We start from the raw sequence: 144,179 nt of genomic DNA, 5'->3' as shown, positions 1-144,179 counted from the left end.
GTAAATTAAGTGTGATGATCCGATGAACGTGGAGAATGCAGATTGCAGAATATTACTCAAAATTGACTGATCCTAGTTCTCCGAAAAATATGTCTCAGTGACATTGGGTTTATAACATAATCACAACTCAGTTGATTGATCAATTGAAGGGCTGCTTTCAGTATCAATGTTACTTATAAATCATTTAGATCATGAAATATAAGCCTAAAGCAAATGAGATGAAACATTTAAAAATGAAAGAGTTATGTTTACCAGAAAGCTAGCAATAGATCCTAAAGCAATTGTCCGATATCGCCCCAAATAAGAATCTGATAAGAAGGCTCCAACAATTGGAAGGAAATTCGTCGCAGCCGTCCATAAAGATAAGACACTTGTTCCGGTAGCAATATCCATATGATATCCTCTCATCAAGTATAGAATCATATTAGGCATCAGCCCATAGCTTGCAACCTTCTCAAATGCCTCATTTGCTAGTCAGAAAACAGGAGACACCACGCAATTAGAACAAACATTGACAATAATATAACAGGTATTTTACTCGGATAAAAGGAAAGTATGCTCACCTATGATAAATGGCATGGTTTTAAGACCACCCTTTGGCTTTGAAGTTTGTTGTGTCATCTTGTTTGGATCCAAAGAAGCCTCCATACACTCTCCTCTGCCTCAAACTATGAGAGAGTAGAAGAAGGAGATGATAGGTTAGTTTGTTCTAAATTAACAAAAACTATAGGCAGCAGTGCAGTTCATACTCCATACTGCACATTTTATAACAGTTGTTTAGACTCACATGGGGTTTTATAGGAAATTGTGAGTTATCTGTACTTCTGTATACTCTTTTGTCTTCAATTTTATTACACGACTATTGGTCATTAATTCCTTTAGATTAAACCATAAGATTTGCTATTTCAGTTAGGGTCCTTTCAGTTACGCACTGAAGACAAATTAGACAATGCCACAAAATTTGCGTGTTCGTTTCCTTCGGCGAGTCCCTGAAGGGCCTACATTCGCATTCTTTTGCTCCTCAATTATTGTGGGTTGTGGCACCCTCATTTTGCCGGAGGGAACAGATGTTGCTGACAAGTTTTCTTAAAGCCTCTTAAACTCAATTCCTCAAAATGGATAGAAAGCAATTTTAAACAGTCTTATAACAAATATGAAAACGCAAGGGATAAGATGTTAGGATACCAATTAAGGCTTTTAAGAGCGTATTAGGAATATTCTTTTAAGTTATTTCTAGGTGATGGTAACATACTTAATGGTGTTTGTTTTTTTGCTTGCTACTTTTAAATGTTAAGTTTGTGTAAGTTTTCTTTCTTATACTTTTGGCACTTAACAAAATATACAAAATAAAGAATCAACCAAGTATCTGAAAAACAAACACCTAAAAAAAAGTGGTCCACCATTAACTTTTGGAATAAGTGGAAGTGCATTTGTAAGTTTAAGAAGTAAGAACAAACACCTCCTCAGTCTTACGCGCACTGATTTTGAAAGGATTTGATGAAATTTCGACAAGCCATAGCAATTATGAATTATGAGGTTGTTTTGGTTTTTTAAAACTGAAATTTGTGACAAAATTCCATGATTTCGAATGAAATCAGTGAATCACGAACTGTGGTTTAAATCTGAAGATTCAGTTTCAATTCAAAACAACTCTAGAGGACAGGGTTTTCTGATAATCACTCTCAAAACCATTTACATTGTCGAAACAACTTATGAACCCAATTTTTCTATTTTAATAATCTTCAAGGACAAAATAACTTGGCCCGTATTTTTTTTAAAATACCACTTTTACCCTTCCATTTGTTTTATAAGTAATCCTTCATCTTCTTTTCTTCAGAGTGAGTGAGAGAGAAAGAACCGGCGAGCATCCCAATGAATGAGTAGTGCTTGTGCTGATTGATGGCTTGGGCGATGTGTCATGGCCGAGATTTGGGCATCGTACTCCTCTGCAAGTTGTTTAGGAAGTGCTATTAGAATTCTTTGGTAGAGTTTGGGGGTTTCAGGGTCGGTTCACTTTTAGTAGAGTTTAGATTCATGGGCTAGAGTGGAAGGGTGATTGTATTAGTACTCTTCAGGGCTATTTAGACAGGTGTGACGTCTGGAAGAGTTTTCTTAAGGCTCAGATATGTGCAAAGGGCATATCTTCTATGAGGTTCGGGGGGATGACAAAGTTGCTTCTTGGGAATGTGACGAGTGGGGTATACTTTCCTTTACACTATTTTACCATCCGTTTCTTGGAGATCTTGCGTGATTTGAATTTATTTTTCAGTCTGTGAGTTTTGTCCTGAGGCCGACTGAGATGTCATGGGATTTTACTTTTTCAAGGAACTCTTTGGTTGGTAAATCACTCCGCAGCTCTTATCTATTTGAACTTGGTTCTTCATAATCCTTTAGTAGAATAGAGACAAGCTGGTTACGCATTTTCAGGAAAATGCATAATTTAAACTGAACTAGTATCTTGTGCATTTTTCGTTCCCCCTAATCAGCTACTCCAAATTCTAGTGGATTTTAGTTGGTTTCAACTGCGTTCAGGTGTGTGCTTAGTGCTGAATATAATCCTGATTTTTCATCATCTTGAAAACATCAACAACATTACTACGAGTTTCATCCTTTCGTGTACCAGTCCCCATTCACCTGAAAGTTCGGCTGTGGAAAGGGTGGTAAGGGCTTTCTCTAAGTTCTTTACATGCTTATTTCTCCTATTTGTGCTCCTCTTGAGTCTCTCTGTGGGATATAAAGCTTTGGAGCATCATAGCCTTCATGGTATCTGTTATGCTTGGGATCTATTTAATACTTGGACATTCCAATTTTCTCGAGCTCAAATTCCGATTTCGACGTTCCTCAAAATTCCTATTTTTCTAACCGGCATTTTGCACTCCACACTCATATGAACACTCTTTGTTCATATTACAATTGGACTATGAACATTGATTGTTCATTGTTCATAGCTATATATGAACAATGAGTGTTTATAATCCATACTGTACTATGAACAATCAATGTTCATAGTTATTGTTCATAATTGGGGGTATGAACATTGATTGTTCATAGTTCGGTAGCTATGAACACTCATTGTTCATAGCTATGAGCTATATATGAACAATGAGTGTTCATTGTCCATGCTGTACTATGAACAATCAATGTTTATAGTTATGAGCTATGAATATTCTTTGTTCATACCACATTGTACTATGAACAGTGATTGTTCATAGTCATGAGCTATGAACATTCTTTGTTCATATCACAATTAAACTATGAATATTGAGAAGTTGTAAGACGATGTTTCGATGGTAGCCTGTTTGAGTATTATGCCAAGGTACGACGTGAACATTTCTAGTAAGTGGTGCTAAGGCTACTAGCCACTGCTAAGTGGAGGCTCCAAGAACGAACGTAGAATCTCTAATATCATATACTCCTATCAATGTAGTTTGATAAACCCAAGTACATGTATTGATTATTTGTATGAACTTGTGTAGACAACCTGCTTAAATCTTATATGCCTAGCTAAGAAAGTTTCTTCTACATACATATTGTGGGTTTTGTTGTTAATGTAAACTCAGCTCATATCACTGAGACCTATTTGGTAAAAACTAAAAACACCACCAAATGCGTTTCTTACTTTCCTCGCAAATAACCCATTTTTCTGGATTTTGAAAATAAGTCAACCTTTTTGGAGAGCAAAATCATATCAAACGTTTCGGCACCAAATTAAGGTGTTTCAGAATTTTGGGTTGTGCGCTCGCTTTTTTGGCCATTTTTTTTTTTATAATCTTTACATTTCTTTTTTTAAGATTTGGGGTTTTGAGTTGTGCAGTCCGTTTTTTTGGAAGTCTGTGTTTTGAAGAACTGAAGTGATGGTGGGCTGTATTTTTTGCTTGAAAGGGTATACTTGAACTTTCCACATCCCTGTCCTTATGGTTGATTATAAAAAGAACTTAGGGTGTGTTTGTTAACTGGCAAATGGGGGTGGCTAATTGTATTTTCCCACTAGAAGTATCATTTGCCAGTGTTTGGGTGTATTTAAGGGCCCTGGCAAACACTATTTGGAAGTAGCCGGCAAATCAAATTATCCTACTAGAAGTGGGAAAATAGAAAACACATCTGCCCAAAGTTGAATTAGTCACCCGGTATTTTCCCACTATGGTAGGAAAATAAAAACAACTCTCCCTCTCGATCTCTCTTCTCTCTTTCTCACTGCCGCCTCTCATCAACTCGCTCTCTTTTCAGGTATTCTCTCTCGCTCTCATCTCTCATCTCTTATCTCTTTTTCTCAATCTCTCTTTCTCTCTCAAACTCTCGGTCTCTCTTTCTTTCAATCTCTCTGTCTCACATTTTTTCACTGTTTCTTTTTTGTTTCTATCTTTCTCATATTTAATATTCGTTCTCCAGCTCCAGCTCTCGTCGGCGCCATCAAGTAAGTTTTGGTTTTAATTTCGTTTTTTGGGTTTTAATTTAGTTTGTTTTCATTTTGGTTTTGATTTTAAAGCCCCACTAATGTTTGAGAGATTGAGAATAAGTCGACCTCAATTCCTTTTAATTTTACGGTGGAGAAAAAAGAAAAAGGAAATAAATTGTCATTTTGAAGGGAATCATATAATATATCCCATCCCAAGAATAATGAACTAGTCATGGGCTCATGGCACCAATATCAACAATAAAGAAGTTTACATGGCATTTTTGCTATGTCCAGTGTCCACTGCTTTCATCACACTGTCCTTAATCCAAAAAGCATATAGCAACCCTGACAGTCTGACACCATTTAAGTGCAAAGGTTGTGAAGAATGTGTTCAGATAGATAACATTATTCTCATGTTGAGGCCCAAAAGAGCATCTCCCATCTTCTTAATCAGTAACTACTAAGTACCATCCATTGACATTTAATTTGGCATTTCATCACTTCTATTTATTTGCATTAGCAGACACCAAAATAAAGAAGACCAAAATACTCACGTTTCATGTACATGTACGTATATACTAGTCAAAACTCAAAACTTTACTACTAAGAAAGTTTTAAAAAAACAAGTTTATGGTTCTGGAAAGCTAGAATATTTATATGCTTTCATTGTTGTTTCCTATTGCTATTAATTAGAATCTCATTGTGCAATTAATTAATCTTGGTTTAATTTTGATTTATGGGTTGTAATTATTTTTAGAATGGTTTATTGTTATTGCTTTGTTGGTTGAATACATTAGATGTATGGATTGTTGTTCATGCATGTATGTTTGTATCAATTTGTTTGTTTCGTTAATTGAGTACATGAATTTGTATACTTCATTATTTTTTTTTCTTTTTGATATATTGTAGAATGATTACCGAACGTCAGCGTAGGTTAGTGGAATTTCTACTTATAGTTATAAGTGCATATATGATGATGACATGGTAGTATAGGAGAATGTATATGGGGAGGTATATGCCTAGTCGTAGGGCTCCCCCCGCTCTTATTAGAGGTCCTCGTAGGAATTGGGATCAAGTGCGGAGAACTATATTGGGTAGGATGTATACAAGCACTGACAGATTCTGCCACGAGTAATTAAGGATGAGACGACCAATGTTTCATCGTTTGTGCACTCATTTGCATGGTCATGTCTATGTGAAAGCAGACATGTTACAATGGAAGAGCAAGTTGCCTTATTTCTCAACACTGTTGGGCATGACATGCGTAATCGGAATGAAACATTTCAATTCTTCCGTTCAGGAGAAACAGTTCACCGTTATTTCCATCTTGTGTTGGATGCAATCCTTTGTTTATTCAGAGAGTTAGTAACAAATGCTACCGTTGATAACTCTCCTCGCGAGTGTACCAACACACATCATTGGCATTGTTATTTCAAGGTCAGTTAACTTTTTAGAAAATGGATAAGATCATTCTGATTTCAATGTTTAATAGTTCAATAAATATTTATGAAGTTTTTTGTGTTAGGATGTTGTGGGTGCGGTTGATGGTACACACTTTCCAATCAATTTACCACTAGCGCAACAGGCTAGGTATCGTAACAGGAAAGGTGTCGTGACCCAAAATGTGTTAGTAGCTTGCACATTTGACATGAGGTTCACATACGTGCTAGTAAGGTGGGAGGGATCGACACACGATGGACGATTGTTGAGGAGTGATGTGGCTCGTCCAGGGAATAAACTTACTGTTCCAAATGGCAAGTACTATCTTGTGGATGCTGGATTTGCTTTAGTGCCAGGGTTCCTCACGCCTTACCGTGGTGTACGGTACCATCTTAGAGAGATAGGTGAAGTTCAACCTCAAAATCATAAAGAACAATATAACTTTCGCCATTCATCTTTGCGTACTGTTGTTGAAAGGACAATCGGTCTCTTGAAGAAGCGATTTGCCTATCTAAGGCATGCAGTTTTCCACGATGTCAAAACACACATAAAGGTTATCCTTGCATGTTGTGCATTGCACAACTTCTTGGGAGAAAAAGATCCTGATAATACATTGAGTGACGAGGAGCTCACTGATGATGAGGAAGAGGCTGACAACTCTCTGAATGCTCCAAATATGAATATTGATATGCAACCAAGTATTGGGTGGACTAATTTTAGGGATGAGTTGTCAATTGCAATGTGGGAAGATAACGAGTGATGTAATAGATATTATGATTATATGAATGATGTTTTTGTAGTAGACTTATGATTTTATTAGAGTATTTTTGTAATAGACACTATTATGTTTCAACTACTTATAATGTTTTATTTATATGCAATCTTTCTTATTTGTTACCTTGATATGTTACTATGCTATGTTCTTTGTTGGTCATTGCTTCAAACTAGGTATGGTTGGAAAACTGAAAGAAGTTGTGAAAACAAGATCACCCCAAATTAGATGGTATCCCAACATGGAAGCTATCTTGGTAGAGGTGTTGTTAGAGGAGTTAGCTACTATTTAAAGCAATGTGTAGTGGCTGGTCATATTAAAGGAGTTCTTTCTAAGGAATGTTCTAGTGATATTAGGGCGACTGCTTTTGAACATTGACAAGTGCCCAAGTGGGATTGATAACATAGAGAAATTCGATATATTGTCATGGAAAATGTGGATATGCTGGCACAATATTGACAATGTAGATCTTGTTGCTGGTGCAGCTTATCCGAAATATGTTCTGAAGGTTCTAAATTGGTTTCAGGAACAATTCAGTAGATATTATCATGGTTTTTGGTGATCTATAAGGTTTATAATAGAATTTACGACCTTGTTGTTCTTAATTTGACATAAAAAGAAGGCAAAGCATAGAAAACAATTTTTTTGAGAGTGATTTCTTTTTTCATCTAAGACTCTAACTATCGAAGCCTTTATGTCCTTATATTTGTATATATAATCAAGCTTAAAACATACTGGTTAATTACAAGGGATATATTTGTTGTGCCCCAAAAACTATGAAGCACACCAATCCAATGCAACGGAAGCAAATAACTAATATCAAATGTGGTAAGAGCAACAACCCACAACTATGGTGTATGAAATAAGCTAAATAACTCATAAAGAAGCAGTAAACAATGTAAATTACTCACCAATTCAAACAAACAACCAAAAGAAGAGAGACAAAAATTTACGTGGTTTAGCTTGCGATTAATCCACAACCAAATAGAGAAATTTCCAATAGAGAGAATATTCAAAAGAGTACAATAAGCTCTTACTTTGATTCCAAAAAATCCCCAGAGTTTCTCAAGAATAAACTCACAAATCTCTTTTTTTCTCTCCTCACAACAATATTCTCTCAACTCTACAACTTTCAATGGTATAGAAAGCTACTAAAGAGTAACCAATTTTTTCTCACTTCATTTATAAACCCTAACTTTTGTTTTTATAGTGTAGCTGAAATTTAGATAGAAGACAAAATTTCAATCCATTTCGGCATATCCAACCATAATATTAGTATCTGTATACTACATCTATGATTCAAACCTAACTATTTCTTCATCCGTCACAAGCTTGTAATCATTCAAAATCGTCAACCAAGGTCCAAAGACATAAAAAAAGAAATAGTTAAGCTGGATTCATCATTTTCAATTCTGGATACTTTGAAAAAATATAAAACACGACCTTTATGTAATCCACAACAAGCAAGTGTGAATATGTTAAACTAAAATTTGACTAGTGTAGTAGAAAAATCAATCTTTGCTAGGAAAAAAAACAAAAAAACACGACCATTATGTACCTAGAGCGTAGCAGCCAAAAGTGGGAGAAAACGAGTTGCGAAAGGGTTATGCATCAAGGGAAGGGGTGGAAGCCTAACTTGAGCATCTCTTCTTCGGCATTCAGTGAGGAATTGGAGGAGGAATGCTGAAACAATTTTTGTAGCTTTGAGGTTTTGAAGGCCCGAGACCCATAATAAAACAAACAACTTACCTTGAGTCTTGAGAATGCTTAAAAATAAAAAACACAAACAACCACTTAATTAACATATGTAGATCCGAAGACATTTGGAATCCACGTTCATTTTGAAAGGACTTTTGTGTTTAAACCGATCGTGAGTGATTCCGAAATCGTTGGAATTCCGACAAAACCAAAATTCGAAATTCTGGAGATTTCCGACCCAACTCTGAGTCAGATGGAATTCTGACAAGCCATAGAAATTCCAATGTCGTTTCGCTTTCTTAGAAGAAAACCGAAATTTCTGACAAAATTATGTGACTGGGTTTAATTAAGTTTTAACCTGATTATCGGAAAAAAAATGTTTTAAACTTTTCAAAATCCATAGTTTGCTTCTCTTGTGGATTCCTATTGAAGCAATGTGGTTAGCCATATCAGACGAATTCTTTACAATCATCAAAAGAAAAAAAAAAACAAAAGAATCAAAGGACCATATTACACATTTTCTGATGAAATTAGGGAGGCTGTTTTTGAACAATAATAACAAGGAGAAATTTGAAATGTTATCACGAAAAAGGTGTGAATGAGTGCACTGACATAGTGGAAATCTGTACTGAATTGAAGATTCCAAATTGGTACAGTATGTTACAATGTTATGTTTCACTATCAAAAAACAAAACAATGTTATGTTTCAAGAATAAGTCAGTAGATAGTATAATGGTTTCTAGTGATGCATAGGGATTTCTAATAGAGTTTATGATTATTACCCAAACAAAAAAAAATTGAGTTTATTGTATGAAGCCAAAACATAGAAAAGTTGGAAAGTTGGAAGAAACATTCAAGAGTGATTTCATTCTAAGCAATATGTTTTTTGCTAGGTTTTTGTCATCTAAGCAACTTTCATCCTTTATGTCCTGCTTACATTTGTACAGAATCAAGCTAAAACAAATATGGTTAACAAGGGATATACTAGTATACTACATCGATCTACGATTCAACTATATATTTTTTTTCTCAGTAAGCAAAATTTTGTATTGATGAAAAGGGAAGGAAATGAGTACATTATATTAGGTACCAGAGTTACTTACAGTCTACTCAACATAGTAGCACTAAAAGAAATTAACAAAACCTATAATAAATATGCTCTGCAACCTTTCATTTGGTTATATCCATGGGGTTTCACGAGAAAAATAACTTGATCATTGTCTTAAATGTATTTTGCCAATTGGTCTGCTGTGAAATTTGCTTATCTCCAAACTGGAGTCAATTTGCAGTAGCCTAAGAGCATCTTTAGGAGAGCTACCAAAAAAATACCAAAATTTTGAACAAAAAAAACACCAAACCAAAAAAACACCAAGCAACTTTAGGAGCAACATCAAATTTTTGACATCAAACTACGCGGTTTTGGATAAACCGCGCCATATAGCCCACGCGGTTTTTCCAAAACCGCGCTATAGAAGCCCAACTGACAGGCCCAAGCCCATGAGGTTTTCAGAAAACATCACGGTGTTCAGAACACCGCGTGCTACTTCTATATAATCAGGACCAAAGTCGCGTGGTTCAATCATTGTCAACTCATCTCTCAATTATAAACCTACCTAAACTCTTGAAATTTGATATGGATCATTTTGAACCTTTCGACGGTGATGATTGGCAGTACACAGACGACATTGGCGATGAGGGAGAAGAACCCGAGGAAGTAGAATACGGTGGGGGAGAAGACAATGGGGGAGAAGAACCCGAGGATGTCGCACCGACTGATAGACATCCCTATGTACTGGAGTATCGGATGAACGACTTCGATTGGCAATTTGTACCCGGTGAAGCACTTGATATGGAAGTTGTTTCTTCTACACGTGATACCAAACACATGTCGAGTGCAGTGGCTAATACTCAGGTAATTAATTAGTTTTGATTAAATATTTTGAATATTAATTAGTTGAGTTGGACCAATTAATTATTTATCTTATACGCATTATGTGGTCATAGCTTAGTAGAAATATGGTGGAGTAGAACTCATACATTTCATTTCCCTTGTTCGGAGTTAGGGTTCACACCACTAGACTTCACTATGATTTCTGGGTTGAGTATAGTATAGGCCAACCGATACCTTTTCATACACATTATGAGAATATGGATAGTATGCTTATGAGTTTTTCTCGCTTGGATGCGGATGCTTATGATTCTTATGGTATTAAGCTATCTCATATTAAGATTGCATATATGGAACCTCTCTTAGATCCTGATACACGAGCGGAGTTAGCTTTGACTGTTCTACCTGGTAGTGAGGGTGTTGATGTATATGTTAGGGCTTTTTTTATGTTTTTTATTGGGCATGTTCTGTTTCCCAATGGTCATTCTACAGTACGACTGGGATATTATGCTTATGTATCTGATTTGTATGCTATGAGAGATTATGACCTGGGTAGCTCAGTATATGCCACATTAATAGCGGCGTTAGATAAAACTTCACAGACATTTGGAAGTAGAAATCCTCAGATTGTAGGATTCACAGGACTTTTAAAGATTTGGTTTTATGAGTACTTTCGAACTCTTTGTCTTAACATAGATATGATTGGTGATACTCGCCCTAGATTTGGTAGTTGGTCAGGGCCTCACTTGACTCGTAACAGGGGGTAGATTAGAAATAATGTCTGTATGGCTCGTGCTCAGATTGATATTAGATCATTGTCATCTATTGAGTGGAGACCTTGGTGTTTGACTACTTCCTTTGACGATCCAGTTGTGCAGCATGCTTGTGTGTTGTCACATCACAGAGTTGTGTTTGCCTCACGTGACTGTATGGTTTGGTACTGTGGCGATAGATGTTGGAGGCAGATGACTGGACGTTATGGAGTTCCATGTGCTCCCATGCTAGATGTTAGTGATGCAAAGTCGTGGGGTAGAATTCAAGTTCATGAAGTTCATGCTAGTGGTGGTCCTTGACCAGATGTGTCTTCTTTTGTTGTTGAGCAGACTGCTGATCAGTATTATTGATGGTGGAACCGTGTCTCCATGGGTCCGTTGTTGCCCCCTGTTGGTCGGGTTAGCAACTTCGAGTTTGTGGGCCTGGAAGGGATGAGACGTGAGCTATGTATTCCTCATCCGCCATAGCCTGTTTACAACCCACAACCTCTGAATGCATATTATCCAGCTCCTGTTTCTGCCAGTAATCTTCCGATGTTTGCCGTGTGTGGACCTGATGGGGAGGCTACTTACATTTCCATTCCTGAGGTGCCTCGTGCTTGTTGCCATGAGTTAGAGTCGCAGATTGATCAGTATACCACGGTGAGTTTAGTTATTTTATTTTTCTTATTCATTATGTGTGTGTGTATATATATATATATATATATATATACAATGTATTTTCTTGGATTTTCAGGCTGAGATTCGGGAAAGATATGAGAACCAGATTTGTATGTTTGATGGGATGAGGACTGCAGTGTATCATTATAGCCAAGAAAGGGAGGAGGCATATTCTCAGACATATCGGCAATCCCAGCGTGTGTATGACGAGACTCGAAAAGCGTATGAGGATATTCAGCAGGTGTACACGCAACAACATCAAGGATATGAGGAACTTCAGGCTGAAGTAGTTAACCTTTGTGCAGACAGAGAAGATCTTGATTCTCAGGTTAGGAACTTAGAGGAGCAGCTTAGGAATATCCAAATAGAGAGAGGAGAGGGATCGAGTGGTAAGAGGCGTAAGAAGAGAGCTAAATAAATTTGATGTAATATGATAGGTTTTGGATCATTTTGGATATTATATGATTATATCATAATCATAGATTTTGGACTGCATAATCATAATCATAATCATAATAATCATAGGTTTATAATTTCTTTAATTTTTTCGATTTTGAATTACAATTATTAATTTCTTCAATTGCACAATTATAAATTTCTCAATTTCTATGCACAATTCATAATTTTTAAAGTTCTAAGCACCACAGTTCTAATTTTCAAAAAAAACGCACGCGGTGTTGGCAAAACCGCGCCCATAGAAGCCCAAGCCCAAAGCGTTTTTCCATAACCGCGCCGTAGAAGCCCATTTAGCAGCCCAAGGCTACGCAGTGTTGGAAAAACCGCGCGGTATTTCCCAAAACCGCGTGAGTGATTTGATACAACATTAAACCTGGAACCAAATATTGGCCGATTTGGTGTTTGGTTTGGTGTTTTCATCAACATGTGACTCTTTTGAAGTTGAAAAAACACCAAATTGTTGGAAATTTGGTGTTTGATGCTAGGTTGATGTCACTCCTAAAGATGCTCTAAGTGTTCCATGCATCTATGCCATCGCTAGCTGCTTCATACACCAAGGTATGCTTGAAGTTCCAAAAGCATTAACCGCAGAATCTATGATTCAACCCTATTTCTACATCTGTTACAAACATTCAAAATCCTAGACCGAAGACAGAAAAAAGAAAGAGTTAAGCTGGATTCATCATTTTCAATTCTAGCTCTTCCTTTTTCATGCCTTCCCCATCATACTGAGCTCTTCCTCTTTCTCCCTCACATGGACCAGATGCCCAACAACACACAAGGAAATACAGAAAATTAACGGCACTCATGACAGTAAGAAGCCAATAGTAGTAGTCATAGTGACCCTTGTTAAGGTTACTTGAAACCCAACTCTCCTTCCCTCCTCTTTTTGTAATATTATCCACAATATTTACCATAACACCAACTATTAAGCTTCCAAAAGCCAACCCTAAGCCGAAAAGAGCTGTCGCAATGCTCGACATACTCTTTGGGAACTGAGAGTAATAGAACTCCGTTTGCCCTATTATATTGAAAGAATCAGCTAAGCCAGTGACACAATGCTGTGGTATCAACCACAATGCGGACATGTCCAATACGCCCAAAGGATTATCAGCAAAGCCTTGTTTTATTGCAGTTTTACGTCGAACGCTTTCCACTATTGCTGATAAGGCCATAGCCATACATGAAAGTACTAGTCCGATGCCCATACGCTGCTTCAGACCAAGTCCATACGGTTTTCCAGTGATCTTTGCTAGCTGAGGGATGATAAGACGGTCGTAAATTGCAACCCAGATTATTAGAGTGCCAATAGAGAACATGCCAAATGAGCCAGCCGGAATTTGGAAATGTGATGTCAGGTGTCTATCCATACTGTTAGCCTGAAGTATTTAAAATGATTGTTGGCTTATGGTTACTGAAAGCATGATTCCTGTGGACCACAAAGGGATCACTTTCAACAATGCTTTTAGCTCTTCAACTTGCTGAACTGTGCATAGACACCATGGACTTGACGCTGATCCATTCATCTTCAACTCTTTATCTTGATTAGCAATGATGCAAGCTTTATTTAAGAACCTAGCGATGAATGTGTTCAGTAAAAATGTAGAAAAAGGTCAACAACTTATCTACTCATTAATTTATCCTACTGTCTCATGATTTACCATTTTAGAGAATGAGCTCAGCATTAAACGATGAATGCCAATTTTCCCGACAAAAAAAATCAGTGTGATAATTGTAATAGTGACGACAATAATCACACCTCAACTTTTCGGTTGGCGCAACAATCCTGGAGCCATCTATGTGGTGATAACACCCGTCTTCACATTTGGATGGCAAAGCAATATGCTTGTTTTTTATGGAAGCAACAGTTACTTGAGCAAAACCCGTAAACAAGCTCTTGTTGGGCTTGGCCTTAATATATGTTGAAGACGCCAACATGAACAAAAAACCAGAGAAAAACATGATGATCGCAGGAACTCCAAAACCAACTTTCCATCCGAAATGATCTTGAATATAAACGATCACGGTCATTGCAATCAATACTGAAGTTGCCGCCAAGACGTAATACCAATTGAAAAAACTCTGCACGACCCTTTTGCTTTTAGGATTTTCTGTTTCAATTAATTGGGCAGCACCAAAGGCTAATGAACATGGCCTAATGCCACCAGCTCCAATGGACATGAGTACAAAAGAAGCAAATAGGAGAGTAAACTGGGCTGGAGTTGCCGATTTGCAGCTTTGAGATGGAATGGAATGTAGAGGTTTTGCTTGTGGAATCATGGCTGTCAGCCATAGTAAAACCATCTCCTGAAACAATAAAACATTAGCTGATTTAGTACAATGAACTTGGTTATGTCATTACAAGGGACCACTGTGAGTTTTGGGTGTTGATCCAAGCAGAGCTACATTATTCAGCTCAAACTTCAGTATCTCCGACCAAAGGATTAAGATATGAAAACTATATATCAACATCAAGTAAGGAAATTAATTTAGTTTTCTCTTACCAGAAAACTAGCAGTGGATCCTAAAGCAATAGTTCGATATGGTCCTAAGTAAGAATCTGATATAAATGCTCCAATGATTGGAAGGAAATTGGTTCCAGCTGACCATAAGGATAAAATGCTTGTTCCGGTAGCGATATCAATATGGTATCCTCTCATCAAGTATAAAATCATATTTGGCAACAGTCCATGGCTTGCAACCCTCTCAAATGCCTCATTTGCTAGAAGGAATAAACAAAAAAAAAAAACATTAAAAGAAAGAAAAAAGTGTGATCACATAATTGCTATAGAGTTTCGCAATGCAAGTAGACATGAATATGTTTTTTTACGATAAAGTAGACAAGAATATGTATTAGTAGCTAAATAATGGGAGGTAATGAAACCTATGATAAAAGGCATGGTTTTAAAACCACCCTTTTGCTTTGGAGCTTGCTGTGTCATCTTGCTCAAAGATTCTTCCATGCTTCACATGCAGTAACTGGCTTCAAACCGTCTCTAAATAGAAAGAATCAAATGGAGCCAGAGTTCTGTTCAAGCTAGTTAAAGATAAATGCATTATTGTGGCAGCGCACTTTTATAAGTTTAAAATTTTTGGACTCTCATGGCAATATGGAGATGGTGATGACTTTAATTGGCTTGTCTTTACACACTTTTAAATCCAAAGACATCCTTATCTTATTAGTAGTGCACTACAAATCGTCTCAGTTATAGTCTTATACCATTTTCTGGCTTTCAGCATATAAAACACCGCTTTAGTGCCCGACGCACTTCAGCATATTTTGATTGTGTGATTCATCTCAAACAACGTTGCTATATACCAAAGTTCAGTTTATTAACAAATTGAAGACGGCTAATATCACTCTTAAGATAACTGCGAAATTACAGTGTAAAAATAATTGAGTAATGCATCAGTTGATATTGGAAAGTTAATGATGGTATGCGCATATCCATTAGGTAGGTGCGCAAGGATATTAATTTTCGACCAGTGGCTATAAGCATTGGATATATGCGCGCCATGTGTTATGTCCCTCGATGAGGGGCTAAATGGATCGGAGATATGCACGCGCCATATGTTATGTTCCACAATCTGGAAATATTTTTTAAGTGATTGGAATCATCAAGATTAGAGATACAAAGAGCTGAAGCTAAGAAAGATACATTTAGAACAGAGGATCTTACTCTCTACTAATTCCATCTATACTGCCACTAGCCAACTCCACTGCATCCAACTTTTGAAGTTTCCATCTCCACCAGAGTAATTTTCAATGGCTTTGGATAGAAACATCTTAAAACCAATTTGATGCCACTGCACTTGTCAATACAATTAAGCTACAATTTCAAAGAATTTAACGCCATGTACGGTATTCAGTCCAACTAAACTGCAATTGCAGAGAATTAAGAATTTACGTTATATTTGCTTATATGAGCATAGATGATGAATCGTAATTTCCCCCTTAATGGAATTTCCATTAGGCCCAGGAAGTCCAGTCTAGGCGTTTAGTTGTAAGTCCCAAATACCAATGCAGATATTTTGGTAAAGAGGCGCTCTTTGGTGGTGTAGCGAAAAAGGGGCTGTTCGATTTTTGTAAGGCGACCCGTGCCCTAGTTGGCTTGGAGCACAGCGCGTGTGCACTCCCTTGGAGGATTTCTACTTAGCCAATTTTTTGGATCGAAGTTACTGGACTTTTGTGTACAAACTTTCGTAGGCGCGCGACTTGCGCTCCACCGCATTCTCAAACACATCCATCTTTTTCGGTCCAGTATAAAAACATATGTTTTTTTCTTATTAAAACTTAACCTAACCAATACTAGAAGAGAGACAGAGATTGTAAGAGTGAATTCTAAGTGAGTGTTTGAGTGTTCATTTTTTGTGAGTGAATTGAGAGCTCTTATAATCTGTTAATTTGTGCATCTAGTAAAGCTTGGAACTCGCCGGTGGTCGTAGGCACATTGCCGAACCACGTTATATCCATGTCTTGTAGTTTATTCTCTTTTACATTAGTCTCTTTACTTTATATATGTTTGTTAGTTGATACTGAGAAGTGTTGGGATAGTACTTGGAGGGTGTTGAAGTCTTGTCTTGAAATATATGTTTGTTAGTTGATACTGAGAAGTGTTAGGATAGTACTTGGAGGGTGTTGAAGTCTTGTCTTGAAAGAAGGATCAATCCTTGTGTAGGGTTGATCTATTTAGAGTGGATAACATTGTTTGAAGTAGAGAAATTTAATGGGAAGAATAACTTTGGGATTTGGCAATTCCAAGTAAAGGACATCCTTATCCAACAAGATTTGTACAAAGGCTTTAAGAGGATTAAATCAAAAGCGGCGAATATAAGTGATGATGATTGGGAAGAGTTAGATCTACAGGCTTGTTCATCAATCCGATTGTGTCTTGCTAATGAGGTAATGTATAATGTGATGGGAGAAAATACCGTTGCCGGTATTTGGCTCAAACTAGAATATATGTATATGACCAAGAGCATGACGAACAAGATGTACCTTAAGAAGCGTCTTTATCGGTACATGATGGTGGATGGTTCAACAATGCAAGAGCACGTTAGTGAGTTCCGTCAACGCCTCGCAGATTATTTGAATTTTGGCATGAAGATGGATGATGAGGATCAGGCGGCATGTTTAATATTCTCTTTGCCCAAGAGCTATGAGCATCTAATGACTACATTTATGAACATAGAAGATGTTGATCTTGACAAAGTTCAAAGTGTGCTTCTTTCTTATGAGTTGATGAAGAAGACACGAGTTGAGAATATCATTGATGCAGAACAAGGGCTAGTGGTAAGAGGAAGGTCGTATGAAAAGGCCTCTACAAGTAATGAGAGGTCTAGGTCCAAGTAAAAAAAGCCGCTGAAACATGTGCAGTGCTACAATTGTGATGAAAATGGACATTACCCAAGTAATTGTCCTTATCCGAAGAAAGATAATAAGAAAAATGCTAAAAAGAAAGGTAAAGCTAATGTTGAGGCAAGTTTTGCTTTAGGCTCTGAAGTGGAAGATGTAAGTCTTTGTGTGTCCACATCGCAAGACTATATGGCGGATCGGTGGATTCTTGATTCTGGGTGTTCCTACCATATGTGCTCAAATAGAAAGTAGTTTGCTTCTTATGAGAGCATCGACATCGGTTCCATTTTGATGGGTAATGACTATGTGTGCAAGATGGTTGGGATTGGAACTATACGGGTTAAGATGTATGATGGTGTTGTGAGGACCTTAAATGATGTAAGACATGTTCCTGAGCTAAAGAAAAATCTTATCTCTCTTGGTACCTTGGATTCCAAAGGCCACAAGTTTGTGGGGGAAGGTAAAGTCCTAAAGATTGTTATTGGCTCTTTAGTTGTTATGAAGGGTCAAAAACATGGAACCTTGTATACTTTGATGGGTAGTACGGTGATTGGCAATGTAGCAGTTGATACATGTAGTGATGATTCTGAGTGCACTAAAATGTGGCATATATGTTTAGGGCATATGAGTGAATATGGTTTGTCTGAGTTGTGCAAGTGAGGGTTCTTGAAGGACTTGAAAAAGCCAAGTATGGGGTTCTGTGAGTATTGTGTCTATAGGAAGCAGTGCAGAGTTAAGTTCAGTTTAAGCAAGCACACGATAACATGCATCCTTGATTATGTGCATACAATGTGTGGGGACTGTAACGCCCGTATTTAAAATACGTATTTTATTTATTAATTTATTAATTTAATTATTTATTTAAAAATCGGCTGGATTGGATTTGGGATATCGCGGGCCTGATTTTTGGGCCTGAGTCTGTGTTGGGCTTGGGTTTCAGACCCAAGTATATAAACACATTGTTCTAGAGAATAGGGTTTTGGAGAATAAAAATATATTAAAAATGGAGGCTCGAGCGTTGGAGCGCGACGACTCGGACTCGGAGAAATTCGTGGAGCTTGGGATTAAGGTGAGTAGCTATTTTGCTATATCACCGGATTTATAGTTTTCGAATATCGATGTAAACTGTTTAATGTTTCTTTTTTTATACTGCTCATTATATTATTTTTATTCGGCGTCCTAGTGTCGTGTTGTTAAAACTCGAACTCGAAAAGATTAGATATTGAACTGTCCGGGCTGTGGGACTCGGAAGTCATCAATGGCGTCCATGAGTCCAACAAAGACAAGGAATCGTCCGATTTTTCCATTTGAACCTTTATGTTTATGTTTACTGTGATACTGTGGGGGTAGTGAAGCTCGGAGAAGAAGCGTCAATGGCGGCGAGCCAAAACCAAACGGTTGGCCTGTGTACGGTTTGATACTATTAGTATACTATTTGAAACTGTTTGTGTATTTGTTGTATTGATTGGGGTTGGACGGTTGCGCTTATTGGGCTAATGAAGCTCAAGAGAGCGTCAATGGCGGCTCCTAAATGCGTATGTGTCACACCCGAATTCGGTTGCAATGGAAAAACATTATTTGTCCCGACTCTTGATCTCAGGGTGTGTGACGCTCTCCACTTCAAAACCCATAAACAGTTTTTAAAATATGCGGATAATTAAAACCAATAAAATTTTTAACTTAAACAAAGTCCTCTTCATTATAAAACAATTTACAAATGAAAATGCAAATAATATTATCTCAACTGAAAATCTATATCACCTCGAGGAAAACAAAACCTGACACGAGATGCAATGCTAATATGAACCCAAGCGTGAACCAATCTTCTTCATCACTAAACCTGTCAAAACTTATCAACTATGTTCATTGAATGAACACACCCGATAAACAAACATGCAAATCGGATTGACATTATAAAATCTTTGGTGTGAGTAGCCCTAAAATACAACATATAATTATACATATACATACACAATCCATATGGCGAGTTAGTTCCTCCATCGGCCTTTAACTTTCGGCGACTAATACAACATCCTTAAGTTTAATAACTAAGGCGGTAGTTCCTCATCGAAGCCTTAACTTCCCACTAACCACACAACAACCTATACTCATAATAAATAAGGCATGTAGTTCCTCCATGAGTTTAGGTAGGGTTAAACTAAACTATAACCCGATAAAACATATACAATCATCTATCTAAAGATACATCATTAACTAACATATTACCATAATTAGATTATTTGGGCTTTCTTTGTGTGTCCCTAAAATCACGTCGTATCTATGTCTTACCTAGTTTCCTGGCTACCACAATCGATGAACCCGCCCGAACATGTACATCCACATGCCTGCCTCCTTTACATAATGAGCCACTCCGTGCGTAACCACCCTGGCGGGATGCGCGCGACACCGGGTAAATCCTCACACGGAAGCCAAATCTATGTACCGCACTGCCTATTCGGCATAAAATATTAGCATCATCGTTCTATTTTGCGAGCGGAATAATCAAGCCACTATTAAATTTCGCCGGGAGGGCCGAAGGCCGGCCATTTAAGCGAAGCGCCCGGAAGAGGCGAAGGGCCATTCGGATTAAGCGAAGCGCCGGAAGGGCCAATCACATGAGTTGTGGTAGTCGGGGTTCTAGGATTTTCGTTATGTAATTTATTCGGGTGTCATACATTAATGACTCATAAACATTTCTACTATATCGCGTGCGGTCAATTACCTTATTGCACTAAGCCATAATATCTAGAAACATCTCAATTATATCTCATAGTCACTTTCGTTTTCACGTGCCAATATATTATTGCAACGCCACACTCAGGTGAAAAAATATTCACCGATCTTTATACTAGCATCTCACATATAAAATAATGGAGTGTATATACATTTCTCCAAGATATTGCATCAATATATTATAGCGTATTATATCATGTCATGTCACAATGCTTCCCGCGATCCATACATACATTATTTATTATAGCGTATTAGGAATATAATGTCTCCTAACATCTCAATATCGTCCACGTGTCAAAAAAACACAACATCAATGTCAAATCTTTCTTAGATAATGACTAACCAATTATCGCGGGGGTTCCGTACCATTTTATTTTATGGCTTGTCCATACAATATACAACATAAAGCGTAGCCTGATTAGGCGGTCAAAAAGTCTACAATCAAAGCCCAATATTTTATATACTTTACACACTACTCGCGTCAAATCTTAATTAGATAATGACCAACCAAGTTATACAATATCAACAATATTTTCTTACTATATATATCCATATGATCAAATATGTGAAAAGCTGGAAAAGTCATTCCGCGGTAAAGTCAAAGTCAACCGTCGATGGTCAACGGTCAACACGCGTCATGGTCAAAGGTCAAAGTCCACATGTCCTGGTCAAAGTCAAAGTCCACATGTCACGGTCAAAGTCAAAGTCAACCGGTCAAAGTCAAAGTCAAAGTCAAAGTCAAAGTCGGCGGTCGATGGTCAAAGTCAGTCAGGTCTGGTCAAAGTCAAAGTGTCGTTTTTAAGTGTTCGACAAGTCAAAGGGTCATAAGTCATGGTTCATGGCTAAGGTCGAAGTGCCTTCGGCTCGTGGGTGGGTTCGTGACCCGAGGTAATGGTTCGGACCAATGTGTATGCAAACTTAGACCATTTAAAAGTTTAAACATTGGAAAACCCAAACGGATCTATTTTAAGTCAATGGGTGGTTAAAACAATATTAAGCTGGCCCAAAATAGTTAAGTGATCGGGCCCCAAAGGAAACTAATCAAAGCGGGTCCAAACATTTTAAATGGTTGGGCCCATCAAAACAAAATAGAGGCGGTCCAAGCTTTAAATGAACCGGTCCTAAAACTTAATTAAAATTGGGGCCCAAACAAAATAGAAATGAAGCGCCCAATACTTTAGAACATATTCGGACTGACCAACCTCTAAAATAGAATCCGACCCAACCAATTAAACTAGCTAAGCCCAAGGCCCAAAGCCCCAAACCGAAACTATTCTTTGTTCATCTTCCCCGATTTTCTTCCACCATTTTCTTCAATCACCCCCACCCCAAATTCCAAATCGCCACCCAAAATGACCAACCGGTTTTACTCCCATAAAACCCCAACAACATTAATGAACACGAAATGCCCAAATCGTCAAGTCCCAACCTCACCAAAACTAGATCTAATAAAAATGGACCTCCATTAAAGCTTCCCCAAGCTTTAGCGCCCATCCATCAACCCTCCAAAATCAATACTCATAATCCCCACACCAACAACCCATTCAACTACAAAACCAAAACAAAACAGCCCCACCACCGAATCGGCCCACCGCCATTAGCGAAGCCTTGACGGCTCCCATTACAACCCACACACACACACTACAATCACTATGAACCCATCGATTTTTTTTTTGTATCTAGATGAAAGCACTATAGTTTAAATTAAACTAAAACAACCTAAGCGAGTTTTCCCACAACTCAAACTCAAAATGGACGCCTTCTTCCACTGCGAAGCAGACCTTTACACACCCCTTCAAAGATACCCAACACCCAATCGACCCAACCTTAACCCTTAATCAACTAACACAACAATATAAATAACAAACGCCGCCATTGCAGCTCTCTTGAGTTCAACGGTTTAATTCTAAAAACGAAATTTAACAAAGTGGAATAATACAAAAACACGAAGTCCAACACAACAATATAACGAGCGGTATTAATAGGCGAAACCTTAGTCGGTATACTCCGATACAGGGAAAACCATAAATCCGGTGAAATAGCTAAATAGCTACTCACCTGTCTGAACAGCTCCTACGAATCCCTCGTCGTCCGAACCGTCGCGCTCCACCCTCCAGAAATCCAGCTTTCATCTCTGCCTCCATTTTTAATATATTTTATTATTTTATGAACCCTATTTTCTAGAAAAAGTGTTTATATACTTGGGTCCGAAACCCAAGCCCAACACCGACTCGGGCCCAAAACCAGGCCCACGTATCCCGAGTCCGGTCCGATGAATTTTGGAAATAAATAAATAATTAATTAATTAATAAATAAAAAATCGTATTTAAAAATCACACGAGATTCTGACTATACACATCTCAAAAGAATCTCGTCAGAGATTGAAGTAAAAACTATCTGAACAAAAGCGTTGGTTATTAACTTAGAACCTATACAAGAATGCACGTTGATTAAACTTAAGCAAGATAACATTGGTATTAATTATTTTAAATAATTCCGAATATATATCCTCATGCCATTACAAAACCTATTCATGGTTTAAGCTGTCTATATTAAAACAAATTATTCTTGTCCTTAAGCGCCAAGATAAACATATCATTTCTCATTAGCATGCAGTTTCTCGACACGTAGCAAACTCTACGAAAAATTAATATTCTACTTAAACTAATAAATCATATGGGATAAGTTCATCCATGCATACAACATTATGGAGTCTTTTATTATCATGCATAAAAGAAAAATTAGTGTCCTGATACACTTAAAAATAAAAATCACCCATGTCATTGATACTATAATAAAACTTTATATTTACTTTAGTCATGCTATCCGAAATATTAAATTTAAAACAACCCTTGAATCCTAATTCATGCTTGCAACTGAATCAAATATAGCACGTATTCAAAAAAAAAAATTTCATGTTCCTCTATCAAAATCATATAGACTGAAACAAAACAATTAAGAGTAAATACTCGAATATGCCAAAATCATGTGAAACTAATTTAACGATATTAATCAATCATGTCATAATTTATAGGCACGACACACTTATAAGACAAAATAAAAATCCGTTTGTTGTGGAAATACGATCATCATTATATTAAGACATCCTCTACATAAATTAAAAATAACAATTATCACCATTATTTTAATTAATCATTAGTAGCGTGACCTTTAAGAAAACAACCTACACATGCATGTTTTCTTGGTACAACAATATTAATCATCACATCATACGGTAATAGTTTCATCTATATAAAATATATAAGCGTGTATATATCGGGTATACATATCTCAAAAAGAATACTGCGTGTATGCATAAAGTATACACACCTCAAAAGAATACACGCATTATATATCATTAAAGTATATACATCTCAAAAAGAATACGCATATATTTTATTATTATATTCAATCTATTTCTAACTAATCACCTCTAACAGATTAATCTCTTATACTTTAAAAATACTATCCATCCATTACAATATGCGAGTGGTGAGATAGTTCCTCCAACACCGAGGCAATTAGTTCCTTACTCAAGTCGTCATAAAAGTCATCACTTAATGCAACTCATTCAATATCTATTAAAATATCTTATAGTTTCTTGAATAATAACATAACACTCAAATACAAAGTTCCGCGACAAGGGTTGTCATACTTAATTCATACTCCCGTGAAAATGATCACCAACAACAAAATCACATTATAGCAACACACATCATTTTGATCAAATCCATTAATAATTAAGATATTACACATATAACCACTCCTCATATGATAAGGAAAAATAAAAGCATTTCATATGCACTCCACAAGAGTAACTAATATAAATATACACATTACACATACAATCAAATCAAGAAAAATATTGACTCTCTTTATTTTTATATCTCTTTCATTTTCTTTGTAAAAAATAAAAAAACAACTAGCGGAAATAGTTTTGAAAATAAAACTTCTTAAACACTACCCATAAACCACGATCCGAGAATCACTTAGACTCACTTTAAGCTTAAGCTAACCAAATGCTCGATACCAAACTGTCACACCCGAATTTCGGTGAGTCGGAAAAACGATATTGTCCCCGACTCTTCGATCTCAGGGTGTGGCGCTCTCCACTTCCAAAACCCATAAGCGGTTTTAAAATATGCGGATAATTAAAACCAATAAAATTTTTAACTTAAACAAAGTCCTCTTCATTATAAAACAATTTACAAATGAAAATGCAAATAATATTATCTCATTTGAAAATCTATATCACCTCGAGGAAAACAAAACAACACGAGATGCAATGCTAACGAAAAAACCACAAGAACCAATCTTCTTCATCACTAAACTGTCAAAACTTATCAACTATGTTCATTGAATGAACACGATAGATAAGCAAACATGCAAATCGGGTCAATTGACATTATAAAATCTTTGGTGTGAGTAATACTAAAATACAACATATAATTATACATATACATACACAATCCATATGGTTAGGTTAGTTCCTCCATTGAAGTTTTTAACTTTCAACGACTAATACAACATCCTTAAGTTTAATAACTAAAGGCGGTAGTTCCTCCGGTTTTAAGTTGCTTTAACATTCTTAACTTCCCACTAACCACACAACAACCTATACTCATAATAAATAAAGGCATGTAGTTCCTCCATCGAGGAATGCCTTAGGTTCTAACTAAACTATAACCCGCAAAAGACCATATACAATCATCTATCTAAAGATACATCATTAACTAACATATTACCATAATTAGATTATTTGGGGCTTTCTTTGTGTGTCCCTAAAATCACGTCGTATCTATGTCTTACCTAGTTTCCACGGCTACCACAAATCATGAACCCAACCGAACATGTACATCCACATGCCTCCCTTTACATAATGAGCCACTCCGATGCGTAACCACCTGGCGGGATGCGCGACAATGTAAATCCTCACACGGAAGCCAAATCTATGTAAGCACCGCCACTATTCGGCATAAAATATTAGCATCATCGTTCTATTTTGCGAGCGGAATAATCAAACCCACTATTTATTCGCCCGGGGGCCGCCCGAAGGCCATTCAAACTTAAAGCGAACGCCCGGAAGGGCGCCCGAGCGCCATCGGTGATTAAGCGCCCGGAAGGGCCAATCACATGAGTTGTGGTAGTCGGGGTTCTAGGATTTTCGTTATGTAATTTATTCGGTGTCATACATTAATGACTCATAAACATTTCTACTATATCGCGTGCGGGTCAATTACCTTATTGCACTAAGCCATAATATCTAGAAACATCTCAATTATATCTCATAGTCACTTTTCATTTTTCACGTGCCAATATATTATTGCACAACGCCACACTCAGGTGGGCAAATATTCACCGATCTATATTAGCATCTCACATATAAAATAATGGGTGTATATACATTTCTCCAAGATATTGCATCAATATATTATAGCGTATTATATCATGTCATGTCACAATGCTTCCACGTTATCGCATACATTATTTATTATAGCGTATTAGGAATATAATGTCTCCTAACATCTCAATATCGTCCACGTGTCAAAAAAATACACAACATCAATCGATGTCAAATCTTTCTTAGATAATGACTAACCAATTATCACGGGTTTCCGGTACCATTTTATTTTATGGCTTGTCCATACAATATACAACATAAAGCGTAGCACAAATTAGGCGGTCAAAAAAAGTCTACAATCAAAGCCCAATATTTATATACTTTACACACTACTTCGCGTCAAATCTTAATTAGATAATGACCAACCAAGTTATACAATATCAACAATATTTTATTACTATATATATCCATATGATCAAATATGTGAAAAGCTGGAAAAGTCAACGGTCAAAGTCAACCGTCAATGGTCGGTCGGCGGTCAATGGTCGTCATGGTCAATGGTCAAGGTCAAAGTCCACATGTCATGGTCAAAAAGTCAAAGTCCACATGTCTGGTCAAAGTCAAACTGGTCCATGGTCGTTGGTCAAAGTCAACCATCAAAGTCTGGTCAAAGTCAAAGTCTGAGTCCAAAGTCAAAGTCAAAGTCAAATGTCTCCGGTCAAAGTCAAAAATCGTTTTCGTGTTCGACAAGTCTAGGGTCATAGCCATGGTTCATGGCTAAAGGTCAAAGTGTCGTAACTCGTGGGCTCGTGACCAAGGTAATGGTTCGGACCAAAGGCGCCAAGCCCAAACCTTAGAACCAGAAAGTTTAAACATTGGAAAACCCAAACGGATCTATTTTAAGTCCGATGGGTGGTGGTAAACAATATTAGAAACGGGCCCAAAATAGTTAAGTGATGGGGCCCAAAGGAAACTAATCGAAAAAACCCGGTCCAACAACAAACAAATGGTTCGCCCATCAAAACAAAATAGAACTGGTCCAAGCTTTAAATGAACCGGTCCCAAAACTTAATTAAAATTGGGCCCAAACAAAAATAGAAATGAACTCGCCCAATACTTTAGAACATATTGGTGCCTGACCCCTCTAAAATAGAATCCGACCCAACCAATTAAACTAGCTAAGCCCAAGGCCCAAAGCCAAAGCCAAATTCGAAGCCGAATCGTTCATCTTCCCCGATTTTCTTCCACCACCGACCCAAATCGACCCCCACCAAATTCAAATCGCCACCCAAAATGACCAACCGGTTTTACTCCCCATAAAACCCCAACAACATTAATGAACACGAAATGCCCAAATCGTCAAGTCCCAACCTCACCAAAACTAGATCTAATAAAAAAATCGACCTCCATTAAAGCTTCCCCAAGCTTTAGCTTTACCATCAACCCTCCAAAATCAATACTCATAATCCCCACACCAACAACCCATTCAAAATCGACCAAAAACAGCCCCACCGAATCATCGATACCGCCATTAAGCGAAGCCGGCGGCTCCCATTACAACCCACACACACACACTACAATCACTATGAACCCATCATTTTTTTTGTATCTAGATGAAAGCACTATAGTTTAAATTAAACTAAAACAACCTAACCGAAGTTTTTCCCACAACTCAAACTCAAAATGGGCTTCTTCCTTGCGCAATAACCCTTTACACACCCCCTTTCAAAGACCCCAACACCCGATTTAACCTTAACCCTTTAATCAACTAACACAACAATATAAATAACAAGCGCCGCCATTTGCGCTCTCTTGAGTTCAACGGTTTAATTACGAGAAAGCGAAATTTAACAAAGTGGAATAATACAAAAAAACACGAAGTCCAACACAACAATATAATAAGCGGTATTAATAAGGCGAAACCTTAGTCGGTATACTCTCGATCTGAGGAAAACCATAAATCCGGTGAAATAGCTAAATAGCTACTCACACAATGCGAGCGACTCTGACGAATCTATTTAATCCTCGTCCGGAACCGTCCGCTCCACCCAAAGAAATCCGACTTTCATCTCTGCCTCCATTTTTAATATATTTTATTATTTTTATGAACCCTATTTTCTAGAAAAAGTGTTTATATACTTGGGTCGAAACCAAGCCCAACACCGACTTCGGCCCAAAACCGGGCCACGTATCCCGAGTCAATCCGGCGAATTTTGAAAATAAATAAATAATTAATTAATTAATAAATAGAAAAATCGTTATTTAAAAATACGGCGAAAATATACATCATCTCAAAAGAATCTCGTCCCGAGATTCGGAAGTAAAGCTATACGAACAAAAGCGTTGGTTATTAACTTAGAACCTATACAAGAATGCACGTTGATTAAACTTAAGCAAGATATTGGTATTAATTATTTTTAAATAATTCCGAATATATATCCTCATGCCATTACAAAACCTATTCGGTTTAGCATGTCTATATTAAAACAAATTATTACTGTCACTTAAACGCAAGATAAACATATCATTTCTCATTAGCATGCAGTTTCTCGACACGTAGCAAACTCTACGAAAAATTAATATTCTACTTAAACTAATAAATCATATGGGATAAGTTCATCCATGCATACAACATTATGGAGTCTTTTATTATCATGCATAAAAGAAAAATTAGTGTCCTGATACACTTAAAAATAAAAATCACCCATGTCATTGATACTATAATAAAACTTTATATTTACTTTAGTCATGCTATCCGAAATATTAAATTTAAAACAACCCTTGAATCCTAATTCATGCTTGCAACTGAATCAAATATAGCACGTATTCAAAAAAAATTTTTTTTTTCATGTTCCTCTATCAAAATCATATAGATTTGAAACAAAACAATTAAGAAGTAAATTTCGAATATGCCAAAATCATGTGAAACTAATTTAACGATATTAATCAATCATGTCATAATTTATAGGCCGCGACACACTTATAAGACAAAATAAAAATCCGTTTGTTGTGGAAATCGATCATCATTATATTAAGACATCCTCTACATAAATTAAAAAATAACAATTATCACCATTATTTTAATTAATCATTAGTAGTAGCGTGACCTTAAGAAAACAACCTACACATGCATGTTTTCTTGGTACAACAATATTAATCATCACATCATACGGTAATAGTTCATCTATATAAAATATATAAGCGTGTATGCAGCGAGGGTATACATATCTCAAAAGAATACGTGTATATGCAAGTATACACACCTCAAAAAGAATACTGATATATATCGCATGAAGTATATACATCTCAAAAAGAATACACGCATTATATTTTATTATTATATTCAATCTATTTCTAACTAATCACCTCTAACAGTTAATCTCTTATACTTTAAAAATACTATCCATCCATTACAATGTATGCGAGTGGTGAGATAGTTCCTCAACACCGGGGCAATTAGTTCCTTACTCGATGCGTCATAAAGTCATCACTTAATACAACTCATTCAATATCTATTAAAATATCTTATAGTTTCTTGAATAATAACATAACACTCAAATACAAAGTTCACAGACAGGTTGTCATACTTAATTCATACTCCACGTGAAAATGATCACCAACAACAAAATCACACTATAGCAACACACATCATTTTGATCAAATCCATTAATAATTAAGATATTACACATATAACCACTCCTCATATGATAAGGAAAAATAAAAGCATTTCATATGCACTCCACAAGAGTAACTAATATAAATATACACATTACACATACAATCAAATCAAGAAAAATATTGACTCTCTTTATTTTTATATCTCTTTCATTTTCTTTGTAAAACAAATAAAACAACTAGCGGAAATAGTTTTGAAAATAAAACTTCTTAAACACTACCCATAAACCACGATCCGAGAATCACTTAGACTCACCTAAGCCTAAGCTAACCAAATGCTCGATACCAAATGTCACACCACGAATTTCGTGATTCGGAAAAACATTATTTGTCCCGACTCTTGATCTCAGGGTGTGGCGACTCTCCACTTCAAAACCCATAAGCGGTTTTAAAATATGCGGATAATTAAAACCAATAAAATTTTTAACTTAAACAAAGTCCTCTTCATTATAAAACAATTTACAAATGAAAATGCAAATAATATTATCTCATTTGAAAATCTATATCACCTCGAGGAAAACAAAACAACTGACACGAGATCAATCTGCTTATGAACCCAAGCGTGAACCAATCTTCTTCATCACTAAACTGTCAAAACTTATCAACTATGTTCATTGAATGAACACACCTAGATAAACAAACATGCAAATCGGTTGACATTATAAAAATCTTTGGTGTGAGTAATACTAAAATACAACATATAATTATACATATACATACATAATCCATATGGCGGTTAGTTCCTCCATCGAAGCCTTAACTTTCGGCGACTAATACAACATCCTTAAGTTTAATAACTAAGGCGGGGTAGTTCCTCATTGAGGCGCCTTTAACTTTTCAGCTAACCACCACAACAACCTATACTCATAATAAATAAAGGCATGTAGTTCCTCCCGAAGCCTTAGGTTTAACTAAACTATAACCCATTAAGCATATACAATCATCTATCTAAAGATACATCATTAACTAACATATTACCATAATTAGATTATTTCGGGCTTTCTTTGTGTGTCCCTAAAATCCGTCGTATCTATGTCTTACCTAGTTTCCGGCTGGCTACCATCCTTAACCCAACGCCCGAACATGTACATCCACATGCCTCTTTACATAATGAGCCACTCGATGCGTAACCACCACTGGCGGGATGCGCGCACACGGGTAAATCCTCACACGGAAGCCAAATCTATGTAAGCAGCGCCACTATTCGGCATAAAATATTAGCGCATCATCGTTCTATTTTGCGAGCGGAATAATCAAGCCACTATTTATTTCGCCGGGAGGGAGGCCGAAGGCCATTCGGCTTTTAAGCTGAAGCGCCCGAAGCCCGAAGGCCATTCGGATTAAGCGAAGCGCCCGGAAGGGCCAATCCATGAGTTGTGGTAGTCGGGTTCTAGGATTTTCGTTATGTAATTTATTAGGGTGTCATACATTAATGACTCATAAACATTTCTACTATATCGCGTCGCGGTCGATTACCTTATTGCACTAAGCCATAATATCTAGAAACATCTCAATTATATCTCATAGTCACTTTCGTTTTTCGTGCCAATATATTATTTGCCAACGCCACACTCAGGGGCAAATATTCACCGATCTTTATACTAGCATCTCACATATAAAATAATGGAGTGTATATACATTTCTCAAGATATTGCATCAATATATTATAGCGTATTATATCATGTCATGTCACAATGCTTCCGTATCGCATACATTATTTATTATAGCGTATTAGGAATATAATGTCTCCTAACATCTCAATATCGTCGCGTGTCAAAAAATACACAACATCATTTGTCAAATCTTTTCTTAGGCGGTGACTAACCAATTATCGAGGGTTCCGTATACCATTTTATTTTATGGCTTGTCCATCAATATCTGACATAAAGCGTGAAGTACTGATTAGGCGGATCAAAAAGTCTACAATCAAAGCCCCAATATTTATATACTTTCACACTACTCACGTCAAATCTTAATTAGATAATGACCAACCAAGTTATCTGATATCAACAATATTTTCTTACTATATATATCCATATGATCAAATATGTGAAAAGCTGGAAAAGTCGGCGGTCAAAGTCAACCGTCAATGGTCGGTCGGTCAACACGTCATGGTCAAGGTCAAAGTCCACATGTCCGGTCAAAGTCAAAGTCCACATGTCACGGTCAAAGTCAAAGCGTCACGGTCAAAGTCAAAGCGGAGTCTGGTCAAAGTCAAAGTCAAACGGTCAAAGTCAAAGTCTGGTCAAAGTCAAAGTCGTTTTGTCGTTTTTAGGTGTTACAAGTTCATGGTCATAGCCATGGTTCATGGCTAAGGTCAAAGGTGCATGCGGCTCGTGGGCTCCGTGACCAAGGTAATGGTTCGGACCAATGGCCAAGCCCAAACCTTAGAACCGAAAGTTTAAACATTGGAAAACCCAAACAGATCTATTTTAAGTCGATGGGTGGTCCCAACAATATTAAACGGCCCAAAATAGTTAAGTGATCGGGCCCAAAGGAAACTAATCAAACCGGTCCAACACACAAATGGTTGACCCATCAAAACAAAATAGAAGCGGTCCAAGCTTTAAATGAACCGGTCCCAAAACTTAATTAAAATTGGGCCCAAACAAAATAGAAATGAAGCGCCCAATACTTTAGAACATATTCGCCCACTGACCTCTAAAAATAGAATCCGACCCAACCAATTAAACTAGCTAAGCCCAAGGCCCAAAGCCCAAACCGAAAGCTATTCTTGTTCATCTTCCCCGATTTTCTTCCACCACCAGCCCAAATCGACCCCCACCAAATTCCAAATCGCCACCCAAAAATGACCAACCGGTTTTACTCCCCATAAAAACCCCAACAACATTAATGAACACGAAATGCCCAAATCGTCAAGTCCCAACCTCACCAAAACTAGATCTAAAAAAAAAATCGACCTCCATTAAAGCTTCCCCAAGCTTTGCCATCAACCCTCCAAAATCAATACTCATAATCCCCACACCAACAACCCATTCAAAATCGACCAAAACAAAATACCAATTTCTAATCAACCCGCCATCCGCCATTAAAGCCTTCGGCGGCCCCATTTACAACCCACACACACACACACTACAATCACTATGAACCCATCGATTTTTTTTTGTATCTAGATGAAAGCACTATAGTTTAAATTAAACTAAAACAACCCTAACGAGTTTTCCCACAACTCAAACTCAAAAATGGGCCTTCTTCTTCCTGCAGCGAGCACCGCCTACACCCCCCTTCAAGATACCCAACACCCAATCGACCCAACCTTAACCCTTAATCAACTAACACAACAATATAAATAACAAAGCGCCCGCCATTGCGCTCTCTTGAGTTCAACGGTTTAATTACGTAAAAGCGAAATTTAACAAAGTGGAATAATACAAAAAACCACGAAGTCCAACACAACAATATAGCGAGCGAAGTATTAATAGGCGAAACCTTAGTCGGTATACTCGATCTGAGGGAAAACCATAAATCCGTGAAATAGCTAAATAGCTACTCAATGCGAGCGACGAATCTACGAATCCTCGTCGTCCGAGGCCGTGTGGCTCCACCCTCGGAAATCCGACTTTCATCTGCGCCTCCATTTTTAATATATTTTATTATTTTATGAACCCTATTTTCTAGAAAAAGTGTTTATATACTTGGGTCCGAAACCCAAGCCCAACACCGACTCGGGCCCAAAACCAGGCCCACGTATCCCGAGTCCGGTCCGACGAATTTTGGAAATAAATAAATAATTAATTAATTAATAAATAGAAAAATACGTATTTAAAAATACGGGCGTTACAGTATGCGTTACTGTTAAACTGTGATGGGGATGGGTTGTTTGATATCGGTGGTTAGAATGTCGGGATGGATATTGGGGGGTGGCGGTAAAGCTTGCACTGTCCATTAATGGCGGCTCGCCTAAACACTGCAATAATATAGTTTGAACTATGTTTGGTCGATTTTGGTGGTTGAACTCTTGTGCTATGACTTTGTATTGCTTGGTTTGATGTTGGGTTGAGTGGGGGCTTGGCAGTAGTGCTGTCGAAGCTTATGGAAGTCATTAATGGCGGCAGTAAAATCTTTTAGATCTAGTTTTGGGTGAGGGTTGGATTGTATGATTTGGGGTTTTTGTTTTAACTAATGTTGTTTGGTTTTGGATTTGGGTTAAAATCGGCTTGATGAAATGGGAGTGGGTGGCCGGCGCGTTTTGGTGGCTGGTGGAGGAAGAAGGTTGAAGAAGATGAACAGTAATCCGAATTGGGCCTTGGGCCTTAGCAAGTTTAATTTGGTTGGGTCAAAACTTTATTGTTAGCTGGGCCGAAATGTTTAAGTTCTTTGGGCCAATTTCTATTTCTTGTTGGGCCCGATTTTAAGTTATTTGTTTGGGCCATACCAATTTGGCTTAGTCTATGGGCCAGTTCATTTGTTGTTGGGCCCGATTCTATTTTAGTTTTGGTTGGGGCCTAGCTTGTTTAGTTGGTTGGGCGAAATCGATTTTTACGTTTTTGGGCGATATTAATCTTTTGAGTTGGGCGGTTCTATTTCTTGTTGGGGGCGGTTTTAATTGCTTTTCTTTGGACCGGTTCAAGTTAGTTTTGGGGCGGTCCATATAACTTAAAATAGATCTAATTGGGTCTTTAAATGTTTAGACTTTCGGGTTAAGGTTTGGGCTCGGCTAGTTGGGTTAGAACCATTTTAAGTAATCATGAGCCCATGTGAAGCATTGACATTGACCTTAGCCATGAACCATGGCTATGACTCTAAACCTGTCGAACATGGAGACGACAGTTTGACTTTGACCATGACGTGTAAACTTTGACTTTGACTTTGACCATGCCAGTTTGACTTTGACCATGAGGTGTCGACTTTGACTTTGACAGTTGACCTTTGACTTTGGAATGTTGACTTTTTCCCCTTTTTCACATATTTAAGAATATGGACAAATATAATAATAAAATATTATTGAACATCATATAACGTTATTTGTCATTATCGAATTAAGATTTGTCGTGAGTAGTGTGTAAAACATATATATATTGGGCTTTGATTGTGGACTGTGGATTGTTTAATTGTGCTACATTTTATGTTGTAAATTGTATGGACAAATCAAATGTTAAAATGCTGTGGAAGCTTGTATAAATTTGGTGGTCATTATCTAATTAAGATTTGACGTTGGTATTGTGGCATTATATAATATGTTGGGATATATATATTAAAAAGTGGTTATGAGATATAATTGAGATATTTCTACATATTGTGGCTTAGTGCAATAAGGTAATTGACCTGCACGTGATATAGTTGAATTACTATGAGTCATTAATGTATGACACCTGAATAAATTATGTAACGAAAATCCTAGAACCTAGCTACCACAACTCATGTGATTTGGCCCTTCTGGCGTTTCAGTGAATCTGAATGGCCTTCGGGCGTATGTGATATGATTGGCCCTTCCGGCGTTTGGTTAATCTGAATGGCCTTTGGCGTAAATAATGTGATTGGCCCTCTGGCGTTTGATAAAATTTGAATGGCCCTCTGGCGTAGCCGAATAGTGGCTTGATTATTCCGTTCGCAAAATAGAACGAGACACGCGATATTTTATGCCGAATAGTGGCATTACTTACATAATTAATGGCTTCCGTGTGAGGATTTACCTGGTGTGCGGCATCCCGCTCAGGATAGTTACGCACGGAGTGGTACATTATGTAAGGGGAGGAATGTGGATGTACATGTTCGGCGTTGGGTAGCGATTGTGGTAGCCAGGGAAACTAGGTAAGACATAGATACGACGTGATTTTAGGGACACACAAAGAAAGTCTAAACTAATATAATTATGGTAATATGGTGGTAAATGATATATCTCTAGATAGATGATTGTATATGTTTGGCTGGTTAGTAGTTTAGTTAGAACCTAAGGCGCCTCGTGGAGGAACTAAATGCCTTTTTATTATGCGTATGGTATGTTGTATTAGTTGTTGAAAGTTAAGGCGCCTCAGTGGAGGAACTACCTGCCTTAGTTATTGAATTTGAGGATGTTGTATTAGTCGTTGAAAGTTAAGACGCCTCGATGGAGGAACTAACTGCCGTATGGATTGTGTATATATATGTATAATTATATGTTCTATTTTAGAGCTACTCACACCAGCATTTTTATAATGCTGACCCGATTTGCATGTTTGCTTATCGGGTGTGTTCATTAAATGAACACAGTTGATAAGTCTTGACAGGTTTAGTGTTGAAGAAGATTGGTGGCTGCTTGTGGTTTGTGTTAGCGTTGCATTTCAAGATAGGTTTTGTTTTCCCTTAAAGTGATATAGATTTTCAGTTGAGGAAATATTATTTGTATTTTCATTTGTAATTTTAAATTAAAGAGTTATTGAAAAGAGATTTGTAACCTAATCTTATTTGATGAATTTTTGTAATGAAGAGGACATTTGTTTAATTGAAATTTTTATTGGTTTTTAATTATCCGCATATTTAGATTGTTTATGGGTTTTTGGGAGTTGAGAGTGCGTCACACCTCGAAGATCGAAGAGTCGGGAACAAATAATGTTTTTTCCGAATTCTGTCGAAATTCGGGGTGTGACAGGGACCCTCAAGAGTGGCTTCAAAAGGAGGTATCCGTTATTATGTCTCATTCATTGATGATCATACTCGCTATGTGTGGGTGTATATGATGAAAACGAAAGATGAAGTGTTTAATATATTTAAGAAATGGAAGGCAAGGGTTGAGAATCGCACAGATAGGAAGGTGAAGACTATAAGGTCTGAGAATGGTACTGAGCATACCTATGGGCTTTTCCATGAGTTTTGTGTGCAACAGGGTATTGCTAGACACTAGACAGTCAGGGGCATGCCTCAGCAGAATGGGATGGCAGAGAGGATTAATAGAACCTTACTTGAAAGAGCGAGATGTTTGTTTTCTAATGCTAGTCTAGGTAAAGAGTATTGGGCAGATGCAGTGTCCATGGCGTGTTACATGTATAATAAGTCACCAGTTCCAGATATATATTGCAAATCGCCTTATGAGGTGTGGTCAGGTACCCCAGATGATTATAGTATTTTGCAAGTGTTTGGATCGACTGCTTATTACCATGTGAAGGAAAGTAAGCTAGATCATAGAGCTAAGAAGGTAATATTCTTCGGCTTCGCAAATGGGGTAAAGGGATATAGATTGTGGTGTCTAGAAGACCACAAGTTCCTAGTCAGCAGAGATGTTACCTTTGATGAGACTTCCGTGTTATCTTTCAGTAAGCCGGAAAAAGCTGGGCAAAATGGTGAGTCTATAGAAGTTCAAGCTATTGAGCTTGAGTTATCTAATGCAGCAGATGACTAGTTGGTTCATGATGAGGTACCAGATCATGGAACCACGCAGCAACAGGAAGAAGAGCATGAGCATCCGCAACTTGTAGTGGCTGACCCTAGGCCAAAGAGACAAGTTAAGGAAGTCCACAAGTATGGGCACGATAAGCCGGTGAAACATTATGGTCAGGTGGATTTAGTGGCATATGCACTAAATATTGAAGAAGATGATCAAGCCAGATAGCTTCAAGGAAGCTATTAGAGATGCTCATTACAGAGATTGATTGGTTGCTATGCAGCAAGAGATGGAATCTTTTGATAAAAATCACGCATGAGACCTTGTTTTATTGCCAAAGGGCAAGAGGACTATCGACATGGGTGTTCAGAAAGAAAGGGGTCCTTCCTGAGTCTGACAGTACTGGGTACAAGGCAAGAGTGGTAGCAAATGGTTTCTCACAGAAGGAAGGAGTCGACTATAATGAGGTATTTTCCCCGATGGTCAAACATACTTCCATTCGTGTGCTATTGAATTTAGTTGCTCAGTTCGACTTGGAGTTAGAGCAACTTGATATGAAAACTACTTTCTTGCATTGAGACTTGGAGGAAGAGATCTATATGAGACAACTTGAAGGTTTTGTTGTTGCTAAGAAAGAAGATCATGTGTGCAAGTTGAATCGGTCATTGTATGGTTTAAAGCAATCACCAAGGCAATGGTACAAACGCTGATGCAACATGAGTATACCCGAAGTAAGTATGATTGTTGTGTTTACTTTCGTGGGCTTCGTGCTAATGACTTCATCTATCTCTTGCTTTATGTGGATGACATACTTATTGCTTCCAAAAGCATAGTGGAGATTGACAAGTTGAAATCTCAAATTAGCTCTGAGTTTGAGATGAAAGACTTGGGTGGAGCCAAGAAGATATTGGGCATGGAGATAGACAGAGATAGGAAGAAGCGACGGATAGTTGTATCTCAAAAGAAATACCTTCAGAAAGTAATTTCTCGATTTGGTATGGAGAATGCAAAGTCAGTTTAATTTCTACTCCTTTAGCTGGGCATTTTAGGCTTTTAGCTAAGTTCTCTCCTAGTTCGGTGGAGGAACAAAAGTATATGGCTCATGTTCCTTTTGCTAGTGCAGTGGGCAGTTTGATGTATGCTATGGTGTGCACACGCCCAGACATTTCATAGGTAGTCAATGTTGTACGCAGGTGATAACCCGTAAAAACTCAACTAGATTTCTCTAACCTTGTTCTTACGGTATCAATTATTTATTTCCTACTCTCACATATATATTTATGTAATATATAGAGTACGGAATCGTTCCACTCTTAACTCTTTAGACTTAAATGAATTAAATTAATCAAACACAAAGAACAATGGTGAGAGTAATGAGATGTGAAATTTCTATTCTACAATTATACGATGGATTCAAATAACTCTAAATTAACTAAACTAATAAAAATATAGATGAATCAAATATGGAGAAAGCTAGAGAGAGATTGAAATCCACTTTTTAAGTTCTTAACATGCTAGCATAGTCATAAAATAATTAGCATGAGAGAAAGCTTGTTCCCATTCTCATGTCAAACTCACTATTATCTAGTTTAGGTTAAACTCTTCTTATCTCTAAGTCAAGAAAAACATAAACTTAAAATCCTAAACAACAAATCTATACTAACAAATCAAGTCCTCTCAAAGCTTCATTCAACTCCCTCTAATGGAAGTTTAGCTTTGATTCATGGGACTATCATGAACAAAATAATGAAAAGAATACATAATAGAAAGAGAAGCAATTGAATTGAATAATAATAATGCTTTTATTAAATGGTTCTAATGGAGGCTACAAAACTAAATCTAAATTAAAACAAGGTAATAGAACTAATTACTTGAATTCTAAAACTAATTAATTGAATGTAAAAAAACTAGATCTAAAACAAGCTATTGGAACTAATTAATGGAGTCTAACCTAATTTTCTAATCTAGATCTAGGTTCTCTTAAGAGTTAAGTCTTCTCCATACAAATGGAGGAGACCAAATCCAATTTTTCGTGCATGGGCTGAGGAGCCATGTTTTGGGCCGGAAAATCGAGCCCAAAACCCAATTTCTTCAGTTCACAGAGGCCTTTTCAGTTATATTTGACTTCCATGGACTTTTCATTCACTTTTGCTTCTCTGATTGGGTTAAGGCTTAGACTATTGGAAATCTCTTTCCGAGCCGGTCGTTTTGACATAAGGTAGGCCCAATTCCGAGGTTTGAGTCCAAATACACGCCGGAAGTTCTCACGACTTTTATCTTGTTATTTACGCCGCGTTGACTTTGACTTTTCAGCTTTGATCGGGATTTAAAAAGGCTTTTTCTCCTTGAATCTTGATCTTTTATCATAGAACTTCTTAGCAACCAACCCTTGCTACTTTATCTCGCAAAAGAGACGCATTTCTACACATATTCGACTTCAATGCTTGAAATACATAAAAACACGATAACAGTACTAACTCTTACTTATTAATCACATAATTGGTCTAAAGCAATATTGTTAAAGGGGTTAAAACTATAGTTTTGGGCTCTTATCAAATCACCCCCAAACAGTATTTTGCTTGTCCTCAAGCAAATATGAGAAATTAGAATAAGTGACCAAAAATGGAGTTCTAACTAATCTCGTTTCACCGAGTGTGATTGCACTGACTATATGCAACAAGGCCTTAAACCACTAGGAATTCCCTAGTGAACGAGTTATAGCCTCGTGAGAGTTTTCCAATGAAGGTACTCACAAACTTCATCTATACTACAATGACTAAGAAATAAAACTAGGGTTAGATAGACTTACCCCTCCCCCCCCCCGATTTTCAAAAATATTAGTGATACCCCATTTGTAAGATCCAATAGTTAGATTTCTTCATCTGAAAAAAAAAAAATCATCTCGTAGCTGTTGGATCTTGCAATGGGGGTAACACTAATTGCAACTATTAATGGGTAAGTCTAACTAACCCATAAAACTATTGTTTCCTTATTTATGTCTCAATGATCTATACATCTCACTAGTATTTAAACAAGAATGATCATTCTAAAACTTAAACTAATACATGTATAATAATCAAATCATCTTAAGATAAACAACTATACAATGAACTATGATATGAAATACAATGGCAGGTCCATTTCTAAAACTTTTGGGTAGCGTGCCTAAGTAGGTTCTCATAAGGAATGTGTCTAACACATAACACTTTGATTTTTCCATTCAAGTTTGCTAACTCCAGTGTGCAGTGGGCACATGTTTCCTCACAATCTCAATGACAATCCAAAGAAGCTGAGGTCGATCAAACACATCTACCACTTACTATCACACCAACCTATTTCTAATTGAGCTAGAAGTCTTTATTAGGTGATACGGGGCGAAGGTGTTGGTTAAAGAAGGAAGGAAATGGATATTCAAAAAGACAAGTATGAGAAAATAGGGTCTTCATATTATGTAATTAGAGAAAACCTTGTTCTTTTGCTTCTATACTTTGTTTCCATCCTTAGCCTTTTTATTTTGGTTTTTTGACTCATTTTATTCTATTTTTGGAGTTTTTATTTTATTTTCTTTGGATGGAAACTTTTTTTTTTTTTTTTTTTGAAGCAACTAACTAATTTTTGTTTACACAAGTTTTTCTTTTTTCTTTTCTTCACTCATCCTATTTCTCAGACTTATCTAGATAGGTAGGCTGATTTTATTTTTTATTTTGTTTTATTGAGTAAAGGATTTGTGGTTTGTGAAAAGGCTAATGAAAGGCTCAGTAGGGCGACTAGCGGATAATAAATTTCATATACGTGTGAATTTTTGGCTATATCGATCTAAAGAGGGCCTAAATTCTCGCTTAGGATATGGTGTAGTGTTCAAGCAAGTGGATGTGTGATTTCTCTACTCATAATTTACTTCTCCCTTGTGTCATCACTCAGATATTTCACTCTTATGAGGCTTTTAGGCTTGATGCTCACAGGATATGTATTAAATACTCTAACCTAGGTCTCAGAAAAATACTGTCAAGTACAATAAAAGATGCTCATGCAAGATGTTCATGAAAAGATGCAATAACTATTACCTATATATTAATCTATGTTTCAAAAATTAAATCCTAATTCAAGTACTACGTGAGATTTCTAGACTAATATCATCATGGAGAAGGAAACAATACTATTATCACTAAGTGCCTAGTATAAACAATATTTATAATTTTTAATTTTTTATAAAGAAAAGTGCGTAATTTACATCCTAAAAGTGCATAATATTTGCAAATATATCTATCCCACCCCCCAAACAATCGAACGCTTTGTCCTCAAAGTGTAAAGAGATAAGGAAAGAATTTACCATAGAAATATGGCAAAAATTGGCAGTACCTGTAAGAAAAATATTGTAAAGATGATATGATAACATGAAGTACAATTAAACTGTTACGTACTAACTAACACAAACTCTACTGGAGTAAACATGATAGGCAAAGGGTGGCAAAAAGATTTGAAATGAAATACCAAAATACGCCACCCCCAAACAAAATTGGAAAACTCTTTTTAAGCTTGAAAATGTTTGTTTGGCCTATACTCTAGAAAGGTGGTATGTTACAAAAAATTATATGGGTCTTTTTAAGTCAGATTCCCTAGACTTAATGTGATATATATGTATTAGCATGCAGTTTACCATACATCAATAATCTAAATAATTATGGATCTTTCCATAAATAGTTAACATGTGATGCACCACCAAACAGAATTAAGCACCAAGATATCCTATGACATGGCTTAGTAGAATGGGAGTGAATTCTGATGGATCTAGAACCTAATCGAGCATAAAATTTCTTCTTTTTCTTTGAACGAAAAGGTGTTCAAGTGAATGATCGTGAGAAAATGGATGGTTATTGATAAGCACCTAAAACTGTAATATGAAACCCCATTGAGACATATAAATTTGGTTAATTATATGTTTAATAATTATGAAATAAATATATTTTCGTACTTTTGTAGGTATTCGCAGTAAACATGAAAATATTGGTTAAACCTGCGTTAAAGTACGGGGAACGACGTATATATGAATTCTTCCAAATCAGCCATGTAAAGCCCAACAAATTCCACACAGAAGCATCAAACTTTCGAAGCTCCTACCTCCTGACCCAGGACTCCGAATGCGACAAGTGAGCTACTCAGACAATCAGAGCAATGAACTCTACGCATAGGCGGAAGTTGTAAAATTGCCAAAAGATCGGACCGCCACTGGACTGCACATGGACCCATTATATGGGCCCGCAAGATTTGATGAGTCATCAATCATGGAGCATGTCAAGACAAAAATGCCAAATTATTGGTGCAAAATTGACACCTTGCATGTAATTAATTAGATTAGGTGTTAATAGTGAAAAAAAGGCAAGATGTCACTTTGTTTTAATGTGGTGGATAAAAATGAAGTAAATGTGGTTTGGTGTTTCACGTGGGAGGAAATGAGATTTCTCTTAAATGGAGAAGAAAACAAAACAAGGGGGACAATCCATTTACTCCATTGACTTCTTTTCCTTTACCATGTATTATTTTAGTTCCTTAGCTTTAGTATTTTTTTAGTTTTTGGTTTTGGAAAAAAAAACTTGTAATAGTTTTAATGGAGGAAACCTTGTGTTCCTCTTGAAAAATTCTCACTTTTTCATGCAAGTGAGTTTATAAATAGATAGTTTCTTCTTTTTGTTCTCTCTCTCTTTTTTTACATTCCACACTTGTTTTAGTTTTAGCCCAAGGATCATGAGCTAAACCTTCCCTTTGTTGGGGAGTTAATAACACTCATGTGAGGGAAAAATCTTGTTATTTGGTTTAGTAGGTGTTTAGAAAGAACAACTAGGCCTACATCCTATCCCAAAATGATAGTTGGTGTAGAGTCTAGTTAGGGATCAAGTGATGAGCTTAGAGATAAGTCATTGCTTGGTTCTACATGCTAGCATGTATGAGCTTAGAGATGAGTTATATTTGTTAGGGATCAAGTTTTCTTTTAGTAGAACTTGTCTATGAGTTCTAGGAAGATTTTAATGCATTTATAAAAATCAAATAACAAAAGTAATCTTCACATGAGGAGAATTAACTCCCCGCTTTTGTTTTAGTAAAATTTTATTGTGTCTTAGTTGCATGATTTCGTAACTTAATGTTTTTAATTTTTATGTAGTAAAGAAACCAAATATTTAGTATTAATATAATCATATTTAAACTTACTCACTAGTTCCCTAAAAGAGTAAAAACCAAGTTGTAAGTGGTCCTAGAATTTAGGTTGGTTCGAATCCTTACTCCAAACTATATGAACACGAAGATCGTGAGTAAGGAAAATCTTTGAATTCGCACTTTCGCTAAAGAAGAGATTCAAATCTAACAAAGCAAAAGGCAAAAAGTTGAATACCAGTTGTGGAAGATATGTAGGGTATGGATAAGTTTTAGATTGAAGGAATGGACAAAATGAGTGCGAGGTTTTAGCATAAAACTTATTGGTGGCATGGGTTGGTATTAGCACACATATGAAAATGAAGGTATTAGGTGGCTCTTTAGGTAGTTCTTGAGAGGGTGGATCATCACAGGCTCTTAGAAGCTCGTCGAATTCCTCATCTAGATTGTTCGCATCCATATAATTATGGTATTTGTCTCCATCTTTGAGGAATTCATCTATCTCATCTATTGTGAGATTGACTCCATCTCTCATAGGGTCGGAAGGCAGGGTGGAAAATTCTGTCTCTAATTCAGGTTTGTTCAAGGAGTCAAAATTGTGATCTTTGTCTTCTTTCATAAGAGGGGTATCTACTAGTGTGGGGACAAGATCGTCGGAAGCACTAATGTGATATACAAAACTCTCAATAGACTTAACTTCACCTTCTACAGGAAAACCTAGTTGTCTCTACTTTTGTCTAAACATGTTAACTTCCATAGAAAGATTTCCAAAAGAAAGAGTCATTGAGCTATCCCGACAATTGATTTGGGCATTGGTAGTTGCCAAGAAAGGACCCCCTAAGATGATGGGAATAGAATCATGAGCAACTTCTGTGTCAAGAATAACAAAGTAAATTTTGGATAGTAAAAATCCCCGCACTTTAACGAGAATGTTTTCAACTACACCCTTGGGATACTTAATATAACGATCGGCTAACTGCAAAGTCATTTTGGTTGGTTGAAGTTTTGTTAGACCCAATTGTTTATATAAATAAAAAGGGAGTAAGTTAACACTCGCTCCCAGGTCTAATAAAGCAGTTGTTATGAAGGTATTATCTAAGGTGCATTGTACAGTAGGACGACCAGGGTCCTTACACTTAACAATTCTGTTATGTTCAGATAAAGAGGGATATTGTTCAGTTAAGAATGCTTCGTGGGGTATGTTGGTTTTCCTCTTCTTGGTGCATAACTCTTTTAGAAACTTAGCGTGTCCAGGTAAACTTTTTATAGTATCTAGAAAAGGTAGGTTTATAGTCAGATTTTTAAACACTTCTCTAATCTCATCAAAATTTTCGTCCTTTTTAGACATAACTAGTCTCTGGGGATATGGTGGTTTATCTATATATTTAGCAATATTATTAGTCTTTGCTTTATCTCTAGCCGTTTTCCATCTAGGTGTCCATATTGGAACCTCTACAGGTGTAGGATCATCAATTTCTATGACAGTATTTGATATGGTTTTATTTTCAGTTTCTATTTGCGGGTGGTCTTTAGGCATAACTACTTTGTTATCAACTACTCTCCCTGAACGAAGGGTAGTGACTGCCTGTAGGTCCCCTGGGGTTATATTACCATTATACTGAATACTTTTTATTTTGAAAGTGGTGTTTGTTGATTTAGGATTAGGCACTGCTTGACCTGGAAACACGCCTGTTTGGTTATTATTTTGGTTAGGAGACATGTCAATAACCTTTTGGCACAAAGACTGCATCATTTGCATCGTTTGTTTCATCATATTAGAGTTTTGATTATGTTGATCTTTCATCATGTTAGAGTTTTGTTGTATAATTTAATTTTGCTTCTCTAACAAGGTCACTACTATTTCGTTTGTAGATGGTTGAACTGGAATTAAGACTTGTTAAGCGTTCATGTCTTGATGTTGATAGTTCTGGGTCATGGCCACTAAACCTCTATTCTGGTCACCTAAGTTTCCTTGTCCTTGAGGTTAAGTTAACTGGTGGAAGTTTGATGGTTGTGGTGGTGGTTGTGCATAGACAAAAGGACAATAGAAGTTGGAATGCTCAAGACTAAAACAAACATTACAACGAGTAGATTTAATGTTCATGACTAGAGTGGGTTGTTGTTGAACAGAGATGACATCTACCTTTTTAGTGAGGGCATCGATAAGAGTTTTAATCTTGGAATCAGGTTTAACCTCAAAAGAAGGAGTGGAGCGGGAAGAGTCGTTACCTCCCCATTTGTTGTTCCCTCTTAGATTGATCTTCTAAGAATGTATAAGCCTCCAAGGCTCCTTTACTAAGAAAACTACCACCCCAGTCATGATATCTAGAACCTCCTTATGACGATGTAAAATCCCTTTGAAGAAGGCACGAACAAGCGTGTCCTTCGCAAGATTATGATACGGGCATTTAATGAGAAGATCAATGAAACAATTCCAGGCCTCTGAAAAGTATTCATGAGGATTCTGGTGGAAGAAATGAATCTTTTGAAGCATTTCATCTGTCTTCAGTGGTGGGTAAAATTGTTCCATGAACAATTGAACAAGATTAGCCCATGAGTCCACAGAGTTTGTCATTTGGGCAGTTAACCAAGACGCCGCCTTGTCGGCTAGGGTGAATGAAAACACCCTAAGTTTAACTTGATCCGGACTTACGCTAGGATGATGGAATGTAGTGAGAACTTGTTCTATCCTACGTATATGCTGGTAAGGCTTCTCGTGGTCTAAACCATGAGAAACCGGTAACAAGTTAAATATATTAGGGGGAATTCAAAAATCCCCCACTAGGTCTGCAAGAACGATGCACGACTTAGGGCCATCGATTAAGGCTTTATAAAAATCAGAGAGAGGAGTCTCTTGTTCTTTAGCCATTGATGCAGGTGTAGTGTGTGAAATTCTAGATAGGCGTGTGGTATTTATGTTTATGAAAAACAAGCCTAATTATACTAGAATTAAAACTCCTCTGACAGAAGAGGCAAGGAGTGGAAGAAGGAGTACCTGAATGTTTCCTTGCTATGCGTTTGAATAGCGTCTTGTATACGCGATCTCATTATTTGTATGATGTTAGAAACACTGAATAACTTAAAGAAATGAAAATAACTTGAAAAAAGAAATGAAAATTTGCTACTGCTGGTCGCTGCGTTTTGAAATGTCGAGGTTGAGGTTGGCGCTTTGGAAATAGGCTATCTAAGGTGTGGGGCGTGCGTCTGACACAATGTCTAACGATTCAAGTTCAAGTGGTTGACACAATGTCTAGGTAGTTGGGGCACGCTTGGAAATAGGCTATCTAGGGCGTGGGGCGTGCTCTAAAAAATTTGAAATTTTTATAGTAGTTTGCTAAGATGTCTATCAAGTAGCCAGTAAATTTTCAGATCAATCGAAGCTATGAAAGTCCTTCTACTGCCCTTCAAAGTTTGTGAAATAGTGTTTAGACACAATACAAACAACTGAAAGGTTAACCAATCAAAAAAACAAAAAAAAAATCTCCAAAATGTTATTGGAGACTCCTGACAGATCATGGCTATTCTTGTAAAAAATTTAGAGCAATTGGAGTTCTACAAACCCTCCTTACCGGCTGTTGTTCCGGAAATTAAGTGTTTGCAAAACTGCAGAAACACACTGAAAACAATCCACAAGTTAGGCGGTCAAAACAAATAAAAAACTAGTCAAATTTTTACTGAAAACTCCTGACTTAGGATAGATACTCCTGTAAAAGGTTTAGAATTTTTGGAACTACCTAGGTAACCTTACTCATCTGTTTTTCAAGAACTTACGGTTTGAAAACTGAAATGCAGCACTGTAAAGATCTTATTTGTTCACAAGGTAAACTAATTAGGAAAAATCTAACAAAATTACAGTAAATCAATAACACCTTAAGGATTACGGCTGTAAATTTTCAGAATTTTTCAAAATTTACAAATACCTTTACTGCAGTGTTTTCCTCTGTGAATCCGCTGCCCCTATGCTTAAAACAGTGAACAGTTCCGAAAATTCAAGAAATAAGAATGAAAAATTAAAAGAGTGGGTGGGTAGAGAATGGGGGATTGCCCCTTAAATTCAAGCAATTAAATTCTTGTCTTGAATGAGATTAAGATAGCAGCGGCGCCATTTGATAACCCGTAAAAACTCAACTAGATTTATCTAACCTTATTATTACGGTATCAATTATTTATTTCCTACTCTCACATATATATATTCATGTAATATATAGAGTACGGAATCGTTCCACTCTTAACTCTCTAGACTTAAACGAATTCAATTAATCAAACACAAGGAACAATGGTGAGAGTAATGAGATGTGAAATTTCTATTCTACGATTATACGATGAATTCAAATAACTCTAAATTAACTAAACTAATAAAAATATAGATGAATCAAATATGGAGAAAGCTAGAGAGAGATTGAAATCCACTTTTTAAGTTCTTAACATGCTAGCATAGATTTGTATAGAAAACCCTAGTCTAGATATTCTCACACAAGATTAAAATATAAAGACTAGACCTTTAATGATCTCTAATTACTTTATACTATCTCTAGTCATAAAATAATTAGCATGAGAGAAAGCTTGTTCCCATTCTCATGGCAAACTCATTATTATCTAGTTTAGGTTAAACTCTTCTTATCTCTAAGTCAAGAAAAACATAAACTTAAAATCCTAAATAACAAATCTATACTAACAAATCAAGTCGTCTCAAAGCTTCATTCAACTCCCTCTAATGGAAGTTTAGCTTTGATTCATGGGACTATCATGAACAAAATAATGAAAAGAATACATAATAGAAAGAGAAGCAATTGAATTGAATAATAATAAAGCTTTTATTAAATGGTTCTAATGGAGGCTACAAAACTATATCTAAATTAAAACAAGGTAATATAACTAATTACTTGAATTCTAAAACTAATTAATTGAATGTAAAAAACTAGATCTAAAACAAGCTATTGGAACTAATTAATGAAGTCTAATCTAATTTTCTAATCTAGATCTAGGTTCTCTTAAGAGTTAAGTCTTCTCCATATAAATGGAGGAGACCAGATCCACTTTTTCGTGCATAGACTGAGGAGCCATGCTGTAACGCCCGTATTTATAATATGTATTTATTTATTTATTAATTTAATTATTTATTTAAAAATCGGCTAGATTGGATTTGGGATACGCGGGCCTGATTTTTGGGCCCGAGTCTGTTTTGGACTTGGATTTCGAACCCAAGTATATAAACACATTGTTCTAGAGAATAGGGTTTTTAAGATAATAAAAAATAATGAAAATGGAGGCAGAGCTAGAAACTTGTTTGCTCGAGTGTTGGAGCGCGACGGCTTGGACTAGGAGGGATTCGTCGGGTTTTAATACAAGTGAGTAGATTAGTTTTCTATTTCACGAAATATGTTAATTATTATGTTATTAATATTCGTCCTGTCATTGGTAAAACTGTCGTTATTAAAACTGATTAAAATTTGTTGAAACTCTAAAAATTGAGATTGAATTGTCCAAGCTTTATGGGCGTTAAGGGCAGTTAAAGCCCAATCTATAGAAATTGTCCTTTTTCCTTGTTTTCTCAGTTTGCACTCTTTTTTTTGACTTACTGTGGTTTGGAATTTTGTTGATGGATGTCGGGGGTGTGGTATTTGAAGTAGGTTGTTAAGTGGATTGGGTGCTGTCGAGATTGACATTGGTGGTGTGGTGTTGGGGCTGTCGAAGCTTTGCATCCGACACTAAGGGCGTCGCCTGTTGTTTGGTTTTTTTGGATTTGTCGGCTTGAATTGGTTGTTTTGTTTTGTTGGGTTAGGTTGTTTGGAGTAGTGGGATTATGATGGGTGATAGTGGGGTGACTGATTGTTGGTGATGGGGCGCGACTGTCGGTTTACTGGGCTTTTGGAAGCTCGGAGAAAACATTAATGGCGGCTTGCCCAAACACTGCAGTAAAGCAGTTTGAACGGTTTTTAGTTGATATTGTTGGTTGTGGATGTTGGGTTGAGCGTTGTAGAGTGGTGGGGGCTATTGAAAGCTTGTAGCAGCCATTAATGGAGGCCGAAATTTCTTCCAGATCTAGTTTTGGTGATGTTTGGATTGAATGATTTAGAGTTATTGGATTTATTAAAATTGTAGGGTTTGTGTATAGGAGTCGAACCGACTTGATGAAATGGGAGTGGGTGGCCGGCGCGATTTGGTGGCCGGTGGTGGAAGAGGTTGCTGGAACTGATGGAGAAGATGATGACTTGGGCTTGGGTCGGTTTCAGTTCTTGGGCCTTAGCTTGTTTTGTTTGGATGGGCCTGATTCTATTTTAGTTGGTTTGGTCCATTTTCTTTTAAGTCTTTGGGCCAGAACTTAGATTGTTTTGTTGGGCCGGTTTCAATTTAATTTTTGGACCGAACCACTTAACTGTTTTGGGCCAGTTTCTAATATTGCTTGGGGCCAGTCCATAGGACTTAATATAGATCCTAATTGGGTCAGGTAGAATAAATAAGTTGGTTTTAGACTTTCGGGTTCTAAGGTTTGGGCTTGGCCAGTTGGGTCCGAACCATTACCTTGGTCATGAGCCCGTGAGCCATGGACATTGCCCTTAGCCATGAACCATGGCTATGACCCTGAACCTGTCGAACATGGAAACGACAATTTGACTTTGACACTAACAATTTGACTTCGACCATGATGTGTTGACTTTGACTTTGACTGTTGACCGTTGACTTTGACCGTTGACCGTTGACTGTGTAATGTTGACTTTTTCCAGTTTTTCATATATTTAATACTATGGACAAATATAGTAATAACATATTGTCGGAAATTACATAACGTTGTTTGTCATTATCTAATTAAGATTTGACGTGAGTAATGTGTAAAGCATATATATATTGGGCTTTGATTGTGGACTGTGGACCGTTTAATTGTGCTATATTTTATGTTGTAAATTGTATGGACAAATCAAATGCTAAAATGCTGTGGAGGCTTGTATAAATTTGGTGGTCATTATCTAATTAAGATTTGACGTTGATATTGTGACATTATATAATATGTTGGGATATATATATTAAATGCAATAGTTTTGGAGAAATAAATGTATAACCGCTCCATTATTTTATCGGTAAGATGCTAGTAGAGTATTTGTGGATATTTCCCACGGGATTGTGGCGTAGTGCAATAATATATTGGCACGTGAAAGAATGAAAGTGGTTATGAGATATAATTAAGATATTTCTAAATATTGTGGCATAGTGCAATAAGGTATTTGACCTGCACGTGATATAGTGGAATTATTCTGAGATATAGATGTATGACACCTGAATAAATTACGTAAACGAAAATCCTAGAACCTGACTACCACAACTCATGTGATTGGCCCTTCTGGCGTTTCAGTTAATCTGAATGGCCTTCGGGCGTAAGTAATATGATTGGCCCTTCTGGCGTTTCAGTAAATCTGAATGGCCCTTCTGGCGTAGTCGAATAGTGGCTTGATTATTCCGTTCGCAAAGTAGAACGAGACGCGCGATATTTTATGCCGAATAGTGGCAGTACTTACATAATGGCTTCCGTGTGAGGGTTACGGTGTCGCGGCATCCCCGCCGTGGTAGTTACGCCGAGTGGTACATTATGTAAGGGGAGGCATGTGGATGTACATGTTCGGCATTGGGTAGCGATTGTGGTAGCCAGGGAAACTAGGTAAAATATAGATACGACGTGATTTTAGGGACACACAAAGAAAGCCGTAAATAATATAATTATGGTAATATGTTGGTTAACTATATATCTTTAAATATATGATTGTATATGGTTTGGCATAAGGGTGAGTCAAACTAATTACTTGGGCAGAGACGACCCACTCTGTTATTGAGCATGAAATGCGGTACGGATATAATACGTTTGGTTGGTTATTTGTTTAGTTGAACCTAAGGTGCCTCGACGGAGGAACTACCTGCCTTATTTATTATGTGTATAGTTTGTTGTGTGGTTAGTGGGAAGTTAAGGCGTCTCAGTGGAGGAACTACCTGCCTTAGTTATTGAACTTAAGGATGTTGTATTAGTCATGGAAAGTTAAGGCGCCTCGGTGGAGGAACTAACTGCCTTAAGGATTGTGTATGTATATGTATAATTATATGTTGTATTTTAGAGCTACTCACACCAGCATTTTTATAATGCTGACCCGATTTGCATGTTTGCTTATCGGGTGTGTTCATTAAATGAACACAGTTGATAAGTCTTGACAGGTTTAGTGTTGAAGAAGATTGGTTGCTGCTTGTGGTTTGCGTTAGCGTCGCATTTCAAGATAGACTTTGTTTTCCTTTGAGGTGATATAGAATTTCAGTTGAGATAAAGTTATTTGTATTTTCATTTGTTAATTTTTGTAATGAAGAGGACTTTTGTTTAAGTTAAAAAATTTTATTGGTTTTTAATTATCCGCATATTTAAATTGTTTATGGGTTTTTTTTTGGAAGTGGAGAGTGCGTCACACCTAGGAGATCGAGGAGTCAGGAACAAATAATGTTTTCAATTCTGTCGAAATTCGGGGTGTGACACATGTTTTAGGCTAGAAAATTGAGCCCAAAACCCAATTTCTTCAGTCCACAGAGGCCTTTTTAGTTGGATTTTACTTCCACAGACTTTTCGCCCACTTTTGCTCCTCTGTTTGGGTAAAGACTTAGACCATTAGAAAGATTTTTCCAAGCCGGTCGTTTTGACATAAGGTAGGCCCAATTCCGAGGTCTGAGTCCAAAGATATGACCATCGGAAGTTCTACTGACTTTTATGCGTTGTTTCTGCCCACGTTGACTTTGACTTTTTAGCTTTGACCGGGCTTTAAAAAGGCTTTTTCTCCTTGAATCTTGGCCTTCTATCATAGAACTTCTTAGCAACTAACCCTTGCCCCTTTATCTCGCAAAAAGGATGCATTTCTTTACATATTCGACTCTAATGCCTGGAATACACAAAAACACGATAACAGTACTAACTCTTACTTATTAATCACATAATTGGTCTAAAGCAATATTGTTAAAGGGGTTAAAACTACAGTTTTGGGCTCTTATCAGCATGTATATGGCAAATCTTGGTAAGCAGCATTGGGAGGCAATGAAATGGGTATTGAGGTACTTGAAGGGTACCTTGGATGTGGGATTAGTTTATGGTGGAGGGACTTGTTATGTCAGTGGTTATGTGGATTCAAATTATGCAGGTGATCTCTAGATAGACGACGATCGACTACTGGTTATGTGTTTATGATGCATGGTGCACCGGTTAGTTTGAGGTCTATGCTACAGGCTACAGTTGCTCTATCTACTACAGAGGTAGAGTATATGGCAATGGCAGAGGCAGTGAAAAAGGCACTATAGCTTCGAGGTCTTCTAGATGATATGGGTATTGAGCAGAATAGTGTTGCTTTGTATTGTGATAGTCAGAGTGCTATTTATTTGGCAATGAACCAGGTTCATCATACTTGGACCAAGCATATTGATGTCCATTATCATTTTGTGCGGGATATAGTTGAGGATGGTGATGTAGCACTTGAGAAAGTGGACACCCATGACAATCCTGCTGATATGCTGACGAAAGTTGTCACCGGAGTTAAGTTCCAACACTGTTTGGACTTGCTCCAAATGCTACATGTTTGATTAGAACCCTTTGTGGGCATAGCCCTTCGGGGCGGTTGACGCTGAGTTTCAGGATGTTGATTTGAAGACTAGTGCTTCTTGATAGATGTGTTCGGCTTGGTTTTATGTGTTAAAACCTCACCAAGGTGGAGAATGTAGAGAAAAAGGGGTTGTTCATTTTTTGTAAAGCGTGACCCAGGCCCTAGTTGGCTTGGAGCACAGTGCGTGCGCGCTCCCTTGGAGGATTTGTACTTAGCCAATTTTTTGGATTGAAGTTACTAGACTTTTGTGTACAAACTTTCGTAGGTGCGCTCACGCTCATCTATGCCTAAGGCAAGGCGTGACTCGCATTCCACCACATTCTCAGACACATCGACCTTTTTCGGTCCAGTATAAAAACATAAGTTTTTTTTTTTTTTTTTTTCTAATTAAAACTTAACCTAACCAATACTAGAATAGAGACAGAGATTGTAAGAGTGAATTCTAAGTGAGTGAATTGAGAGCTCTTGTAATCTGTTACTTTGTGCATCTAGTAAAGCTTGGAACTCGCCGGTGGACGTAGGCACATTGTCGAACCACGTTATATCTGTGTCTTGTGGTTTGTTCTCTTTTATATTAGTCTCTTTACTTTATATGCTTGTTAGTTGATATTGAGAAGTGTTGGGATAGTACTTGGAGGGTGTTGAAGTCTTGTTTTGAAAGAAGGATCAATCCTTGTGTAGGGTTGATCTATTTGGAGTGGATAGCATTGTTTCCGCTTTAGTTATTCATAACAGGTGGATACTCAGGGCATTCCTAAATCCCAAATGCAACCTCCACATAGGCGCCTGCCACTTGGGATAAAATTCCCACCAAAAGTTTCCCTTGTTTTGTATAACCTATAGCTATAAAAACCGGACGGAATCAAATATCCCCTATGAAAGAACAAAATAATATTAAAAACACGTGAAATGTCAAAAACGCACGAAATTTTAAAGATAAATGTAGTGACCCAATTAATGATGGCAGAAAGATCAACGGCAGATGGGCATGGAAGTAAAACAATAAATGGAATGGGGCGTAGGGTATCAGGGCTGCGGGTATAGAACTAATGGTAGGAGAGGGTGCCTGTGAGGTAGGGGATCGATGGATGAAGGTCGTAGGTTAAGGGCTAGATGAGCCTGATGTCAGATAAGTGATGGACCCGCATGGTACAAGATAGGACCGTGGACCCTTAGGTATACTATAGAAACCTTACTCGTGGCGGCAAGGGAAGCGAGTGATAGAGGGACTGATGGACGATGAAGATGGAAGGAAAGAGGGTATAAAAAGAACAGTAGGAGAAAGAAGGGGGGCTAAGAGAAAAGAGAGAAATAGAGAGAAGAGGTTACAACATTTGGCGCCGTCTGTGGGGAGAGATCAAAATAACTAAAAAAATGTCAACAAGGGTGAAGAGAATAGTAGGAAGACCGAGAAAGGTGGTGGTTATAAAGGAGGAGGTGGAGTCAGTGAGGAGTGACAGGTGGGTAAGAGACCACAGTGTCGGTTTCAGAGGGAACAAGGCTGTTACATGAGGAAATAGCGAGATTGAGGGAAGAGAATGACGGGCTTTGGAGGGAGAAGGAGACCATAGAGGAATCTGAGAGAGGCGTCGAAGTCGGAGAAAGAGGAGGGAGGGGAGGCCGAACCTGGCAGATAATGCGATGGCTGGACTCACAAAGGAGCAAGTTAGGGAAATGATTGCCAGTGACCTGAAGGCAAATCTGGAGCAAGCCAAGGGCGTAGGTGGAGCAGTGATCCAGGTGGTGGTGGGGCTAAACCGCAACCCATTGGCTGACACAATTTGGAAGTCCGAGGTTCCAAAGCGGTTCAACCAACCCATATTTGAGAGGTATGATGGGAAGGGGGATCCAGCGGATCACATCCACCACTTTCGATAGCAGATGCTGTTGTGGCAAGAACCTCGCGGTATGATGGGGTGCAATGCATGATGCTCCCCGCAAGCTTAAAGGGGTGGGCTTTTGATTGGTATTACCGGTTGCCCTCAAAGAGTATAAACAACTTTCAGGAGTTAGAGCAAGTGTTCATAGACCACTTCATACATCATAAAAGGCGGGTAGTAGATATCGTGACTTTGTTTAATGTAAGACAGAGATCTGCGGAGTCAGTAAGGGATTTCTTGTGTAGATTCAAGGCGGAGACATTGAAGGTGGATAACTTGGACAAAAGAACTGTGGTGATAGCGTTTGAATGAGGGTTACACCCGGGAACGAGGGTACATGAGTCCGTAGCCAAGAACGAGATCGCGACATTACAAGATCTATACCTGAGGGTGGAGAAATATATAAGGTATGAGGACACAATGTAGAAAGAGATGAAAATGTCGGGGAAGGCAGTATTGTCATTAGAAAGAAGCGAGGATCGCCGGAGATATGAGGCACCGGATAGGGGAGGCAGTGGGTATCGTGGGAGCTCATCGCGACCCAAAAGGGGGAGAGAAGAAGTCAGGAGGGAGAATAGGGAGAGAAAACCTTACCGGGAAGTGGAACAGGCACCGCTGAACAGGCCGCTAAGTGAGATATTGCCGCTGATTCAGAATTTGCAGGGGTATGAAGGGCCACGTAATAAGCTAGAAGAAATGCAAGGCAAACCTTATTGTGCCTACCATCAAATACAGAATCATGAGACGAATGACTGTTATACGCTGAGGTGGTTAATACAGAGGATGATAGGGAAGGGATTGCTAAAGGAGTTTACAATGGGGAATGAGAAAGAGGAGCAGACACCAAATGAGGGGAGGGTACTGGGAACAATCAACGTGATTTTTAGTGGTGAGGTTTTGAGTCACAATGCCCACTGAGATAAGATAAGACGAACCGCAAGCATCTAGCAAGTCAATAAGGCATCAGGACATTCGCGGCTAACTCCATGGTCTGCGAATGGAAGGGGGAGCATAGTGTTTACTGATGTGGACCTCAAGGAAGTCGACTCCCCGCATGAGGACGCAATGCTAATCACGATGGCAATGGGTAATTACATGGTGAAAAGGGTACTAATTGACTGCGGCAACTCCGTGGATTTGTTGTTCAGAGGGACAATGGAGGAGATAAAGATAGACAAGAAATAGTTAAGACCCTCGCAGACAAATTTGTACAGGTTCAATGGAAGCATGACTGAGCCTTTAGGAGAGTTCTTGCTCCCTGTGACAACGGGACCGGTGACAGTGTTCTCTCGGTTCAAGGTGGTGGATGCCGATTCGCAGTACAATGCCATTCTAGGGAGGCGGTGGATTCACGAGATGAAGGCAGTACCATTCACTTACTACCAAGTGATCTGATTTCCCACCACAACCGGGATGTATGAGGTCTGCGGAGATCAGGTGATGGTGAAGAATAGTCATCATGGGATAGTGAAGAGGTTGGTCCGAGGGGCAGAAGGAGAAACCTCAAACCCTAGGAAAAGGCAAGCATAAAATTACAGTGTGCCTCTGTGGAGGGGGAGGCGGAGTCATCGGTGGGACTGAAGACCCTTGATGAGATTCAAATAGTGAATTTGGGGACGGGGGAAGAAGAGAAGTTTATGTCAGTAGGGTCCAGTTTGCCTGATGAGTGGAAGAGTAACCTGGTACAGTTCTTGTCCAAAAATAAAGATGTCTTTGCTTGGGTAATTGAGGATATCACTGGATTAGACCCAGGTTTTACATGTCACCATTTGCACATGAGGGAAGAGGCTAAGCCTATGAAACAGAAGATGCGAAGCATTAGGCCGAAGTATGCCGAGTGAATTTGCGAGGAGGTCGCAAGGTTGAAAAGAGTTAGGATAATACGAGAAGTGGAATTCACAGACTGGTTGTCTAACGTCGTCGCGGTACCGAAAAAGAATGGCAAGGTCCGTATGTGCGACGATTTTACAGATGTTAACTCAGAGTGTCCTAAAGACAGTTACCCCATGCCGTGTGTAGATGAATTGGTGGATAGGATAGCGGGATTCAGAATATTTTCGTTCATAGATGCATCTATAGGATACAATCAAGTTGCGATGTACGAACTAGATTAGGAGAAGACAACTTTTGTGGTAGAAGGTGGTACATATTGTTATACGAGGATGCCATTTGGTTTGAAGAATGTCAGGTCCACCTTCTAGTGATTGGGAGAGAAAATGTTTGAGAGTAAGACCCGAAAGGGAATTGAAATATACTATATGTTGCAAAAGAAGGACATTGGTGCTTTCGGTGTGCTGGCTGATGAGGGTGTCGATAGAGTCTTTGTGTTAGAGGAGATTCCCGCTGCTTGCTCAGATGATCATTTACTCCATCCATGAACTGCTGGTGTGCATTCTCAGCATTTTTTAGTTCATCTTTGGCCCGGAGTTTATCCATCACCGCGGCGGCCAGTTCTGTTTGGAGGCGGGCACAAGTGGCCCGCAATCCACTAGGACCGTCAACCTCCTTCTCTAGTGATTCCATGGTATTCAGAGATGAGAAAAGGCCGCGGATCATATATGACATGTCCAAGCTCACCTAGAAATGGAAGGGAGGTTAGAATAAAGAAAATATGGTGGAATGACACACAGTAAAAGAGTTGGTTACCTTCTCCCAGTTGGTGTAGAGAGAGGTTCGATGTTGCTCAAACGTTCCACTGTTTGCAAAGGCAAGATCCCGGGGGAGATGAGAACCATAGAACATGGCAGATGCTACAGCCATATTCTCCATAGCAGAATCTGAGACATTGACATGGCGACCGCAAACCTTGTAGGTGGGGCAGAAGATTTCAGGAGTGGTGGTCCCTTTGGAGGAAGGAGCGATTTCTTTGCTGGGGCGATGCATCAGAGAGCCAGGAGAAATGGTCGTGATAGATTCCGCAGAGGTGGAAATCCGGCTTCGCTTGAGAGGAGGATCACCAGATGAAGAGTCCACAGCTGCATGGGCATCAGCCGGAGCAGAGATAGCTGGGGTGGTGGGAATTTCTGTCACCTCATCGTCAGAGTCACTATAAAATAGTTTTATATTGGTGATATCCATGGGAGGAGGTGCTGAATCTGCAGAGGGGGTGTCGGGAGATATATATTGATCTTCCCAATCAGAGATGGAGCAAAAAGAAGAAGGGGTGTTTCTACAAGACTGAGAAGGAAGATCAATGGTGGATTTTCGGACTATCTCAGCAAGAGCTTGGGCTTGGGCCTAGGACTTGGAAGTTTTGCAGGTGAAGCCGCGGCGGTGGGACTTTACTTGGGAGGGTCGGGGCCCAGTTGGTAGAGGTGGATAGGGTCGAGGCTTTCTTTCTTTAGGGAGTGGAGGGCGGTAGAATGGAGCCGAATATTTGCCTAGGGTGTGCAAAGCAGGGTTAGTTAGCAGGGGAGTCCCGAGAAAGGAGTCGATGCCAAGGATTGTAGGTTGATCTATACCCAAGCTGCGGAGTTGTTCAAAGACCGCGGATGTAACCCTTTCATAGAAGCGAGATTTGGAGTCGGTCTTCCAACTTGTGCAAAGATAGGGTAAATGATCACTCAGCAGCACATAATACACACAGAAGAAGAAATATGTAAAAGCACTTACTGCTTGTCAGAAAAGTGAAGTGATTAAGAGTCACTTCGGGAGGTATGCCCGCATATAGAAAATTACCAGATACATACAAGGGTTAGTGGTGCTAGGTCTTGTTCGAGGTGGTGATTTGAAGAATGAAAGACTGTTTACCAGGATAGACACAGAAAGAGTGATAGCCCACGCTGACGTCCTTAGTACTCTTTCTTATGTAGTAATGAGAAATTATGTCGCGAAAGACTATCTTGGGCTCACGGTTCTTGTTGTAATAGTTCATGGTATACATAATAAGCCAGAAGTTGCATATACCTTGACAAGGGGGAATATTGAAGTGGTTGCACACTTCGACATCTAACAAAGATAATGGGAACCGCAAGCCGGACACAATTTGGCCTACCGTGGCTACCAAACATCCTGGCATATTGGGAACTAGATGAGGAAAGTGAGTCACGTCGGGCACGTGCTCAATAAGGATGACCCAATTAATGATGGCAGAAAGATCAACGGCAGATGGGCATGGAAGCAAAGCGATAAATGGAATGGGGCGTAGGGTATCAGGGCTGTGGGTACAGAAGCCATGGTAGGAGAGGGTGCCCGTGAGGTAGGGGATCGATGGATGAAGGTCGTGGGTTAAGGGCTGGATGAGCCTTATGTCAAATAAGCGATGGACCCTCATGGTACATGATAGGACCGCGGACCCTTAGGTATACTACAGAAACTATCGCACCTATTACCGCGACTTATAACTTTACTTGTACTCCAGCTCTCATTTTGGATCGGCTGCACCTATTAGATTACCTACGTATCAATTTCGGGATCAAGCCACCGTAGTTCACTCCTCTTTTCTTCTCCCACTCCTTTCCCCTACTCTCTTATTAGCTCCCTCCTCCTTTCATCTCAGCCCCTTCTCTTTCCTTTTATCCTTTCTCTTTAGGTTTATGCCATGGGGCTTAGTATGGTCTTGGGCCTATTCTCTGGACCTAATACACACTAAGGTGCATCTATCAAAATGGCTATTACATTTGCCCCCTCTCGGGTTCGGCGGTGATGACGATGGTGGACCCGAGAAGTCCTTGAACTTCCTTGTTTCTCCCTTTGAACTCTAGATATCCATAGTATCCTGAGACTGTATGCAGTCCTCTTCTCCTCAGGATGTTTCATATACATGTACTCTGCTACTGGATCGTATGTCCATGAAGTACTCAGTCCCTACTCTCTTTGTCGGCGAACTTTTGAACTCTGCGCTCTCATCTTTCTTGACCCTGTGACTTTGTTGGCCGCGAATTGTATTATAATCCTCCACTCGTCTTGATCTTCCTTCATCACTACTTACCTGAGTTCTCCAACCTCAACCTCACACTACTAAAAAAACGAGTCTACCCAACAGATGCCATAAAGAATACCCGATGGATTCCATCGGTAGGACGTTACCAACACATTTTGTCTATCCGGTACAATCTGACCATCTGTCGGGTAATCTCCCTGGGTACCCGACGGTTCTACAAGAGTTGTTAACGGTCATCATATCTCTTCTAAATACCAAGTGGCAAACTAATTTCGCTTCCTACCTATTTTTTTTGGAAAATTAAAAAAATAACCAAAAAAGACCCTAAAGCTAACTGTTTAGGTTGCATTGAACAAAAAGAAAAAAGCTTACTATATAGTCTTGTCTCAGCCACTTGCTGCCCGCTTCACTCCTCTTTCAAATCTCAAATATCAAATCTCTCACTCTTACACAGTCACACTCACTCTCTATCACTCACACTCAATGAAATACAAATTTACTCCTTTTTAGTGTTTTTAAAATTAAGATTTGATTTGATTTATATTAATCTTTTGTTTCGGTGATTTTATAGGTTGTTTTGTAACCCTAATCAGGTTGAAACTTTAAAGGTAAATAATTGGGTTAATTTCATTGTATTCTAATAAATTTTGATTATCTATGAATTGGGGGTTTAGTTAAAATTTGATATTTAATTTCTATTTGGGGTCTTTTGTAGTTGATTTAAACTGCAATCCATTTAAAGACGAAAGATTTGTGTGTTTTCCAATTACTTTGCCATATTTTCTCGTAAGTTTTTCAATTTGCTTGATGTGGTTTCAAGGAATTTTGGCGTGCTAGGCATTGCAGAAGTCTAATCAGAGTTGAAAGAATCATAATTGGTGCGACAATCCTACCTTAATTGCTTCATATTGCCGATGATTCCATGGTTCATTTGAAATTCTCAAACAAGGAATTTGCAAGCACATTAGAGTTTATCTGACTGACTTATGTGATTTTCATGTTTTTTTTTTTTTTCTTTTAATGCCTTTTTCTTTTTGCTTGTTCACATATTTGTGGGTGAGCTTGTATAATCACGAATGAGTGTGCATCTGTATTACAGGCAAAGGGACTTGGAATCCATCTCATACCAACAAAGCTTTCATGGTGCATTTTCTTTGACAAATGCAGCAATGAGTCGGATAGAGCAAGAGCTTGATTGCCTTCAGGAAATGTAAGCATTGTATGTGTTATTTGAAGTATTTTTTCTATTTTTTTCTCATATGATTCAATCTTATTACACACCTAGCATTTGAAATGTGTTGTGCTTTTGGACGAAATGCTTGATGATATGTGTTGGGTTCTTGTTACTATTAAGTAGATGCAGTGATGAAGTTGAGTAGCCTTGTTTTGGACTATATAAAGTTGTGTCACTACAGTTTACATTTAATACTCTTAAGCTACATATTATCTAAGCTATTGTTGCTCTTTGCATACCCTCTTGGCTGTTAGATTTGTCGACATATTTATTGTGTGGGAACTGAAATATCATCTCATTTGGCTTGTAGGAGCCAGAGACAGAAATCTTTACGAGCATGCTGAATACTTTGAATGAATGCATACAGGTTTGTTGTCATTTATATTGAGTTATCTTTCAATGAGATATGAAGTTCATTGATAATTGTTTTATCTAATTTAGGGGTAGTTATCTCATGTATTTTTACCCTTGTTTTTTCCTAGGTGAGTTTCACTTGAAACTCAAAATATAAATATCTCACCCATCACCCGCATCTTGTTTCCTCTTTCTTTATCCGACGAGTATTTTGATTGTATTACACCAACTTACTCATTTCTTCCTGTGGTATTACTAATAAGAAGAAGTGTTTGATCAAGTTTGTTCTCATAGATCCTTTTACTAAAATATTTTATTTATTAGTTGGTTCTATTTACTAGCATACAACTTTTTCAATATCTTTGTATCTAATAATTTTGTTCTTCCTCAGGTTGGTGATTGTTTGGGCACTTTGATTAAAGCATTCAAGGCATCATTCTTGCCTTTCATCGATGAACTTTCGTCATATATAACACCTATTTGGGTAAGTAATCTTCTAACACAGTTAAGAGTTCCTCTATTCATTGTGTGTGTGTGTGTGTGTGTGTGTGTGTGTGTGTGTGTGTGTGTGTGTGTGTGTTTGTCTCTTTTATATTTTGTCTGACTAGAAATCTTAATATCCGAGATGATTGGAGTACGTTTGAAAGAGCCTTAAGATTTTTCACATGTTATCTTACGGATTTGAATTTACAGGGAAAGGATAAAACAACTTAAGAAAGAAGGATTCCTATCTGTATTTTTGATGATGTTGCGGAGCAATGTCAAGAATCAGCTCTTGGGAATATATGAATTGTATTTTGTATGTTAATTCATTGAATTGTTCACTATACTCGGTATCAAAAACTGAACCTATTTGTTATGTACAGAGGCTCTTTCCAGACTAAATGTTGTTATAGGGCATCCTAATGCAATGCATTCATATAGTGTGATGGCATATCATAATGCTATTTCAACACTTGGGAATATATGTCACTATTCTTTATATTCTTTTGACGCCAGTTTCATTGTGAGAGTATTGATGTTACCCAGGTGAATTTTCGGTTTCCATTACATGTTTTTTCAGAGCAAGTTTGGTCTTTGTCATATCCCATCTCTCTTCTTTACGCTATGGGTACATGAACAGTAATGAATCGTTACCCTCTTATGTTCTTGGCAGGTTGTTCCTGCTTGGTTAAGTTGCTTGCCAATAAAAGGTGATTTAATCGAAGCAAAACTTGTGCATGACCAGCTATGTTCAATGGTTGAAACTTGAAAGGTAAGGCAGAGTCACGATGTCCAAACTATCCCTGTTATACATTGTGCCATGGTTCATTTTGCTCTTGATTCTATTTTGAGAGTGTTCAATTCAACTGCATATTTGGTGTTTATCTATAGGTCAAATGCAGTTCTTTTAGGCCCTAATAATCAATATCTTCCTAAAATCGTTGCCGTCTTTGCTGAGGTAATACTTATCTCATTCTTTTTGAACTTCCACTATTTCATTTTCTTTTTAGTTATTTTGTCTAAGGCTAAAAAAGTTTTAGAATTCTACATTGATCTCATTGTTTTGAAAAAAGTTCAATTATCATCTCTGGGTAGTTAAATGGCTTTTAGCTAAAGTTTTGGTGAACCTCTGGGTAGTTATAGAGCACTCTTAGTCTCTTAATTACAAGTTTCTAAACCATCAGACATTTGTTTTATACCATTTTCATATTCTGCGGTTATTCCTTTTTCTACATAAATGTGTATAGTGAAAATTTTTCACTCTGTTCATAAGACGTCCTTTAATTTCTACATAAATATGGTATGGAACACTTATGTAACCGTATTGAGTTTGTACTAAGGAAACATCTGTAACGAGGGAGTATATTAATCTTGTTCTTGTGACATGTTTACTGTTGTCTAGTGATATCAAGATAATTGTTCTAGCTCTTACACTAACTAAAATAAGAATTGGCATGTTCATGCCCAGAGTACCTGGAATCATTTTGAGATTAAGATTACAGAAGTCTGATAAAAATGTTTGAGCTATCCACAACTATGATTAGTGGTAGTTTACGCCTTTTCCTTAATGTCCTTTTATCATGTGGGGTTCAAGTGATTGAATGTAATTTTAATCTGAGTAAAGAATTTCCTTTTGACATTTTTTTTTTGGTTGGTAGGAAACTGAAGTCAAAGGGAAACCGCATCTTGGATCGAAACAATGGTAGAAAGTTAAAATCTACTTGGTTTTTGTCAGGGTTTGGGAAGTTAAAAAGTGTTAGAAGACTCCGTTTTGTTTTATATAAAGAGCTTGACATCCTTGTAGACTTGGGTATTACAACAGTATGGAAAGACGGTGTTATAATTTCATCAAATCATTGTTGTTACACGTCCTTTCTACTTGTGCTAGATACTAAGTATAGCTCTTTTGTAATAATTGTGATGTTGGCCTGAAAAAGAATGTGATGTTGGGATCTTTTATTAAAATCCCAATATATATATATATTTTTTTAATAAATAAAAAAAAAAAAAAAAAAAAACTAATTTTCGACAGACATAAACTATCGCAGGTATACCCAACGGTTAAAGACAGTAGGAATATCCGACTGTCTAAACCTAATTTCCGACAGACATAAACTGTCACAGGTATACCCGACGGTCAAAGACAGCAGGAATATCTGACGGTCCAAAACTGTAGGAATATCCGTCGGGAAAGATCATCAACGCTGACGGCCTATTCTAATTGATTTTAACCATCGGAAGCCTATGTCGACCGAGCATTTTTCGACGATCTTGCGGCATTTTTGGTCTGTCGGGTAATACCTTTCACAACAGCCATAGTTAGTCGGGTAAAGTCGTTTTTTTGTAGTTAGCCGGTGTTTTCCTTGCTAACCGTCCTTGGTCGTGGACCCAAGTCCTCATTCTCTCTCTCCTATTAGCTCTCATTCATAGAATTCACTACCATGTCCGCGACATGTCTCGTCCCCTATGTTTCTCTTTTGTAGAACTCAGCATTGTACCCGCGAAGGGTCTCATCCCATCCGCTCTCATTCGGAAAGCATGAAGCATATCCAGGGACAGCTCAGCTTGCCCCCATGTCCGCAGAGTATCTAGCCTTAGCCACCATCTCTCTTTCATAAAACTTATTACCATCTCTCTTTTACTCCGCACCATGCCAGCAAAATGTCTCAACCCATCGGCTATCGTTCACAAAACTCATTAACGTCTCTGCGAAGGGTCTCATCCCCTACGTTCTCATTTGTAGAACTCAACAATATATCCGCAAAAGGTCTCAACCTCATCTCTTCGGCGCTATGTAAAAAACTCCACGTCATGTCCACAAGGGGTCTCATCCCCCCGCTCTTTCTGGCTCAGAGGCAACTCATTTTGCCTCAAGCTTGATTTGGACGCGAGGGTCCGCGAAGGCTCATCCCCCCCCGCACTCACTAGGATAGTTCCACATCATATCCGCGAAGGTTCTTCTCGAACCCCTCCGCTCTCCTTCGAAATACACATCCAGGAATAGCTCAGCCTGCCCCATGTTTGATTTGGACACAAGGGTCTGCGGAGGGCTCATCTCCCCCGCACTCATTTGGATAGCCCCATGACATATCCGCGAAGGGTCTTTCGAACCCCTCCGCTCTCCTTTAAAATGCACATCCGATAACAGCTCAACCTGCCCCATGTTTGATTCGGACACGAGGGTCCGCAGAGGGCTCATCACCCCCTGCACTCATTCGGATAACCCCAAGACATATCTGCGAAGGGTCTTCTTAAATCCCTCCGCTCTCCTTCGGAATGCATATCCGGGAACAGCTCAGCCTACCCCATGTTTGATTCGGACACGAGGGTCCGCGGAGGGATCATCCCCCCCCGGACTCACTAGGATAGTTCCACAGCATATCCGCGAAGGTTCTTATCGAACCCCTCCGCTCTCCTTCGAAATGCACATCCAGGAATAGCTCATCCTGCCCCATGTTTGATTCGGACTCAAGGGTCCGCAGAGGGCTCATCTCCCCCGCACTCATTCGGATAGCCTCACGACATATCTGCGAAGGGTCTTTCAAACCCCTCCGCTCTCTTTCGAAATGCACATCCGGGAACAGCTCAGCCTGCCCCATGTTTGATTCGGACACGAGGGTCCGCGGATGGCTCATCACCCCACTCACTCATTCAGATAGCCCAATGCAAGGCCCAAAATATCGATATCGATGAATATATCGGTGTACCCAAAAACCGATATATATCGGATATATCCATTTTTTTGGTGACCAGTCCAAACTATTTAAAATATCGGAAATATCAGAAATATATAAGAAATATCGGATTTATATTAAAAAATTGTCAAAAAGTCAACTAATATATATCGTAAATATCGAATATATCGATTATATCAGCGATATAAAGTTTTATATCGGAAATTCTGATATATATCCAAAAAAAGGGTTCTATATTCGGTGGATATATATCGGAAATATCGATGTCGGTGTACCAAAATACCGATATATATCGGCGATATATCGGATATATCGGCAATATTTTGGTCCTTGGCCCCATGACATATCTGCGAAGGGTCTTCTCGAACCCCTCTGCTCTCCTTCGGAATGCACATCCGGGAATAGCTTAGCATGCCCCATGTTTGATTCGGACACGAGGGTCCGCAGAGGGCTCATCCCCCCCGCACTCATTCAGATAGCCCCAAGACATATCCGCGAAGGGTCTTCTCGAACCCCTCCGCTCTCCTTCGGAATGCATATTCGGGAACAGCTCAGCCTACCCCATATTTGATTCGGACATGAGAGTCCGCAGAGGGCTCATCCCCCCTGCACTCATTTGGATAGTCCCACAGCATATCCGCAAAGGGTCTTCTCGAACTCCTCCGCTCTCCTTTGGAATGCACATCCAAGAACAGCTCAGCCTACTCCATGTTTGATTCGGACACAAGGGTCCGCAGAGGGTTCATCCCCCCCGCACTCATTCGGATAGTCCTACTACATATCCACGAAGAGTCTTCTCGAACCTTTCCGCTCTCCTTCGGAATGCATATCCAGGAACAGCTCAGCCTGCCCCATGTTTGATTCGGACACGAGGGTATGCGGAGGGCTCATCCCCCCGCACTCATTTGGATAGTCCCACAGCATATCCGGGAAGGGTCTACCCAAACCCCTCCGCTCTCCTTCAGAATGCACATCCGGGAACAGCTTAGCCTGCCCCATGTTTGATTCGGACGCAACGGTCCACGAAGGGCTCATCCCCCCGTTCTCTTGCTTAGAGGCAGCTCATCTCTATCTCTTCCCACATAAGAGTTGACCTAACATCCTCTAGTAAATATGTGGACAAAATTTCAAGGCATTAAAAGATAATAGTGTACATGTATGTAACTCAGTGCAAAGATGTCACGCCCTTAATGTGAATTGTAACTCACCACTACATAGAGACACTAGCAGACTCTGAGGTTCCCCGTATAACTAGTACGGGGCTCAACCCCAGTTTTACTTAATGTTATATCATGCAATAAACCTTTAATGCAGAAAGTAAACTCTTTGGTGACAATATAGTGTATGCAAAAAAGGTACTAGATGAGGTGAGATGAATCCATCTCTTAATACCAGCTCAATCTCAACTCTGTTCCGCGAATCTTTCTCTTTCTCTGTAACTTGAAACTTTCATATTGAAGTTTTGCACAAATAACACGTGAGTTTTAACGATGAACATTAATTCAGCATAAGTATTTGCATACAAATATAATGGTGATCATGTGCTCCCAATAGTGTATCATTGGTCTTACCTTGAGGTGTACAACCACGTTTCTCATTCATGGTCCGTGACCTCCCAGGGCGAATAGGTTTGCGGAATACCACGAGGTCTGGGAACAATCCCAATCTGTCCCCACATACATCTTTGCCAAGGCCGGTGTCAAGGCTTGCTTGCCCCCAGTGTAACTATGGCTGACGGTCGAGTCACTACCGTCTGTCAATTATGTACATGATAGTAAAAGAAACAAGTTACCTACCGCGGTGTATGCCTCTCTATATTTTTTGTAATCATCTTACCATCCGTATTCAGACGCTCCAAGCCGTTGATCTCAGCCCCAATCTATTGATCTCATCGTTCCTCTGTCTCCAACTTCCTTGTCATCGATATTGTTACATTGAATACTCTACAAACACTAAAATCACCAATAACACAAAGGAGGGGACTATGCTGCCTCTTGTTAGACCCGTCACCATTCTGGCAATACTCGGCGTGATTGTTAAACTCCTTTTTAATATCCCCGCACAAACCCGAGGTGGTACACCTATTCTGCTACCACCGTCCACCCCCTACTAGTCCACCAATGCACACACTATGCCACAAGTTCCCACACTATGCCAGTCCACATGCCATAAGTCCACCCACATTATTACTCTACACACCATAAGTCCACCCATGTTCTTACTGTATTTATTGGGGAATGTACCATATGTAAATGTTGCTCCTCTGGATAGATTGCGTGACACAATTGATAAGAGCATCAACATTTTCTAAACAAACTTAATATCCGAACAGACTCATACAACCCAAAACGTAATTTCCGAACAAACTCATACAAGCCAAATAGCAAAGAGGCCTAACAACATCCAACCAAGCCCATTTTACCAAGATCTAAAATGGGTCCAAACCGACCCATTTCCCCATCTTCTCCACCCATCTCTCCACTCACCTCCAGAGATCCGATAGTCACCGGTTGTATCCATCCAACATAACTCCCTCAGATGGCGGCGATAGTAGTAAGGTATGAAGTGGAAGAAGATCCGGTGGTGCCTCGACTACCAGCTCTGCAGAGTTCCTCTATCTCGGTACATTGGTCAATTCCCATGCAATAGATGCCAACTTAGTTGTTGCTGCTGCTAACAATGCATCCTTGTCGCCTTGGAAGTAGTGTTTTCTTCTGTCATCAGATCAAGGCTACCCATACTATTTTCTTTTTTCGACAACCAAGCTCCCTTTCCTTTTTGTTATTAACTGCGAACAACTTGTCTCTTTCAGATCTTAGAGAAGCTTTGTCTCAATTCATTCATCAATTTGCTCCCTCACTCCAAACAAGCAAGCACACGACAAAAAAGAAGTTCAGTAAGAATCTTACTCAATATCTCAATATATAATGATGACTTGACTATAGAAGTTGAAGAACTTATCTCATTCGATTGAGACTATTCTCAAACCCCGTGAATCTGCATATTTTCACTTCTCGTTCCCACAATCAATTCGCACTTACTGATTTCAGTAAAGTAAACACGTCAAGATATAAGCTTATCGAGGCGCACCGAGCAGTTTAGCTAACGAAATGTGGAGCCTTTTCATTGTAATTTGCATCGACGACATAGAGTATCAATGATCGACAACCACCTTCTTCATCCCATTTTCTCCAACCGATCTATCATGCCTAGACTTAGACTTCCCCACAAACGGTGCCATTTGTCACAGTCATTACCGCGACCTATAACTTTACTCGTACTCCGACTCTCATTTTGGATCGGCTGCACCCATTAGGTTGCCGCTGTAGTTCACTCCTTTCCCCTACTCTCTTATCAGCTCTCTCCTCCTTTCATCTCAGCCCCTTCTCTTTCTTTTTATCCTCTCTTTAGGTTTATGCCATGGGGCTTAGTATGGTCTTGAGCCTGTTCTCTGGGCCCAATACACACTAAGGTGCATCTATCAAAATGGCTATTACAGAAACCCTACGTGGCGGCAAGGGAAGCGAGCGATAGAGGGACTGATGGATGATCAAGATAGAAGAAAATATGGTATAAAAAGAACAGTAGAGATAAGAAAAGAAGGAGAAAGGAGGGGGCTAAGAGAAAAGAGAGAAATAGAGAGATGTCTGAGTTTTAAATCTAATTTTTCTTACATCTCTCCATTGGGAGCTATATATATATATATATATATATATATATATATATATATATATATATATATATATATATAAACAAAATAGGGAAGTGTGGGGCCCAAAAATTCCTATTCAATGGTAGATAATCATTTTCACCAAAATATGACTTGGCAGATCCAAGTGTTTGGAAGGTTTGTGTAATTTTGTTAAGTGCAATCAATATTATGGGATCTATTCAAAATTTAGCCAAAAGTCAACAATTGCGGCTGGGCTTATAAACTGCGGGGCTTCCAAATTTGACATGGTAATGCACAATTAGCTGGCTCAATTAATGCTATTGGGCTTATAGATAATAGGCAATTGGGCTGGCCTTACGCCGAAAGTGTGACGTGTTGTTTCATGCCGAAGGCGCGCATACGCCTCGATGAGTTGTTGAGGTAGTGCCGCAGGCGCATCAACGCGGGCCGTAGGCACGGGTGTACCCTAGTATATATATATAAATTAGTGTGTAAGTGGAGTTGTTAAATCCTAATGACACCTAGATGAAATCTATGTGGAGGTGTAATTTTACACCTCCATTGGAAATTTGGAGATGCCCTTACAAGTTCATTCTCAGAGAAAATAGGGCTGGATACAATAGCATTAACTAAACTAAGTGAAACAGAGATGAGAAATGGCAAATAAACATAAAACTAAGGGAAATGAAAATTTTATCAAAGGAGCTTGGACACCAGAAGAAGATCAAAAGCTCAAAGACTACATTACATTACATTAAATCCTAAGGGCAAATGGGGATGGATGGACAAAACTCCCAGGTTTAGTCGGTAATGTCTGTACCTTGCAAAGTATAGCTTAAAAAATTATTTCTTATATGATGCCATTTGTAAATCGTAATACATTATTTCCAATGGTTGATTTTGTCTCCTTGAAGGTCCTACCACTTCAATTCTTCGAATTAACATTTGATTGACATTAAGGTTGTTTTCTTAATACTAATGCTTTTGGTGTTAATGTTTTGAGATAAAATCAAAAATGAGCTAAAGTCAGTATCTTTTTAAAATCAAATTAAAATTTGACTTGTTGTTTTCTTAATACTAACGCTTTTGTTCAATCATGTGGGTAGGACTAAATAGGTGTCCCTCTATATATAAAGAGTAAAAAGAGTTGTAGATTTTAACTATACTTTTTATTGTGGTGGATGAATTATTATCTTTTAGAGGATAGACCCGATCTCAAAAAAAGGTAGGCGTGGTGGATGAATTATTATCTGAGACCCGATCTCAAAAAAGGGTATATAACTGAAGAGGAAGAGGATCTTATTATGAGACTCCATGACTAGCTGGTAGTAATTATAATTGGTGTACTGTTTGATTGTATTAGTAAATGTTGACAGCTTAGATTTCCCATTATGCACAATTTGCTGATGGGCCTAACAATTGTTAGAACAATACATTTCAATTGCTGATGGACCTAATTTTTAAAATAAGTTGTAGGGTCCCCTAGCTGCAAGTTGTTAACGTTTTTTTTAGGGTGATTCTATCGGGCACTCATCAAATTGGATTGGGCAATCCCTAAAAAAAAAAAAGAAATTTTACAAATTTGCCATATTACAAGTTTGCCATCAAAGCCCAAGCCCAGCAACCAATTCAACCGGTATCGCCAAAACGAACCCTCCGGGTCGTTTCTGTTTACACTCAAACAACTTGGCCAAGTCGTTTGAGTATACCATATCGTTTGAGTGCACACTCAAACTACGCGATCACATCGTTTGAGTGTAAACTCAAACGACTTGGCCAAGTCGTTTGAGTGTTAGTTTGAGTTTGAGTTACACTCAAACTACATGGTCAAGTCGTTTGAGTGTATACTCAAACGATATGGACAAGTCGTTTGAGTGTTACTCACACTAACACTCAAACTACACGGCCATATCGTTTTAGTGTACACTCAAACTACGCGGCCATGTCGTTTGAGTGTATACTCAAACTACATGACCAAGTCGTTTGAGTGTACACTCAAACGATATGGCCACGTAGTTTGAGTGTTAGTGTGAGTAACACTCAAATGACTTGTCCATGTAGTTTGAGTATACACTCAAATGACTTGGTCATGTAGTTTGAGTGTACACTCAAACGATATGGCCGCATAGTTTGAGTGTTAGTGCTCAACACTCAAACGACTTGGACATGTAGTTTGAGTATACATTCAAACGACTTGGTCACGTGTTTGAGTGTACACTCAAACGACGTGGACATGCACTCAAACGATTCCAAACGCACTCAAACGATTTCAATTGAATTAGAAAAATTGAAATCCGATTTAAAAAATTGAGTTAGAAACAACACAATTACATCAATAAAACTACATGCACTCTGCACTCTTTATCTGTTATGACATAGTATCTTTATAACCAAGTTAAAACATGTAATCAAACATGCTAAAATCTAAAATAATAATTTGTTTTATATCTAAACTTGTTATTATTATTATTTTTTCAATTGTGAATCATAAACTAGTTTGGGTTTGGAGTTCAGAGTTTAGAAATTTCGTACCAACATATTTCACTTAATTATTTGAAATAATAATTTATTTTATATCTAAACTTGTTATTTTTTATTTTATTTTTAAAATTGTGAATCATAAACTAGGTTGGGATTTAAGGTTTAGGGTTTAGGGTTTAGAGTTGTTTACAAATTTCGTACTAACATATTTTACTTAATTATTCAAAATAATAATTTGTTTTATTTATAAACTTATTATTTATTATTTTCTTTTTCAAATTTTGAATCATAAACTAGTTTGAGGGTTTGGGGTTTACAAATTTCGTACCGACATAAAAAAAATTTAATTTCAAACATATTTCACTCAATTATCCAAATCTAAAATAATAATTTATTTTATATCTAAACTTGTTATTTTCCATTTTTTTTATTCAATTGTAAATAATAAACTAGTTTGGGGGGGTTTAGAGTTTAGGGTTTACAAATATATTTCATTCAATTATTTGAAATATATCAAAATTTCAAATATATATAGAATACTCATTCACTCAGTTTAGAGTTTAGGGTTTACATAGAATACTCAAGTTTCTCTACATATTATAATACTTAAGTTTCTCTAAATAGAACATGAAGATGAAGAAGAAGTATTTGAGGTAATGTTTGAGGTACAACAACAAATTAGAGAAGAACAACAAATTAGAGAAGGAGAAAATAGAAGATATGTTGAAAGTGAAGAAGTGGAACAAAATGTTGAAGGTCAAGGTGAAGAATTTGAAGATGCGACAAGTCGAGCAAATGAAATGCCGAGAAATCGTCGACGACAAAGTGCAAACCTAAATAATGAGGTAATACTTGATTAAAATGAATACAAAACACTTGATTGATTGAATGAATGAATGAATGGATGCAAAATGAATGAATGCAAAACCCGAGCCCAAACGACATGGCTAGGTCATTTGGGAACACTATAGAACTACATGGCGGTGTAGTTTGAGAACACTATCGAACGACATGGGGGTGTAGTTTAAGAACACTACAGAGCGACATGGCGGTGTAGTTTGAGAACACTACAGAACGACATGTCCGAGTTGTTTGATTACACTATAGGACTACATGGCTGGGTCGTTTGGTAAAACTATAGAACTACATGGCCTGGTCGTTTGGGGACACTATAGAACTACATGGCCTGGTCGTTTGGACCCTCTATAAAACTACATGGCTGGGTCGTTTGGACTAAATTTAATTAAAAGTTTTTTTTTTGTGACTTTGAAACTAAATGCAAATTGTTTGAGACTCTTGTTTTATTCTTCTATATGTAGAATTCTTTGCCGCTATCCGGGAACCGATCCTCTGCAAACTTGAATGATGTGGATTGTCAACTGATTTTAAGTGATACAACAGAAATTTTTACTACGGAAGAGGTATGATTGAGTAGGCATTGATTTCATTTTTTTTTAAAATTTTCTAAATATAATTTTATTAGTGTATTAATAATAGTTGTTGTTTTTTATATGTTTAGGTCTTTCATACACGTAGCGAGGCAATCGGTTGGGCAACCGCTAAAGGAAAACAAGTTAATGTTGTTGTGGTCATTGAAAAGTCGGAGTGTGCCAAAAGAAACCGAGTAGCAAGATTGAATTTGGCTTGCGAGTGCTCGGGTGTGTATTGGTCACACAAGAAGGAAGGCGAAGAGAGGGCTAATAAGAGAAGGTCGGGAACCAAGAAATCGGGATGTCCATTTAAGTTAAAAGGTGTTTTCCAACGCGGCACTGTCGATAGTTGGAAAATTGTCGTTCTTAATGGTGTTCACAACCATCCATTGGCGAAGACCCTTGAAGGACATGCATTTGCTACTCGACTAACCGTTCTAGAGTTCGAGTATTTGTCAGAGATGAGTAAGTGTGGAATAAAACCTAAACAAATATTGGATTCCATCAAGAATAGGTATCATGATAACATCTCTAGTATATCCCAAGTCTACACTGCAAGGCAGAAGGTGAGGAAATTGGATATGAACAGTCTCACACAATTGCAAAGATTGCGTGAGTTGTTAGCAAAAGAACATTATTTTGAGGAGTTGAGACAGGATGAGAATACCGAGGAGATAACGGGATTGTTATGGGCTCATCCAGAAGGTGTTAAGTTGGCTCGGACTTTTCCAACAGTTTTCATGTTAGACGCTACCTACAAAACTAATAGGTATCGGTGGCCTTTCGTACAGTTTGTTGGGGTGACTTCAACGTGGAAATCTTTCACCATGTGTCAGGTGATGCTTCAGTCTGAAACAACAGTTGACTATGAGTGAGCCCTGCATCATTTTAGTGGCTTGCTTGGTGACATAAGCCCATCCGCGGATCGCGGTTCCGACGGGGACTTGGCCCCGATGTGAGTGCCGACGAGTTTTCCCTAACGTACACAAGCATCTATGTAGATGTCATATCGCTACGTGCATCCTTTCAAAATGTTACGATATTTTTCCAACTATAGAACTTGTAGAGAAGGCCCAGTTCTCGTGGAATACTGTAGTCAAATCGAAGACAGAGGTTATTTTTCCAGTAGATGGGATGCTTTGGAAAAATATTACGGGTTGAAAGTACTCCAATTTTGTTTGTTATTTTGCGAGACTTGGTTTCCTCATTGTGGATTGATTCAGTATGTTGTTGGACTGACCAACACATTCACTTTGGGAGTACAACAACCAATAGAGTTGAAGGGTCTCATGCTCAGGTGAAGCGTGTACTAGGAAATGCAAACTGTCATGATTTTTTTAGTATGTTTAGCTTAATCCACCCGATTCTAGATCCGGATGTTCGAGATTAGAGCTACCTTCGAGAGAAGTATGATTGTAACTCAAAGCACCACCACCGGATTCCTTTGTTTCGCGGAACTCGGAGGCCTTGTCTCACGCAAGTGTTTGGACTTGTTATTTGAAGAAATAGATACCCGCGTAAAGTGTGTTAAAGATAGAGAGATAAGGTGTTGGTGTTATTTGCGCACGAGCCATGGACTGCCATGTGCTCATAAATTAATTGAGTTTGAAGAGCAAGAGCGGTCCATCCCTTTGACTGCTATCGACCCCTTTTGGAAAACATTGTCTGCTTCTCCCAATGTGTCAGTGGGTGTTGGTCCCGATGTTGCACCTTCGATGGACTTGTTCATGAATAGGTTTGAAATGGTTTCTGAAGAAGAGCAGAGGGTTATGATTAGGAAGCTTATGGAGATTGCCGTACCAGAAAGTACATGGCTAGTACCGCCTCGTGAGGAAGCAAAAACCAAAGGTCGGCCGAAAGGTAGCTGCAGCAGAAAGCTTCCAACTGGAGATGATAACTCTTCAAAGCGAGATCCATCTCATTTTGAACATTCTCAACGTGACCATGAAGATTGGGTCTTGTCACAACCAAACACTACGCCCACCCAAAACACCCACACCACACCAAGAAAGAAGTCTTCTCCAAAACTACCAACCCAAAACATCCACACCACACCAACAAATAATCCTTCTCCAAAAACACCAAAAACAACCACACCAAGAAATAAACCATCTCCCAAAACACCAAAAACAACCACACCAAGAAATAAGCTTTCTCCAAAAATAGTCACACCATGAAATGTGAGAGATGGCTTAGACTTTGGAAAGATGAGGGGTCTTAACGATTACGGGTTGGATATTCCTGAAGAAATGCATAAATACATTGTTAGAGTCCATGACCATGTTGGCGATGGCAACTGTGGTTATAGAGCTTTCTGCATTGCATTAAGAATAAGTCAAGAAGAATGGCCACAGATGAGAAGGGAGTTGTACGAAGAGCTTACTGACAACCTCCCCCTTTATTGTACTTTGTATAATCAAAGTGAGGTTTTTTATTCGATGAAGGAAATCCTACATGAAGAAGGTTACGCACCCTTAAATAAGTGGATGAGCATGCCTTTTGCTGGATACTTATTTGCTTCAAGATTTAATGTTGTCCTTATGCATTTAGGAGCTCGTCAGTGCTTCCTTCTCATGCCGCTGAGAACCCAAGCAAATCCTGAGAGAGTGACCCAAGTGTTGGGTAGCGCACATGTTGGTGGAAATCATTTTGTCAATGTTGAACTTGTTGAAGATTGTCCGGTTCCTCCAGTAATGCGCCAATGGCTTAGAGCTCGATATGATATTGCTGAAAGTTGGAATTTGGCCTTGACAGCAAGGCAATTGCAATTTATGGCATTGAACATTCCCAATTTAATATGGGAAAAGGAGCTCGTTGAAGACCCAACAGTACATGTTATCGACTAAGTTGTTTGTATGTTGTCGATATGATATTTTGATGTAATTTGTATTTTGATGTAATTTGGAACAAGTGTAATTTGATTTGATTTTTATGTTATCAATGTTAGGGCTTTTATTTGATTTGATTTGGAAATCGAGTAATCGACTAAGTTGATTCGGACTACAATCGAGTGATTTGGAAATCGAGCGATCAACTAAGTGATATATTGATGTAATTTGATATTTTGATGTAATTTGGAACAAGTGTAATTTGATTTGATTTTTATGTTATTTGGAAATAATGTTAGGGCTTTTATTTGATTTGATTTGGAAATCGAGTGATCGACTAAGTTGATTCGGACGACAATCGAGTGATTTGGAAATAGAGCGATCGACTAAGTTGATTCGGACGGCAATCGAGTGATTTGGAAATCGAATGATCGACTAAGTTGATTCGGATGACAATCGAGTGATCGACTAGTTGATTCGGACGGCAATTGAGTGTTTTGAAATAATGTTCGTATGTTGTCAATAATGACCGAAACTACACGGTCAAGTCGTTTGGCTTTAATCCCAAACCACCCACCACGTTTGGGATTAAAGCCAAACGACATGAACAAGTCGTTTGTATTTTATACCAAACGATGTGACCATGTCGTTTGGTATAAAAGTCAAACGATCTGGCGAAGTCGTTTGGCCTTTAGATCAAACGATGTGGCCATGTCGTTTGGTATAAAGGCCAAACGATGTGAATGGGTCGTTTGGGATTAAAAGAGAACGATCTGCGAAGTCGTTTGGTATAAAGGGAAAACGATCTGATGAGGTCGTTTGGCCTTTATGCCAAACGATGCGGCTGGGCCGTTTGGAAAAAAAAAATTTCAAAATTCATTTTGTTTTTACAACACTTTCATATTCATCAAATTCCACTTTTCCATTCAAACATCAAATATCAAACACTCATTCATCAAATTCATCCATTCATATTCATCAAATTCCATTCAAACATTAAACATCATTCATCCATTCAAACATCCAACATTCATTCAAACATCATATCCATCCATTCATTCGAAGTTAACAAAATTACAAACCCTAAACTGAAACAAATTACATCCATCAAACTAAAACTGAAACAAAGTTAACAAAGTTTCAAATAATCCATCCATCAAACAAATTACAAAGTTACAAACCCTAAACTGAAACAAATCAACTATAGCGCCCACCAATGTACTTGCACCTAGTCAAGTTGTACGCCTGTTCGAAGGAGGACCTTGCTTCCTCTGGCATATCATTCCCAGCCAATTGCAAACCTCTCTCTAGCAAATGACTGGTTTCATCGATGACGTCGTTCTGTCAAAAAAAGGAAAATCAAAATAAGTTACCAATCGAATGCAAAAAATCACAGTTAGAGAAACTCAATTAAAAATCACAATACTTACAATCGGTGAACAGTTAGGCAGTGTCTCCAGGGAGGGATGAATAGGAAGAAGCTCATGGTTCACCAAAACTACATGAGAATTCCTCGTATACTAAGTCATGTAGTTTTGATGACACTCCCATGGATAAGACGAAATAGGTCCTCGGTTGCGGGGTTGGATCACGTGATTCCGCCGACTCAATAAAGTGGCCCAATATTGGTCCAAATTTCACCTCATACCCGTCGTCCGCCATAGGTTCTTGTTCTCCAATTTGGTATTGGAGGATCTTTAGGTCGCGACGTGACCTTAACCGACGCGACCACCCTTGCGGCGAAGAAAAGCTCGACAATGTTGAAAAAACATAGCAATCCCTCAAAAAATGCAATGTCATCGATCGGGTTTGTATCTCGATATTTTTGTAGGGATGCCAAACAACTGAAACAAAATCAAATGTGTCATTAACAACTCCAATGATCAATTACTAAAAAAAATATAAACAAACTTAAATACCAAATTGTCATTGAATTTAATACTTACATTGAACTCATTCAAAATCATCAATTATCGCCGATAAAACTGCAATGCATACGCTTGTATCGTAATAGTGTGGAGCGACGGGATGTGTCTATGAGCACGCGGGTCGAGGCGAGATATAGTTGAAGTTTGGGACCGTCATGAATACCGGAAAATACTCATAGATCCATGCCTAGATATACACAAATAATTAACATATTGATAGAGTAATAAAATTAACATTAAAAAAAATAAACTCTAAAATACTCAAGTTTTACCTGTAGAAGAGTCATATAGCCTGTAACCCCTTTCACCTCCGCACATGTGGCAGCCCCGAGACCTCTATATAAAAACGCCAAAATTGCTGCACCCCATGCATACTCTTCTATCTCACTGAATTTCAACAACGGCCTCAGATAACATATAGGCACTTCAGTCCCAGACTTGTCAGTAAAAACGACACATCCAAAGAAAAACAGGATAAAAGCTCTAATAGTCTGTTGAACATCCTGGAAACTCGAGGCCTTCTCCACCACCTTCCCAGCAGCGTCACATATAGGGCTATCATGAACCTTGTTCGCAAAATGCTTCCGGATGAATTCTAGCCTTACTTTTGAAGTGAACCTGCTAGCTTCCATCTCCGCCCCAGACCAAGATGTAGGAGATTTATCGATTGTTGTAAGTTCAGCTCACTGTCCCCTTGCACCGCTCTTCCTCTAACTATGACTCCACAGATTTGGACAACATTGTCCAAAGTCACGCGATCATCTCCCAATGGCATATGGAAGGTGTTGGTCTCCGGATGCCATCTCTCCACAAACGCAGAGATCAATGGTGGATCCATATGCTCGTGATAACCTTCCACGAGATCAAACAACTCAGTCCTTCTCAACTGCACGGCAAATCTCAGAAACCTTTCACATTCATTTTTGAAATCCCATTGGGATAACTTTGCTAAGTGTGAAACACACTTCAACGCTCCGCGATCCTCCTGAAACAACCGAGCACGCATTAGATATATATGAATAGAAACAAAAGATTTTGTAAAAGAAAATCAAAGTACACAAGAAAAACAAAATATTACCCTTCTCTCCCAAACATCGCAAGCGACATGCACCGCATAGTCATACAACAACTCTGACTCATACGGGCCTCTCCCATACACACCTCTTTGAAACTCCAAATCATCATTGGATTTTCTTTTAAATCCAATACCGGAGGTACTTCTTCCACTGGTGGTACGTCTTCTACCACATATTCTTCAACATCATCATCCTGCTCATCCTCCTCCTCACCCTCCTCCTCACTCTCCTATTCTACTATACTCTTCCCTTTGTCCATATTTACATCTAAACCTACATTAGTATCACTATCTACACTATCTACACTATCTTCACTAGACGAATCAACCTCAGGAACCTCTTTTTCCAAATGGTCCCCTCTACGCGCTGATGCCGTTAAGCCGTCTGCCCTTTGGCTTTTTCTTCCAACTGCGTCACCGCTAGAGGAACCGCCACCAAACAATTTCTTAACTCCCTTGAATGTAGTTTTCGCTACATTCTTCACATTCTTTGATCGAGGACCCATCGCTACAAAGAAAAATAAAACAAGTATTAGTAAACCATATTTAAATAAACAATGTACAAAGAAAACCACTAGAAAAAAAGAGATCATCCCAAATTAAAACTAATATACTTATAAGCTTGCTATGATAACTCTAAGTATATATGAAGAAATAGAATGAGTATGTTACACTATCCAAATTCTATCAATTTTTGGGCAGAGTTTCCTTTGTTTAGTCAACATTTCGTATACTTAAACCTGTCATAACCTGGAAATCAATAATGATATCCTTCCAACAACCATATGTACATAACACCCTATAAAATATTCAACCCACAATACAATTTCTAGCCGCATATACAAGACTATTTCTGTATGAACCGTCATTTATGTACATCAAGTATTACAACAAAATAACTGGACTCTCTCTACAACAAAATGAACTTGACTCTGTCCCTCGTCAAGTATAGGGGAAACCACCCAAAAAAACCACCTTGATTGTACATTCAGTAAATTTGATAACCAAAGAAAGAGTTTCTCACCTATAATGCTTTACCGCCTTCAGTTTGTTCCCTCAGATCCGGACCTTAAGCAAGTACTCGTAAAAGCTGCATGTGATCAAGGTCATTACTTATTAGTCAAGACTCAAGAACATAAGCAGTATGAAAGGTGAGTAACAGAATGTACAGAAACACTAATCATAAAATGGTAAAAGTATCTTCTCTTATGACATCAGGCCCTAAAGGAAAATACTAGGTATATATGAAAGATGAACACTATGAAAGTTTAAGCCGTTGCGGTAGAATGCTAAGATTGCTAGGGCTATTGAATCAAAAGATTGCGGTAGAATTACATCAATTGAGGGAAAATCTTTTGTAGTCTTGCCTAGTGGTGTCCAATAGTTCAATCAAAGTGGGTCTACTTGTATTATCAAGGAGAGACAAAAAGCTCAAATGTAGCCATTCTCTTTTCAGAGTCTAGACATTTAATAAAGACTTACAATACTGTATGATACATTGATACCATGAATGCCATCCTATTTTAAGGTGCAAGTTCAAAATTTCAGATACAAAATTTCCAAAAGTCTTTATATTCCGACAAGAAAGACCTAAATTTTCAGTGATATCTACACTTTTCGGCACATTCCAGTACTTTTAGACCAAATTCTTCCTAATTGAATTTCTAATGGAACTTGTGTTTACACACTAAGTTTAGAACAATATCGGAAGTTTAATCCAAGGTCGTTGAAATGGAGTTCTTGGGCCAATAACAAGGATTAATGATCGATTTTTGTCATCAAGGACTTAGGGAAGAGTTCTCAGTGCTAGTGGAAGGTTGACATATAAACAAACTCATTGTCGTTGAATTGGTCCTATTAGAAAAGCATAGATACGGTTGGTTTTTGTAGGTGATAAGAGCCCAAAACTGTAGTTTTAACCCCTTAGCAGTCATACTTTTAGACCAATTATGTGAGTAATAAGTAAGAGTTAATACTGATTACGTGTTTTTATACATTTCAGGCTTCAAAGTCCATTATGTGCAGAAATGTGCCACTTTAGCGAGATAAAGGAGCAAAAGTCATGAGAACTTCCGAAAGTGCCATATCTTTGGACTCAGACTGAATTGGGCCTACCTTTTACGCCAAAACGACCGCTCGGAAAGAGCTTTGCAATGGTCTAAGCCTTGACCCAATCAGAGGAGCAGAAGTGGACGAAACATCTGTCGAAGCCAACTGCAGTACTGAAGAGCCCATTTTGGACTAAAGAAATTGGTTTTGGGCCCGATTTTCCGCCCAAAACATGGCTCCAAGCCCATGCACGATTTTTGATCTGAAAGTATAAAACAAAAGCTTGACTCTTTGTTAAGGGCAGTTAGGTTAGGAAGCTAATGTTAATGGAGATTAGGGTTAGAAAAAGATAGATCTAGAATAATTTTTAGATCTAGAATTAAATCTCCATTTTAATTAGTTTTTATTTCCCTTGTTTTAATTTAAAGTATTAAAATATTGTTATTGCTTCATTAGATAAATCAAGTAGTTTATTATTGATCAAATTCGATTTTGTCATTTATCTATTGCTTAGATCTAATTTCATTTCTTGGTTGTTAGTCATTTCGTAGTTATTGATGTTAGATTTTAATTATTGTTTGTTAAAGTTCATAAAGTTAGAATCTTTAGATTTAGTTGTCTTAAATTTATAATTAGTTTTAGTTTAAACACCAAACACATCACTCTCACTGTTCCTTGTGTTTGAATAATTGAATTCTATTTAAGTCTTGAAGGTTTAAGAGTGGAACGAAATCCTTACTCATTATATTGCATGAAGATGTTTTGAGAGTAAGAGATTTTGATTTAAACGTAAGAATGGTAGGATTTTGTATTAGTGTTCTTAACATTAATATTTAGGATTCTACTATTTTTACATTTATCAAATGGCGCCGCTGCCATCTTAATCTCGTTCAAGACAAGAATTCAATTGCTTGAATCCAAGGGGCAATCCCCCATTCTCTACCCACCCACCCTTTTAATTTTTCATTCTTATTTCTTGAATTTTCGAACCTGTTCAATCGTTTCAGCTTTAGGGGGCGGATTCACAGAGAAAAACACTGCGGTGAAGGTATTTCTAAATTTTCGAAAATTCTGAAAATATTCATACATAATATTTAATGTGTTGTTGATTTACTAGAATATTTTCAGATTTTTCAAAGTTGGTTTACCTTGTGAAAAAAATACGATCTTTACAGTGCTGCATTTCAGTTTTCACACCGTATGTTCTTGAAAAACAGACGAAGAAGGTTACTTAGGGAGTTCTAAAAATTCTATAATTTTTACAGGAGTATCTATCCTAATCCAGGAGTTTGTAGTAAAAATTTTATGAGTTTTTGATTTGTTTTGACCTCCTAAATAGTAGAGTGTTTCCAGTGTGTTTCTGCAGTGTTGCAAACACTTAATATCTGGAACACCATCCAATAAGGAGAGGTTGTAGACATCCAATTGCTCTAAATTTTTTACAGGAACAACTAGAATCTGTCAGGAGTCTCCAGTAAAAATTTGGAAATGTTTGGATTTATTTTGATGGGTTAACCATTCGGTTGTTTGTATTGTGTCCGAAAACGGTTTTCGCAAACTTTGAGGGCTGTAGAGGGACTTTCACTGCTCTGATCGATCTGAAATTTTACAGGCTACTTGATAGACGTCTTAGCAAAGTACTGTAAAAATTTCAGATTTTTGGAGTACGATAAAAGGCCTAAAACTTGAAAACCCTGGAGCGCGCCCGCGCCCATGTTGAGCGCGACCCGCCCTTATTCACTGTAATTTCAACTTACCTTGCGCCTGCGCCCAACCCGCGCCCTACCCCGCGCCCAACAAGGAAAATTCATCCGAACAGCCCAATTTTCATAGGTAAATGCATATTTTTATTCCTTAAAGTTATTAAGTGTTTCTAACTTGTTAAATACACTTAAATCGCGATACAAGACGCTTATTCAAACGCTGTGAAAGCAAGGAGGCATTGTGTACTCCTTCTTCCACTCCTCGCCTCTAACGCCGGAGGAGTTTTAATTCTAGTATAATCAGGCTTGTTTTTCATAGAAATAAATACAACACGCCTATCTAGAATTTCACACACTACACTTGCATCAATGGCTAAAGAACAAGAGACTCCTCTCTCGATTTTTATAAAGCCCTAAACGATGGCCCTAAGTCGCATCGTTCTTGCAAACCTAGTGGGGATTTTGAATCCCCTAATATATTTAACTTGTTACCGGTTTTTCATGGTTTAGACCCGACAAGCCTTACCAAAGACACGCGTAGGATAGACCAAGTTCTCACTACATTCCATCATCCTAGCGTAAGTCCGGATCAAGTTAAACTTAGGGTGTTTCCTTTCACCCTAGCCGACAAAGCAAGGCGTCTTGGTTAACTGCCCAAACGCCAAACTCGTGGACTCATGGGCTCAACTTGTTCAATTGTTCATGGAACAATTTTACCCACCATCGAAGGCGGATGAAATGCTTCACAAAATTCATTTCTTCGGCCATAATCCTCATGAATCCTTTTCAGAGGCACGAATCGCTTTCATCGATCTTCTCATTGAATGCCCAAGATCATAATCTTGCGAAAGACACGCTTTGTTCGTGCTTTCTTCAAGGGGCTTTCACATTATCATAAGGAGGTTCTAGATATCATGTCCGGGGTAGTTTTCTTAGTAAAGGAGCCTTGGAGGCTTATACATTCTTAGAAGATCAATCTAAGAGGAACAACAATTGGGAGGTAACGATTCCTCCCGGCTCCTCTCCTTCTTTCTCGTGAGGTTAAACATGATCCCGAAGCTTAAAACTCTTATCGATGCCCTCACTAAAAAAGGTAGATGCCATCTCTGTTCAACAACAATCCACTCGGTACCATGAACATTAACTCTACTCGTTGTAATGTCGGTTGTAGTCTTGAGCATTCCGACTTCTATTGTCCTCTTGTCTATGCACAAACACCACCACAACCACCACACTTCAACCCGCTTAACTCAACATCAAGGACAAGGGAACTTAGAGGACCGTAATAGAGGTTTAGTACCCATAACCCGTAACTATCAACATCAAGACATGAACGCCAACAAGCTTTAATTCCAATACAACCATCTACGGACAAAGTAGTAGTGACCTTGTTGGAGAAACAAAATCAAATTATGCAACAAAACTCCAACTTGATGAAAGATCAAAGATGATCAAAACTCTAATATGATGAAACAAACGATGCAAATGATGCAGTCTTTTGTGCCAAAAGGTTATTGACATGTCTTCTAACCAAAATAATAACCAAACTGGCGTGTTTCCAAGTCAAGCATTGCTTAATCCTAAGTCAACAAACACGCGCTTTGAAATAAACAATATTTTCTGTAATGGTAATATAAACCAAAGGGGACCTATGATACTACCCTTCGCTCAGTATGAAAGTAGTTGATAACCAAGTGACTATGCCTAAAGATTACCCACAAACTAAAAATGATACCATACCAAATACTATAATAGAAACTCAAGACCCTACAACCGTAGAAGTACCCGGTTAAACCACAACCAAAAGTGGAAAACATTACAAGACCCAATAATAGAAAGTGAAGACCCTACACCTGTAGAGGTTCCAATATGGACACCTAGTTGGAAAACGGCTAGAGATAAAGCAAAGACTAATAAAACTTTTATCCCTTCTGCTAAAAATAGCGATAAAGCACCATATCCCTAAAGACTAGTTGTGTTTAAAAAGGACGAGAATTTTGATGAGATTAGGGAAGTGTTTAAAAATTTGACTATAAACCTACCTTTTCTAGAAGCTATAAAAGTCTACCTAGACACGCTTAAGTTTCTAAAAGAGTTGTGCACCAAGAAGAGGAAAACCAACATACCCCCACGAAGCATTCTTAACTGAACAATATCCTCTTTATCCGAACATAACGGAATTGTTAAGTACAAGGACCCCGGTCATCCCCCATCTGACAATGCACCTTAGGTGATACCTTCATAACAACCGCTTTATTAGACTGGGGGCGAAAGTGTTAACTTACTCCTTTTTTATTTATATAAACAATTGGGTCTAACAAAACTTCAACCAACCAAAATGTCTTTGCAGTTAGCCGATCGTTCTATTAAGTATCCTAAGGGTGTGGTTGAAAACATTCTCGTTAAAGTTCAGGATTTTTACTATCCAAAGCCGACTTTGTTATTCTTGACACGTAAGTTGCTCATGATTCCATTCCCATCATCTTAGGGCGCCCTTTCTTGGCAACCGCCAATGCCCAAATCAATTGTCGGGATGGCTCAATGACTCTTCGTTTGGAAATCTTTCTCGTAGAAGTTAACATGTTTAGACAAAAACAGGGGACAACTAGGTTTGCCTATAGAAGGAGAAGTGAAGTCCATTGAGAGTTTTGTACCTCACATTAGTGCGGCTGACACTTTAGTCCCCACACTAGTAGATACCCCTCTTATGGAAGAAGACAAGGATCACAATTTCTACTCCCTAGACGTAGATAACATCGAGGAAGATTTCCTTCGACTCCTTGAGTTCTCTCCTATTGACATCCATTCATCTCTTGACGCCATGACGGAAGAAGAATTTTTAAGCCCTCTATCCCGGTGATTCTTCTTACCCACCTATTGAGGAATGTCTTGCATATCTCAAAGCCTCGATGATATAAACCTAAGAACACTAGTTGAACACCATTCACCCACCTCACATCCTCATGTCACTCATTCACCTTCCATCACTTAATGTTCCTCGCCTCTCTACCTTTTCAAAGAACCATTGAGTTTGTAGATTTTGACCTTGGCGTTTCTCCTAGGCTTCATAACTATCTAAAACCAACTGGTGAAGAAGTAACACCCAAGGACAAGCCACCTGACACTTTTTCATTTTTTCCATTTTTCCCATTTTTTCCTTCTCACACTTATCCACATTCCAAGTATTTTCCAAAACCATTCATTTACTCACGATCATTCATTTGGACACCTTCTTATTCAACTAAGTTATTCAGTAGAAAGTTTTGGAGTTTGATTCTGCTTTGGTGGTGCATTCCATGTTAACTATTTATGGAAAGATCCACAATTGTTTAGATTATTGATATATGGAAAACTGCATGTAAATACATATATATCACTTTAAGTCTAGGGAATCTGACTTTAAAAGACCCACGTTTTAAAACAAATTTTTACAAACCTGTTTTCAAAAATTTGTTTGGGGGTGGGGTGTTTGGTTTTTCCATTCTTGATCACTCAAATTCCTATTCTTACCCCCCCACCTCACCCCCTTGAAGAGTAGTTAGATTTCTTCTTGTTTGTCGTTTTGATGTTGTTTTTTATTATTTTTAGTAGATAGGATGTTACGTTGTTAAATTCGTAGTTAACTTTGAATTTGGTAGTTAAATGTTGTTTGAATTTCAATTTTAATAGAATGTGGTTCTTTTCAAATTGTGCATAGATTTTATTGTTAATCCCACCTTCCGAATTGTTTGGGGGTGGTATTATTTATTCTATCATGATTTGTAGAAGATCCTCCATTTTAGAGTTTGTTTTGGAGTGAAGGTTGAGAATATTGTCGTGAATTGGCATACCTATAATTAGATGTGGTGGTAGGATGAAATATAAGAGAGTTTAGAAGTTACTAGTCTAAATCCAAAGATAAAAGATACTAGGGTTGTTTTAGAATCAAGAATATGAGTTGTTTCGTTTTCGGTTTGAGGGAAATTTTATTGTTTCCGAAATTGCCTTAAAGTTTTTTTGGCAACCTACCGATTCGCTTTTAACAATTCAAAACCTATATAAACTTCCTTCTTTCTATACTAACAAACCACAATACATTCCACCATCATCCCGCACCATCCACTCCAAGTTTTACTTTTCTTTTTCATCTAAACTCCGCCATTTCTTCAGAAAGCCACGCTTCCATCGAGCGCTGCGCTTCTTCACATTTTTGAAAATTTAGTTAGAGCTGGCTTACAAGCCGAGCCGACCCCCGCCCTCATCTATCGGACCTAGAGCGCGCCAAGTTAAGTTGAGCGACCCGCCAAACACCGGAATTTAAAAATTTCAGAGCGACTCGCGCTTCTATACGAAGGCCACCGACTTCCGCGGGACAGAAAAATTCCAGTTTTCTACGGGTAGTTTCCGGATCATTCACGGCTATTCCAGAGCGTAATTTTGAGATGACATCTCCTACATTGATACCGGAACAATCTTTCAAGATTTGTTTCAAAGCACTACTTATGGTGCTTTGGTTTGAGGTGATCACACACGCGTAAGTTTGGACCGCTTATGGTTCTTGCAAGCATTTGTTCTTGGACTTGCCATGCCCATTTGAAATACAAGACCCATGATGCTATTGGGTAGATAATATTCATGTCTACACTTATGACTTTTTGCATGAGGCTTATGGGTCCGACAATTTCCGTGTAGTAGAGGACCAAGGGACATATAATGTAGCCCTTGGTAACTTGTCCCTTAATGTGATACGGTAATGTTCTTTATCATGCTAAACATATTAGGGGAGTGACATTTTTCTTTCGAATAATGCCACTTGCGATGTTTTCCTTGCTTTAATTTGAGGAACGCTGCTATATGACCTTCCTAAGACCTTAATGTCTAGTTTAGCACGAGCCCATAGCATGAGGCATAAGTATCTTCTTATACCTATATTAGTTTGCCGATTATACTATGTTTCTTCCCTGCTTTTTTGTGCCCCTTTCACGGATTTGGGTTGGGGTCGACATTGTGAGACCCACCAATTCTATTATTCGATCTTTCCGTGCAATGACTTGGCAAGGGTGGAAAGGGTTGCACCTTACACCCCATCCCACCAAGTGGCTTTTTAACAGTGTTGGCATCCGTAGATGATAAATGGCGCAAGCTTGGCAAATTATAATGGCATGGCAAGATGCGAAGGAACCTCACTTCTTTATAGAAGAGGAGGATGATGAGTAAACGCTGAAGTGGAGGTAAGTTTTTTTTTAATTTCAATTAGTGTCTGCTTATGTCCCAATCAATTTAATTCTCCCATAATGGGTGGAACTCTTATATAGTTGCGTCAGTTTTTTTTTATTTCCTATATTAGTATGTTCTCACCTTGTTTTGCGTGATGTTCGAATTTCACGCATTTCCATGGTATTTTTCTATCCTCTTTATTTAAATGCTTTGAGGACAAAGCATGCTTTTTGTTGGGGGGCATAGAAACACGTGTAATTAAGACATCTGTTAGGATATAGATATGTATAATGTGCACTTGTTTTCTAGTTAAAATTTCAAAAATTCAAAAATATAAATAAAAAGTATGCTATACACTTAGGAATATTGGTATTGTTTTTTCTTTCTCCATGCTCTTAACAATCTAGAAGTCTCAATGAGTCATTTGCATCGTAATAATTGTTAGAAACTTAGGTTAATATGTAGGTAATAATCTTTGCATCTATCTATAAATTTATTACATGAAGTATCTATGATTGTTAGCGAGAAGTTTAGAAATCTAGCCTAGAGTACTTATTCTACAAATCCGTGAGAATATAGCCTAAAGCCTTATATGAGTAAACATTTGAGAAATGACACAAGGGGAGAAGTAAAATCCGGATAGAGAAATCACACGCCCACTTGCTTGATCACTAAACCATATCCTAAGCAAGAATTTAGGCCCTCTTTGGATCGATATAGCCAGTAAATTCAAACCTATGAATTATTTTCCGCTAGTAAGCCCCTCTCGAGCCTTTCTTTAGCCTTCCATAAACCACAATTCCTTTACCCTGTTACAAAACAAAACAAAATAAAAAATCAACCTACCCAATTTAGAATAAGTCCGAGAATAGAATGAGGAAGAAAGAAGAAGAGAAAAAACGTGGTAAACAAAAATTAGTTAGTTGCTTGAGAAAATAAAGAAAAGAAGTTTCCATCCAAAGAGAAAAGAAAAAAAAAAAAAAAAAAAAAAAAAAAAGAAAAAAAAAAAATAGAAATAAATAAAAACTCCAAAAAAAATAGAATAAAAGGAGTCAAAGGCCAAAGAAAAGAAAAATATGGCTAAGGATGGAAACAAAGTGTAGAAGCAAAAGTAAATAACAAGGTTTTCTCTAGTTACATAATATGAAGACTCTATTATCTCGGACTTGTCCTCTAGAATATCCATGTCCTTCCTTCTTAAACCATCTCCTAATCCCCCAAGAACCTAATAAAGACCTCTAGCTCAATTAGGAATAGGTTAGTGTGATAGTAAGTGGCGGATGTGTTTGATCGACCCCCTTCCTTGTTGTCATTGAGATTGTAAGGTAAAGTGTGCCCCTGCACATTGGAGTAGCTTAAACTTGAGTGGAAAAAAGAGTGGTTTTTTTGTCTTGACATTTATGTGAGGACCTACTCCACAAGGACGCTTATTCCGAAGTTTTTAAACGGACTCGCTAAGCATTTCATAGCATTACTCATCATTGTATATATGTTTATTTTAGATGATTGATTATTATACATATATTAGCTTAGGTTTCGACATGATTATTCTGTATTCAATTGCTAGTGAGATGTATAGATAGTTGAGACATGAATGAGGAAACAATAGTTTTATTTCTTAGTCGTTGTAGTATAGATGAAGTTTGTGAGTACCTTCACTAGAAAACTCTCACGGGCTATAACTCGTCCACTAGGGAATTCCTAGTGGTTTAAGGCCTTGTTGCATATGGTCAATGCAATCGCACTTCAAATAAACGAGAGTAGTTAGAACTCCATTTTGGTCACTTATTCTAATTTCTCATCTTTGCTTGAGGACAAGCAAAATGCTGTTTGGGGGTGGTTTGATAAGAGCCCAAAACTGTAGTTTTAACCCCTTAGCAGTCATACTTTTAGACCAATTATGTGAGTAATAAGTAAGAGTTAATACTGATTACGTGTTTTTATACATTTCAGGCTTCAAAGTCCATTATGTGCAGAAATGTGCCACTTTAGCGAGATAAAGGAGCAAAAATCAGCAGAACTTCCGAGTGCCATATCTTTGGACTCAGACCTCGGAATTGGGCCTACCTTACGTCAAAACGACCGGCTCGGAAAGAGCTTTGCAATGATCTAAGCCTTGACCCAATCAGAGGAGCAGAAGTGGATGAAACATCTGTCGAAGCCAACTGCAGCTGAAGAGCCCATTTTGGACTAAAGAAATTGGGTTTTGGGCCCGATTTTCCGGCCCAAAACATGGCTCCAAGCCCATGCACGATTTTTGGATCTGAAAGTATAAAAACAAAAGCTTGACTCTTTGTTAAGGGCAGTTAGGTTAGGAAGCTAATGTTAATGGAGATTAGGGTTAGAAAAAAGATAGATCTAGAATAATTTTTAGATCTAGAATTAAATCTCCATTTTAATTAGTTTTCATTTCCCTTGTTTTAATTTAAAGTATTAAAATATTGTTATTGCTTCATTAGATAAATCAAGTAGTTTATTATTGATCAAATTCGATTTTGTCATTTATCTATTGCTTAGATCTAATTTCATTTCTTGGTTGTTAGTCATTTCGTAGTTATTGATGTTAGATTTTAATTATTGTTTGTTAAAGTTCATAAAGTTAGAATCTTTAGATTTAGTTGTCTTAAATTTATAATTAGTTTTAGTTTAAACACCAAACACATCACTCTCACTGTTCCTTGTGTTTGAATAATTGAATTCTATTTAAGTCTTGAAGGTTTAAGAGTGGAACGAAATCCTTACTCATTATATTGCATGAAGATGTTTTGAGAGTAAGAGATTTTGATTTAAACGTAAGAATGGTAGGATTTTGTATTAGTGTTCTTAACATTAATATTTAGGATTCTACTATTTTTACATTTATCAGTAGGCATGATCTCCTAAGTAGAATCTATGATAAACCAAATTGCATACCTCTACCCCTTTTAGAAGTTGTTAAACATAAAGAGTACTCTAAATATAATTGGTGACCTCTAAATATAATTGGTGACCACTAAATATAATTGGTGACCACATCTTGTATGGTTAGAAATTACAAAATATTTACATGCATGTGCCTAGACATAAAGATAGCAGCTATAGCATTTTAATAACACTTGGGGTTACCACTTCCACCAAGTGTGTAGGGACAAAGTGTGACTCGCCTAATGATTTGGTTTGCTAATTTTTTTGAAAAGATGTAGTGTTATTTCTATATATTATTAATTCTCTGTTGCATTTATTTTTCTTTGGTAGGTTCAAGATATAACTAGAATAACTGAGGAAAGAAGATTGGGTCAACAATAGAGACAACAAACCCTCCACCTAGATAGACCCCCAAGAACTTTGGGTGTCTCTGCTCTCTAGAGTTTATGAAAATAGACATGCCCCCAACAAACAAGCCCAACCGCCACAAGAGTAAATTTGCCCCCAAAGACTCAGTCCTATTTCTGCTAGATTAAGTGAGTCCCCTGCCCCCTCCACATCTAGAGCTAAATCATCCATAAAAATTTTATTGCCGCGACTTAGTTTCAAGTTCAGGAATACTACTTCAGAGATAGAAAAAGCTGCCATCTTGTCAGTAGGTGTGTCGTCTGCGGGAGTTCGAGAAAAGTCTATTGTGTCAAGGATATCATCTCTTACCAAGATATTTATTCCTAAGGTTTGGAGAACATCTTTCCTTCCTGTTACCTCATTTGAACACTCAAATCCGGAATCTCTGCATGGAGGTAGCATGGTCAATCCAATCACGTCAACTGTAAGTTTCCCTCTCTTATTTGCTCAGAACTAGGTTACATTGACAAAATGCTATAGCTGCTATCTTTTATGTGTTATTAAAGCCAAAACCATAAGCACCTAATAACAGAACTCTAGGTACTTATATACACTCTTATCATCGATGCTCTAGACAATCATCTACAGTCTCTAAGTCTAATCAAAGTGGAACGGCCTAACATGATAAAGTGGAATACTTGGGATCATGAAATATGTACAAGTGTACAACATCACTTGGAATATGGTTCTTGCAGCAGAATATAGGATTAAATAAGGTCATAAAGAAAGGGAGGAAGTAAAAGCTCATGAACTTTAAAGAAACCCAACTACTTCTCCTTAACACAAAGATTCAAATATCATAATATCATAAACAAACAACAAAACTGGAGAAAACAAAAGTTAAGATTTATGTAATGTACCTGAAAAACGCAACGACCACTGGGTTCACCAGAAATTCTCTTAACACCTCTTTGATCAACTATTCTAGTTGCACGCTCAAAATTCTTCCCAAATAAAAAATGCAAACTGCATAAACAAAAAATAGCCAACACTTTAAAACGTTCTACATATAATTTTTTTTTCCTTCTAATTGACGTGAAATTTAAGAGAAAATAAGATGCAGAAGATGAAGAAGATGAAGAACTAATCCATCAAATTTCGTGTTTGCATCCATCAAATCCATCAAATTTCGTGTTTTTTTTCCTTCTAATCCATAAAAAATAGTCAATTTCGTGTTTGCATTCACTATGCAGGTGTAGAAGATGAAGAACTAAATCAAATTTCGCGAAGAACTAACCTGTTGCTGGGCTTCAATCCATCAAATTTCGAGATTGTTGTCATGGAGAAGAACTAAATCGGTTCAATCGAAGAACTAACTCGCTCAAGTTCTTCAATCCATCAAATTTCAAAATCCATCAAAAGAACTAACCTGCTCAAGTTCTTATAATAAACAATAGATTGTTTGATTGTTTATGTTTTGAGGTTGTAATTTCATGATTTTTTATGGATTAGATTGCTTCAATTCACGAAATTGATTTTGGGTATTTTTTGTTAGGGTTTAACGATAACGTCGAAGGATTTTGCGCGATAGAGATGACCGGTTAAAGGGGTTTTTCCGGTTTCAGCGATTTGGTGGGGGTGTACTTGGGCTTTTAGTTGGGCTTTGTTGTTTGGACTTGGGCTGGAGGCTGCCCAATCTAATTTCAGTGGTGCCTAATACAGCACACTTTTTTTAGTGGCCAAAACTGGAAAGATTAATAATCAATATATTATATACATTCGATGGTATTTAGTAGAAAAAAGAAGAATTGAAGTAGAGTGTAGTACATACAATATTTTTTGTGTTTTTGTTTCCTGTTCACTCCTATTTCGGCACGTATATCTACTTAAAAATTAAACTCCAATGTATGACAAGGGATTACTTATATGTCATCGTCAATTCCATACCAATACTTATTTAGATTATATTTATGTATTATTTGTTTTGAATATCATTTAATATACTTGTAGGTGGTCTCTGATTGTAAGGAGGTTACCTGGTCAAACAATTGAGAAAAAGGGCGTTGATAATAAAATAACTTAATATAGAATTGAGATTTGATTTGGTTGGCTTCCTTAAAAAGACTAAGAAGAAAATATTTATTTATAGATCATTTACATGTATTACAAGGAAGTTAATTCGAAATTTGAATATACAACTATACAAGGATATAACCTACAATCAAGGAACCTAAAATCAAGCAAATCCTACGTTATTCTCTCCATACAACTATTACATATGTAGAGATAAAATATATCCTAACTAAGAATCTATAAGTATAGAAACTCTTGATATGTGGGATATGGTATGTTGCATAGATATGCACATACAATATCTTTCTTTAGACTCCCCCTCAAGTTAGAGTAGGTGTTGAGAGATCAACGACGCCCAACTTGCTAGATAGGCATTGAAAGGCCTCAGCTCCAAGTGGTTTGGTAAATATGTCAGCAACTTGGTCACGGGACTGAATGTAGCAAGGTTCTATCAAGCCAGAGGTGATTTTCTCACGAACAAAATGACAATCAAGTTCGATATGTTTTGTTCGTTCGTGAAATACAAGATTTTTTGCTATGTGAATAGTAGCTTGACTGTCGCAGTGAACTGAAATCGGTTGCGGGTGATTTATGCCAAGATCAGTGAGGAGAGATTTGAGCCATTGTAATTCACATGATAGAGTAGCGAGGGCACAGTATTCAGCTTCAGCTGAAGACCGAGATACCGTGGGTTGCTTCTTGGTTTTCCAAGAGAATGGACTATAACCCATCATTGTGAAATAACCTGTAGTGGAACGACAGGTAGTTGGGCAACTCGCCCAATCAGAATCAGTATATCCACTAAGGTGGAGTAAACTTGATGCGGATAAGAGTATGTCTTTGCCAACAGAACCCTTGAGATAACGAAGAATGCGATTGGCAGCATCAAGATGAACGGTATGAGGGGTTTGCATGAATTGACTTAATGTGTTGATGGCATACTGAATGTTTGGTCGTGTCACAGTGAGATAAAGAAGTCGCCCTATTAAGCGATGATGGATGAACAAGAGGTTCTCCATCAGTAGGACGTAACTGGAGTTGTTGTTCCATTGGAAAACTAGTGACTCGTGCTCCAGTCATTCCAGCATCTTTTAAAATATCAAGTGTATATTTTCGTTGGCATAGAAAAATTCCACGTTTTGAGCGAGAAACTTCAATGCCTAGAAAATATAATATTGTAATTTAACAAGATCCTTTATGAAGAATGATTTTTCTAGAAATGATTTGAGATTGGATCATTATTATTTCCAGTGATGATTATGTCGTCAACATAAACAAGAACAAAAAGAGATATATTTCCCTTAATGTATGTGAAGAGACTATAGTCTGCAATGGATTGAGTGAATCCCTTTCTAATGAGTGTCGAGGAGAATTTATAGAACCATTGTCGGGAAGCCTGTTTAAGACCATATAAGGATTTGTTTAGTTTGCAAACGCGGGTCTCCCCCTTACTAGAGAACCCGGGAGGTAATTTCATGTACACTTCTTCATTAAGATCTCCTTGAAGAAATGCGTTGTTGACATCTAGTTGATGAAGAGACCAACCCTTGATGGCTGCAATAGAGAGAAGAAGACGAACTGTCACTAACTTTGTAACAGGTGCAAACGTATCATGATAGTCGATACCCTGAATTTGGGACATCTTTCTCTTCAGACGGTTTTTTGAGTGTGCCATCAACAAAGCCAAGCTTATTTTTTGCTTGCAAGGCCATGCTAATAGCACGAGACCAAGTGCCATAGTTGTCACCGGAGAGGACTGGAGAGACCAAAACAGCCGTTGGATTATCGGAATGATGCATGGAAAAAGGGTCCACAATCGAGTTTGTATTGAGGATTATGAAAGTGGAACTTGGAGGGGAAGGTGAAGCCATTTATTTTTTATTTTTTTGTTAGAAATCTGATACCATATAGAATTGAGAATTGATTTGGTTGGCTTTCTTAAGAAGACCAAGAAGAAAATATTTATTTATAGATCATTTACATGTATTACAAGGAAGTAAATTCAAAATTTGAATATACAACTATACAAGGATATAACCTACAATCAATGAACCTAAAATCAAGGAAATCCTACGTTATTCTCTCCATACAACTATTATATATGTGGAGATAAAATCTATCCTAACTAAGAATCTATAAGTATAGAAACTCTTGATATGTGGGATATGGTATGTTGCATAGATATGCACATACAATATCTTTCTTTAGACTTAATGATCTACATAATCACAAGTTCATGTGCAACACTAATATCGATACATATATGCGGACCTCAAACATAATAGCTAATTTCACTAGTACAAGATCTAAGATGGAAGGAATTAGTCATCTTCTGAACGCGCAATTCACCTTTGAAAGTATTGAGGATATGGAAAGATATTTGGAGCTTTAATTGATTAAAAAGTTTGTATTTTGTGTTTAAACTGATTAGTTTCTATTGTAGTAGTTTGTTCTAGTTGAAATAGGATGGCTATAATAGAATTAGGAAGCTCTGTTTACAGCTGAGAGTGCTCTATGGTTGCTGGAATGTGCATACACGCATGTGTATAAAGAGGTTAAGAGAGCAACTAATCACTTTGCAAAGTTGTCAATCTCTCGCAAAGTTTTCATTCCTCCTTTAAGTAGTGTTTTAACCCCTATCATTAAGGATGACTTATATGTAATTTATTTGAGAACCTAATGTAGGTGTTTGCCTAACCCATCATCTTTTCGAAAAAGAATTAGTAAAAAGCTTTTTTTTTAGGGGTTCTAGGGACATATATTAAGAAAACATGTAAACAAACTCAAAATTGTTAAGACATTTATAAGTTTTAGATTAGGTCAATTTTTTTTTGTAGATATGATTTTCTAACTATTCTAAACATTGTCACAAATAATTAAAAAAATTAAAAATTTCTAAACTTGCCAAATATAGTATTAAAAATGGTGAAAATAAACGGTCCACAATTAGCTAAAATTTTAAATTTGCTGACTACATTGGATGGGGTTACAAGTTTCGGATTTGAATAATTTTTTGTGATAACGTTTATAGCATTGTCACCAAATTTGGCGTTTTTTTTAAAAAAAAAAACTCGTTTAAACCCGAGATATTGGCAAGGCATATTGTTCCAATTTAAAACCCTGGTTTTTCGAAAAAAAAAACGCGTTTTAAACTTAAAAAAAGTTTAAAACCCAAGATTTTGAAAATCTGCCGTTTAAAACTTTATTAAAACTTTTTTGTTTTAATCTAAAAGAAAACGTGATAAGGGGTTTTGAAGTTTACCTTTTTGAAAAGTGGGCATTAGATTGACTTATTGAGACAGTTCTATTTTGTTTTGGACTATTAATAATTGACAATTTTAAAGTTATTAATTTATTTGTAGTACTTGATTATGCCATTATGGTTGGTAATTAGTAATATCTTATTTAGAGTCGTGTTTTGGTACTCAATCTAAAACTTCTAGTATTTGGATGAATAATGATAATTTGGTACTTTCATGTATTTGAATTTTAATTCATTTGTATTATTATTATTTTTATTTTCTGCCTATTCTTTTTTCCACTCTTATAACAATTAACAAATCAAATTCCTTATTTATCATATTCTTTGTCATCGGTTTTTACCGTTTCTTTTACAAATTATACGTACTATACGTTTTAAACCCGTTTTTTATGCTCCACGTTTTTTAACGTTTTTTTTTTTCTGTTTTTTATTCCGAGATGTTCCGTTTAAAACACGAACTAAGTTTTTTTTTCAAGTATACCGTTTTAAACCCGTATCGTACTTGGTGACAGTGGTTTATAGTAGTTGGAAGATCATATGTACAAAAAAAATTAGCCAAATCTAAAACTTAAAAATGCTTTAAAAATCATGAGTTTGTTTACATGTTTTTCTAATAAATGTCCTTAGAATCCCTTCCCATTTTCTTTGGTAGTAGAAAAGCTCTGTTTATAGCTTAAAGAGCAAATTTAATTGTTTTTATATGAAGTCGTCCACACTTCCACAACCAAAGTCAAAGTCTACTACCATATTACTATTAGGAATATACAACTTAATTTTACTTACTCTTTACCAATTACCAAACTATACAAACCTTTTGTCTTGTAAGTGTCTTGTACTTCTTAATTAAATCCGAGCTTAGTGTAGATACACTATGTCCTTAAGACAGATTTTCCCCTCATGGTGCTTGAAGGTTGATGGGAAATTGTCTCCCAAGATAGAATGGATTTCCTTCTATAGAAAGCTAGCACTTCAATTTTATAGAATCAGCGAACACAACATAGTATTTGACTAAAAACTGAGAAAGAAGAGAAAGATCAGAACTCTGTGTGATCTAGTATCTCTTTCTCTCCAAATTCATCCACTATTTATAGGTGAGTGGTGCCTCTTCAAAATAACGTACACAGAGACTCTTGGAAAAAAGTAAGCAACTCTTTGAAAAGTCACATATTTCGAAAAGACACACCATTTCGGCATAAAGCTAGCACTATTTCGAACCAGTGCATCCTTTTGAAAAGGTTTTTCTCACTTTATGTACTGTTTCAAGAGAAACCCATTTCATCTCAAGTAGGGTAACTTTGGAGACAAATTACTCATTCATATCTCAATGCATTTGTGCAAAGCAAATCCATTTTTCTAACAATCCCCCACATGAATGAAAATTTGGCTTTTTCTATCATAAAAATCGGATTTCTATTCTTTTACAAATGAAAAGACACCGCATCAGGTCAAGTAGCATGAGAAGCCTTGAACTTGCCTTAGTGAAAGACGATCGAATTTAATTGGATGATCAGTAAACTTCAATTAATTTCCTTGAACTGTCAGCCGTTTGTATAAACCTAGATAATCATTTGCACGTAGTACCTTCTCGAATACTGTTGGTTCTCACGTTTGTGTTCATTTTGGCCTTGAACAGTTCTTGGTTTCAGAGAGTGCTTTTGAGACATTTTCCTTAAAATTCTCACAGAAGTGGCCCCACTTCACACTCACATAGGTGAATTCTATAAAGAGTATCTTGCAATACTCCACTTGGATAACACAACTTTCCAAGATATAGTAAATAATTAAAAGCTTGACTTATCTTGGTTCTCGCGACATATATACACTGTCTATATAGGAATGGGTTAGAGTATAATATTACTTTCTAGTATTAACTAAGTCACAAACATAATTCAATTGGCCTATTGAACCTAGATCTTGGGATCTCTAGTCAACTAGGTTGGTTTTTCCATTATGAGGACTCTTGGTTGATTATCTCAAAGGCTTTAAGCCATTTCCCCTTGATAATCTTTCCACTTGCTCTCTTGTTAAACCTTTTGTAAGCGGATCCGCAATGTTATATTTTGAACTTACATAGTTGATTGAGATAACTCCATTTGAGAACAATTGTCTAACGGTGTTATATCTACGACGTATGTGTCGAGACTTCCCGTTATACATGCTACTCTGTGCTCTACCAATAGCAGATTGGCTATCATAGTGTATACACATTGCTGGCATAGGTTTAGCCCAGTTTGGAATATCCTCTAAGAAATTTTGTAGCCACTCTGCTTCTTTTCCAACCTTGTCCAATGCAATGAATTCTGATTCCATAGTGGACCTCGCTATTCATGTTTGTTTTCAGGATTTCCAAGAAACAGCTGCACCTCCAAGTGTAAAGACATATCCACTTGTGGAGTTTGAGTTTTTAGTGTCAGATATCCAATTAGCATCGCAGTACCCTTATGGAATGACTGGATATCTTGTATAGTGCATACCAAAATTCTGAGTATACTTTAAGTATCCCAGAACTCTCAGTATGGCAATCCAATGATCTCTGCCAGGATTATTCGTATATCGACTTAGCTTGCTCACAGAGTATGCTATGTCAGGCCTTGTACATTTCATGACATACATTAAATTGCCAAGTATACGAGAGTATTCTAGTTGAGATATGCTATCTCCAGTATTTTTGGCTAAATGAAGATTTACGTCAACTGGTGACTTTTTTGGTGTGATGTTATATTTCTTAAACTTTTCAAGAATCGTCTCAATGTAATGAGATTGTGATAGAACAAGTCCATCCTCCGTTCTAGAGATCTTAATTCCTAGGATAATATCAGCGACACCTAAATATTTCATGTCAAACTTACTAGACAACATTTGTTTGGTAGATTTTATGACATCTATATTACTACCCAAAATTAGCATATCGTCTACATAGAGACAAACAATGACACATCCCTTTTGAGTGCTTTTGGCATAGACACACTTGTCACACTCGTTTATTTTGAAACCGTTTGACAACATTGCATTGTCAAATTTCTCATGCCATTGCTTAGGTGCTTGCTTTAATCTATATAAGGATTTAACAAGCTTGCAAACTTTTCTTTTTTGTCCAGGAGCAATAAACCCTTTGGGTTGTTCCATGTACATCTAACTCACCATTCAAGAATGCCGTCTTTACATCCATTTGATGTATCTCAAATCCATGTATTGATGCTATTGCTATTAACATCCTTATAGAAGTTATTCTTGTAACTGGAGAGTAAGTGTCAAAATAATCCAATCTTTCCTTTTGTCTAAAGCCTTTGCTACAAGTCTAGCTTTATACTTGTCGATTGATCCATCAGTCTTAAAGTTCTTTGTGAATATCCACCTATATCCCAAAGTCTTGGAACTTGGTGGTAAATCCACCAATTCCCATATATGATTTTGCATTATGGATTCAATCTCGCTATTTATTGCTTCTTTCCAATAAATAGCTTATGGAGATGACATTGCCTCCTTGAACGTTTGAGGATTATTTTCCAACAAGTATGTTAGAAAATCAGGTCCAAAAGACGTTGACGTCCTTGACCTTTTGCTACGTCTAGGTTCCTCCTCAATTTCGCTTTGTGTAGGATGGTTACTAGTTGTAGCGTCTAAAGTTCTCTTTGTTGAACTTGGCTCTATACACATGTTATACGGAAATGTATTTTCAAAGAATGAAGCATTCCTTGACTAAATAATCATATTAACATGTATATTTTGAATCTCTGATTTATGAACGAGAAAACGATATGCACTACTATTATTTGCATATCCAATGAATACACAATCAATAGCCTTGGGTCATCTTCGCCTTCTTAGGTTTAGGGACTTCCACTTTAGCAAGACACCCCCACACTTTGAAGAATTTGTAGGAAGTCTAATGACTTTCGACAAATCGTATGGTGTTTTAAACATCTTCTTGTTAGGAATCTTGTTGAGAATGTAATTGGCAGAAAACAAAGCTTCCCCCCACAAATTCTGGGGTAAACTAGAACTTAACAACATAACATTTATCATCTCTTTTAGAGTTCGGTTTTTGTGTTCCACAATACCATTTGATTGAGGTGAATAAGGAGCCGTAGTTTGATGAATGATTCCATGTTCAGAACAGAAACCTTCAAAAGGTGATTCATATTCACCTTCTCTATCACTCCTTATAGCCTTAATCTTTTTGCTTAGTTGATTTTCAATTTCATTTTTATAATGTTTGAACACTTCAATTGCTTCATCTTTACTTCTCAACAAGTAAACATAACTATATCTAGTGTTATCGTCAATAAAAATAATGAAATACTTTTTACCACATTTAGTTTGCATATACTTAAGATCACATATATCTGTGTGTATTAAGTCTAGAGGTTCAATACTTTTTTCAATAGAATGAAAGGATGATCTGGTCAACTTGGATGCTACATAAGTTTCACATTTATGGTGTGAGTCTATTTTTATCTTTGGTATATAGTCCAAATTAATTAATCTATGCAAAGTATCATAATTAATATGTCCTAATCTACCATGCCATACATGTGAAGACTCAATCAAGTAAACAGAAGATTCAACTTTATTGGCGCTCTTTAATAGTAAAACAAGACATCCTAAAGAGCCCATCCTGAAGATAGCCATTTTCCACGAATACATCATTCTTAGTTAGTACAAATTTATCAGAAACAAAGACTAACTTAAAGCCATTCTTGCTCAGCAGCGACCTAGAAACCAAGTTATTGCGAATGTCAGGCACATAGAGCACCTCATTCAGAGTTAGTTCCTTCGCAGAAGTCAACCTCATCACCACCTTTCCTTTGCCTTCAACCTTGGACGTAGAAGAGTTTCCCATAAAGAGTTGTTATTCCTTTTTCACAACATGATAAGTGGTGAACATCAACTTGTTGGAGCATATGTGGCGAGTAGCACCAGTATCCACCCACCATTCCCTTTCATTTCTAATCATGAGACATTCAGAAACCACAGCAGATAGGTTCATGTCATTAATATTATCAGAAAGCATGTCCATTGTCACATTTGTTTCAGTTTTTGCTTCTTATACTTCTTTGGCTTGTGACATTCACTTGCCTTATGTCCAGCGCGCCTTCCCACAGTTGTAGCACTTGCCCTTGAACTTAGTAGGCATACTACTCTCTTCACTTTGAGCTTTGTCTTGGTGCTTCCTCTTTCCCTTAGCACTTGATCCTTCCACAACATTGGCTTTTGCCACCATGGGATCCTTGCCTTTCTTCTCAGATAGGCGGTTATCTTCCTTTATTTTTAGACGGACAATCAGTTCTTCAAGATTGATATCTTTGCGTTTATGCTTAAGATAGTTCTTAAAATCCTTCCAAGATGATGGTAATTTCTCAATCATAGCAGGCACTTTGAAAGATTCTCATAGGGTCATTCCTTCAGTAATGACATCATGGAGGATTACATGAAGTTCTTGGACTTGGCTTATGACGGTCTTACTATCCGGTCATTTTGAAATCAGGAAATCTGCCAATTATGAATTTCTTCATGCTAGCATTTTCACTCTTGTATTTCTTGTCCAACGAATCCCAAAGTTCCTTAGCAGTCTTGAACACACTATACACATTGTATAATGAGTCAGCCAACCCACTAAGAACATAATTTCTACACAAGAAATTAGCATGAAACCAAGCATCCTTGGCCAAAACCTTCTCCTTGTCGGTTTCATCAGGGCTTACATCAGGAGCCTTATCCCATAGAAACATTGCCAAGTTAAAGGTGGTTAGATAGAAGAGCATCTTCTGTTGCCAGCGCTTGAAATTAGTTCCATTAAACTTTTCAGGCTTCTCCCCCATGTGGAAATGTGAATGGGAAACAATAGTAGGAACGAAGAATGTTAGGAGTAACCGGTGGTGTTGTTGCCATTACGAAATACAACTACACTTTGTTATTCCCTTTAAACCAAAAAAAAAAGAAAATGTAAAACAAATTCTGTTCGGTAAAGAAGAAGAAGAAAAAGAAATATGTCTTAAGTTGTTAGGAATATACAACTTAATTGTACTTACTTTTTACCAATTACCAAACTATACAAATATTTTGTCTTGTAAGTGTCTTGTACTTCTTAATTAAATCCGAGCCTAGTCTATATACACTATGTACTTAAGACAGATTTTCCCCCTCACGGTGCTTGAAGGTTGATGGGAAACTATCTCCCAAGATAAAATGGATTTTCTTCTATAGAAAGCTAGCACTTCAATTCTATAGAATCAACAAACACAATATAATATTTGACTAAGAACAGAGAGGAGAAGAGAAAGATCAGAACTCTGTGTGATCTGGTATCTTTTTCTCTCCAAATTCATCCACTATTTATAGGTGAGTGATGCTTTTTCGAAACAACACAGTGACTCTTGGAAAAAAGTAAGCAACTCTTTGAAAAATCACATGTTTCGAAAAGACACACAATTTCGGCATAAAACACTGTTTCGAACCAGTGCCTATTTCGAAAGGTCACACCTTTTCAGCATAATGCACTGTTTCGAACTAGTACATCACTTTGAAAATGTTTTTCTCATTTTACGAACTATTTCAAGAGAAACCCATTTCATCTCAAGTAGGGTAACTTGGGAGACAAATTACTCATTCATATCACAATGCATTTGTGCAAAGCAAATCCATTTTTCTAACAATTACCAATGTATAGACATGACGAAATCTTACCCCTCAAATGATACAATTATGCTAGGAGATGTGGCTTGTGTTAGCTAGTTTTTGTTTGGTATTGTTGTGCCCAGAGTTTCCATGATGCGCTTACTATGAACTGTGTATAGTTTGAGCTAAAAAAAAAAAAAACTAAATCATGCATGGTACAATTTTTAAAAATTGGAAGCTTACTTCCTTGTGACGAGATATCTAGTGAGGTTATTGGGGTTCATTGACTTCCTAATTTGTTTGGGGGGTTGGTGGTGATGATTACAACATCTACAAGGTCAAATATTAGTGCCAACCCACTTGATATTGTGAAGCTTGAAACCCTTAGTTAACCACAGTTGACATGACAACGTCCATTGAGAAATGACCAATGCCAAACCGGCCTTATGAGCTTTAATTTGCACGCTTAATCAAGTATTATACTGCTTACTTTCCCGATAATTCGGCATTACCTTTTGAATCTGTGCCTTTTATTTACACCTTTTCTATCCTTTTTTGAAATATTTAGGAGTTAGGCAAACCCAGCCTGCCATTACTTAAATTCTTAATTACATGACACCACTAGCATCCTCCATTACAACTATATCTACTAAATCTTTCGTCTAGAGGAGGCATGCTATACCTGATTCAATGGTTACACTGCAATCTAGTGAAGTGGAATGCCATGGTTGAAATAAACTCACTCCTCTAAAGTGTTTGTGCTTTGGAAGTGTTGGTTTTAGTGAGTGAATCTTCGCTCACCAACTAGCCAATACTCTACAGTAAATGTGCTTAAGGACACTTTACCCTTGCGCAAGGAGGGACAGAAACATCCCCTTCTGACACGTGGCTAGACCTACGGAATTAGGCAACTATTATAGTTCCTATTATACTGGAAGTAGTGGGAAAGGTTCTTTCGACCAGATTACAAAACTTTGATTGTTTGTTAAGTGTGCAAATCTTCTGTCTTCCACTTTGAATTGTCTTCGTTGGCTGGATAAAAGTTTGGTCACACTTCAATTATATGGCCCAGTAAAGTGAAATAAAAATATTTGTCTGATTGAAAACTTTAATTTCCGCATGTCCACCGAATTTTACACCATCTGTGGAAAGCTAGAAGGATGAAGGCGCAGCTTTCACTTGTAGTGGTGGAGAAACAGCCTTAGTGCGAGCAATATTTTAACTAGCAGGGTAGGCTGCCTTCACCCAAGTGATAGACTCCTGTCCACTCTAGCACCAACCTTTGAAAAACGTGTTGGTATGTATCACGAGGCCATTTCAAGTAATTTTCCGTTTTTGGCCTATGGTCTTAATCATTAACTGACACACATCAATCAGTCTATTCAGAGTTTATTAGCAATTTAGGGTACAAAGCCACAGTACAAAATATCGCCATATATGACAATATTTACTGAAAATTCAACAAAAAATACATAAATATCAAGATATGTTTAAAAATATATATAAAACTATAAATATCAGTGATATTTTAACAATATTTTTGATATTTTTGATATATTTTGTGATATTTTGTTTAGGTAATAATTTTATTTAAAATAAATATAAATAATATATTAAGAAATATCTACGATATTTATTGATATTTTATATATATCTACTATATTTTGCATATAAAACAATGTAAAATATTCCTAAAAGAGAGAATATATCCATGATACATATCAAAAAATTGATTATTGATAAATAAATACCCAATGGCAGAGCCAAAAAATTTCTCCAAGAGGGGCCTAGCGCAAAGTGACTAGTGACGGCAAGTAGACAAATTAATAGAAAATCAACAGTAACAAATATGTTGTAGTTTATATTAGTAGAATTTCTTACGGTTTTAAGTCATGTAATTTTGAGTGAATAAATAGAATGGTCAATGGAGATGTTCATGATCTTGCTCACAGGGAGTTGAAGAAATTTATTGTATTTTGAGTAGATAACTAAAAGATGTGATTTATAGAAAATAAAATAAAAATAATAATCAACTTATTAGAAAATTATTAGAAATTTAACAAAAATATGTATAAATTGTTTGAAAAAAATATGTATAGATGGGCCTGATTGTCGTATGTGGGCCGACTAATTTTTTTCTTGTCACAAGTTGGGGGCTACTTGGCCTCTACATGACTTAAATACCTATATTCCGATATTTTATACTATGTACAAAGCTAACAGATTAAACTAGTTTGAAAGCTCTTGATTTTAGGAACTGTAAACATATAAATTAAGGTTCATGGTCTCATGCATGACACAAACAAACCAAGTCGAGAAATCCCAAAGCTTAATTCAACTTCCTGTCCAAATAAACAACCAGCTTAACATGGATGTAGAGAGAGTCTTCCACATGAAAGAGGGTGTTGGAGAAAAAAGCTACGCCAAAAACTCAATGCTCCAGGTCTCTATCTATGTCCCTCCAAATCTATTTCAAGTGTTTCTATCATAGAATTCCACTCATGTACTTGGTTCGTTTTTCTTAACTTTTTATTTTTCAGAAAAAGGCCTTTGATATGGTGAAGCACATAACAGTCGAAACCGTTTTAGACCTATATCTAACAATTAGTCCACAGAGCATGTCCATAGCGGATTTTGGGTGCTCATCTGGGCCGAATACATTATCAGTGATAAAAGAGATCATCAATGCTGTCAGGGGAACTAGTCGCAGAGCTAAGTCTCCTGGGCCAGAGTTTCGAGTATTCCTAAATGATCTTCCGAGCAATGACTTTAATTCCATCTTCATGGCCTTACCAGATTTATACCAGGAACTGCGGAAAGGAAGAAGTGATAACTTAGTCTTCATATCTGCAGTGCCTGGGTCCTTCTATGGAAGGCTATTTCCTAGCAATACCTTGCATTTTATTCATTCTTCCTACAGTTTGCATTGGCTATCCAAGGTAAAGTTATTCCTTAATTTTGTGTATATACATCGGACTATCTTCAAAGTACAGTAATGTATGCTATAATTAATGTCCAATTTCTTCTAAATATTTGGAGTGAACACTTCTTATTTTCTTAATATAATTATTAGAAATTGGAGTTTTTTTTGTTTCCCCTGTTAACGACTTCCAATTAACCTTTACTTCTAACTCCCTCTCAAATTGCAAGAAAGGTTAAAAAGAGAGATTTTGCTACTTCTCAGTTTCCACCTGTAATATCTTGTATTTGAGTTCACCTTACATTTATTATTTTGCTCCTCCGTTGTCGAATAATAATGCAATAATTGGTGCTGAAAACCAACAGCTCAAAGTCATAGAAAAAGTTGATTTGATATTTTGATATGTAGGGAAGAAATTTGTTCCCAAACCAGACAACCAAAAGTCGTAAAGATGATTTAATACGAAGAGGTCCATTATTTGTCAAAGACAGTGGAAAGGAAAAGTGTACCACTGGACTTGGTGGGACAGAAAAAGTACGCCCAAGCCCAAGTGACATTCAAATTTCGGAGCACAAAGTCGCAATAATTTTATCATTGGATTCACTGGTTGATTTGATTGTATAATTACTAATCAGGGGTTATATTGTAGTATCGGCTAATTTATTGTGTGCACCAATTTTTGTTCGAGCTAGACCGCCCAACGATCTAAAGAAAATAGTTAAACATCTTAGTGATATTGGTATCAACAAATCGATATACATGCACGTTATATTGAACTCGATGATGAAATGATCTAAAAGATATACTGGGATTGCTTTATAGGTTCCACCAATGCTTTATGATGAAGAAGGAAAATCCATAAACCAAGGGAAGGTGTATATATCTGAAGAGAGCTGTCCCTTGGTGTCCCAGGCTTATTTGTATCAGTTCAGTGATGACTTCTCAGTGTTCCTGAAATCAAGATCAGAAGAGCTGGCTTCTGGAGGACGGATGGTCCTAACTTTTTTGGGAAGGAGAAATCAAACTCACGCTGATAGAGGAAACTCCTTTTTCTGGGAATTGCTTTCTCGGTCACTGGAGATAATGGTTTCACAGGTATGCACTTAAAACATTTGATGTTCAGATACTAAATTAGCAGTTATCGAAGAAACTCAGTCCAAAAAAAAAACGCAACAACGGAAGATTAGGCAAATGTCCTCCCTGCCTACTTTACTCAAGTATAGGACGGAGAAACTTATATTTTATAATGTACACCTCTGTAGTGACCAAACAGGAACACGCTACATGTTCAAGTCACAAGTTTCGGACAGCTCTGGATCTTTAGTGCAACATGAATGTTGCGCTGGAATCAGAGCCGATCCCAACCAAAGTTCATAAGTAAGGGTTCAAATTTTATTTCTTCCTCAATTATGTGCTACTTTTGTAGGGAGAGATTGAGAAGGATAAGCTAGACTCATATGATGTTCATTTCTATGCTCCATCCAAAGATGAGATTGAAGATGAAGTGCGAAAAGAGGGATCGTTCAAAATTGATTGCTTGGAGATGTTCGAGATTGAAAGGGATGAATCAGAGGATTTGAGAAGTTATGGAAGGACAGTTACGACGACAGTTAGAGCAATCCAGGAGTCCATGATCAGTCATCACTTTGGAGAAGGAATTACTGATAGGTTATTTGAGATCTATGGAAATTTGATCGACGAGGAAATAGCTACAGAAGATATTAGGCCAGTCACTTTTATTACTGTTTTAAGAAAATCAATCTGAATGAATTATGTATATATAGGTGATAGCAATCATTGGTATCCCTCCACTAAGTCTAGGACTTTCTGTGATAGTGGAGAAGGATAGAATTGGGTACATGTATGAGAGATTTCATTCTAATGCATGTTAGGGTCAGCCATAACCATTAAATGATTCCAAAAAAAAAAAAAAAAAAATCATTAGCATCATATGTTCATAATTGTATTGTGTTTGTAGGATTTTAGTTTGTTTGGTTGAGACTTGAGAAGCCTTCTGTACATTTATCATATCAAGAATCACAGAACTTATGTTTCTTACAACCAGCAGCACCTAAAACGAATAACTAAATAAAGCAATATAGCTCTCAAGTAGCATGGACATGGAAACAGAACATCAACAGTGGGGAAGACCTTGGAGAGTGTTTGCAAAGAATGAAATGAAAGCATCCATTTCCGTCTTGTTCCGAACCAAACCAACCTGGACAGCACCTACATCATTCAGACACTCACTAAGGGCCGGGAGATAGCTCCTGTAGAATCAATTGAACTAACTTCTGCTTTGGTTGGATTTCCCCACCCAAAATTTGTCTGATATATACCCATATATCTTTGTTGAACCAGCAACATAATTAATTCTATCTAGTGATAACGATACGTTGTAGGAGAATATCTTTTCCATGCTCTTATATATATATTTCATCTGCGCTGATTTTTACGATCATGTTCCCAATAAGTTCTGCTGCAATGCCTATCCCATCTACTCCAATTAAATCACTTCTTTTAGACACTACTGATACACCGTTTATACAGTTACCAAAATATGTTTCGAGTAAAGGAGGGTCTAATCTTGATCTACAATCCATTGGGAAAAGAAAGTATTCAGTTTCATCCCTACTTGAATTCCCAACATCTTCACCCCATCTTGCTTTTACCATGCATGCAAACCCAAACATAAGCACATGTTAAAACAAAAGTAGATAAATGCAGAGATGATGCACTGAGGCGCGTCAAGACCCACTGTTTCAATCTCTTAACGTCGGAAGAACCTAACACGACTGTGGATCGAACCTGGTCAACTGAAACAACGTGGTTTTTCAGAATGTGGAAGGTGTTATTAGAAGTCGTTCTTCAAGTCATAGTGGAGAGCGTGACCTGCGCTCTGCCAAAGCATGATGGAGCACGACCTGCGCCTATGTGTTGACCAGAGAACAGTAGATACAGCGCGACCTACGCTCATCCAAGGCTTAACCCGAGCACACCCCGCACCTCGCGTATTATTTAGAAATCCACACCGACTTTTTAGTTTAGTTCCTATTTTAGATTCTTGTAAATCTCTATATAAACATCTTGTAATCTTCTTAGAAATTAATCAAGTAAATATTCTCTCAAATCAATCTCTCTCTCTCTCTAATTAATTATGTTATCAGCCTAATATTGATCCAAACCCTAATCCTAAATTCTATCAGCTTCCGCCTCCTCTCAATTCTCAATGGCCGACGCCTCCACTCCCAATAATGACTCTCCTCCAGATTCTAATTATCCTTTCTATGTGTGTGTGCATATTTTAGCAAATAGATATGTAACACGTGGTAGCATCTTCGTAAGGCTCGGATATGGTCTTGGTGTGGGTAGAAAGTACCAGAACACACTTCAAGTCCAAATCCTCTTACTTCCTAGGTTCGGAAGTGAGACAAGAAGAAGAGGTTCGTGGACTTTGGAACTAGTTAGAGTTGTAGGTTCGTATAACCAACTCCTAACTATGAACTCTAAATCCGAAACTCAACTACTAGGTTCGGAAAAGGTTCGTAGGCTTTGGAACTAGTTGGAGTTGTAGGTTCAGTATAACCAACTCCTAACTATGAACTCCAAACCGAGCTCAACTACTAGGCTCGAGCTCTAACTACGACTCGAACCTAAACATGTTTTTTCTGTTGTTTAAGTCAATAAATGAGACCTATTTGACTTGGGAAACATGGGGCTTCTAGAAGAGTCAAGATGAGACTTAACAAGAGACGGTCTCCTAGTTAAACACTAATTGGGAAACCTTATCTATTCATCAAGGTGATACTTAACAAGAGACGGTTTCCTAGTTAAACACTAATTGGGAAATCTCATCTATTCTTATAAATAGAATAGTTGAACTACGCTTTGAGTTTGATTCCTATACACAGGATACGTAGGCAGCCATTAAAGAACGTGGTTCAACTCATCATCTTCTAAATCTCTTCTTCTTATTGATTCAATACTTCTAGTTGTTCTTTGATCATCAACAAAATATTTGTGTTTCTTGTTTAGGAAAAATCATCACACAATTGGCGCCGTCTGTGGGAAACTATACAGAATTGATTTGATTTCTTGGTCGAAATTTTTTCAGTTCTAGGTTCTCCTACCCACCAATTTTTTTTGGGTTGGTTGTTCTTTAAAAAAATATATATATTTTCTTCACTTTGATTCAAAATCATGGTTACTACAAGAGCCAATGCGAATCAAAGTAACGAGGGGAATAACGAGATCAATAACCCACATGTTACTTCTCAAAACAACAATCGAGCGTAGAGGAGATCGTCGTTTTGGACAGGGTCGTGAAGAAAATGAGCCTAACAACGATACTCCCTAATCTGCCATAACCAACCAAGCCATCATGGATGCTGTGATGGCCGAACGTGGTCGACAAGAGGCTTGTTTGCGTTTCTTACAAGACTACTACCGCACGCAGGAGGGTCGTTCACCTCCAAGAGTATTGCCTACTGATGGAAACGCGAGGGGGCAGTTCCGTCCACCGAGTCTCGACCCTGGTGAGGGTTACGTCCCTACACCTTATATACCTTACTTCGCTGGGTATCATAGCGACCAACCAGATTCGGATTATAATCCAGAATTGGATCCCACCCAACACTCGAGCTCACACGGAACTGACTTCTCTTGGTATTCAAGTTCTCAAGGTACGAGGGATGGACGTCCGAATGTGTTTGCCCGGAATCCACAACTATTAAGGTCAACCTCGGCACGAAGAAGACTTTCAGTTTCAAGGGAACCTTCATTGCCTCGGAATCCCTCAGTTCCCCGATCCAGTTTTGCAAACTCCTCCACTCGATCTCGAGAACCGGAACCACGTTATCATCAAGATGAGAACTATGAGAGTCTAGGTTTGAGGTACAACAATGAGAGAACTCAAATTCATGAACCGACTACTCTTGCACAACTCAAGGCGCAAATACTAGAGGAACTACGAGATTCGAAACCAACCAAGATGGATGAGTCAGTTGTTCGGTCAGCAATCGAGGGTGACATTGGAACTCCTTTTTCATGACATGTTATGAGTGGATACATCCCCCATGATTATAAACCACCGAAGTTCTCTAAATTTAATGGCAAAGGAGATCCAGTCTCTCATGTGCTCGGTTATCGTCAAGCAATGGTGGGTCTTTCTACGAAAGATCATTATTTGTGTCGGTATTTTGTTTCAAGTTTGACAGACTCAGCACTCATCTGGTACACGAAGCTACCCAGGGGCAGCATTCACGAATTTAAGGTACTATCCATCAATTTCATTGCGAAATTCAGTTGCAACCGACCCTACATTAAAACCGCTGATGCACTGTTTGATATGAAAATCCGAAAGGACGAGCGTATCAAGGATTTCACCAAAAGATTTAACGAGGTTCAATTGCATGTTGACAACGTTGATGAGACCCTCGCCATTGTGGCCTTTAGAAAAGGATTAGATCCCGCTTCTGGTCTATACACGTCTTTGAAGAAAAAGAAGCCTACGAACATGACAGAGTTGCAGGCTCGGATTGATAAGTATGCGGAACTGGAAGAAGACCTATTGGACAGGGACTCTTCTCATAAAAGAGTGATAACCAGTGTCACCTCCGCTCCTGTTGGTAGGAGTTCTGATAGTCATTATGATGATAGGAAGTCCGAGGAACCACAGTCGGAGCACAAGTCAGTCGACAGGAATTCCTATCAAGATAAGTCCAAGAGGCAAAAGGTTAGTGACACGTCAGGAAGTGAGCAACTACCCCCGCTGGATAGGGACTTTACCACTTTAACTCATCCTTACGAGGACATCTTCGATGCTATCAAGAACGAAACCCGGTGCTATTGGAGCTAGGAATACAAACGTATACTGTAAGTTCCATAAACAGGCCGGTCATGGAACTAAGAATTGTAGGTCTCTTAAACATGGAATTCAGGATCTCGTAGACCGAGGGTTACTAGATGAATATAAGGGTACTCCGATTCAGAATACTACCGCAATTCCTGACACCAATGTACACAATGCAGAGACATGAACGGATAAGGTAGTGATTCACACGATTGCTGGGGGCAATTCTAAACACCCATTTGAAGAGTTGAGTAGAGGGCAAAGGTACCAGGAAAGACAGGCAAAGCATTTGCGAAGCATTAACAATGTCACTTCCAAACCGACCAAGGAATCTAACTCTGCGGTTGTTTTCACTGATGACGATGCAAAAGGGGTTTTCTTTCCACACTCGGATGTGTTGGTTCTGTCCTTAGAAGTTGCTGGGTGTGATATGCATAGGATCCTCATCGACCCTGGGAGTTCTGCAGATATACTTTACTATCATGCTTTCAAACAAATGCCGATTCTAGAAACGGAACTTTGTCCCGTGAAATCTTCTTTGTATGGATTTAATGGTGACATGGCCGATGCAGTAGGAGAGATTGAATTGACAGTCAAAGCTGCTGACGTCGCTCTAAATGTCAACTTCACGATTGTCAGGGGAGTTACGCAATATAATGCTATTCTTGGTAGGAGTTGGCTTCATCGCTTGAAAGCGGTTCCAAGTACTTATCACCAAACCTTGAAGTTCCCTCACCAAGGCAATATCGTGGTGATCAAAGGAGATCAACAAGCTTCCAAGCGATGCTATGCAGCTCTTCTAAAAAATGGTTCAGGAACTGCTCCAATAACACTGGGGGCAGGTTCGGTACCTGCCAAATAGCAATTACAGAACGAGTCTCCCTCTCAAGACATAGTGTTGGCACCTTTGGATATAATTCCATTAGATTCTATAGGGCCGGATGAGAGGAGGACTCCCCCAACATTAGAACCGGTTGACGAAGTTGACATAGGAGATGGTTCCGAACCTCGACGAGTCTCAATTGGCACCATGTTGGACCCGAAGACTAGAGAAGAGTTGATAAATTTCTTACAAGAATTCCGAGATGTATTTGATTGGAGTTATGAGGATATGCCTGGAATTGATCCCTCCATCGCCTGCCATAAGCTCAATTTGGATCCGAACGTCGTGCCAGTTAAGCAGAAACTCAGAAAGATGGGTCCCGAACGTACTGAGGCTATCGACAAAGAGGTGGATAAATTGCTTAAGGCTAAGTACATACGAAAGATCACATACCCTACTTGGCATGGATCTCTAACGTTGTAGCTGTCAAGAAAAAGAATGGGAACTAGCGAACGTGTGTCGATTATACGGATGTGAACAAGCACTGTAAGAAGGATTGTTTTCCTCTTCCTCGTATTGACACATTGGTCGATGCCACTGCAGGACATGAGATCTTCTCTTTCTGTGACGGCTTTTCGGGTTACAACCAGATACTCATGTACCCTCCTGATCAATAGCATACTACTTACTTTCATCGCGCACGGGGAACATATTGTTATCGGGTTATGCCTTTTGGTTTAAAAAATACAGGGGCAACGTACCAACGCTTGGTCACAACGATGTTCAAAGATCATATCGGTGATTTTGTCGAAGTCTATGTTGACGACCTCCTGATCAAAAGTAAATAGAAGTCTGATCATCTTGTACACCTTCGTGCGTCTTTCCAGATCCTGAGGAAGTATCGGATGAAACTTAACCCAGCTAAATGTACCTTCGGTGTTACCTCCGGGAAATTCTTAGGACATCTGGTTACTAAACGTGGAATTGAAGCTAACCCGGACCAGATCAAAGCTATTCTTGATATGCCTTCTCCAAGGTCTCCGAAAGAGGTACAGCGGTTGGCTGGGCGTCTTGCCGCACTTAACAGGTTCATTAGTAGAAGTTCGGATAAGTGTCAGGTTCTGTACAAGTTACTAAGGAAGAATACACGCTTTGATTGGACCGACGAATGTGAGATGGCTTTTAAGGACTTAAAAAATTATTTGTCCTCCCCTCCCGTGCTCACTACCCCGAAGCAAGGAGACGTTTTAGGGTTATACTTAGCCTCTTCCGAGCATGGCATCAGCGCTGTATTAGTACGAATTGATGAGAGGAATATCGAAAAGCCCTGTCTACTTTGTTAGTAGAGCCCTCCGGATCTTAAAACACGATATCCGAAGATTGAGAGAATAGCTCTAGCTCTAATCTTTGATGCTGAGAAGCTACGACCATACTTCCAAGCACACACCATCAGAGTCATCACTGAGTATCCATTGAAGTCGGTCTTGGCAAGACCAGATAGGGCCGGACGTCTCTTGAAATGGTCCATTCAATTAGGGGAATTTGACATTATTTATGTGCCGAGAATTTCTGAGAAGGGGCAAGCTTTGGCTGAGTTCTTGATCGATTTTCCTCTAGATACCTCAGCCTCGGTAAATAACGTAGTAGCGGATTCGGAAAAGTCACCTCCTGCTTTTATGGAGTTAGACGAACCTAACTCACTTCCTCATAGTCAGGTTCGACCTTGGAGTCATATCCCAGGTTGGAAGTTGTTCGTAGATGGATCTTCTAATGACCAAAGAGCAGGTATTGGTGCGGTACTCTTGACTCCAGATAACACTAAGTTAGAAAAATCGGTGCATTTGGGGTTCAAGGTATCTAACAACTAAACCGAGTAACGGCTATGCTAGCGGGCTTGTCTATGACATTAAACTTAGGAGTACAACATCTCACGCGATATTCATGACTCTCAATTAGTTGTGCAACAGATTGAGGGTGGTTCTGGCTTCGAGACCCTTGTATGGCTCAATACTTGGAGTTGGTTAGATCTCTTTACTTCTCATTTTGAAGATCTAAATTTCATTAATTTGCTTAGATGGACAACAGGCATGCCGATTCACTTGCCTACTTAGCTTCTTTGCTTGGGGATATTGAAGCTCGTTCCATTCCCGTCGAATATCGATCGGGGCCCTAGTATTGAAAAAGAATTAGTTTGTCTTGTGGCTCCAATTTTGCAAGCTCTAGTGGGGACCTGGATGGATCCGTATCGTTCTTATCTTTTAGATGGCACTCTTCCGGCAGAGAAGACGAAATAATGGTTGTTAGCCAAAGTGGGACGTTATTTACTTGTTGGTGAGAACTTGTATAAGAAGTCTTACTTAGGACCTCACCTACGATGTGTTACTCATGCCGAGGCTCATACTTTACTTGAAGAGATACACTCGGCTTAATGTGGAAATCATCTTTGGGGCAGATCTTTGGTACTCAAGATACTCGGCAGGGGTACTTTTGGCCTTATATGCTTAAAGATGCGGACGCTTTATGTCCGAAAGTGTGATGCTTGCCAAAGACATGCTAACTACATCCATGTTCCAGCCGAAGAACTCCATCCTCGGCATCTCCGTGGCCATTCGGCTTCAATGGGGAATGGACATTGTTGGTCCTCTACCTATAGCTCCTGGTAATGAAGTTCCTTTTAGTTGCAACAGATTATTTTACTAAGTGGATAGAGGCAGTTCCTTTAGCTTAATATCGGGGAGGTTGATGTCACGGTTCATACGGAACAATATCATTTGCAGGTTCGGATTACCTAAAGTCATTCTTTTCGATAATGGGACACAATTTGGGCACCAAAACACACGCTTTTGACGAGATTGGGGCATTGTGCAACTTTTCTCTTCTCCTGGATATCCTCAAGGTATGGTCGGCGGAAGCCTCTAACCGCGTTATTTTGGATAATTTAAAATGGAAACTTCGTGGAGAAGCGGATTGTGGGTTAAGGAGTTGCCTAAAGTACTTTGGGCCTACCGAACAACTCCCTCGGCGTTATTTGACCGAGAATCACCTTTCACTCTCACTTATGGTACGAAGTCTGTCCTTCCCATCGAGATGAGGGTCACTACCCGTAAGTCAGATTTAGTACTCACCCTCGACAATGAGGAAATTCTTTGTCGGGGAATTGGACTTGTTGGATGAAAAAGAGAATCTGCACCTTACGACTAGCATCTTATCAAAGCACCCGGCTGAAAAAGGTCTTTGATAAAAGAGTACGACCTCGATTTTTTCAAGGAAGGGGATTTGGTCCTCTCAGATGGACCCAGCGCCCTAAGAAGTTAGGAGCTAATTGGGAAGGTCCGTATGTCGTTGATAGGATAGTTGGCAATGGTAGTTACTATCTTAAATCCATGGATGGTGAAGTTTTTGTTAAACCTTGGAATCGCAAACTTGCATGCGCAAGTATTTTCAATAGTAGTTATCTTTCTCTTTGTTAGAGTGTTACCCATGGAACACTGTGAATTTCGCAAGTATTTTTAATAAAAGTTATCTTTCTCTTTTTCAGAGTGTTGTTTCTTTTAATTTATTATTTTTATGTTGGGATACTTTTGGATGTTGGGTGCGAGATCCCATATGTTGGCCACACTTGTATCGAGAACCTTAAGAAAGCTTTCTTTGGATAATGAGTGAAAGATCTCATATGTTGTTCCATGTGTGTGCTTAAGAAAGTTTACACTTAGCTTGGATTTTATCTAGCTAAAGCGCAATTCTAATGCCTTATGCTTATAAGTGTCGTTTTATGCATTAGATATTAGATCATTTAAGGACTCTACAGAAATAATCTGAGGGGCACACCCTACGTTCCTACAAAGTCTTATTTCTTAATAAAACTAAAGGTATTTACAGGGAATTGACACAAAGGGGACAAACCCTATTTTCCTACAAAACCTTGTTTTTCTAAGATTCGAATATGAATTTGTATAAAATATAATTCAACACTTTTGTCATTTTCCCTCAATGGTCGAGAATGTGCAACCATCGTATGACGAAAAGTAGGGCATCCGTGTATACATATTTATGAAAATAAGGAGAAAAGAACACCACTTCCTAGCTAGCTGGAACTTCACATTTGGAACTTGTCCAAGTTCCAAACTCCACTTCCTAGCTAGTTAGGAACTCCACGTTCGAAACTCTACTTCCTAACTAGTCGGAACTCCACGTTCGGAACTTGTCCAAGTTCGGAATTTCATTTCCTAGCTAGTCAGGAACTCCACGTTTGATAGCACGCATACTTGATTATTTTGAATCAAATTTAGCAAAGTTTCACTCAAAATAAATACTCAAGTATAGCTAATCAAAAGTCAATTGCTAATAGATAAGTAAATTGCAACTTAATAGCATTTTAAGGATTTACTTATCGGGACAGAATCAGGTTTCTTCAGGAGCTACAGGCGAGTTATTAGTCAATTCCTCTGCCTCATGCACATCTGCATCATGGTCTTCTTCAGAACCTACTTCCAAACCTTCCCCCTCGGAACCTTGTTGATACTTTTGTGAGGCCAAATCATCCTCTAACTTATCTTGAAGTTTGTCAACATCAATCTCAAGATTGGGATACAGGACGTCATCATCATGAGGGAGGGTTCCAGATGCCCAAGCTTGATTGAGTTTCTCACCATATCGCTTGTCGTACTCTGGTTCAAGAATGCCAAGCACGTGACAAGCGGTGGAGATACCATTCTTGTAGGCTTCAGAACTGACCACATCAACTAGCTCGGTGTAGAATTCGTTCACCTCCTTTACGCTCCTTTCAGGAACTTCGAGAATCGGAACTGGGGCAAGCAAGGAATTGGAAGGAGATGCAAGTTGATCTCTCAGTAGCTCAAGCTCTGCGTTAGCTTTGCTTAGTGATTCTCCCAACTCCCTATTTATCAACTGAGAGCCTATCAACTCTAGTTCTGTCAACGCGGCACTTTTGTTAACTTCGGATAGCTCGGATTTTAAAGGGTCCAGTTCTTTTTGTAAAGCCGTGGCTTTATCCTCATAATACATCTTCTGATTCTTCAACTTTGCAAAACTCGCCATTCAAACGGTTTCGATCAGCTTGCCATGCCTCACGACAACCGTCAAAGTGGGAAGCTCGTTCGGCTAAGTTGTTTTTTACTTTAAGAACTTCTTGATGCTCAAGTTTGGTGAATTCAAGGTCTCTTTCAAGATTCTTGTTCTTCTCTCTGATCTTTCTAAGATCTCTCTAAACGGCTCTGACCTGCTCAATCTCATCAGCTAGGCTTTCATTCTTCCTCTTGTTTATATCATAATCACCTTCTAATCTTTTAATCTTTTGGTTGGATATGAGGATTTGCTTCGTCAAGTCACCTTTCTCTCTTGTGAATTTATCCACTTCACCCTGATTCTTACACAACAGAGCATAAGTCGTGGACGCATCCATGCTAGCTTGCAGTGCCAGAAGAATTACAATTTATGTATCAGGAGCTAGTGTATATAAACAAAAAGACAACCGAAAACGATGTAAGGAATTGAAGTACAAAATGGTTACCTTCAACATATGTCGACACATTCGTTCCAGGCCTGCCGTTGCACGAAGTACTCTTTTATGTTTTGCTTTCTCTTTGGGAAGCCTCATAGATTCAACCAATCCCAAAGCAACTCCAGGGTCCTTAAGCGTATCTTGGTCAGTAATCAAGGGATTCTCTGGTAATCCAAGCACTCTCGGAACTGGAACAAATGGGTTTGGAGTAAGTTTAGTGTTCAAAGATGTCAATTTTCTTTTTCCTTAAGCGAATGTCCTCATCTTGGGAAAATGGAGAAGGAGATTTCCTTTTATTCGACTCAATGGATGGAACACGGTTATTGTCGGATACAATCTTGGTAGAGTAGGTTTGTTCCACATTTTCGAGGAGGTTCGTTATCAATTCGGATCGGATTGCATGAAGTCCACATTTTCAATATCAGTCAAAGGGAACTTCGACATTACTATCTACCCCATAGTGTCACCACCCACTTCAACATTTGACTTATTTGTATCATAAATAGAAAGTTGAAGGTTCGGTGTTTCCACTTGTACTCTTGATTCCCGAGGATTGAACGACTCTAGACTTTTCAGTTCTAATGGGTTTTCATCTTCATCGAGAATGATAGCGTTGGAAGCTTGCCCAATTCCTCGTTTGGTATGTTTTTTTTATAGCCTTACTCACCTTCGGCTTACTCACCTTCGCAAACCTGACAACCTCGGGAGGAGGTTTATTTGATTTGCTCGGAGCTCCCTTTTTTATGATAGAATTTGACTTGGAAATAAGACCAAGGACCTTCTTTGCCATAAAGGCCTCCCTTGGGTACGAAGTTGTAGCAGTTTCGGGGTTCCCACCCATATACCCAACTCCGGGCTCCAAAGCTTGCAACTCCATCGGTGACATAGTCAGATACTCTAAGATTAATAATGGGTATGGAACTATGGACGCAGGGCGTTTATCGGAGTTTGGGAGTGCAATAAGGGCTATCACAGCATCTCGTTCCACAGTAGTTAGAGACGGGAGTCCCACGTCCACTCTCTCCTTTGACAAAGAAAAGCCGGACCGGATCCTCTTTCGATTATTATCAAAGGTGACATCACCCCATTCACCACCAGTTACACGGATAGCATATTTACGCCAGTAGTCATCGTTGTTTTTACCTTCGTATAATATGACGCGTTCAACTCCTGGTTTAGCAGAAAGAGTGCAGTCTCCATTATTTAGGATCATCAGTTTATAGAAGTATGATATCACTCCGCAAGTCACCAATATATTGTGCTTTCGTCCCAATATGTGCATGTATGTGACATTGCGAACAAACCAAGGCATTACTCTGTTGATCGAGACTTGGAAGTACTCAAGGGCATCTGCCATAAACGAAGGCAAGGGGAGTCGGAGTCCAGCTTTCAGTAGTCCAAGGAATATCAAGGGATTTTCATCGGTTCCAAGGTCGGCAGTCCATGGATATTCAATTTTGATTTCTTTTGGAATTGCACATGTGTTACGGATCTTTTCCAAATCCGAAATATCACCGAATGGGATAATATTCCAGTCAAAAGTGGGGATTTTAGTTTTCGGCGCGGTCGAAAGAGAAACATCGGTAATTGCTTTATAACCTGGAACTGCTATAGCAATTGAACCTGAAACGGCATTGCCCAGTACTGAATCCGAAACTGCCTTGCTATTTAAAGGACCCGAAGCTGATGGGTGAGACATTGAAAGTAAAACTTTAGACAGAAAAACGTGGCTGTTGACACCTTGACACCCAAAACTTCAAGTTCTTCTACACAAACCTTAGCACACTTTGGACTCAATCTCTCAATCAATCAAAGAAAGTACAGGTTCAACACCTTGTGTCTGGCAGTCTGCTAATGGAGAAATTATCAGAGAAAAGTCTAACTATAAATTTGAGGTGGTAATGGAGGCTCACAGGAGGTTTATATAGTGTTCATAACTAAAAGGAGTTATACAAATAGAAAGAGAAAAGGAGTTCAGCAGGGAAACGAATTCAAGGAAGGCTTCAACAAGTATAAAGATTCTCCTTTATTATCTCTTCCGGATGACTCAATTCCAGATAAGTAGTGGGTTTCACATCTCCTGATGACTCAATTCCGGATGACTCAATTCCGGATAAGTAGTGGGCTTCACATCTCCTGATGACTCAATTCCGGATGAGTAGTTTGCAACAAGCTATTAGAATACTGATGACTCAATTCCGGATGAGTAGTTTGCAACAAGCTATTAGAGTAATCGATGATGGGCGTTTTGAGAATACTACGGTTGAGACTACGAATCGGGCGGATTTGTTGGATTCGCAGATAAGGATATGTTGGATGCTAAGTATTGGGAGATTAGTATGTATAAGACTGCTTTAGAAGGGAGGAAAGGGAGTTGGCGGATGGAGAGACGGATAGAGATGATGATTTGAAAATTCAGATTGGGAATAAACCGAGGAGGGATGCGTTCTTGGTGTTTAGAGCTCTTTGTAAGTCGTTTATGAAGACGCCTCCGAAAGAGGCATTGAATGATCCTACGTTGATGCGTGGGAAGATTGTTGGAGCTTTTGAAGATTTTATTAGAGAATCTTTGGAGCTATCTTTAGGACTAGTGACAGGTTTTTGGGTCTTTGTTAAGTAGTACTTATGTCTATCCTTGTTGAAGAACGGTGCTTTTACCCTTATGATCGCTTTTCAGCTTTTCGTGTTCCATATTTATTAGCTTGGTATCAAGATTTAGAGCTGGATTGAAGGCAGAAATTGGTGTATTCTTTCCTATGATAGTTCTCAGAGTCTTAGAAAATGTTGCTCTACCAAATTTTCAGTAGAAGATGATAGTACTCAAGTTTTTGGAAAAGCTTTATGTTGATTCACAGATCTTGGTGGATATTTTTATAAATTATGATTGTGATGTCAATTTATCTAACATATTTGAGAGGATGGTCAATGGACTCGAAAACTGCTCAAGGTGTTCTATTTTGGAGTTGCTACTAGCTTGTTGTCAAGCACGCCTATGTTCTTGCATATTTTGTGATATTGTTAAACACGGATGAGTAGTTTGCAACAAGATCTTCAGAGTTTCATGAACTAACGACGGATGCATGTACTTGAGCGTTGCTGTATATTTATTGATAAGAAAGGGATTGAAGTCGTTCGCGCAGGTTGTTCACCTTACCACTAATGCCGCTTACACTTTCAGGTTAGGTAGTATATCCGTTGCTTGAGGGAACTTTTCACCTCAACATTCTCGCTACTCTAGTTCGAACACTATGCACATTTTTGAGGGAACTTCTGAAGGCAACAAATGAAACTTTAATTTGGGTGAGTGGGATTCATCTAGCTGACCTTGACTCTGGAAAGAAAATGGAGGTCGTCAGAATTCTTTCCTGTCTTTGTCCAACTTTGTGTTGAAAGGTTCTAGCAGTATGGTTTCTGAATTGGGGTCCACAGATGCTGATGTGTTGAAGGATTTTGGCATTGCTTACAAGGAAATAATACAATCAATTACAGCCTCCAGGAAAGCGGATGGCAAATCAGTAGCATCTAAGACAGGAAATCGAGTAGGATCTTTATGAATGAGTTCGCTCATGACAGTTGCTGCAAGTGAGAATACCCCACCACCATAATCTTTTGCTCTTTTGAAGATAATACAAAGGCAATGAGTGTGGTTTTTTGTTTTGACACTTTGACTTTTTGTTGTCAATTCGGATTTGTAAGCTGCGATTTGATTTCCACCTCAACAAGTTACAGTTCCGGTTATGGGCTTATGGGATGTGGGCCCAAGTTCATGGGTCCATGTCCGGACCTAAAAAAAAAAAAAAAAAAAAAAGGTTACAGCTCCGGGTCACATGTCCGGACCTAAAAAAAAAAAAAAAAAAAGTTACACTTACGGGTTATATAATATGCACGTGCCTGAACCTAAAAGAGTTTCATGTTCAACAATTCAAGTTTCGCAAGGCTCGGTTCCAAGTTGCACTTGCAGGAGTTCAATTCCGGGTCATCACAAGGCATTGTATGTCCGGATTTCACCAAGTTTCTAATGTTCAAGTCCGGATCATCACAAGGCATGGTAAGACCGGTTTTCACCAGGTTCGGCCTAATATACAAGGTTCGGGGCATGGTCATGGCAGGTCCGAATTTACAGTTCCTTGCACTAAAGTAATGCGAAATTTGGCCGATACATTCCACAAAGAAAATCGAGGCATAAGATGTCGCGTACATTTTTACTCGGCCTTTTTCCTTAAGGGTTTGATTCACAACCCATGAATAAAAAAGGGGGGCATCTGTGTGTGCATATTTTAGCAAATAGATATGTAACACGTGGTAGCATCTTCGTAAGGCTCGGATATGGTCTTGGTGTGGGTAGAAAGTAATAGAACACACTTCAAGTCCAAATCCTCTTACTTCCTAGGTTCGGAAGTGAGACAAGAAGAAGAGGTTCGTGGACTTTGGAACTAGTAATAGTTGTAGGTTCGTATAACCAACTCCTAACTATGAACTCTAAATCCAGAACTCAACTACTAGGTTCGGAGCAGGTTCGTGGGCTTTGGAACTAGTTGGAGTTGTAGGTTCGTATAACCAACTCCTAACTATGAACTCCAAATCCAGAGCTCAACTACTAGGCTCGGAGCTCTAACTACGACTCTGAACCTAAACATGTTTTTCTGTTGTTTAAGTCAATAAAGGAGACCTATTTGACTTGGGAAACATGGGGCTTCTAGAAGAATCAAGATGAAACTTAACAAGAGACGGTCTCCTAGTTAAACACTAATTGGGAAACCTTATCTATTCATCAAGGTGATACTTAACAAGAGACGGTTTCCTAGTTAAACACTAATTGGGAAATCTCATCTATTCTTATAAATAGAATAGTTGAACTACGCTTTGAGTTTGATTCCTATACACAGGATACGTAGGCAGCCATTAAAGAACGTGGTTCAACTCATCATCTTCTAAATCTCTTCTTCTTATTGATTCAATACTTCTAATTGCTCTTTGATCATCAACAAAATATTTGTGTTTCTTGATTAGGAAAAATCATCACACACTATGTCCACCACTCAGATAGCCCCACGGCTATCTTCGTATCTCCTCTGCTATCAGGATCAGGGGACAATTATCCAACTTGGTTACGGTCTATCTCTAGAGCCCTTCGAGCAAAGAATAAGTTTGGTTTTGTCAATGGCTCTGTGACTCCTCCCTGCACTCCCAAAGAAAAATCCAAGTGGTCGCGATGTGATGACCTTGTTGCTTCATGGATTCTCAATTCTGTTACTCCAGATATCCGTGGCAACATCCTCTATGCCGACTTTGCATCCGAAATCTGGAAAGATCTAGGTGATCGTTTTTCACAAACCAATGCACCTAAGGTTTTTCAACTGAAGGATTCCGTTACTCTTCTCAAGCAAGACAATCGTCCGGTATCTGTTTATTTCACTTTGCTTAAATCTTTATGGGATGAATTAAGTTCTTTATCTACTATGAAATTCATGCAAGGCCTAGACGCTCGTTTTCAATCCATCCATAGTCAAATTCTCTTGATGGATCATTTTCCTCATATGTCCAAGATTTATTCTTTAATCCGACAAGAGGAGAAGCAACAAGAGATTCATGCACTCTCTTTTCCTTCTGCTCCAGACGATGCTGCCCTGAGTACTCATTTTTAGAAGACCAACTGGGCTTCTTCTTTGAAATCAGGTCCGTCTAAACCTCCACAGCAGCTTGGTGGTTCGCAACAGCCTCAAGCGTGCCTGCGGCCCTCGGGCCACCCGAGTTTTTCCACGCTCGTCCATTCTGCAACCATTGTAACCGAGTTGGACATCATATTGGTACATGTTACAAACTGCACGGTTATCTACCCAAGCCTGCTCAAGCTAATTCGGTTGCTACAGACTCCAATTCTCTTGTCTTCTCCATAGAACAATACAACCAACTTATTAGTTTGCTTAATTCAGGTAGTACCTCTTCACAAGCAAACCTGACAGGTATATCTCTCTCGTGTTTTTCTAAATCCATATGGATCATTGACTCTGGTGCTACCAATCATGTTTGTTCTTCATTACATTTGCTTTCTCATTATCATACTTGTTTAACACATTCTACTCTTAAACTTCCGGATGGAACAGACCATTTAATTACTCATGTTGGTAGTGTTATTCTCTCTCCCCTTTTATGTCTTGACAACGTTCTGTTTGTTCCCACCTTTCATTTTAATTTGCTTTCTATTAGTGAACTAGTCAAACTCACCCTATCTCATCTGTCACGCTCACTAATGATTCTTACCTTTTTCAAGACCAGTTAACGTAGAAGAAGATTGGATTGGGACGGCTTAATGGGGGACTCTACCATCTCCAACTAGCTTCCGTTTGCTCATCCCACAACTCCACCACAAATAATTTATGGCTTATCGCCTAGGACATATATCTGCCACGCCTTTGCAGATTTTAGCTAAGCAGTTTCCTTTCATTTCTAGTTCAAATAATGTTACTTGCACTGTATGTCCCCAAGCTAAGCAAACATGTTTATCTTTTTCTCATAGTTCAATAAAAACTATTAGACCTTTTCAAATGATTCATTGTGACATTTGGGGTCCTTTTAATCATATTCCAATGCTCGTTTTTTCTTAACTATTGTCGATTATTTTAGACGTGCTACATGGATTTATCTTATGACTGTCAAATCTGAAACTGCCATGCATTTACAATCTTTTTTTTGCCATGGTTCATACTCAATTTCATTCTACAATACATTTACTCATATCTGGCCATAACAACATTGATGACCATTTTCATGAAATCCAAGTCCTTCGATCCGACAATGGCTCTGAATTTATATCCTATAACATGCAACAATTCTTTTCAAAACATGGGGTAATCCACCAACGTAGTTGTGTTGCTACTCCCTAACAAAACACTATTGTTGAAAGAAAACATCGTCACTTACTCAACGTTGCACGTGCATTACGTTTTCAAGCTCATCTCCTATTATCCTTCTGGGGTGAATGCATTCTCACGGCAGGCTATCTCATTAACAAAATTCCTAGCACCTTGTTAAATGACAAATCACCTCATGAGCTTTTATTTACAACACCTCCCACTCTTGCCCACCTTCGTGTTTTTGGTTGTTTATGTTTTGCTCACAACACTTCCATTAAAAATAAGCTTGATCACTACGGGAAACCTGACATCTTCATTGGTTATCTTTATGATAAAAAAGGCTATCACATTTATGATTTATCTTCCAAGAAAATTTATATTTCCCGTGACGTGATTTTCCATGAGACTGTATTCCCCTATCAACATTTATCTTCCCTCCCCTCCCATCACATTTGCCTGTTTCTCCCTTACCCATCCCAGACAATGAAACCTTCGACATTCAATCATCTCATGTAATTCCAATGGACGGAGAGCGCCCTGCTCCAGCCCAAATTGAGCGCGACCCGCGCTCTCTTCTTCCTGACAATCTTCCCATTCCTCCAGCTCCGTCACCCCCCTTTTGGAAGATCCTCAACTATCCCATTTCAATCCTCTTACCTCAACTCGATCTATTAGAGTGCGACAACCCCCACCACTCCTCATCCAAGATTATCACTGTCCTACTCTCACCAAGGCACCTACAGTCCCTCATTCGACCAACCTCCTCCGATCGGACTCTAAGGTAACACGGTCTTCCACTCCATACCCTATGGCTTTTTATGTTTCTGACACTAACTTTTCTCCTTGTCATAAAGCTTTTTTGTCTAAAGTGTCTTCTTCAGTTGTTCCTACATCCTTTTCTCAAGCTGTCAAAATTCTAGAATGGAGAGCTGCTATGGCTGCTGAAATTGCAGCTTTGGAACAAAATAACACATGGACTCTTGTACCGTCATCCTTTCATCATAAGCCTATTGGTTGTAAATGGGTTTTAAAGATTAAATATCATTCAGATGGTTCTATTGAACGTTACAAAGCTTGTCTTGTTGCCAAGGGTTACAATCAGATTGAAGGCCAAGACTATCATGACACTTTTGCACCCGTTGCAAAATTAGTCACTGTTCGATTACTTCTCTCCATTGCTGCTATCAGACATTGGACTCTTCATCTACTAGATGTCCACAATGCCTTTCTCCAAGGCGATTTGGATGAAACTGTTAATATGACATTACCTCCTGGATTCGCCAAACAGGGGGAGAACATGATATGTCGCCTTAATAAGTCTTTATATGGACTCAAGCAGGCTTCTCGGCAATGGTTTGCCAAACTATCTACCACTCTTATCACTGCCCGCTTCAGTCAGTCTAAGTCTGACTATTCTCTATTCACTAATATTTGTGGTTCTGATTCTATATTTGTCCTTGTATATGTGGATGACATTTTGATCATAGGCAACAATCCATCTCTCATTCAAAACTTGAAGAAATTTTTAGAAGCAAAGTTCTATATCAAGGACTTGGGACGTCTAAAATATTTCTTGGGTATCGAGGTTGCTCGTTCCAAAGAAGGATTATTTTTTACACAGAGCAAATGTCTTTTGGACATTCTGTCTGATTGTGGTACCACTGGTGGTCGTATTTCTGAGTTCCCTATGGAACAAAACATCAACCTCCATACCGATAATGGCACATTACTTCAAGATCCTACTGCCTATCGTCGCTTGATTGGGCGTCTCTTACATCTCACAGTTACACATCAATATATCACTTATTCTGTTAATTATCTCAGCCATTTCATGCAGTCCCTACGAACTCCACATCTAGATGCTGCTCATCGTATACTCCGCTATCTTAAAGGTTCGATCAACAAAGGGATTCTCTTATCCGCTAATAGTTCTTTACACATCTCTGGTTTCTGTGACTCTGATTGGGATGGTTGCCCTGTCACTCATCGTTCTACTAGTGGTTATTGCACTTTTCTTGGTTCTAGCCCTATATCCTAGAAAACAAAGAAACAAAACACTGTATCCCGTTCTTCTGTTGAAGTTGAATATCGTTTTATGGCTACTCTGGCATGTGAACTTCAATGGTTGAAGTATCTTCTCTCTGACTTAGGCATCTCTCATCCTTCTCCGATGAACATATTCTGTGACAATCAAGCCGCCCTTCCATCTCTCTCAAAATCCAGTTTTTCATGAATGAACGAAGCACATCGAATTGGACTGTCATTTCTTACGCGACAAGATACAGGCCAAGTTACTATCTCCTACGTTCGTTCTATCCTCAGATCAGGTGGCTGACGCCTTCACTAAACCTCTCGGCAAGGACACCTTTCTGAGATTAATTCGCAAGGTGGGAGTTCTTGATATTCACTCTCCAACTTGAGGGGGAGCATTAGAAGTCATTTTTCAAGTCATAGTGGAGAATGCGACCTGCGCTCTGCCAAAGCATGATGGAGCGCGACCTGCGCCTGTGTGTTGACGAGAGAACAGTAGAATTCTAAGGCTTAACCCAAGCACATCCCGCGCCTCGCGTATTATTTAGAAATCCACACCGATTGTTTTAGTTTAGTTCCTATTTTAGATTTTTGTAAATCTCTATATAAACATCTTATAATCTTCTTAGAAATTAATCAAGTAAATAATCTCTCAAATCAATCTCTCTCTAATTTATCAGGTGTCTCTGGTGAAGTTAAAATATTTTCTAATGGCATCCAAGAAAATCATTTCTATCTCATTTGGGTCTTTAACCATGGTTCTGTCGTAGCATGGAGGTGAGTTGATCATCCAAGAAGTGTCGCCTTGTGATCTAGAAAGCAATGCCCATGATTTTGTGAAATGATGCAAAGACCTACCATCCGCAACCACATGATCGATTAAAGGTAATTCCAATGCAAATACCCTTGTCTGGAAACAGGGTAACTTGCAAAGCCAATAGAGGAACATGGTTGTCACTAGACTGGATGAGCAACTTAGGAACAAGGGGATGGAACTCATTGGCTTCTTTTATATGGTTTGTCACTAGCTTGTCGAAATCATAATAGGATTCTACCACAGTGAACCGAACCGAGTCATTGTCCACGTAAAGAATTTCGGGTTTGGCAGAATCTTGCAGCCATGTAAGATTTCCAGCAAAATAGAAGAAGTGTTGGAGTGTGAGGGAGAGGGATTTTTTCAAGTTGGGAAGGACGGTGTCCAAGAAATAGGTGTTAGGGTGGTGGAATTCGAAGAAAAAGAGGTGTTGGACAAGAGGTATAGGAAGCCAAAGTCTAAAAATGTGAGTGGGAGACATGTTATTGGGTGGAGAGATTTGGCATCGTTCCAGCACATCTACTGTATAAGGAACCTTCATAGGCACTTGCCGAAAGATTCTCTTTAAGGGGGTTTCAAAGCAGAGTAGACATTCATTCACTCTTCTGTGTGCAATTCTCCGTCATGATTATCTTGTGACTCCATGAGTGGTCATGGACTCATGGCACAATAATAAATTACTAATTAAATTTAGGGTTAACTAGTACAATAAATTGGGCTTAACACCCAATTTTGGAGAAAATGAAGTCTAGAGGACACGGTTTTTGGTGAGTAACTCACAAGGACAAATTCTAGCAATTAGTAACTCAGGAACCAACGATTTCAAATTTAGTAACCCTCAAGGACAAAATAAGTTGGCCCGGCCATTTTACTTTTTTTAAATGCTAGTTATACCCTTTCGTGAAAATAACCCTCAAGGATAAATGGCCCGGATTTAAAATAAATATTTTCCAATTTTACTCTTTCTGTCATTTTACTATGAACAATGATTGTTCATATCCAAATAGGTGAATGTACCTTATACAATACATTGATGTATGAACATTGAATGTTCATACCTAAAGAACTGTGAACATTGAATGTTCATACCAAAAGGACTATGAACATTCAATGTTCATACCCAATCAATGTTCATACCCAAAGACTATGAACATTGAATGTTCATACCAAAAGGACCAAGGACTATGAACATCAAATGTTCATACCCAAAGGACTATGAACATTGAATGTTCATACTCAATCAATGTTCATACCCAAGGACTATGAATATTGAATGTTCACTATGAACATCGAATGTTCATATCCAAGGACTATGAACATCGAATGTTCATACCCAATCAATATTCATACCCAAGGACTGTGAACATTGAATGTTCATACCCAATTAAGGACTATGAACATCGAATGTTCATACCCAATCAATATTCATACCCAAGGACTGTGAATATTGAATGTTCATACCCAAGGACTATGAATATTGAATGTTCACTATGAACATCGAATGTTCATATCCAAGGACTATGAACATCTAATGTTCATACCCAATCAATATTCATACCCAAGGACTGTGAACATTGAATGTTCATACCCAATCGATATTCATACCCAAAGACTATGAACATTCAATGTTCATACTAAATACAAAGTTGATGCAGGCTAGGCCGTTAATTACATTCGGGGATATGTTGACATTTCATCTACCCGATCCGTTTTTTATTTGGCGTCAAGGGTATACTTGAACTTTCATCTATTGAATGAGTTACCAAAAAAGGTGTCCTTGAGAGTTACTTTTAGGCATTTTTGTCCTTGAAGTCACTCTACTATTATCCCCACTAGATGAGCCAATTAGGATTTCCCCTACTAGATGGCCAATTAGTGGTGTGAATTTCGAATGTCGGGAAAAACATTATTTGTCCCCGACTCTTTGTTCAGGTGTGACGACTACTCCCAAAAAGCCCACGGTTTAAAATATGCGGATAATTAAAACCAATAAAATTTTTAACTTAAACAAAGTCCTCTTCATTATAAAACAATTTACAAATGAAAATGCAAATAATATTATCTTCTGAAAATCTATATCACCTCGAGGAAAACCCAAAACACAACGAGATGCAATGCTAACGCAAAACCACAAGCAAAGAACCGATCTTCTTCAACACTAAAACTGTCAAGACTTATCAACTATGTTCATTTAATGAACACACCCGATAAACAAACATGCAAATCGGAATTATAAAAAATTGGTGTGAGTAGCCCTAAAATACAACATATAATATACATATACATACAATCCATAATGCAGAGTTCCTCCATCGAGACTTTAACTTTTGACTAATACAACATCCTTAAGTTCAATAACTAAGGCGGGTAGTTCCTCCTATGCCTTTAACTTCCACTAACCACACAACAAACTATACTCATAATAAATAAGGCATGTAGTTCCTCCATCGATTTTAGGTTCTAACTAAACTATAACCAAGCCAACCATATACAAAATCATCTATCTAGAGATATATCATTTACCAACATATTACCATAATTAGATTATTTCGGGCTTTTTTGTGTGTCCCTAAAATCACGTCGTATCTATGTCTTTACCTAGTTTCCCGGCTACCACAATCTAACCCGAACATGTACATCCACATGCCTCCCTTACATAATGAGCCACTCCGTGCGTAACCACCCGGCGGGATGCGCGACACCGTAAATCCTCACACGGAAGCCAAATCTATGTAAACACCGCCACTATTCGGGTGCATCATCGTTCTATTTTGAACTTAACTATTCGGCTACGCCGGAGGGCCATTCAGCTTTCTTGAAAACGAGCTTCAAGGCCAGGGGCCTTTAAAAACGCCGGAAGGGCCAATCACATGAGTTGTGGTAGTCGGGTTCTAGGATTTTAGTTTTTTACATCTATGACTCATTTTGTCGTGCAGGTCAATTACCTTATTGCACTAAGCCACAATCTCTAGAAATATCTCAATATATCTCATAACCATATTTCATACTTTTCGCGTGCCAATATCTTATTGCACTACACCACACTCCGAGTGGGCAAATATTCACCAATGCTATATTAGCATCTCACATATAAAATAATGGAGTGTAAATACATTTCTCAAGATATTGCATTAATACAACTATCCTAGCATATTATATCATGTCACAATGCTTCAAATCACATACATTATAACGATTAGGGAATATAATATTCCTAACATCTGACCGCGTAAATATCAATGTCAAATCTTTATTAGATAATGACAACCAAATATATACACAATTTTATTACTATATGTGTCCATATAATTATAGCACAAATAAAAAACACGGTCCACAATCAAAGCCCAATATGTATATTTTAATTAGGCGTCAAATCTAAATTAGGGACAAATACATTATTACTATATTTGTCCATATAAACAAACATATGAAAACTGGAAAAGTCAACATTCACGGTCAATGATTGAAGTCGGCGGTCAACAAAGTCAAAGTCAACGGTCACCGGTCAAAGGTCAACACCTCATGGTCAAGGTCAAACTCAACATGTCATGGTCAAAGTCAAACTGTCATCGTCAAAGTCAAAGGTGAAAGTCAACCGTCCATGGTCAAAGGTCAAAGGTCAAATCGGGTCAAAAATGGTGTCATGGTCAAAGTCAAAGTCAACATGTCATGGTCAAAAAACTCAATGCGTTATTTCGACCGGTTATTTTTATGGATGGCTAAGGTGAGGTCCAAACCAAGTAAAGGTTTAACCGCCAAGCCCCAAACCTTAGAACCGAAAGTCTAAAACCAACTTATTAATGATCTGGGATCTATATTAAATTATATGCAATAATTTTAAAAAAAATCGGCTCAAATGACTAATTAGTTTGGCCCAAATCAGGAATAGAACTCGACCCACAACTAACACTAAAATCAAATTTCGGTCCAAACCACTATTGAAATTTCGCCAAGCCAATAAAACATTTCGCCCAACAACTTAACTAAAAAATCGGCCCAACAAGAAATAGAAATTTGGCCCCAAGGAACTTAAACATTTTGACCACTAAGAAACCCCCAGATTAAATAGTCATCTTCCTCCCCCAACTCTTTTTGTGATTCCAAAATTAACTAACTTCGGTTTTGTACCCGAAAACCCCATCTTTTGCTACCCTCAAACTTCGAAGATCCATCATACCAAAGTTCCAATCGCCATTTTTACCCGGTTTTGGTTGGAGGAAACCCCCACCACTTGAATACAACCAAAACTTTACTACCTAACTCGAAAATTCAGCTCCCAACAAACCGCCATTGACAAGCCTTTCAAGCTCCCAACAGCCCTATGCTAACCTCCAACCATCAACCCACCAACATCACAACCCTACAACCCCATGCCTAGTTTCAACCAAAAAACAAGTACAAAGCATAAACCTGGCGATTTTTTTTCTCGGCGCCATTAACACTTTTACAGAGCACCAAAGATAGCTTAAGCGGCCACTCCTCTCCAACAATACAAACCCACAACAACACACACGAGTTCAAACACCCAAAAACACAAACCCACAAAGAACAAAACGAAGTTGAACAACCCAAAACGGGGCGACTCCATTATTTTTGGTTTTAGCAGCCATTACGACCTCCGAGTTCGAAAGCACTCCAACAGTTCCAACGAATCCTACTCCTAAAGTTTTAGTAATTAAACGAAACAACACCTAACGTTTAAGAGTTAATCATTTACTTGGATGAGAAATAAAACAAAGATAGAAAACAAAAGAATAAACTGAGCGGAAGGAAACCGATAAAACAAACATATATAACTTCTATTTGTTTTTTTCGATGGAACAAAAATGTAACTACTCACATCGTGAATAATTTCGGCGAATCCCTCCCATCCAATCGTCGCTCCAACCCTCAACAACGAGCTTCTAGCTCTGCCTCCATTTTAATATATTTTATTCTCCGGGAACCCTATTTTCTAGAAAAATGTGTTTTATATATTTGGGTCGAAACCCAAGCCCAACATTCGGGCCCAAAACCAGCCCACAATGTCAATTTTGAAAATAAAATAATTTAGTTAATTAATAAATAGAAACAATCGTATTTAAAAAACGAGGCGTTACATAGGGGTCTCCCCCCCAAACACACGGTCAACTTGGATTGACCGTTAAATTTCAAATCAAGCAACTAAAAATTACACAAATGCCTTCATTATTTTCAAAAAACAGATGTTCAATTTTAATTAGGTGGGGGAAATTGTGTCATTTTCAGCCATTTGACTTAAAAGTTAACGGTCAAACCAAGTTGACCGTGTGTGTTTGGGGAGACCCTAATTTCCCATCTAGTGGGGGGAAAATCCTAATTGGCTCATCTTGGGGTATTAAACCCTTAAATTTAATATGATGTGATCTATGAGCAAACTTAGGGGTGATTTCGGATCGGATAAATGGTTTTTCAAAAAAAAATGTACTTTCCAATTCCGATCCAATTATTTTTATGATTTTTAGCAAGACACCAATCATCATACCCCAATTATTTTTGTGATTTTTGGCAAGACTAGGGATCATCATACCAAAGTTCAGCTTGTTCCAAAATTTCTAACCTTAACAAAATAGGCTGAAGATATATTTGGATCATTCGGCTTGAATTACATCTGGCCTAGGTGATGCAGTATGAATACAGCAGTGGCTTATGGAAAGTTAAGTATAGGGATTATTAGAAATTGTTGTGAATAAAACAATGCGGAAACAACATTATCCACTACAAATAGATTAATCCTACACAAGGATTGATCCTTATTTCTAGACAAGACTGCAACACCCTCCAAGTACTATCCCAACACTTCTCAATGTCAATTAAACAAGCATATAAAGTAAAACAATTCATGTAAAAGAGAACACACCACAAGACAAGGATATACCGTGGTTTGGCAATTTGCCAACGTCCACACTGCGACTTCCAAGTTTTACTAGAAGTCCAGAGTAATAGATTACAAGAGCTCTCAATTCACTCACAAAGAATGAACACTCAACTCACTAAGAATTTCTCTCTTATAATCTCTTTTTTTCTTTCTTTTGGTTAGGTGAAGTTTTTACAGAAAAAACTTATATTTATGCTGTTTCCAAAAACAATCGAAGTCCTGCTGAAATACGGTAGGGCACGGGCGCACCCTTGGACAGGCAAAAGTCGAGCGTGCACGTGCCTAACAACATGTTTGTAGCCAAAGAGAGGAGCGTGGGCACACCCTTGTCCAGGCATACATAGAGCGCGGGCGTGCCTAACAACCTATTCGCCAAAGAGAGAAAAAACTCATTTTTTCTCTATATTTTCCACCTCGGTGAGGTTTGAACACATAAAACCAAGCCGAACACATCTAGCAAAAAGTACTAGTCCCGGAACTCGCCGTCAACAACCCCGAAGGGCCATGCCCACAAAGGGCTCTTTCAAACATGTAGGATTTGGAGCAAGTCCAAACAGTGTTGGAACTTAACTCTGGTGACAACCTTTGTCAGCATATCAGCTAGATTGTCATGGGTGCCCACTTTCTCAAGTGCTACATCACCATTCTCAACGACATCCCATATAAAGTGATAACAGACATCAATATACTTGGTCCAAGCATGATGAACCTGGTTCTTCACCAAATGAATATCACTTTGACTATCACAATACAAAGCAATATTGTTCTGCTCAATACCCATATCATCTAGAAGACCTTGAAGCTATGGTGCCTCTTTCACTACCTCTTACACTACCATATACTCTGCCTAAGTAGTAGGTAGAGCAACTGTAGCATGTAGCATAGACCTCCAACTAACCAGTGCACCATGCATCATAAACACATAACCAGTAGTCGATCGCCGTCTATCTAGATCACCTGCATAATCTGAATCTACATAACCACTGACATAATAAGTGCCTCCACCATAAACTAATCCCACATCCAAGGTACCTTTCAAGTACCTCAGTACCCATTTCACTGCCTCCCAATGCTGCTTTCCAGGATTTGCCATATACCTGCTTATAACACTAACTGCCTATGGAAAGTCTGGGCATGTGCACACCATAGCATACATCAAACAGCCCACTGCACTAACATAAGGAACATGAGCCATATGCTTTTGTTCTTCCACCGAACTAGGAGAGAACTTAGCTGAAAGCCTAAAATGAGCATCCAAAGGAGTAGAAACCGACTTTGCATTCTCTATACCAAAATGAGAAATTACTTTCTGAAGGTATTTCTTCTGAGATACAACTATCCGTTACTTCTTCCTATCTCTGTCAATCTCCATGCCCAATATCTTCTTGGCTCCACCTAAGTCTTTCATCTCAAACTCAGAGCTAAATTGAGATTTCAACTTGTCTATCTCCACCATGCTTTTGGAAGCAATAAGCATGCCATCCACATAAATCAAAAGATAGATGAAGTCATTACCACGAAGCCTACGAAAGTAAACACAACAGTTATATTTACTTCGGGTGTACTCATGTTGTATCATGAATGTGTCAAAGTGCTTGTACCATTGCCTTGGCAATTGCTTTAAACCATACAGTGACCGACTCAACTTGCACACATGATCTTCTTTCTTAGCAACAACAAAACCCTCAGGTTGTCTCATATAGATCTCTTCCTCCAAGTCCCCATGCAAGAAAGCAGTTTTAACATCAAGTTGCTCTAACTCCAAGTCGAAGTGAGCAACTAAACTCAGTAACACACGAATGGAAGTATGTTTGACCACCGGGGAAAATACATCATTGTAGTCGACTCTTTTCTTCTGTGAGAAACTCTTTGCTACCACTCTTGCCTTGTACCCGAGTACTGTCAGACTCAGGAAGGACCTCTTTCTTTCTGAACACCCATTTACTACCGATAGTCCTTTTGCTCTTTGGCAATAAAACTAGGTCCCATATGTGATTTTTATCAAGAGATTCCATCTCTTCTTGCATAGCAACCAACCAATCTCTGTAATGAGCATCTATAACAGCTTCCTTGAAGCTATCTGGCTCATCATCTTCAATATTCAGTGCATAGGCTACTAAATCTACCTGACCATAGTGTTTCACCGGCTTCTCATGCCCATAATTATGCACTTCTTTAATTTGTCTCTTTGGCTTAGGGTCAGCCACTACAAGTTACGAATGCTCATGTTTTACTTTCTGTTGTTGCGTGGTTCTAGGATCTGGTACCTTATCATGAACTAACTAGTCATCTGCTGCATCAGACAACTCAAGCTCAGTAGCTTGAACTTCTATAGACTCACCATTTTGCCCAGCTTTTTCTGGCTTACTGAAAGATAACACGGAAGTCTCATCAAAGGTAACATTTCTGCTGACCAGGAACTTGTGGTCTTCTAGACACCACAATCTGTATCCCTTTATCCCATTTGCGAAGCCCAAGAATATTCCTTTCTTAGCTCTAGGATCTAGCTTGCTTTCCCTCACATGGTAGTAAGCAGTCGAACCAAACACTCGCAAAATACTATAATCAGCTGGGTTACCTGACCACAACTCATAAGGCATCTTGCAATCTATAGCTGGAACTGGTGACCTATTGTATAGGTAACACACCATGGACACTGCATCTGCCCAATACTCCTTGCTTAGACTGGCATTAGACAACAAACATCTCGCTCTTTCAAGCAAGGTTCTATTCATCATTGATCTTCACACTTTGTGGGTTTTAGAGATTTGATTTCTCTACTCCGTTCGGTGTAAACTCAAGTCCTTACTCACGGTTCTTCATACATTTAGTCCGAGTAGGAATTCGAACCAACCTAAAGTCTTGGACAGCATACAACTTTCTTATGCTCTAAGTCGGAAAACTAGTGAGTAAGTTTCATTTTGATTTACTAGCTAAGTTTTGCTTTGTTTAAATCCTAACGGATGCTTAAAATGCCAAATACAGAAAAAATGGAAAAAAACTAAGATTTTTAACTTGTAATTTAAAGAAAAAGAAAGGGTAGAGGATCATGGTACTCATGCAAGGACTCGTTATACTCCCTTAAATTTAGATTACTACCACCTCTAAGCCATTTTGGGTTCATTATCAAATCCGAAATAATGAACCCGAAACGGATAGAACGTCGATCCCTAGCGAGATGAACTCATCTCTAAGTCCATTTTCCTAGCATAAGGAGTTGAACTGGGATTTCATCTCGGAAGTCCCATCTCAACTCCTGGACTCATACAACATATTCCTCTCAACTATGAAAATAAGAGGTTAAAGAAGACTCGCATGCACGGCTAGCCCAGGCATAAAAAAGGAGGCGCATGCGAGTCCTTCTTAATTTCCAAGCCTCAAGTTTGGCTGGACACTACCATTTTGGGGTAGTGTGCTATATGTGTCATTAAGTCCAGGTAGTGAATCCTACTTCTAAGAAATTTATACGAATCATCACATGAGCATCATTAACCCTCCACCTTGGAGGGTTTTAGCTCATGATCCTTGGATTGTTTGAAAGCTACAAGATATATATGTTAAAGAGAGAAAGAAAGAAGAAAGGAATGCAAACAAACTAATTACCTAAAGAAAATAATGAACTTTTATTTTAAGAACTCATAATGTTCTCCATTAACACTATTACAAGCTTTCTAATAAAACTCAAAACTAAAAACTAAACAAGACAAAAAACAAGAAAAGGAATCCAACAAGGGAGAAGTTAATGCCCAAAATCAGCCCCCCTAATACATAAGAGAGCTTTCTCTCTTCTCCCACGTGAAACACCCCCCTCATTTACTTTTCTCTTATCCAAAAAACTAAACCCCCTTTTGACACCTTGCATTTTTATATAATTATCACCTAAATCCAGCTAACTTTATTAATTGCATGCAAGGTGTCAACTTTGTGCCAATTATTTGAACCTTTGTCTTAACTTGCATGATGATTTATCAAATCTTGTGGGACCGCATAGTGGGTCCATGTGCAATGTCCAGTGGCAGTCTGGTCTTTTGGCATTTTTACAACTTCCTGCCTATGTGTAGAGTTCGTCGCACTGATCATCTGAGCAGCTCACTTGTCGCATTCGGAGTTCTGGTTCAAATGATATGAGCTTCGGAAGTTTGATGCTTCTGTGCACATATTCCTATTTCTGACTTGATTATGTACTGCTTGCGTCTTTGGGCTTTAGTCCGGATTTGTTGGGCTTCACATGGGCTTAATCGGAAAGCTTATGTATACTCCCTATTCCGTGCTTAAATGCTGGCTTTATCATCATTTTTACGTTGGTTGCTCCAACCTACAAAAGCACAAGAATACAATTATTTCATGATTATTAAACACAAAATTAACCAAAATGTTACGTCTCTACGGGGTTTTATAGTATAGTTTTTGGTGCTTATCACACCACCCCCAAACAGCACTTTGCTTGTCGTCAAACAAAGAAGAGACTTTAAAATAGATAAGTGGCCAAAACTGTGAAGTCCTAAGCTAATTCTCGTTTCGCAGAGTTCGGTTGCATTGACCGTATGCAAAAGGCCTTAAACCACTAGGAATCCCTAGTGGACGAGTTATAGCCTCGTAAGACTTTTCCAAAGAAGATACTCACAAACTTCATCTATACTACAATGACCCAGTAACAAAAGCTTGTTTCCTAAATTAATCTAAGATATCTATACATCTCCTTAGCGGGGAACGAGGATTCATTCCTTTGAAACTCAAGTTAATATGCATACATTAATTAGAACATCTACATATGAACATGCATACTGTGAACATTTCATTGAAATGTACAAGCAGGGCCGTTTCTGGATCTTTTGGAGAGTGTCCTTAAATGGGTTCTCACAGGTATGTGTCGAAACACAAATTTGCTCATAATTTTTTTTACTCAGGTTTTGCTAACTCCAGTGTGCAGTGGGCACACATTTCCTCACATTGCATACTCGATGACAGTCAGAGGAGCCGAGATTGATCAATCACATCTACTACTTATTATCATATCATCTGACTCCTAATTGAACTAGAGGTCTTTATTAGGTATTATGGGGCTTAGGTGATGGTGTAGAAGAAAATGGAAGTGGAATATAAAAAATGACAAGTATGAGAGAATAAAGTTTTCAAGATATTTACACTAGAAAAATCCTTGTTTTCTTTTCTTACTTCTATCTGAGTTTTCCTACTTTGTTCTTAAACCTTATTTCATAATAATAATTAATTAACTTTTTTTTTTCAAGGCTTAAGAAACATGATTCTATTTTTCTTTCCTGAAGCTGGTAACTAACTTTTATTTGGGACAAGTGTTTCTCTTTATTTTTCTACATTTCATCATATTTCTCATACTCTTCATTTAGGTAGGTTCTTTTATTTGGGGTTAATAGATGGGTCAAGAATTTTTGGTGAAAGTGAAAGGTTTGATGAAAGGTTCAGTGGAGTGACTAGCGGTAGAATTTGTAACAGGTAAGAATTTTTAGCTATGTCGATCCAAAGAAGGCATAAATTCTCGCCTAGGGTTCGGATGGTGATCAAGTAAGTAAACGAGTGATTTTCTCTATTCGGAAAAACTACTTTTCTGTGTCATTACTCACAAATCACTCATATCGAGGCTTTTTGGTTAGATTCTCATAGGATTGATAGTTTAAGTAGACTAACCGTGGGTTCCAAAAACTTACTGCTATGTACAATCGATGATACTCAGTGCATGACTACTCATGAAAAGATGTAAAACTACTGCGTACGTATTATCTTAAGTTTCTTAAAAACGAATCCTAATTCGAGTGCTAATGTGAGAGTTCTAGACAATTTTTCATCATTGAAAAGGAAACAAGACTTTGTCACTAAGTACATTTACTAAAAAGAAAATATAAACTATATACAGCCTACAGAAGTTGCCTAATTTTTGCTACAGGTTTAAAGCATCCCCAAACTGAATGATGCTTAGTCATCAAAGTATCAATAGATAAAGAAAGAAATTACCTGAGAACCGTAAGCAAAATTAGGGCTGGATTGCTAAAACAGAAAGTTGTTTTAACATAATATATTATACAGAATAAACAAAGAAAAACAATAGCACACAAAACACAACTATTTACAATTAGATATATATACAATACCCTGTTCAAATTTACCATCCAGGATGTGGTGATGGTCTGGTGTCTTCTTTAGTGAAATACATTTCCTTAGCATCACGCCAAAAGATAATGGTTTGCCAAATGGTGGCCCATTCTTGTTCACCAGATTCGTTCAAATGTTCCAATATTTTTTCATCGTTCGGATAACAATGAATATGGCTCAAGTACCGTGCAGGACGTCTCCATTGCCTAAACCTTAATGACCGAATGATTTTGTTTGCTGGGCACATAGAATCTACCTTGACCCAGTCATAAAAAGTAGTTGAAAACTGTGGGAAATGTGTCTTCATAATTCGGCAAGCTGTTATAGGTAAAAGTATATACTGATGCCGAACAGTGCAAGCTTTTTTCATATTAGAGATAACACAGTTTAAGATATCAAATAATGTATAACCTTGAGCAAGTGCATTGAATACTACACATGCAGCATCATTGGCAGTCGAAAAATGTTAATCTCCCATGATGTTCAGAAGGACAAACAACATCGCATTCCCCACATTCATTGTCATGCTGGCTAAGGGAATGGTGATGTCTGACCATCTGCCAAGTGCAACTCCTTCTTCTTTAATTTCAAGACCATCACCGTATGCTGCGCGAAAAGCAGGCCATGAAAAGGAACGAGTAGAGTTGTGAGAGATGTATGGCTATGTTGCTACTGACTCGTGATATGGAAGATCCAAAGTTAGGGCAAGCATTGGCTCATAAAAGATATGGTGTGTGCCACTAACTTGGATTGTGAACTCGTCTAAGAAGAATCCGTGAGCAGCGTTGAATGCTGGTGTTTCTCCCATATTGGCATAAAAGTAGGCATCCAAACTTAGAGAATAAGTTTGGTCAGGGCGAAGAACAAGTGAAGACCACCCAATGTTAGTGATGTAATCACAGAAATGAAGGCCATAAGCATTGGAATCCATCATAGCCAGGAAGGATTGCTCAGGAATGACTTTCAGAGCTGCCATGCTTGATGAAGATGCTACGTGTGATGAAGAAGCCATGTGTGATGGAGTAGAGTGATGGGTAATGCAAAGATTCCTGATAGACTATCAATCAGTGTACATGAGAAAACGTCCAAAATGAAGTAGCCACGTTGCGTATAGCAACGTGAGAGTCCTATCGGAATGAAAACAAGTATGTTGCCCACACTTAATGGATAAGGATATGTATGAAGAAAAGTGTCCAATAAAGTTTGACTGGATGGATGACAGAGTATGGAAGAAGATAGACCCCTCTTCTAATCAAATTTAAAATAACATGTTAAAATTTGATTATTGGATATAACAATCCTAGTAGGTCTAGCTTACAAAAGAATACACAAAAATAACAACAATATTAATTAAAATAGCACACGACGAAAAACTTAATTAATAATAATAATTTTAACTTATTTTATTTGGGGGAAGTTGAGTTTTGTACAAACGACGCATAAACCCCCCCGCGCCTTTTTTTTAAGCTAGGAAGAAAATCATGGATCACGATGATGATGAGGATGGTGATAGGAATGCAGATCGTGGACAACACTGTTCAATTCATCAATTTGTTGGTTGAGCTGAAGTTGAATGGCCCCCTGGTTGGCAGAGAGTGTAGTTTGATTCTCTATGAGGAGAGTGTGATTTTCCAAGGACTGAGAATGAGATTCCAAGATTGCCTCCTGTTCAACATCATGCATTGCTTGACGTTCTTGGAAGTCCATAAGACTTTTGATGATGATTTCTTGACGTGAGTGTAGTTCCCGCATGCCTTGATGAATAAAATGAATGCCTTCCATGGGATTAAAAATGTTATGTATGACATTTTCATCAAAGAAGTGTTTAGAGTTTGAGCTTTGGCCGTCCTGTTCATCTGTCAGAATATCTGGAGTCCAAAAACCAGGGGTGCAGTCTGTGTGAAGTACAGTAACGGCTACTCTATGAAGAGGTATTTCTGGAGAAATTGCTGGATAACCCCAACGCATCATAATTTTTGTAACTAAAGCAAGCAGAGGTGCTAACCTTTTTTTAGGTCTGGTGATTGCGTTCCAGAGGTGTTGGATTATGCAAAAATCATCCCTTTAATTATATATAATCTAGAGTAGGTGTAACGCCCATATTTTAAATACATATTTAGTTATTAATTTATTAATTAAATTATTTATTTAAAAATTCGCTGGATTGGATTTGGGATACGCTGGCCTGATTTTTGGGCCCGAGTCTGTTTTGGGCTTGGGTTTCAAACCCAAGTATATAATCACATTGTTCTAGAGAATAGGGCTTTTAGAGAATAAAATAAAATAAAAATGGAGGCAGAGATAAAAGCTGGATTGCTGGAGGGTGGAGCGCGACGATTCGGACTACGAGGGATTCGTCGAGCTGCTAACTAAGGTGAGTAATTAGTTTTCTACTTCACCGATATACAGTAACAATTTTACTGTTCATCATTATTCGTCATGTCGCGTTATTTATTAAACTGGATAATTATTAGTATATTGTTTTAGTTATTATTGAAAACTGTCCGAATTATTGGAACTCGGAATAAGTCGCCAATGGCGGCAGAGAAGTCGTCTCTGTATACGGGTTGGAACTGTTGGTAGATTATTGAACACTGTTTACATATTAAATCTTGTTGGTTGATGTGGGTTATTGGAGGTTGGTTGGATGCTGTCGAAGCGGGAGCGTGGAGTTCGTTAATGGCGGCCAGAGAAAAATTGCCTGTGTATGTTTTGAACTGTTAGTTTGTGTTATATTTGTTGGTTGATGTTGGGGATTAAATATTTGATGTCAGTTTGGTTGGTTGAGTGCTGTTGTTGGGGCAGTTTGAAGCTCAGAGAATCCATTAATGGCAGCTCGACCAAACCTCCTCCAATAAAATAGTTTGAACTGTGATTTAGTTGCTTATTGTTGGTTGTGGATGTTTGATTTAGTGTTGTAGAGTGGTGGGGGGCTGTTGAAAGCTTGAAGAAACATTAATAAAGGACGAAATTCTTTCAAGATCTAGTTTTGGTAAAGGTTGGATGTTAGGATTTGAGGTTTTTGACTTAATTAAAGTGGTAGGGGTTTTTGCAGGGATTAAAACCGCTTGGTTGAATTGGGTGGTCGAGTGGAGGTCGACGGTGGTCGATTTTGGTGGTGGTGGAGGCTGCTGGAGGAAGGAGATGACCGGTTTGGGCCTGGGGCTTGGGCTTGGGCCAAAGCCAATGGGTTTCGGTTTTTGGGCCTTAGCTTATTAGTTGTTGGGCACGATTTTATTTTAATTTGTGGACCAGTTCAGTTTAAAGTTTTTGGGCCAGTTTCTAATATTGTTTGGGGCCAGTCCATAAGACTTAAAATAGAGATCCAAATGGGTCTTTCAACATTTAGACTTTCGGGTTCTAAGGTTTGAGCTTGGCCAGTTGGGTCCGAACCATTCCTTTGGTCATGAGCCCATGAGCCATGCACATTGCCCTTAGCCATGAACCATGGCTATGACCCTGAACCTGTTGAACATAAAATGACAGTTTGACTTTGACAATGACAGTTTGACTTCGACCATGATGTGTTGACTTTGACCATTGACCTTTGACTTTGATCGTTGACCTTTGACTTTGACCGTTGACCGTGGAATGTTGACTTTTTCCAGTTTTTCATATATTTACGAATATGGACAAATGTAGTAATAAAATATTGTCGAAAAGGGTATAATTTGGTTGTCAGTATCTAGGAAAGATTTGACGTTGATATTGTATATATTTTGACACGTGATGAGATAGAAACTTTAGGAGATATAATTATTCCTAAAACGCTATAAAAATATTATGCGGTATGTTTGGAGCTATTGTGACGTTATGGGGTATGTTGAAATTGTTGTTCTGTTAAAGGATATCATATGATAAAATATTGATTAAATGCAATATCTTTGATAACTTTATATAAACGCTCCATTATTATATATGTGAGATGCTACTATGAGGTAGTATAATATTAGTGAATATTTTCCCACGGGATTGTGGCTTAGTGCAATAATATATTGGCACATGAAAGAATGAAAGTGGTTATGAGATATAATTAAGATATTTCTAAATATTGTGGCATAGTGCAATAAGGTATTTGACCTGCACGTGATATAGTGGAATTATTATGAGTCATAAATGGATGACACTTGAATAAACTACGTAACGAAAATCCTAGAACCTAGCTACCACAACTCATGTGATTTGGCCCTTTTGGCGTTTCAGTGAATCTGAATGGCCTTCGGGCATAAGTAATGTGATTGGCCCTTCTGGCGTTTCAGTGAATCTGAATGGCCTTCGGGCGTAAGTAATGTGATTGGCCCTTCTGGCATTTCAGTGAATCTGAATGGCCCTTCTAGCGTAGCCAAATAGTGGCTTGATTATTCCGTTCGCAAAATAGAACGAGACGCGCGATATTTTATGTCGAATAGTGGCAGTACTTGCATAATGGCTTTTGTGTGAGGGTTACCTGGTGTACATGTTCATTATGTAAGGGGAGGCATGTGGATGTACATGTTCGACGTTGGGAAGCGATTATGGTAGCCAGGGAAACTAGGTAAGACATAGATACGACGTGATTTTAGGGACACACAAAGAAAGCCTTAAATAACATAATTATGGTAATGTGTTGTTTAATAATGTATCTTTAGATAGATGATTGTATATGGTTTTGCAGAAGTGGGGGTCAAACTAATTACTTGGGCAGAGGACCCACTCTGTAATTGAGCATGAAATGCGATACGGATATAATATGCTTGGTTGGTTATTTGTTAGATGTTAGAACCTAAGGCGCCTCGATGGAGGAACTACATGCCTTATTTATTATGCGTATAGTTTGTTATGTGGTTAGTGGGAAGTTAAGGCGCCTCGGTGGAGGAACTAACTGCCTTGTGGATTGTGTAAGTATCTGCATAAGTATATGTTGTATTTTAGAGCTACTCACACCAGCATATTTATAATGCTGACCCGATTTGCATGTTTGGTTATCGGGTGTGTTCA

The 144,179-nt window shown here is 38.2% G+C and overlaps 4 protein-coding genes and 3 long non-coding RNA genes across 8 annotated transcripts in view; 3 read left to right on the top strand and 4 right to left on the bottom strand.

Moving 5' to 3' along the window:
- LOC147511403 (protein NRT1/ PTR FAMILY 1.2-like) overlaps positions 1 to 8,279 on the bottom strand; it is a 10,659-nt gene extending 2,380 nt beyond the window's left edge. For both annotated transcript variants that reach the window (XM_086603118.1, XM_086603116.1), the window contains exons 1-3: positions 8,167 to 8,279; positions 564 to 668; positions 253 to 470 (exon numbers count right to left, since the gene is read on the bottom strand). In XM_086603118.1, the coding sequence (XP_086459244.1) occupies positions 253 to 470; positions 564 to 648 (303 nt within the window). In that variant the 5' untranslated portion in view covers positions 649 to 668; positions 8,167 to 8,279. The remainder of the gene's footprint in view (positions 1 to 252; positions 471 to 563; positions 669 to 8,166) is intronic.
- A 4,458-nt stretch (positions 8,280 to 12,737) lies between these two features.
- Positions 12,738 to 15,171, bottom strand: LOC147511402 (protein NRT1/ PTR FAMILY 1.2-like). Its single transcript, XM_086603115.1, is given in 4 exon segments — positions 12,738 to 13,658; positions 13,843 to 14,390; positions 14,588 to 14,805; positions 14,968 to 15,171. Coding segments are annotated over 4 exon segments (1,752 nt in total). The 5' UTR covers positions 15,047 to 15,171; the 3' UTR covers positions 12,738 to 12,751.
- Positions 15,172 to 60,077: 44,906 nt separating this feature from the next.
- On the top strand, positions 60,078 to 62,109 carry LOC147511401 (uncharacterized). The gene is made up of 4 exons (XR_015216988.1): positions 60,078 to 60,239; positions 61,009 to 61,101; positions 61,774 to 61,872; positions 61,992 to 62,109. It is a non-coding gene; the product is annotated as an uncharacterized LOC147511401 (long non-coding RNA).
- A 14,090-nt stretch (positions 62,110 to 76,199) lies between these two features.
- LOC147511400 (uncharacterized) lies at positions 76,200 to 76,778 on the bottom strand. The gene is made up of 2 exons (XR_015216987.1): positions 76,638 to 76,778; positions 76,200 to 76,548 (listed from the first exon to the last, which is right to left on the bottom strand). It is a non-coding gene; the product is annotated as an uncharacterized LOC147511400 (long non-coding RNA).
- A 1,135-nt stretch (positions 76,779 to 77,913) lies between these two features.
- On the bottom strand, positions 77,914 to 91,741 carry LOC147511399 (uncharacterized). Its single transcript, XR_015216986.1, has 4 exons — positions 91,708 to 91,741; positions 91,331 to 91,436; positions 78,214 to 78,718; positions 77,914 to 78,120 (listed from the first exon to the last, which is right to left on the bottom strand). It is a non-coding gene; the product is annotated as an uncharacterized LOC147511399 (long non-coding RNA).
- Positions 91,742 to 104,587: 12,846 nt separating this feature from the next.
- LOC147511398 (S-adenosyl-L-methionine-dependent methyltransferases superfamily protein) lies at positions 104,588 to 107,233 on the top strand. The gene is made up of 4 exons (XM_086603114.1): positions 104,588 to 104,806; positions 104,904 to 105,302; positions 106,106 to 106,378; positions 106,710 to 107,233. Exons 1-4 carry the CDS (start codon positions 104,645 to 104,647, stop codon positions 107,046 to 107,048), a joined length of 1,173 nt encoding a protein of 390 aa, XP_086459240.1. The 5' UTR covers positions 104,588 to 104,644; the 3' UTR covers positions 107,049 to 107,233.
- A 3,205-nt stretch (positions 107,234 to 110,438) lies between these two features.
- LOC147511397 (uncharacterized) lies at positions 110,439 to 112,440 on the top strand. Its single transcript, XM_086598449.1, has 4 exons — positions 110,439 to 111,017; positions 111,175 to 111,259; positions 111,380 to 111,976; positions 112,061 to 112,440. The coding sequence occupies exons 1-4, from the start codon at positions 110,439 to 110,441 to the stop codon at positions 112,438 to 112,440; spliced, it is 1,641 nt and encodes a 546-aa protein (XP_086454575.1).
- The last annotated feature ends 31,739 nt before the right edge of the window (positions 112,441 to 144,179 follow it).

Source organism: Coptis chinensis, chromosome 3, assembly GCF_015680905.1.
Source record: "Coptis chinensis isolate HL-2020 chromosome 3, ASM1568090v1, whole genome shotgun sequence".
NCBI classification, from domain to species: domain Eukaryota; kingdom Viridiplantae; phylum Streptophyta; class Magnoliopsida; order Ranunculales; family Ranunculaceae; genus Coptis; species Coptis chinensis.
The sequence above is the reverse complement of the archived record's forward strand: the minus strand, read 5'-3'. Positions and strand labels throughout refer to the sequence as shown.

What these genes read in the sequence shown, in the direction of transcription:
- LOC147511397 (XM_086598449.1), top strand. Translation starts at nt 110,439, where the DNA reads ATGGTGGGTCTTTCTACGAAAGATCATTATTTGTGTCGGTATTTTGTT. An exon ending in GTTACTAGATGAATATAAGG is followed by an intron (nt 111,260 to 111,379) that starts GTACTCCGATTC and finishes ACCCATTTGAAG; the next exon opens with AGTTGAGTAGAGGGCAAAGG. An exon ending in TCCAATAACACTGGGGGCAG is followed by an intron (nt 111,977 to 112,060) that starts GTTCGGTACCTG and finishes TAATTCCATTAG; the next exon opens with ATTCTATAGGGCCGGATGAG.
- LOC147511398 (XM_086603114.1), top strand. Translation starts at nt 104,645, where the DNA reads ATGGTCTCATGCATGACACAAACAAACCAAGTCGAGAAATCCCAAAGC. An exon ending in CCAAAAACTCAATGCTCCAG is followed by an intron (nt 104,807 to 104,903) that starts GTCTCTATCTAT and finishes TTTATTTTTCAG; the next exon opens with AAAAAGGCCTTTGATATGGT. An exon ending in TGGAGATAATGGTTTCACAG is followed by an intron (nt 106,379 to 106,709) that starts GTATGCACTTAA and finishes CTACTTTTGTAG; the next exon opens with GGAGAGATTGAGAAGGATAA.